Source organism: Vanellus vanellus, assembly GCF_965231255.1.
Source record: "Vanellus vanellus genome assembly, chromosome: 3".
Taxonomy (NCBI): Eukaryota; Metazoa; Chordata; class Aves; order Charadriiformes; family Charadriidae; genus Vanellus; species Vanellus vanellus.
In genome coordinates, this window is record NC_138907.1 from 3,301,436 (window position 1) to 3,410,523 (window position 109,088).

General features: G+C 39.9%; 1 long non-coding RNA gene across 1 annotated transcript; it reads left to right on the top strand.

The window, feature by feature from the left end:
* Positions 1–6,922: 6,922 nt before the first annotated feature.
* Positions 6,923–101,326, top strand: LOC309670140. Its single transcript, XR_014268973.1, has 4 exons — positions 6,923–6,932; positions 9,776–9,880; positions 57,316–57,448; positions 101,230–101,326. It is a non-coding gene; the product is annotated as an uncharacterized lncRNA (long non-coding RNA).
* Positions 101,327–109,088: the final 7,762 nt, after the last annotated feature.

Consider the following 109,088-nt stretch of genomic DNA (forward strand, 5'->3'; position numbering starts at 1 on the left):
TGAAAGTTTTTATCTCCTTGATATTGATCATGAAGGGTCTGGAGAACTTGAGATGTCCTGAAAAAATATCATAGTAGGTTGTAGATCTCTGGCACTGTTGGCCTAGAGAATAGCTTTTCTATATAAATCCTTGAGTTCTGAATGTTAAATTATATTTGAGCTTAGGTAAAACAGCAGTTCTTTTTTGGATGGCCATAAATTGCATGTTAATTTTGTCTCTGAACCAAATTGCTTCTTTTCTTACCTGTTTTAGAAAGACCCGCGTTGCTAATTTCAGAATACTTTTAGCTGCAACAGTATGATGCCTGACTTTTTTTTTTTTTTTTAGGTAGTTACGAGAGAAGACAGGATTCTTCCTCTCTCACTGAAGTTTCGGTGCTTGCAGGTAAGCAGGACCCCTAAAAATGTAGGACTTAGAGTCCACACACCTCACTGCTAATTAAAATATGTAAGCAACAACATGGTGTAATAGAGAAAATTTAAGTCAAATACATTTTTAAGACATTTTGCATGTACTTTCATATGTCAGCCTATTTAGCAAGCTATCATTTGATACCTACTCTCCCACTCCAAAAAAAATTCCCTTAAAGTCCATAAATCATTTTTCAGAAATACAGCTTCAAAGTGTTAGATTGGCTTAGAGTTACTGATTCCTGTCAGTGTAAACTGGATTCACTGAATGCAAAATAGTAGCTTAAATTGCTTACATCTACTGGCGACATTTGGTGCATTTTGAATGCTTTGTCATATCTGCCACAGAAAGAGAACTGAATTTAACTTGTTGGATTCTGGATTAATTAAAAATTTAGAAAAGTTTTGTCTTAACCTACCACCTAGGTAAACATTGCATGTATCACAGAACTGCAATTAGTTGTTTTCACTCTAGAAAAAGCAAAGCAGAGAACAGCAGAAACACCATTTTGGAGGATGTATGAACGCCGGCTGAGCATAGATCCTATACTTGGTTTCAGACAGTGTTACACATTTGCTGAAATACCATATTCTACCAAGGATAGTTCTCAGTCCTTTAAATGGAGGTAGCAGACTCGGTTCATGATTTTGTAGTTCAGATATTTCCTACTGAGGCAACTGGAAGTTTGCCTGATGTAGGATAGCAGGCTTTAGACCCTTGGAAATGTTGAGGAGTATGTGAGGTATGTGACTTGAGCTGCACAGCAGTAGAACAACTTATTTACATATCTGAAACATCTGAAGACGTCATGTAAGAAGTGGTCAAACCATCCATTCTTTCTTGCTGACCATACAACATGGCACTGCTGAGGTCAACCCCTTACAACAGTTGCTTACAGTGCTTCCTATGGAAGCAGCCCCGTGAGGCTGGCCCCTAATTACTTACTTTTGGCTCCTTCTGAAAGTCGTGCACTCTATTCCCTACTGCTTTAGTGAACTCTTGTCACATCTCAGTTTTTTGCTTTCTTTAAAAAACACAGTTTTGTACATTCTTTAACTCAACTGTGTTTATGACTTAAATGTTCATATTTTTAATTCCTGGCAGGACTTGTTGCCACCCTCTATTGTCCTCAAAAACCCAAGGATAGGTAGGCTGAAGGAAGACTGTGTGTGGTCAAAATGTCACTGCACTCCAGCTAATTCTGGCTGCTGGAATTGTCCCTGGGGGCAATAGACAGCTGGACATAATTTAGAGCAGGCTGAGATTGATACTAGAGGCTAGCCCGAAAATGAGGAAAACAAAATTGCAGTTTAATCTCTTCTACTCCCAGATCTGACCCCCTTTTCCTGTTTCAAACATAGCTCACTAGAACAGAAAATCAAGCACACAGTGAATTTAAGCAACTTGTATTTGTCAGCTCAGGGGACTATCAGTGTCAATTTAAGATGATTTCTTTTCCCAAGCATGTCATATCAAGTAACACTGGAGTTGTCTAAACTAAGAGCTGGAATGGCGGAGATGTTATGTTCGTGTTGGACTCACAGGAATTTTAGAACATAAATTATTTTGATAACATGGCAGGCTGCCTTTCTGCCACACTGCTTGCAAATGTCAAAATTTTTTCCACGTTTCTACTTGGAAATGACATAGTGTTGGTGAAGGATAAATTATATGTCTGACTTTATTGCTGATTAAATATGACAAATGTTGAACTTTTATTTGAGGTAAGATTTTACAAGTTTATTTATCTTCAGGGGAGGTATCGTGAGCATATTTCGTGTGGCATGAGGTGCTACTTTACAGTAAACTTAATTTGAAAGAAAATTTCTCCCACTTTTCCTAGAAAACTAACAGTGAGAGGTAAAAATGTGTCATATCAGATTCTGATCATAGCTGTTGAAATTACAAAAAGTTAATAAGGACCAAGGCATCAGTAGCAAAGGACCGAGAACATACTCTCTCCTTGTTCTTAAGCCTCTCATTAAAATTAAACATATATTTATTTTTATTACTTGTTTGCTGCTTTGAATTACAGTAGAGGACATAGGTGACAGATGATACAAACACCTAATTAGAGAAAACTCCTGCCTCATAATTCTTGCAATTTGGTGAGGAAAAAAGCATGAGATGGATTAGAAAATCTGGTAGCCTAGAACTTCAGCCTTTATTTTGCTAGAATTATTTCCTGTATGAGAGATCTTGCATGACTTTTGTTGTGCTGAGGCCTTTGGCTAACTTAGACTAACCTGTGATTTCATTTCTAAATGTCTGACAACGCTCTAAGGATATTAAAGTTTAATGTTGTTGCCATTTTTTATTTTAAATTTTGCTAAAGATCAAGCATGTGGTTTGCATGCAATTTATCAAGCATATAATTTGCTTTTCTTCTGCAATTTCTAGGGATGTGATCTTATATTTTGTGTGTTTCTGTAAACTTCAGCTGAAATTTGAATGCCCAGAGAATGTGGTAATTGTATTCTCACCAGAGTCCTTTGACAGTAAAAGATAATGTGAGTGAGAGCGAGCGAGTGAATAAGAAAAGTGTCTCCCCAGAGGCTGTCACTCTTTTTCACTGCTGCAGTTGTACAGCCATAATAAATTAGAAAATTGAAGGGCTTCAGAAGTGTGAGTAGTTTTCTGATACAGCTGAAAACAACACATGAAATGAGGATGTGATAGGGGGAAGATGAGTTCATTTTACTTTCCATGTGTGGTTCACCACCTCTTGTGTCTTATGTAATTAGTATTTTTCATGACCGTAAACCACTCCTGTTGATACTTAAATGTGACGTTAATTTCAGGCTTCCCTTTGAAAAATGAGAGAATATGGTTTACAGTGTTTTCAGGGGCACACCTTTGAGGCCTAACTTGATAAAAGTTTACTCACAATCCCAGAGTGCTTGTTTTTGTGGATTAACCATTCGCATAAACACTATGTAATGTGCTAAGAGTTTCAGGTATGACAAATTTGGGCATTAGTTTAAATTGCACCACTATGGCTGTGAAGATTTTATTTTGCTAAGCAAGGAATTTGATCAGTCTTCCTATCTTTTGCTTGTATGGGTATTTCTAACTCATTCAATCGTTTCCTTCAGTTCAGCAGCTCTTTTCCATTGCTCTCTACCAGTGATTTTCCTTCTCTTTTCTTTTCTTTTTTTCTTGTGCTAGATAAGAGAAACAGCGGACCGGGAAACATGTACCAGGGTAGATGTGTGGCTTTGGTAACACTGGAGTTGTTATTCCTTCTTTCTTTATCCTGGAGAAACAGTATTGCTGCATACAGGAGTTTAAGTCTGATGCTGTACTATGTTTCAACCAGTTTGGTTAAAGTAAGAACTGTCTAGAACCTTTTCACAGAAGTATAATCCATCTGAGGAATAGACAACCTTCCTAATGTTTAAAATACTAGCTGAAATATATAGCTTTATTCTGATTAAACTATGTCAGTGCAGTTCCTTGCTCTGGCTAAGAGGCAAAATAGAAATGCCAGAATTCAGATCCAGTATTACCCAGAATATGTTGGAGACAGTTTTCATCTCTAGTTTTGGCTTCTCGTGAAGCTTTATGCAAATCATTTAATCTATTTCTTGGTACACTCTCTGTGAAATGAAGAAAATATGTGATACTTGCACAGGGAAGTGGGGTGAATGCATTCAGTTACGTATCTAGGATTTCCAAAGGCAGTTAATTGTCTTAGATACCCAGATCCCTTTCAAAGTTGGTGGAATTTGGATGCTTATCTGTGAGGCTGACTTCAGGCAGGGGAGGTAAGGCCAGCAGGGGCACCTTGCCATTGACTCGACTGAAAGTAGAATCAGGCAGAACTTAATCTGCTGCAATGTTTCAGGGAGAAAAATGAGTGTGGATGAGTAAAAACTCTGTGTCCTCTCTTTATCTTCCCTTCATGTAGGAAATCAATTTCCCATTCCTCTGAGCAGTAGGTGTCTCTTTTTGTCCTATAGTCTTTTTAATTTCTGAGAAAGGTAAATGTGAGCTGAGTGGAATAGAATATGTATGTATGACTAACATGGATTTCTAACTGTCAGGTCAACTTCAGCAGGCTATTAAAGTTGTTAATATGCCCTATTTTTACTTTTTCACAATTTTCCAGTGCTATATTGAGCTCCAGATTTTTTTTTAAATTATTTTGAATAATTCAACCTTTTCTTTCCTCAGTCAAGAGGACATCGAGTATTCCCAATTTTCAGAAAGTACTGAACACCTTCAAGACAGACATCCGTATTTGAAAACTGTAACCTAATGCTTTCTGCAGAACCCCATGGATCTAGAATGGAGCATGACAGTGTTGTGATCTTTCAGCACAACAAAAATGAGACATCTCAGAAATGCTGCAGTGGAAGAGGACCTTAGAAGAACAGATTTGTGGGGCAGAACTCATGCTAATGACTGTTCTGCTTTTTAGAATTCATAAACATCAAGATCAGTAGATTTGTTAAACAATAATTTGGTTTCATAAGCATCTTCTGAACTCTCTGAGTTTGCTTTTCTTTTCTTTCCCTTTTGAGAAATATTTATTAATACCAGAAAAAGAGCAGCATTTATTATTTATATTGTGTAGGGGTGAGCTTGGCAAACAACCTGCCCAGTTAACCTGTTAGTTATTGAAGAAAAAGAACAGTGGGGATTTTCATTTTTGTGAGATTCAAGGGGTTATCCTCTTGCCCCTCTTTGCAGAGAAAAGCCATCAAAATTCTGGAAAAGGCTGGAAGAAGAGACAACTGAAAGCTGGCTCAGAAAAGTCCTTATCTCTGCATGCTCCCAAAATATTCTTTGTAGGAGTTTAACTGCATCAGGGAAGAACTCAGTTCTGCAAGTGACACAGAGGGAACAACACTGCCCTAAGTCATTGAGGTATCCCTTTTAGGTGGCTGCAGAACAATACCAAACGTTTTGTCTGTGTAATAAACTAGCACATAGCTTATAATATATATACACATTTTAAATTATGCGGAATAAGGGAATTCTTTTTTTTTTTTTTTTAATTGATCAGTCTGAGTTCTCATTCCCTGGAAGCCCAAATCCCTGAGAAGTTAATGCCTGCTCATTCACACCTTACTGTGCTTTAAGGGCTATTAAAATTTAGAAGACTGCTAACACCAAAAGTGATAAAGGCCCAAAATAAACTGCCTGATACAAAGAAAAACGAACACCCCTCTCCACCCCTATCCAGAGCAGCCTAGTGTAGTTCAGTTAACTTGCTTATGTCACTCAAGAAACCTCAGAGCTCTGTTTTGCCAACAATAGCCCTCAGTGTGTACCAGGCTGTGGGCCTCTTTGGCACCACAGCTGCAGGTCGTAAATACAGTTCTGGAGATTAAGATATTAAAGTATCCCTCTTTGGAGGCTGCAGAACAACGCCTGAGGTATGGCCTTCTGCCTCTGAGGCAGCCTGGTAGCTCCCAGGGCTGTCAGGTGACTGTATGGAGCACACTCAAAGAGGTTCCCACATGGGGATTAGTTCTCAGAAAGGACATTTCTGCCATTTCCTGTGTTAGCCAGGGAGCGTTTGGTATGCTGTGCTTCCATTTCCTGCAGAAGGCTCCTTAAAGTTGGTTAAAATGGTTTGCTGAACATGAATTCAGTGTACAGAAGATAAAGGATAAGTATATGCTTTAAGAAAAGCACTGGACGGTTTGTGCAGACCAAGTTACAGTTGGAGCACCAGTCTGTCCTTGTGTCTTTCCATGCATTTATAAAACAGTAACAAAAAGAGAAGGAGGCATGTGGAAAAATTCACTTGCATCAGTGCAAAGGAGGAGAATGTATTTACCTGGATCCTACTTAGGGTCTTACTAGTACTTACCTCCAGACTACTTATTTATTACCTTTTATCCCATTTTATGTAGAAAAAGTTTTTGCTTTCCAGCTCTTGAAAAAAAGTGCCTTTCTCACTGTAATGTTTGATAGCACTTTAAACAGTGAACTGTGGTTGCAGAAATTTTCACTTCTAGAAGCACTAATAGAATGTGACAGAGTTTTAGGCCTTGGTCATTTATGCTCATGTTCATCAATCATTTTTCAAATGTGTGTCTCTAAGCGAGAACAGACTTTTATCGTATAAATTCGAACTCTGCAAGAAAACACTAGAGCAGGAAAAGCATAATTGATTGAGCTTGCCTGTGCTTTTCTCAAATCAAAGGAGAGCTCTTGGTTCAACATTTGTCAGCAAATTGTGGCTGAGTTATTAATTATCTGTCTCAAGTTATTAAGTACCTGGAATGTCTAAGTCTTTCAGGAAGGCCTTTAATATACAAATCTCTGAATGTTACTGGAGCTTCTGGCTGGTATCTTTAAGTAAGCTGTGGACACTAAGAAACATGTCATCTTGAAGATGAATGAATTAAGCCTGTAGATTGTTTGATTGTGTGAATGTAAAATAGCTTTTTTTGGCACTTGTTGCTTTAGGACCAAGGGTCAGATTCTTTCTCTCTCTTCCACTGCAGATGCACTGAAACTCGTGTGGTCCAACTGCAGTGGCTTAGGAGCCTGTGATGGTTTTGTGAGTAATTGTGCATAATGGCTTTTGGGGACAGGTCTTGTGGTTGCTGTGAGCTGCTAAATTCCTTGGTGCTTTAAAGGGGAGGGCACAAAAACAATGGAGGTGACTTAGGCCTTAAGAGTGTGGCACTGCAGTTATCAAGAAGGACCTTTCCTTATTTTCCCCATGCTTTTCTTCAGTCCCCTTCGTTATGCTGATTCAAAAGAAGATTAACCAACAGCAAAAAGAGAAGAAAACGTGACTACTGGATCACGATGTCATTCAGTGGAGTCATTGCTTAAGACTGTTTTCAGGAAACTGTAATAATTACTGAACTTAGCATTAACTCAGAATCAGCTCTGACCCTGGGTGGAAACAGAATGAAATTGGTGTGTGTGAGTGTGTATGTGTGTTAACTTGCATGTATATCACAAGATCAGTGAAAACTCGGGGTTGCGGGAGGTCAGAGTAATAGGCCACGTACTCTGAGCTCTAGCAGTCATCGTCCAAGTACTCAAGACTGCTCTGCCACTGCGTCTCAATCTCATCTAGAGGGACATGTCTTATAAAGAAGGGAGTTCTTTGTGCTTAATACGGTCTGTCCACTTTGAAAGTCTGCAAAGACAACATTTATTTCTGTCTGTTTTAATGGTGGGTTTGTGATGACAGCACCTAAATTTTATGAGTAGCACTGTATGAAAATGAGAAGTTTTCTTAAAAAAAATGTAAAATAATCCTGTGAATGAGGGAAAATTTTCTAATGACAGTTCTAAGGAGAAGGCTGTAAAACGCTCTCACCAGTTATTCGTCCTATAGCTTCCTGCCTTCCACCAAAGGTTTTCCTTGCTTCTTTAATTAGCAGGAAATTTTATAAGAGGATATATAATTTTGTTTCTCTGAAGGTAGAGGGTTGAGTGGTTTTACAACATTCCTTTCGAGCTAATAATGATTCAAAGTAGCAGTCACATAACATTCGTTTTAGAACAAATGTGTATGAAAATTACTTCTATGTAGGAAATCACAGCTTATGGCTTTGGCACAAGGCATTACTTTGGATGGAATTACTCCAGATTCTTGACACACTTTATCCAATTAACTTCCGTTTTCATCTCCAACGTGGCTGTCACTATTTAGTAAAAGTCTTCTATAATGCAGGAAATGTATCTCTGATGTAGGCTTGAAGTGTAGCAAGTTGTGATGTTTAAAAGTTGGCCCCTGGGGACTGGGTTTAAATTGCTAAAACATACTTTGTTGTGTAAGTCACATTTAGCATAGTTAGGTGAAGTGGTCAGGACAATATCTGCTCTACAGCATAAATATTTACTTGGGGTGGATTAAAAGTTTCCCAGTTTTAGGAGTAGTGGGTTTTGTTGTTTTTTGTTTGTTTGTTTGTTTAAGTGTGTGTCTTAAGGAAGGTAAATCGGAGCTATTACAATACTTCATTTGGAGTTAGAAGACCTTCTTGCACTGCACTGGTGCCTTTTCAGAATGATTCCCCAGTGTCAGACAAAGAATATCATGGAGGCATAGAAGAAAGTGGAATGGATTTATCTGCAGTAATCTTTATTAGCGAAAACCTCTCAACTTTTCCTCCTTCATTTTCTAGGAGGAAAGGAAGATCAAACATACATTTCCTTCACAAAATAGTAGGTTTGGTTTTTGTCCACCTTGGGATGTGAATGAAATCTTTATTCCCAGTTGGCAATATGTGACATAGCATACCTTTTGTGACAGGCTATGTAAGGGATTAATCATCTTGTGAATTTATTAACAGTAGTAATAAATCTTTTTACAAATATTAGGGATCCTCAGCAATTTTACTGTCTTGAATTTAAACGCATTTGAACAGTGTAAGTAAATTAAGAGATAATATTAAATAGAGATGTTTGCTCATAATTTAACTTCTAGTTCTCAAGCTATCAGTTGTTTACTGGTCTGGACCAATGAAGTGCTAAAAGCTAAATACTGTGAAATGTTAAACTTTGATGAAAGACATGAAGAAAGAAACTGTTTCTTTTGCCAACACTGTGGTCAACAGCAGTGCCCTGACCTGATTACTTAAGCTGATGTTTTTCCTAAATCTGTCATGAATCAGTAATTATCAAGTTTTGCAATACTCAATGATTCTCTTGTGAATAGCAAAAAGTTTTGTTATTGTAGGTTGGTATTTTCTAAAAAGAAGTGTTCAACTCTTACATCTGCAAGCTCTATACAGTATGTTTTGCTTTTTGTCTGGAGAACTGTGGTATGCCATGACAAATCTCCTGAAGAGTTTCACAGAATGTGAGGAAAATTCAATCTGGCCTAATCTGGAAGTGACCCCTCTGGTATCTTTTAAAATAAACTTTTGTGTCAGTGTGTTTTTCCATTCATGGAAGATATCCAGTGTTCGGTTTGTAGGGCTTGACTTGTAGGGCTTCTAATAAGAAAGGAAACCTATACAACATATTATTATCAGTGGGGTATTCTCGTAGTAATTTAATACGGTAGCCCCAGAAAAATTTCCCTTTTCTGTTGCGCCAAGTGCCGTGCGGTAGTGTGGGGTGTGTTGTGGATGAGGTCAGAAGAGGGTCTAGGTCTCTGAATGAGGCTGGAAATTCAATCTATGCTTCCTTTGATTCTGGTGGCATCATACTAAGAGCTGACTTCAAAACGCCAGTAATCCTTGTAGCTTCTGGCTGAGTTTTCAGAGAAATATTTCGGAGAAATAAGGAACGAAAATTAGGGGAACTTCTCAGTTAAAGGGAATGAAAGATGTGGTAACGTGATGCATTGTCTGTTTAGTCATTTAAAATGAAAAGGATGGGATAGCAAAACCTCTGTGAGGCTTATTTGAAGGATGCTTTCTGCTTATGTCCATACAGATCAGTGGCTAGAGTCCTGCGGAAATTGAACTTCAAGCTACATGTGAAGTTACTGTGGAGCCTGCCAGCCCCTGGAGCTTGATAAGGAACGCAGCAGAGTATGAGGTAAGTGGGACTGCACTCCCCATGTGGCAGAGCCCCCGTGATCTGATTGACAGCGATCATTTGTCGGCTGATTGGTGAGCCTGAAAGGGGGGAACGTACAAACAAGCAAATCTAAATGCAAATGTTGATTTGAGGGCACTGTCTAACATTGGTGGAGATTTATCCAGATGATAGGGTACTTGATAGCAGAAAAAAAAAAAAAAAAAAACAACTAAAAGGAAAAAAATGAGGAAACTTGAACCAGCCAGTTCTTTTCTGGTGAAAATTGCTTAACATAGATTTGTGGTTTTATGTAAACGTGCATATTAAAAGAATGCTGACCTTTAGAAACATGGTTTTCGATAAATTGCTATTGTTGCTGTTTAAAGCATATGGACTTACAAGCAGCAGAAAATACCATAAGCCTATGGGATCGGGAATCCACCATGGAAACAAACAGCACCCTGGCAAAGTAAAAAGATATTTCCTTAATGGTGCTCTCCATTAGAAAGTCAACTCAGCGTAGTTCCCTCTGAAACCTGCATACGGGGTTACTACATACCTCTCAAAGATAAATGCACGATAAACCAGTGAATTAAATGGTAACCACTATGTTTTACTTTAAAACAAAGAAGGCTTTTATAAGATTCTTGAGCCGAAGTTATATGTTGTGCATCCATTGTTTAGGAATGCAATGACATTAATTCCTCTTTGAGACAATGAAAAAGATCTAGAAATATAGAGCTGCCCTCTAGTGGCAAAATGGCAGTATGAGGTGTGTCTCCTCCGGTGCTCACAGTGGTTGGAAAGTGGAACGTTTACTGGAAGGCAAACAAAAATGTGCAAATGTTTTTTAAGAGATTCTATAGTTATAGTTCAAATGTCAAACCAGTAGTGGAGAAGATGGAATATTAGACATAGAGCACAGGCATAGTGCCGTCCGGGGAGGTGGTCTTTCACCGTTTTCATAATGTATGATGTACAGAAGAGCTCTGCAGACTTTATATCCAGAGCTTGTTCCAAAAATTCTCAAGTTTGGATTTGGACATTTGCTTCAGCTTAGTTTGGGAAGAGAGGTCATCTATGAAACTGGGATGTAGCTTCATAGCTGAACTTGCCCTGGTTTGGAACTGTTGAAATTGATGACTTTGTCCAAGGTTATTCTCCGCTAGATGAAAGAACTCTTTCCTGAATTCTACATCAATCCTCTTCTCGTTTGCATAGTCTTCTGCTCTGGTTCACGAAGAAAGAACCTTCATGGATTAAATGAGCCAAATTTATGAATCCTCTGAACAGACTCACCTTAAAAAGGAAAATAATGTCTTTATGGAGAGTGCCAGCATATTCTAACCTAATATATGCAATTAAATTAATTTTATGCTTGTTTAACCTGTGGTAATAACTACTCCCCTTGAGTCAATTTAATTCTTTAAAATTGCATGAAAAAGAAAAGAATCAGACTAAGTTACATAAGTGATGTTGCAAGCTGTTACATACAAACATTGTGTCCTTTGTGAGGCTTCGTTTGTTACCTTGTCAAAACCATTAACTAAACCTCTATGATACAGTTATTTGGAAAAGCACCTGAGTTTCTGTAATGACTACAAAGGTGTCTTTCTATGTGATGTTAGGAGGAGCAAGACTGGTTAGTGAGGATTAAATTTTTCTGTCCTGGTATGATATTTTCTGAAGTTGCTGCTATCTTCATCTTCTGTGCAAAATGTTGTTTCTGCTTCGGTTTGGTTATACAGAAGGTTGGGTAAGATGAATTGAGGAAAAAAATCTGAACCTGGAAAGAATAGGAATCCTAAATGCAATGATTTGTCTTAAGGTTCAGGTTCTGGGAATAACAGATTGTTTCAGATTTACAAAGAATACACCACAAGGGAATTTCGGAGTGGCTGCATTACTCCAGTGTATTTTTTGAGATGGCAATGGATACATGTGTGGGGGGAAAGCGAGACACAGAGGAGAAGGGTATGAAAGGCTCTTGTTGAGAAGTTTCTTTGTGTGTATTAATATCAGTGGGGATAAAAGAAGAGGTGTAGATAATACTGATTGCAAACAGTTTTAATCAATGTTAACTGCCTGTGCAGAGTCTTCAAAAGATTAAAATGAGAGGGAAGACTGCCCAGGGAAGTGAATGTAATAAGCAGAGTCTAAGGAGTGTTGATGAATCAGGGTTTCCTTTATCCGTGCTTATCAGGTGCATCTTCCTCCTATTCATGTTTCCTACAGCCTCTTTTGTTTTCTGCTTAATGAATGCAATACTGCTTAGAAGGCAAAAATCAATTTCTCTGGGTGCAGAAGTCCTGGAAGTATGGACAGACCTATGAACACACATAAATACATTCTGAAAAGCACATGCATACGTGGATGCACACACACACACACACACACAGAGCACAGGCAGTTGTGTAAAGGCCTTTCTGATAGCATCTGCTGTATTTGTCTCCATGGGTTCTGTAGAAGCTTCTCTGTGCAAAGCTACACAAAGAGAGTTTGGAGAAAGCTGAAAGAATAGGTAGCTCGATGGGGCTACCCCTTCCCACTTGTTATGAACCAGAATTACTAAAGATAACAGTGCTCTGGGCTATCTGGGATTAGGAGCTAAAAGGAGTCCCTTTTAATGTGCATCTAATGTAGCTGCATAACTGGGAAGTCAGAGGGTGGTTGGGGCCACAGAGTCAAAGACCCCTCTCCAGAAAATCCTGGGCTTCTCTAAATTGCTGCAAATAAGGCAAAATCTTCACTTCCTCGGTGGACTGTTGTTGACTAATCTCTGTGACTGTTCCCTTCCAAGGGCTACTCTCTTGCTTTTAATGTAAGAATGGACATCTTGGCTCACTTCTGTTGGTCAGAGTATTCTTTGGCCTGTCCTGAATCTGATTGAATGAAGAGGCTGATTGTAGTATCTAACACTGATTTTTGATGTGGGGAGGTGCAGATGCTCCACAGAAGCTGCTTAGTGATTTCGCAGACACCTGGAGGCAGACGTGGGATGGAAACTTCCAGGCATAACTAAGTCCAGTTAGACTCTGTGGTAATGGTCAGAGAGTAGAATATCTGTTAATTCTTATGCACTATACTCATATACATGTAATATTCTTATAACAACAGCCTGAATCTTTAAAACTTGTCAGACTTCTGCACTTACAAGGTTAGGCCCAAGCACATAACAGCTGAAGCTAGTACGTATGCTTTGTTTGAAGCAACAATGAAGTAATAATTTGATAATACTTTGTTACATCTGTCCCTTCATGTGGGATATTTCGTTCCCCATCTCACAATGCAGCATATCCAGGAGTAGCTGGTGTTTTCCTTGCTTTTTCCATCTCTCCCGTCATGCATACCCACTTGCCTGCACAGGGATCAGTGTTTCCCCTCTGTTATTGTGGTTCAGTGGTTCTCACTGATGATAGTTAAGAAGATATTTTGGGATATCTCAAACAAAAGAAAACAGTCACCAGAGAAACAAATAACTTTATGTTTATGAACGTCTTCACCTTTCATCAAGCCTTCCAGAGCAGCACTCAGCCTGGAACCTCAAGTAGTTGCTGGCTCCTCTGACGCTGGTTTTATTTTGTGTGAGGTACTTGATACAGATTGTATCTTCACCAGACTACCGGTGGAGGTTAATTTGCATGAGAACAACATTTCCAGTATCCTTCAGGCATATGGTAGAAGCTGCAGCCATTGAATCTCTAGGGAAGTTCATATTGTCCTGTAGATACACAGCCAAGAATATAACTTAGATTCCCAGCAAAGACACATTCTTGTTCAGGCATTCAGTGGGGAGCTTAACCTCTGCAGTGGACCTCACTGTTAGTTCCAACAGTGAAAAAACTGTAAGTGTCATGAGCTGTGATTTGTTTTCTGAAAAGGCTTGGCAGACTGCCACAAACACTAGGTATCTGTCTAACTGAATTTGCAAGTTCCTCCAGCTGCCCTGGGGAGCTTGTAAGTTCCTTGAACCTCATTCTTGCCCGCATGGAAGTTACAAGATATGAGTGCTTTGCCAGCAGAGCTGGTAAATTCCAAGAACCCCAGATACTGGATTCACAGAAATTACAACCCTGCTGGCCACACTGGTCGAACTAGAAATGTTTTGGAGTTCCATGAGCCTTAGCTGTTTCTACATGTAATGTACAAGTTCCAGTTTTGCATCTGCATAAAGGACTTTGGCACAAACAGCTGGAGTTTTTGGTGGTTACAATCTCAGCCAGCACAGTGCATAAGCAGGACTTGAAGAAGTTGCAGTGCCAATGGCTTCTCAGCAGAGTTTGTAAACCTGGTGGTCTCTGGACAGAATGTTTTTGAGGCTGTCCCTGTTGACTTAGCAGAGGAGATGCTACTCTCGTGATCCTCAGACTTCAGGGATGGGATGTAATCTATCACATCATTAAATGACCTTTTATTGGAACCTAAAATTTGTGGAGATAATAAATTCTGCCTCTCAACTGCCAAGTTTGGAAACCTCTTTATAATGTCTTGATGAGAAGGAAGATTGGAAATATAAAAGTCAATTTATCAATGAATAAGAATATGAATTCTGTGAGTGTTCTACAGAAAGATTTGGATGACAAAAGCTTGTAGCTTTTGTCAGAAAGTTTTCCTCTGGTGAGAGACCAGACATGCTGTATTCAGATGGCAAAGAGGGGGATTTTTAGTTTTATAAAGGTAGGGTAAATTGGGTAAAACATGTCTTACCCTAATGTTTTGTCTCACAGAATTTAGAAGTTCCCTATCACTTGCAGTACTGCATTTAGAAAGAAGTAACACTTCAGTTTTCTTATCATGTCTGACATTTGAAGAATCTCTAGCGAAAGAAATATAAAGATGCTGAACTTTTCTTATGGGCAGTATAGTATGCATTGTATTTCAATGACGGTTTGGATCAAAGGATCCTATATAATCTTGACATCTGTTGCCTTCATATTCCGTAGACACCATTAAGAGGTAGAAACTTTTTTTGTAAGTGTGTAAAAATACGCAAAGTTGAATCATGCTGCTTTATGACATTTGGAGTCTGGACTTCACAACTTTGACATTGTTTCAACATTATTTTTTGTCATAGAACCATAGAATGGTTTAGGTTGGAAGCGACCTTAATGATCATCTACTTCCAACCCACCTGCTGTGGGTAGGGACACCTTCCACTGGACCAGGTTGCTCAAAGCCCCGTCCAGCCTGGTCTTGAACAGTTCCAGGGATGGGGCATTCACAACTTCCCTGGGCAACCTGTTCCGCTGTTTCATCACCCTCATAGCGAAAAATTTCTTTCAAATATCTAATCTAAATCTATCCTCTTCCAGTTTGAAGCCATTACCCCTCATCCTATCGCTACATGCCCTTGTAAAAAGTGCCTCTCCTGCTTTCTTGTAAGCACCCTTCTTCAGATACTGGAAAGCTGCTGTAAGGTCTCCCCGGTGCCTTTTCTTCTCCAGGCTGAACAACCCCAACTTTCTCAGCCTGTCCTCATAGGAGAGGTGTTCCAGCCCTCTGATCATTTTTGTGGCCCTCCTCTGGACTTGCTCCAACAGGTCCATGTCCTTCTTATGCTGGGGGCTCCAGAGCTGGATGCAGTACTCCAGGTGGGGTCTCACAAGAGTGGAGCAGGGGGGCAGAATCACCTCCCTTGACCTTCTAGCCATGCTTCTTTTGATGCAGCCCAGGATGCGGTTGGCTTTCTGGGCTGTGAGTGCACATTTCCAGCTCAAGTCCAGCTCCTCATCAGCCAACATCCCCCAAGTCCTTCTCCTCAGGGCTGCTTTCAATCCATTCTCCGCCCAGTCTGTATTTGTGCATGGAATTGCCCTGACCCAGGTGCAGAACCTTGCACTTGGCCTTGTTGAATTTCATGAAGTTTGTGCAAACTCACCTCTAAATCCTATCCAGGTGCCTCTGGATGGCATCCCTTCTGTCCTGCATGTTGAACGCTCCGCACAGCTTGGTGTCATCGGCAAACTTGCTGAGGATGCACTTAAAGGATGTTGGTCCATGTCACCAACAAAGATGTTAAACAGCACCGGTCCCATTACCGACCCCTGAGGAACACCACTCGTCACTGCTTAACACTTAGACATCGAGCCATTTACCATAACTCTTTGAGTGCGACCATCCAGCCAGTTCGTTATCCACTGAGTGGTCCATTGGTTAAATCCATGTCTCTCCAATTTAGAGACAAGGATGTCATGCAGGACAGTGTCAAATGCTTTGCACAAGTCCAGGTAGATGATGTCAGTTGCTCTTCCCTTATCCACCAATACTGTAACGCCATCATAGAAGGCCACCAAATTTGTCAGGCACGATTTGCCCTTAGTGAAGCCATTGTTGGCTGTCACCAATCACCTCCTTATTTTCCATGTGCCTTAGCAGAGTTTCCAGGAGGATCTGCTCCATGATCTTGCCAGGCACAGAGGTGAGACTGGCTGGCCTGTAGTTCCCTGGGTCTAGGGAAGTTGTGTGTAGTTATATATATATATGTAGTTATATATATATATAAAAAAAAGTGTGTGTATATATATTTATAGGTGTTCATATATAATACAAATTGATGTGAACCAGTAGAATGTCTTAAATATGTAGAAATAATAGGGCTGCCAGAATAGATTGGAAAATGGCAGAAAGAAAAAGTTTATAGATGGAGTAAGAAAAATTGATCAAAACGGAATATTATTTGTATCTGAAAAAAACCTTCTAGAGGCCAAGGCTTTTCAGCCAGTAACCATGTGACATGGAATAACATTCTGGAACCTGCTACTTAAAACACAAAAATGCTGTGATGGTGTGTGTCTGTCCATCTGTCAGCACCTGCTGTGCCCAAGAAAAATTCATGTCTATGTTATAAAAATCTATTTCCTTTATCTTGCAGAGAAGATAAATCTCGTAGTCCTGTTTGCTAACATGTACTTACTGTGCAAATGATGCTTACTGAACTTAGGTGTGTACCTGAGAAAAGGCAGTTGCAGAAGTGGAGTCTAAATGTATAGTTTTGTAGTTATTGTTGACTACATGAAGTGCATGCCGCAGTGAGTTTACGCTTCACATTGCCAACTATGCAGAGGGGCTATTGGAATTATGTACTTCCACATACACGCATTTTTCTGTGTACGTTGTTACCTAAAACTCTGTCTATGTCATCAGGCAAACAACAGGAAAGACAGAAAAAGAGATTGCTAATTGGGTCTGCGTTTCCAGTGTCTTCCTTTGTGTTCTTTTTGCAAATATGAGCAGTATAGCTCTGAGAGTATCATGCTATTATGGGGATGTCAAAGAAAATGGTTGGTCATATAAAATATTCTGGAAATGCTTCCCTCATAAAGATATGTCCTCTGTTAGCTGACACATAGGTTGTTAATCTTTCCCCTTTCTCTAAAAGAGGGAATGTGACAAAGTATATGTCAGAGCAGTTTTTCTGTGTCCATAGTCTCTCTCATTCTAGCTCTGTGCATTAGATTAGTTGAGCTGTGGGCCAGTGTAATCTTCTGTGGCCATCTTCTCTTCTGATGTAACTCTTTCTTAAAAATGTTGTGGGCAGTCATCTTCTGGGTGGCTGCTCTGCACATGTTTTTTCCATTATATTAGTAGTAAAGTTAACTGGCAGTTGTGAATCTTCTTGCGCCTCCCCCTTTGACTGGCAGCTCTTTCCCTCTTTCATAATTAGTGATTGACTAGAATTTGCTGGAAGGAGTGAGAGGTCAAGTCTCCAGTGATTTGAAAATTGGACTTGATGTGCATGACACTAAAGTTAATTTTGTCAAAGCTATTGATGAATAAAACTTTCCTCATGTTTTCCCTTTTTTGATTAAAGTTAACTCCTACTTTACAAGCTTATTACTCATCTTGTATATATCTCAAGTATAATGGTTGCAACTGTTAAGAGATTAATTAAACTTCAAAGCTATGTTATTAAAGACTAAGCAAGAACACCCAAAAGCAGAAGAATTTGCAGTTAAGACTATACAAATCCATTCTTAACTAGTCCACAGTGGGTAGGGATTATGTAGAGCAGTAATAGCATTTGCTGTACAGAGGATCTCTGCAAAATCTAGACATAATGGACTGCATGGAGAACAGTACACAGCTGAATGTTCCAGGATTATGATTCTGGGGTTTTCTTTATTTCTTTTAGTAGACATGGCTTTGCCTTAAAGGGTGTAGCTGAAAATCATTTTAGATAAGCAGGACTCGTCAGTCCAGGATTTTGCCTTGACAGTCATCTGTAAAAAATGTTAGCTGATGTTTCATTCCAAAATAATGAACAAAAGGCTTGATTCTGCTGTTAGATCTGGGTTTATTAATCATCAAAAAGTGCATTAACCTATCTGTGTGGGTGGCTAACTGCAGTGTGTGCCCCAAGCTGTTGCTCCATCAGGACTGTAGAGTTATCCAAAAGGGTGGACAGCTTTATGCGCCTTCCCTGTCTGTGCTGAGATATGGTCTGAGTGGGAGGTGGATTAACCAAAACTGGGGAGACTTATAGACCTCCGTGCTAGTTACTCATACCCTACTGTCTGAAATGGGCATCTCTGGAGCACATTTCTTGGGTGTAACTTATTTCATGAGCCTGATGGGATAAATATGGTATCTAAACATCTCCAAGTCTGCAGTCGGGGCGGGGGGAGGGGGAGGCTGTCATTTAAAACATCTTTGCACTTGCTGAGATATTTGGGCAGAAATTCGAGAGATGTGTACACTTCTCTGGAAGACTTCTTTGTGTCCTTAAAGTAGGAATTACAGATTCTCTTTGTTGATACAATGACCCGTTTCACCACAGTCACCTTCTTTTCTTTCTGTATTGCCTAGGCTTTTTTTTTTTCCCCTATGTTTTTTTGTTTCTTTGTTCTTTCTCCCATTTACAGCAGGAATTGTGGAATAGTGTGGTAAAATTTACACCATTTTTTCAGGACAAACACTGTTTTTCATATGCATACTCAGCTGCAAGATTTTCAAACAAGGTAAAGCTTGAAGGAACTCTACTGAGCAGAGGTACAAAAAGAAGTGATTCTTCATTACTGTGTGTAGTTAAACTGTGGAACTCCTTACCTTGGATATTATGGATGCCGCAGCTTCTGTAGGTTCGAGGGGATACAGGACAGGTTTATGAAAAATAAATTTGTTAGGGATACTAAATGCATTGGAACGTATGTCTCAGGGAGTTCATGAGCCGCAAATTGTTGGAGCCTGGAAGAGCATTTAGGAAAGTACCACTGTGTTTGCCTTGTTCTTGCACCTTGTTTTAGTTACTGCCAGGTGAATTAGATGGATCTTTGGTCTTACACAATTACAATAATTTTTATTGTAGGGAATGCCTCCTTCACATAATTTTTTGTATGTATAGAGATTCCTAGGAAAGACCAGTGTGGATTTTATTGCCTTCAAAAGCAGTGAGAGACACATGGGAGATTCAACATGTTAGTATTTAATTACTGGCTTAGCAAATACTTCCTTCTTCTTCCCTCTTCATTTTTGTCCCAGGTCACACCTGTCATAAATGAGTGTGGTGCACTGTGGTTAAACCTGGTGGAGCATTGCACTTGCACACTTTCCACTGGCAGAGGCTGAATCAGGGAGTGGGAAGGAGTAATGGAAAGGTTGCTTTCTCTCTGGGATGACAAAGGTTTTCCAGGGCAAAAATTACTCTCTTGGCAGTGAGAAAAAGGCAAGTTAGGAAAGATACAGTTAATGCCATTTTTTTGTGGCTGTCACTGCAGGCTGATTAGACAGTACCTGAACTTGGACAGAAGTGTGAAAGGGGAGAAAAAAAGTCGTGGGAAAGTAAATGGTCCCTTTTTGCCTCCTTAACTCTTTACAGCGGGTGCAGTGAGGGACCTCAGAAGCTTGCCATAAGTATTCAGCAGGGAAGAAGGAGGCAAAGAAGTTAGGAAAAGCAAAGCGAGAGGTACCCATCGCTGCCTGCTGGTGGGGATAAGAAGTGAAACCTTCTTAAGTCCTCTGCCATATGTTTTCACTGTGAAATGTCATGTTCAAATGATGTTTCCAACTATGCATCTTTCTGTTTGAGTATGTTTTTTTCCTGTCTTTCTGCAAAACCTCTCTGGAGAATGCGTGGACATTTGGGTTCTGGGAAGCTCAGTGGTTTGTTTTCACTGAAAATCTGTTCCCCTCCCTCCCTGAATCAGCTGAGTTCCCATGGGGGAGGCTTCCTTCCTCACCCACCTAGATTAGTTGATATCTGTAGGCTTCAGATACTTTTAGCCTGATGCTGTGTGCCACAACAGCAGCAGCCGTGGCTTTTCTGTGCTGCAGCAAGCGTTGCCTCTTGACGCTGCCTCCCCTGAGGGATCATTAGCAGGGTGGAGGCTATTTTCTTTCCTAGAAAGAGGAAGAGAAGAAGAGGATGAGAGATGGGAGGCCTAAACAATCTAGAATTAGATTACACTGTGGGCTCAATGACATCAGCTTCCTTCAGTCTTCCCACCCATTTGCTCTCTCACGGCATTTCTGTTTAGGCTGATGGGGATCTGATGATACCTGAAATACCATGCTAATTTCTTGGTGGTTAATTGGGTCCAAAGCAAAGGCCCAGATCTGCCGTCCCACTCCCCAGTACTGGGAAGTCTAGAGTGTAGATAACTGCATGTTGCACTGCACAGGTAACTTCTATCAGGCCGAAAAGCACTGGGTTTCAGAGTACTTCAGAATTAACGTCAAGGGATATAGTCACCTTGAAGTCTCGTAAATTAAAATAAAACCTAAAAGTAGTGATAAGGTTTGGAGTATTTGTTGTAAGAACTCTCTCTCCCTCTTTCTCCCTCATTCCCTCTTTGTAGCTATATGGCCATAAAGTTGTTGTTAAGTTCATGGAGTGCATTTGCATTTAGCAAAACTTAAGGTTAATGCTTATTTAAAAAAAAAAAAAAAAGTTTTGTTACAGATAGACTGAAAGAAAGTAAAATGGCTCCCATAGAACTAAGAAAACTATCTGTATGCTTTATGGCTGTAATAATTGCTGAGAAGGATGTTCCCTTATTGGTTAGTGTTGGCATGGCTTCTGTCTAAATGGGAGACTTGGGCTTTGAGAAGAGAGGGTTGTAACTGCGTGTCCTGAGGTCAGAGTGTGCGGGGCGCTAGGCAATGCTAATTGCAGAGAGCTTGATTCTTTTTAACTTCTCTAATAAATCTGTGCTCTGTGGTGTATGGGTATGGGGGAAGCTGGCTAAAATTGCCACAGCACCTAGGCCAGTATCTGTCATGTAATTCTGCATATATGTATGGTCTAGGATCACTTTTGCTCCCTTGTCCACACATTGCCAGCTGCTCAGGTTAGAGTATCTCCTGCAGGAATAGGTATGAGCTTGATGTGCTGGATACATTTTTGGCGCTAAAAAAATCAATGAGTGTAATGAACGGGACCCATTTTTCTCCTCTCTCCTCTCCTCTCCTCTCCTCTCCTCTCCTCTCCTCTCCTCTCCTCTCCTCTCCTCTCCTCTCCTCTCCTCTCCTCTCCTCTCCTCTCCTCTCCTCTCCTCTCCTCTCCTCTCCTCTCCTCTCCTCTCCTCTCCTCTCCTCTCCTCTCCTCTCCATTATTACTTTTTAATATTTCATCCTTTTATTGCTAGCTCTTTTCTGCAGCAGTTATTCCTCACATTTTGTGCATGATGCGCTGGATACATTTTTGGGACTAAAAAGGGTCAAAATAAATAAAGTAATAAATATTTCCCCTTGAATACAAATGTTTTTAAACAGATAGCCAATAGGGAAAAAATAAGTGAAAGACCAGTGTCTCTAAGTCTTGGTAGGCTCGAAATATTTTCCTAGGAAGGAAAAAAAAGGGCTAAGAAACTACTTCAATTTCCTTCAGACTGTTCCCTCAGAACCTTAGTGCCAGCTGGAGACAGCATGGATCTCCATGTGCAGAAATCTGGGATCTGCATGAAGGAGGGAGATTGTAGGTCACAGTTTAATCTGATCACAGATACAAACCAACACAGGTGGTGTTGATTCCCCAGAGGGGCTGGAATAAGTTCTGTGTCACTGCATGAACTGCAGTGTTGTGAAACTGGCACTTACCTTGCTAACCTTGCAGACAACATCTGCTTACTCAGGCTTCTCGTCTTATTCCTAAAATTACTCTTGCCACAAGCCATGTTTCCTGCCTTTTAGGAGGTGCTCCATGTCTCTGCATGTATGGCGGCGCCTTTAGACTGCTTTTGTGCTATGCAAATTTCTTTCTCAGTGGAATGGTTTGCTGTGAGGTTTTAACCTGTGGACTTGTGCCAGCACTTATCATCTATGAATACATATATTCGGGATTGAGGATTTGAATATAGATTTTGCTTCCTACCGATGTAACATGATAAAACACACCTTTGGTTAAAAAAATGCCTACAGTTTGTGGGATGGAGATGAATTCCAGATCCCTGTTCTTCTTCAAAGTTTGTGGACAGACTAATTTCTATGTAGAATAAATGGGTAAAACTCGTGAAGAGGCAGCCAGGAGGTTGAATTTAAAGGTTTTGAGCTTCAGGTCTGAATAAGAATAATGAATAAAACAATGTCAATTGACTGTGTTACATTATGATTAAATTCTTAGCCATCCACTTTCCCCACAGAGAACTGTGGAGGTAATGTTCTTTCTCTCAGAGTGCAGGTAAAATTTGCCAGGTTATCTTTCTCAGCAATTAATACAAAGAAGTTCACTGATAGTTTTGATACACTGCTGTTCATCTTCCTGCTTCAGTTTAACCAGATTTCTGCTGTAGATTGGTGATCACAAATTCATGTGGGGTGAGACATGCTCAAAATAGAGATATGAGACCTCCAACATATCCACGGATGTCCTGAAGGGTCCAAATGCTTTGCTCTGAACCAACGCTCAGCTGAGAAATTGTGCTATTAATAGAAATTGTGTTGGTGAGAAATTGTGCTGTTAATAGAAAGTGTTGGTGAGGGCTGTGTTCTTCAGGTAAGGTCTAAATCAAGGCTCAAACAACTTTTGGAGATGCAAGAACCCAAAGAACTGTAAAGATCTGTCAAATTAATATTCTGTAAGTGGTCTTCTACTTACCCAGATGTCATATGCTATTAAAATTGGATATGCTTCATTCAGTTCCTGGGTGAATTGTTGTTTTCCAGTTCAGTGTGGCTTCTATTTCATCAGCGAATAAAAGGTTCCTTTCTCTCTACTTTTTCATTTGGTCTCATAGATATGTACATATCTATGAGACCAAATATATAATATGCGTATTTTTTGTGCATATATTAGAACAATACAAACCAGATTGTAATTTATTTTGCAATAGTTTGAAATAAGGTACAATATAAATGACTTGACATTATCACTATCTTTCTATTTTAGGTATGTCTTGCAAATCTTTTATGGAGAGAAATAAATTGTTGAGGTAACCACCTCAGGCAAGAACAGTCCTCTTTTCCTGCAATTTTTTCTCCCAATCTGGTTCTAATTGCACTGCCCTAATCTGGGAGGGAGTGAGGTGTCCCACTGAACAGTGCTAATACCTTTAAATTTCCCTCTAAAGGTAATACTGTGCTTTTGAGAGAGCTGTCAAGTTTTTGGTGGGTGAGCATTTAGCAAATATGTAAGCATAATATTGCAGCTGTTCATATTAGAAACTCATAGATGCTTGTTTAGATGCTGAAGGCAATGCATTAGGAACTGATGGTGACTGATTATTATCCAATCAGTTCCTGATGCAGTATCTGCGACATCAAAAACTCTGCAGTGGTTTTAGTTATGTCCTATTTTTTTCAGTTGCAGTGTCCCCATTTAATATATTTTTAAAAAAATTTTGAACTTCAAATGTTTAGGCTTAACAAGGCCAGCATACTAGGAACAAAAGAAAACTGCTTAATTGCACCACTCAGTTTTTTAGGATATTTATACCTTTCTTTTATCTAAGAATCACTAAGAATAAATATTACCAAGACTCACTCTAGGTAGCACTGCTAGAGAGCACTATACATCTTATACAAGTTTTACTTTATTCGAAACGGTTGTTTGTTGGTTGAATAGTTTAACACAAGTTAGTCGGCAAGTGTTCTGCTTTTCAAAAATGCAGGAAATTATGTAGGCTTGCAGCAGGGCAAGTCTGCAAATTCAGTAAGTGTTTGAGTTGTGAAATTCATGAGAAACTCTAGCCTTATGCCAGCATCTATGGGCTTTCTGTATGCAACATTTTGGCAATGAGAACTACAGACATGATGTTACTATCCTATTTCTCACACATTTTCTGGATCTAGAAAAAACATTACATTTGAAAGGAATAATCTGATTTCAGACCTAAGTCTTGGTAGCTAGCCTCTATATTTCCATTGGATGAGTATATGCCAGGTATGCCTGTCCATTTCCTGTAGATCTTACTGTACTGAGAGCAAATAACACACACAACATAAGCGGAATATGGTCATCACAGTCCTCAGACATCAAGATTTGTGCTTTCACCCACTTCTGTTTGAAAGAATGCAGTCATTGATTTTGGAGATAGTTGGGTTTTGTATTATTCTGTAATATTTTGTAATCTGTGTCCCACAGTGATCTAGGTATTTTCATTCACTTGAACTTTGGGCATGGAAGAAAAATGCTTGCAGTGAATAGGGGAATGTAAAGAACGTTTTCCAGGGGAAAACAAACCATGTCAGGTGACATCTGGTGACTAATGAAAGTGGTAACTAAGTACATATAAATATCACAGACAAACTACACTTTTACATCAGAGGTATTTTTGTTAGCATTTACTGAGGTAGAAATAGCATCACTTCACCAGGGCTGTTTCAGATAGTGCACTTTTATCTCAGAATAATTTTCTTCTAAAATTTTGCAGGACTAAAAAGAACTCATGTCATACCTTTTTTTGCTGAGCACCAACTTCTGTACATCAGAGCGAGCCATTTTTTTATCAAGTTCCTTTGATCCTTAGTGTGACATGAATAGTTTTTGGCAGACCATAAATGCGCCCTGGAATCTCACATGTAAATAAAACTTAGGGAGATATCTCTAAGGATTGTCCATTTGGAGCTTCCAGCCATTAAACTGTGGTGAAATTAATATAATTATTTTATGTGCAGTGGCTATATAGTATTCCTTTCTGCTGGGTATCCATAGGCTGATCTAAAGCTACCTAGTGTTAATGGGAATTGTGTGTTGATTTCCGCATCTTTGGATTGTGCTGTAAATAACGAAGTTTGAACCACTGCAGATGTGAACAACAATATTATTATGGCTAAGGAGCTGGCATATTTATTTGACAGCTTAGGAAAATTATATTTGAGTGGCATTTGGTAGCAAGGAGGGTCTCTGCTTTCCATAATACTGACTATATGCTTCAGCATAACAAGATTTGTGTTTGATTATTTGGTAGCTAGCTAACTCTAATGATCTTTGATATCCAGACAGTCAGTGATGACTTTATCATGAAACTGTGATGATTTCTTTAATTAGTGGTGTTGAATTAGAGACAGAAGATATTGCTTTAATTTGCTTATTCGTAATGGTATTTCTAACTTCGTTTTAAAGGTGAGTAAAAGCTAAATGAGAACTACATGAAGGTAGATTGTACACCTCCTTTTCCGAACGTTGCATTAGTGCTTGGTACCATAAATATGGGCATAGATACGATAGCTGTGTTTCTTGAAACGGTAGGTAATCATTTTGTTCCTCTTCAGTTATGTGAACTTCAACTTTAAAAAAATTACAAGAATCCTGACTGTTTTGAGTTGGGACATTACCAAGGTCATAAACGTGGGAAAAATTGATTGCAATTGTTTTGTGTAATGGAAAATTCAGCATAGATGGTGGTTATGGTGGAACACTAATCTTTGAACTTGTGACAAGACGGGGATGAAGTGAAAAGTCTGGGCACAGAACTTTGTTTGTCTTAAAAAACTCAGATCTGAAGAATGAAACGCAGAAAAGCCATCGTCTGCCCTACAGTTCGGTGGTAGACCAAAGTTTTCAGAAGGTATTTTTACGAGTAACATTTTCAGTGGGGTTGAAATGAGATGTGATGTCAGAAAAATTTGTTAACCCAGTTAACACAGAGATTATTCTGCTGCTGCAGGGTGCTGCAACAGTTAAGCTGGGAAGGGTCAGAGTTACCAAGGCAAGGTCTAGAGTTCAGTGTACTTAATGGTTTGAATAAGCTGCGAGGTTAATCTTGTGTGCATGGTGTGTTTGGATTTTGTGTACTGCAGCGGTATGTCTTGGTTCTGTAATTTAGGTGCCATGCAGGTCTACTAATCCATAAGAGCAAAGAAATTGCTGTGTTTAGCATAATCCCAGATACCACTGTGAGAGAGGTATTAACTGCTCACAGTTGCCAGCTGAGATTAAGCCAATTCACAGCCGTCCAGGTTAGGCCTGCAAGTGGATTCATGTCAGCTAAGTTTCTTCCCTGAATGTCCTACACAGGAAAAAATGGCATAATTCCACAGACAACACCTGGCACTGTGAAGATCTGTCATTAAAACATTTAGGGTCTTTGTGCATCTCCTCTGAGAGAGGTATTGTTAAGCAACTCCATTTGTTGAACTGAGACCTAGTTTATTTGGTGATCTTTGGCATGCCCCAATCTGCATGTAAACTGATAAAGCAGACTTGTTCTTTCTGGTTGAGCCTCTGCTTGTTTGGCTTCTCGTGTATAATAGGGAATACAGTAAAATATAAATTCAAGGGAATTTTCTAACTGCTGAACAAAATCATTTATGTAAAGCATTTAAAAATGATGTGCATGTTTCTTCAGCTCCTTACACTTACCTCTTTTTATGCTTCTGTAACTCTACTGATCAGTGCTTTCAAACCAGGGTGGCACAACTGAGCAGAGAGCTATAACCAAATCCTGCTTTTGTGTTTGGTCATTGTGGAGCTCTGTCAGTAAATCTCATATGTTTAGAAATAAAATGCCAGAACTGCACACAATAACAGACAAGAAAGAAAAAATAAATTGGATGTACTGGAGACATTTGGTGAAATTATAAGAGGAAAAGTACATATTGAGAGATTGTTCAAAAAAACGCTGTAAGAATGTTTTCTGAAGGGTGAAGTAAATTATAAGCTTGTTTACTAGAGTCGATTACCTGCAGATGATGATAAGCAAGATTGTTCACTTTACGTTTCAACGTAATTTGCTACAACAGCAGAATATTGTAGCAAGGAGAGCCAGCTGCTTTTTTTTTTCCCTGCAGGTTTTACGGGCAATATTCTGCTTATAGTATCTTAAAGAAAACCAGTGTTACCCTGCCAGTACGTCACTGGGTGCAGACCAGGTGTAACAGCAGCAGCGCTAACACCATGTCTGCTCACCATGTTTGCTCCATGGTGTTCTCTGGGGCTGCTCCTCTGTGGTGTGATGGAGAAGCAGGAAGCCTGTGGCTGATGGAGGGGCAGACTGCAAGGCCGACGGCAATTCCTGGTGAAATCTTTACCCTGCGCAAGCACTCCAGCAGGCAACAGGGTGTGTGTTTGGATCAGATGTTTTTGGAGGGTTGGGCCGCTTTCCTTACCCTGCATACTAAAACTGTGAGGCCCATAGAATACAGCCTGTACCATGGCTGATGTAAAGCTGTTGATTTTTCTCTGGGAGAAGTCCTGTGCATAGTGCAGCCTTGAAGCATACTGGCAGGGGAGCAACTCAGAAAATCCTCAGAAAAACCAGCCTTCTACTGGAACAGACCAGAGGCAGGCTTGGCAGGTGGTCTGATTATGTTTGCTCAGCCAGTTCAACAGTATTTGCTGGACAAAAGAAGACATCAGGTGATACAGAAAGTCCCAAACAAAGCTCCAGATGAATATAGACATGACCAGACTTTCTCATCTGTTGCATATCTGTTAAAGTGGAGGAAAACTTGTAGCTAAAAAAGAAGGTACAAGAGCCAGAAGGCATATCTCTTCTGTTGATTCTTGCATAGCAGGCTACTAAACACAACACTACTGAGAATTCAGATTTCTTTGTGTTTCTTTTGTAATACTTAAACTGTTTTCCATTGGTGACAAAAGAGTTAAAACTATGTGGGGTAAATTCTTGTAACCTCTCTTCTTGCTCGGTCGTTTTTGGCCTGCACCTTTTTCTTGCTTCCATCCCTGTATGCAGTGCTAGCTAGCATGCAAATGCAATTTTGACATGGCACTGAAATCATAGTCAAATGGTGGTGGATGGCTGTTAGATTGTGATTTTTTTAAATTTGAACCATTTAGGCGTCCAAATGTATGTTTGTAGAACCTCTGTGGAAGGAAAGGCTCCAAAGGAGCAGTGGGAGACCATTTCTAGGTAGGAATTTAGGCAAGCATTACTGCAAATGGTGCAAATAGATATAGATTAACATTAGATACAGAAGGTACCTTCACAGGTTAGATGTCTTTCCAAGGGTAAACATGCATTTTCCATGTTCTCCCTCCTAGCTTCTCTATGAGTGAGAAGGTGTTCCAAGTGTCTGAAAGATTTGGAGTACCTTTCGCTTTTCTATGGTGCATAAAAAACATATGGTAAAAGAATGTTAATCTTGCTCTAACATATGTAGTCCTGTAATTTACAATCTATCTCACACTGCAAAGGCACAGAGGGGACAGATTAATTGCACACAGGCGACTTTAATTCTGGCACTTTCTAATGTTTCATTGCTTGACTCTTCAATCTTGATGATCTTTTGATACTGCTTTTTCTTTTTATTTTAACGTGGATATAATAAGATTATGGAATGAATGTAAGACCGATTAAAAGAAAGTTTAGAACTTCCAGCTCAAAGATCAAACAATCAAGCCTCAATATTTTTCAAATTGTAATTTGCAGTGAAAATGTCTAATGAAAAGTTCAGACATAATGAAGGCTTTGCTTATATTCAGAGTTGTAGGTGGTGCTCCAGTTCTACATGTCACTAAAAGTTAAGAAACATACTTTTTAAAAAAAAGCAATAAATAATAGGTAGTCAGCATTTGAAATCTGGGCAGCCCTACAGGAAAAGAGATCTCTAGTAGTTGGTGGCAGTCATCACAATGTTGACTTGGTGCAGCTACAGAAGAATGGTGTTACCAGTTTGCACATCACCCTTGCTGGTGGCAAGTGTTTAAGAATTTTCTTTTCTTTTTTTGTAGAAAGGGATTTTTAAGTATGTGCTATTTCATTTTCCACTATTCCAGTAAGATGGGTTCAAACTAGCACCATAGCTTTAGTGCTGGATGACAAATTTTTATGTCTTGTTTAAAAATATTTGCTAATAAATGGGTAGATGGAAATAGTTAATACAATGGCAGCGTTCTGAAGATAGAGGTGTGAAAGCATAAGTAATTCTGGCAGTATGACAAGATAAGAAGTATGTAGAATGATGTCAGTAACTTAAAACATACAAGATGAATTGAAAGAGTCTCTTAATCGGAAGAGTAACAAAAAAGATCATATAAAAATAATCAAGGGAGTAAAATTTTAGATTAGCCTAGAATGATTCTAGCATCAATTTGAGTCAGTTCTTGGAATGAAGCTTTGATTTCTTTCTCAGGGCTGGATTTGGCAGCGTAGCTTCTCTTTGATGCATTTCTTTATGAATCCAAATGGATGGGGAGGTGGCATGTTATTCATCAGCAGCATTTTTGGAAATCTATGGCATTATATTGATATCACTGCAGAGCTTGAGCTGACTGAATAATTGAAGATGGATTTAAAATGTTAGAGTGGAATAGTCAGATAATTTTTTTAAAAATCATACAATGTGACTGATGTTTTTATTGCACAGCACATTTTATAGCTTATTAAAACAGTCTCTGTGACACAGTAGACAGGAACTAGTTGGCTTTAATAAAAAGTAAGGATAATTTATAAGGGTCTGATTGAGGAAAATGTGATGGTTCCAGTTGCAATTCTGCCTCCAGTCCCAGAACTGATATTTAAGGTTTGTGTTGAAACAATCATGATATTGAAATGAATGGGCCTTTGCCATTGTTTTGAGTTATTCTAGGATATCACCACAATTTTTATTTGCAGATGCTGACATGCCAATTGTACCTGCATGCACAATTATCAACCGTAATCACAGCCGTTGCACATGCTTGCCCTCATCATTTGTCAATTAACACTTGTTTGAGAAGAGTAGATTAAACTCATACCTTTATTTCAGTCTTTATGTAAATTTAATTCGAGAATAAAGGTGGTAACTCTACTTGAAGAATAGTGGTTTCTGGGCTGGGAACTGGAAAGTCACATAGCAAGTCTGTTGTGCAGACTACGTATTTATCTCTTGTGAACAGGAAGAAGAGAGGAGATGTAAAATGAGGAAGTAAAAAAAAAAAGTGTTAGAATTGCTTTAAAATTAAAAACATCCAACTGATCCTTTTCAGTAAGGGGTGGAGCACAGCTGCTGGATTTTGTGGAGTTTTGCAATTAGAACTCGAACCATTCCCTGCCTTGATATCATGCTTTTGCCTGTTCTTCAACCTAAGTAGTATTTGCTTTCTGTGCCCTCCTCCTGGAACAGTGCCCCTGCACTTGAAAACACCATTGTCTTCTCCACTGCTCCCTTCCCCTGGAGCTAATAGCAAAGCAGCAAGATCAGAGGAAGAGGGAGTTCGGCTTTCCCTATGCCCACAGGAGCTGAGGTGAAACCTTAGTGACATCCTTACAGCCCAGGCAGATATTTGACTTCAAGTGGATTGCAAGTGGATATGATGGGTCTTGAAAGTGACAAGTGTTGTATAAAAGCATAGCATTAACTAAGAAGATCAAAATCTTTATCTGACTTGCAACCCAGATAAAAATTGTGATCCTGCTTGCCTCTGTCTTCTTGCATGGACAACTCAGCATCACCATTGATGTCCTTTCGTGCCAAGTTGTCCTCCTACCCAGCTTTTATATAAGTTTTGTTCAGGTGGAATGAATTTTCCAGAGGTCTGTCTTCTGAAGTGTTTAGGGTTACTGTGTAGTTCACAGTGTCATCCTCTTTCTGAGAATGGTGATGGAAATAAGGCCATGTGTAGGGATGGCATAGAGTTATTTCTGTGCACACATAAGCTTTTAGGAATGCATTTCTGAGCAGGATCTTCACCTTGATGTTTCAAGAACGTTCAAGAGTTGCTGCCTTCCCGAGCCCTAATAAATATTTGCCCAACTATGAATCTGTTGAATGTCATTCAAGTAAGATGAGCTAAAACTTCCCAATTATCAGATACTTCCAGGAACATTTTAAGTAAAAAAAAAAAATGTTACTTTTTTCCATTGGTGAAGGCCTGCATTGCTAGGTATTCTCTTATCTGAAAAAGGGATGTTTCTTTCAAAGTGACTTATTCTTGCTGCTGCTGTGTCCAAAGCTTGATTTTACAACATTTATCAACCAAACAGCTCTTCAAAGCATCATCGTTTTAAAACAGCTGAACTTATCCAGTGCTGCGTGAACTAATCACCCATGAAAATCCAGTTGTGATTGAGGTTCAGTTAACAGTAGCTGTAGCCTATTAATGGAATATTAAACCCTCATATTTGAAATATAATGTATAATAACTTCATCCCTTAGTATACAGATGTTAACAGTAGTTTTCTCATGTCCAGTGTGTTAATTTATCTAGTTTTTATGCTTTTGGTTTCAACTTCTGGCTCATGAAAATTATTAAGAAGAAAAGCTTACAGTCAGCTACATGCTATTTAGGCAATTTGGATTGAATTCAGCTCAACTCAGCAGAGGTGCAGAAGATGAAGAACTGTATACTTTATAATTACTGTGTATGAAGATGCCAGATTGTAGAATCTCTACAGGTAATTGTGAGATTGCTATAAAGACATCACATTTGCCTGCAGAGATTTCCCAGTCTGCGGCTTTTATCCAGGTTGAAGAAGAGAGAGAAATATTTTCTTTCTACTAGTCCATGCAATATTTTAAACTGAATTTTAAGTAAGATATTGAAGAAGGTTCTGTTGTTTAAAGACCAGATGTAACTCCTTAGAAGTTTTCAAGAAGAGCAGATATCTATATTGATAATAATTAAACTGTTGTTTGGTTCCGGCATACTGTATGTTCACAGTCTGTGTGGATCCCTGTCTTCCAAAGGTTGCGTTTCAGATGCCTCACAATCACCTGGGACTTGATCTGGCTGAAACTGAGAACACTCTCTTTTCTCTAAATTTCTGTGAACAAGTACTTCTTGCCCCTGGCTCTCTTAGTCTCTACTAAAGCAACTGTAATTTTCCCCTTTCCTTCTCCACATACTTTCTGTTTGTAATCAAATGGCAGTGATTTATTTTCTGTAGACTTTTCTCTCTGCCCTTTTTTTTGTCTAGTTTTTGGTGTTGGGAAAGGTGAGAAAATTTTTAGAATCTCCTCCAGTCATCATCACCACCCCTTTGATTGCTGCAGCCTCATGGAGGTTCATTGGTACTAACCTCTCCCCTTCAGTCGATGTAATTCTCACCTTATTTATGACTCTCCCACTTGTTACGTCTTGTTGTGCGTTTTTACATTTAAATTGGGCATTCTTTGAGGCACAGATTCTGAATAGACTTGTACTGTGCGGGTGTTTAAAAAAATGAACAAAACACAAACAAATGAGATGAGATTAATCGTGGACTAAATAGTTTCTAACACTTACGCTAAATCCGAACAGTAAGCACAAGAAATAAAAAAGAAAAAAGCCCCTACTTTAACCTACTTTAATACTCTTTTTGTGACCAGCAAAGAAGGCTATAAAAACCTCAGATTAATTTACTTGGTTCTGGTGTGGAGCTTTCATTTTTAAGAGATTTGTTTTTGCCAATGCTAAGTGATCCAAAGAATTTGAAGGATGACAAACAGATCTTTGGTGTCTTTTGCTGTGAAAAATCTTTAATGTGCTTTAGAAGGAGACTAAAGCCCACTATTTATATCCCTTTGTGTTTTGGAAGTGAAAGGATGTTTTGTACCAAATTCTTGAAAAAATCCATGCAACAAAAGTCTCCATAAGGTGTGACTCACAGTGACTGCTTTTACAGTATAAACAAATGAAAAACAGCTTGTGTCCTTGCTAAGCAGATTATCAGGAGAGGTTGAAAAGGTTCTTTCTAGAGAACAACTCATTCTCATAATTTTTTGTAATGCTAGTGGAGTACTAGGAAAGTGGAAATGAACACAGAGCGCTGCATTTTCCCCTCACCAAACCCTTCAATATCAGAGAAATCAGCTTGTATTTTGGAGAAAGAAATTGAGGTGATGGAACATTTCAGTTTCACTGCGACTCTTGCGTGTTTATTCTTTGCATTCAGCCTGTTAGTTAGCTTGTCCTATCTGTTCTGTCCCTGCACGTGTGCTGCCCTTCCTCACAGCTGCTGGGGAGGCTTTGTACAATTAATGGTGATGCATCATACCTGCTCTGCCATTCCTTTCAGCACAGCAACTTTTAATATAGCCAGTGATAATTTTTGTGGACTGACCAAATAAAAGGGAAAACTCTCCTAAATACCAGCATGAAACCTTGCTTCCGTTGCTGTTATTGAGAGCTCTGCACTGACTGCCTGGGATCTAGGTTTTGACTCTCCCTGTTTAAAACAATCAGACAAAAATCAACTGACAAAACCTGCAAAACACCCCAGTTAAATTATTAAGTCTTTTCTACAAACTAATGAGTATAGTCAACCAAATTCCATTTTAAAGGGAAATGAAAATTTGGACTGAAAACTATGATGCTGTGTTTCAAGACAATGAAATTAACTATTGTGCATCTCTGAAAAAAATTATGGAGAGCCGGAAGACCAATCTGTTGCTGCATCCCTTTGTATCACTATTATGTAAGAAAACAAAAATTGGTTTTGTATGCTGGTTCACTTATAAGCACAAAGAATAACTTCATCCTCAGGCTCTGAGACTTTCTGATGTTATAGTTAATTAAAAACATTAGTATTTGCCACCTAGTGACTTGAGGGTATTGCATTAGGAAAATCATCATCCTAAAAGTGTGAAAGACAATTTTAACGGCGAGTCGCTATTGATGGATTGCTTTTAGTATGTTTACTGTTATTATATTTCGGGTTGTGTTGTAAAATGCCTGATCTTCTGTCATTTTACTCAGATGTACCTCTGGCAGCGAGGAAAATAGAAACTTCCATAGGGCTTAGCTGGTGCACTGACTGTTATTTCCCGATGATCTACAACAATGGTTATTTGGTAACAGCTGGGCCATGTCTTCTTTAGACAAAGCCACTGTGGGGCTGAAACCTCCCATTGCTGAAGCATAACTGTTTCCCTGGTAACGGTTAACTAGCACGTGTTTTATTGTTTCAAACTGCTTTCCTAGGGTATTTGCAGGTGGTAGAAGATGCTTTCTTAAAGAGGGGTCATAACCTCATGAACTTTCAGATGTCGCAACAAATTGGGGGACAAAAACATTTTTTTTCTTTCAAATGGATTAAGTAAATCTTATTATATAGCCTTTACGAGACAGATGTAACTCACAGTTTGATTTTTAGCATTATATCCAGATGCTGATACAAGCAGTTCTGCTGTCAAAATTTTGTTTTCAGAATGTGAATTAATACCATATTCCAATAAGAAGATTTCAAGTAAACACAGTGAGAACATGCAGACATTAAGATTATTGTGACTTTCTTTTGTCTTGGGTTTATTTTAGCTGTGGTTTGTTTGCCTGTATGTATTCCTTTTGAATTTGATATTTCAGTAATTTATCTCAAAAACACACTTGGATCTACCAGAATTCTTAGGCTGGTCTGATAGATCTCAGGATAAATACAAAATTATCTATAAACATGTAAAGGATGGTGACAATGAAAAAATCACTTGCTTGGTATTTTAAGTTGGAAAGTATGGAAGTGTACTTATGATGCACACATACATGCAGAGTATACGTTTGTACGCATATCAGTAAGTAGGGAAGCAGAATGTTGTAAATAGGAATTACATCCTCATTTTTTTCCTATATCAAAATTAAAAGTGCCTTAAAAATGTACTTATTGCATTCATCCAAAAAAATGTTCTGTGGTACACAGGAATGTTTCATGTTGCAGAGTTGTTTTTTAAGAGGAGGCAGTCCCAGGACAAAAGAATGACAAGAAGTAACATGTGACATAGAATAAAAATGTGGTTATATTTTAATAAGTTCAGCAAAATCCATTCATAACCTAGTGGGATGAAGAGAGAGCTCCCTCTCCTGTCTGTTTGATAAAATTTATAGAAGCTATTTGCATGTTTACTTTGATTAAGGTATAAATAAGAATAACGTGTAAATGACATTCTGTGAAGCTTGTAATAAAAGGCTTGTATTCATCTCTTCAAAAAGAGTGAGCGGTGGTTAAATCTGACTCTCCTTTTTTTGAGATATTCTGAAATTATTGTTGTGTTGGCAGTGTGAAGTCGATTTTGAAAAAGGTACTGCCGTAATAGCTAGACGGCCTGTTTTGTACAGCATGCTTTAAACTGGTAATGAAACAAAACTTTCCAAGCTTGTACAAGAAACTGTCCTGATTTTAATGAAATTAACTTTCAATCCAGTGGGCAGCGTCAAGCCCCCAGGATCGTGGTTAACAATGATTTTTTTGTTTTATTTTTTGGTATCTGAAGAACAATGAAAGTGTTCAGGGCCTTCATTCCTGGAATTTCTTTAATGTCACAGTTTATAGATACAGTTTTCTCAAAGGTACTGAAGTGGTAGGTGTTCTTAGGCTAGCCCATCTGCTCCCTTTGTTAGAAAACACATACCTAACTTGTAGCTTAGATACCCCTGGGCCCTGTGCCTTAGCTGTATCCCAGGCAGATGTGGAGAGCATGAGGACAAAGTTTCTAGTGCTCACAGCTGAGCGATTCCCAAAGATTTACTGCTGATACATAGCAGTGAAGAATTAGAGGCTACTGGTGACTGAATCGTGTAATCAGAAGAAACCAAATAAGCCATACTAATTCCTGGCTGGAAACAGTACATCATTTACTGAAATGCAATTGTGAATATCACTATGCATTTTGTAAGACTGATAGTGTTTGTGGCTCTTTCTTAAAACACTGCTTTTACAGTTTGTAATGGATTTTTTTTCAGAGAAATTTAGGCATCATGTATAGATAAAGTAGCCAGTGTGACTTGCTTGCTAGCTCTTGTTTTATTTGTAGACTTAATGCAGGTTCCTCCTGTATCTGTCCATGAGAGTGTCTTTGCTTGGCTTTTTTCCACATCACATCTTTGCAACAGATACTAGTTTTTTATATAGGTTGCTCAGTCATTTTGGTGGACATCTCACGGCAGCAAGAATCACTCATCACTAGCTCAGGTATATATCCATGGGATTAAACTCAAAGGTCAATCTGGTAAGTACCAACAGGACTGGACAATGTGTCCCTGCTCTGAGCCCTAACTCTCTGGCAAAGTCCCTCTCTGGGACTTGCCTTGGAACAGGGGAAAGGGCAGCAAAACATCTCCTGGGCCAGTGCTCCTTGTGCTGTGCAGAGCACAAAGCAATTTGACACAGCCTAAGGGATTTTCAGTCAGCTCCTGGAGGAGACTTTGTAGGGAGCTGTGGGGAGCTCGATACCTGGCTGTATCGAGCCCAGGTGAGAGAAGGAAAATTGCCTGTTCCCTGACATGGCTGTGTAGGTCCTTGGGTTTGTGCTGAATAAGGGGATGGGAATCACAGCTTCTGCAAGGATACATCATATGTGCCCTGAAGTAATGGGTGAGAACACTGTTCATTTTTTTACATATATTCCAGAAAGATATTGCTTAATGATTTCCTTCACTCAGGCTCGTGACTGAACTGCATGAAAACTAAATTGAACTGAATTTTTGGACAGATACTTTTCCTGTCATGATCTCTACACAGTATGTTACAGACATTTGGGTTGGGGAATGGAATCTGATCTGAGGCAAGATAAGGTAGGGAGAAAAGCAACAGGTTCTATACTTAGCCTATTATCCCCTCCCTTTTTCATTTGGGGGGGGGCTTAAATAAATTAGCACTTAAATAAATTAGCCACATTTCAAGCCAGAATTTTTGGTTTACAGTAAAGATTGAAAGAAGAATGAAAGAATTATCTTAATTTTTCTTTGCCTTACTCAAAGAAGTTTTTAACGTATGAACCAGGTAAAAACATTCTGAAACACAGACTGCCTGATGTAAAATGCCCTGAGCATCACATTGCTTATGGCTTAACCTTAAGATCAATGTGCTATTAATGAATAAGTAATTATAATGAAAGAATTTTTGACCACACACTTGTTCTGCTGCAGGTTATCTGGCAGCAGGGTAACCAAAACTAATAATCTGTGTGTAGTCACGCTGCTCTGCATGTCTGTGACTGTCTTTCACCGTAAACCCGGATTGATTCCTCCCCCTTCCCCATTTAGTACCAAACTAGTTCTGTCTTTCACAAAACGACTTTGAATCCAGACATAGAAATGAATCCGCATTGAATTAATTACATTCTGTAAACTGCAAAACTCAGTTAAATTGTTTCATTTTTCATAGTTCTGAATAAAAAGCAAACAAGGCAATGACAGAGGCTTGAGTGTTGGCAATAAAAAGGTTGTATTTTGCTGTATAATTACTATCTCATTAATTCTAACTGTTGAAGAGCAGCTGCTAACTGTTGGTACCCGTTTACTTTATGACTAAAACAATGTTCTTGTTTAACAAATGAATTGACATTCTTTTTGGGAAGAAAGCATTAAGTATGTTTACAGTGCTATAGCAATGATTATTAACAATGCCTGCCACATATTCGCAGTAACACTACATTTACCAGCAAGCTCCCCCCACCCCTGAATTTAAAAGTCCACACTTACCGGTAAACACGGGTACAAGCTGTTAACCTTTTACTTGTATTGCTCCAGACTTCAGTATTGCTTTCGGGTCTGCTCACTAACATTTGTTGTCAGTTCAGATACTTCTGTACTGGGGTAGATGCTGACTGGTGTGAGCTTGGAAATGACTTAAAAAGAAAAGCCTGGTAAATGCTGCTTTATGCTCAGCTCTCTCTGCCTTCCCTCACAGTTTACCACAGTTACTTTGCTAAAGCGATCCTCAGACTAGGGCAGTAACCTAAGAGAAGATTAATTTTTTACTGACTGCAAAAGAAAGCGAATGGAGAGGAAGAGTTCTCTCCTTGCTCTCAAATCCCCTCTGAGGTCCCCAAACCGCGGCGCTGACACTAGCACAGGGGCACAACTTCCTCGAGTCAGGCCTACTGTGCCGCCGGCTGCCCCTGGGATGTCAGCTTCCAAGTTGTTTCTTAAATAGAAAAGCATGCATCTGCTCCTCAAAAGTTTCGGAAGCACCAGAAAGATAGCTGAGAATTACAAGCAAAATACAAGTTTTCTATAGGAAACAGCCTGGCAGTCCACACTTTGTTATTCACTTGATAAGCAGAGTCTTTTTGACAGTCCTAACCTTCTAAACTATAGGTCCTGCTGAGCCCAGCATGAGTCAAACGCTGGGTACCATCTGTCAGAGCTTTAGTGCTTTTTTTTTTTCCCCTCTCTCCTCTTTTACTACAATCTGCTAAGAGGGGTGCGGAATAGAAGTCGCTTTTCTATACTTAAATGAGAAAGTAGGGAAATTCAATAAGAATCATTAAAGAAATCCTGCTGTTCCCAAAAATCTCGGTAGCCACTGGGCAGGAGAACAAATTATTCAGTGTTCCTAAAGATTTTACAAACAAGTATATAACATGCCTCAGGAAGTAGGAAAAAATCTGAAACCCCAAACTGAAAAGGTGATTTTCAGAAACTAAGTTATATGAACTGTGGTATTAGCAAGAGTTTTGAAATGGTGCACAGTTCAGAGGTTTCAGCCGTTTTCCTAAAGAAACACTCTTCAAGGATATTCCAAATTTCCCATTGATGGACATTTAATAAGAGGAGCTGGCAGAGAAGAAATGCCCCCCTGCTGTGTTGTAAAAGAATTACCAAGGGGACATTTTTATGTCTCATTAGTTTATATTCAGCCCTAAATTGGCACCTGTTCTGATTTTGGTCAAAGTTTGCTGGAACTTTAGAGACACAAATGAATATTTCTCTTTAACAAGTTACTAACAATTCGTCAAAACAGAGGGGTTTGCAAGTTATTACAGATATACATGCACATATGGAGATAAGAATATAACACAAGAAATATCTTGATTTTCCAGTGCTGAGGGCCATTTGAGAAGATGTATCTGAGGTTACCTGTACGGCTCTGCAAGTGTGGTCACCACGTCTGCATGGTGCAGCCAGGTTTCCACACCTCCTACCTACACAAATTGCTATTTTAGAGTCAAATTCCTAATAAACACTGTGGTTGCTAATGTGTAGGAGAAAAGATGGGAAAATTGTTTCATGTTGTTGATTTTTGAGCTGGTTGTCTACCAGCCTGTGTCTTTTAGAGTAGCTGTGGGACTGAGGTAATTTTGTATTAGACACTGCAGTATCAGCTATATTAGCTCCATGCCAGTAACACAACCCTGTATGTCACAGCCATTCCTAACGGGGACATTTAGTGGCTTTCTTGTCTTTCCTTCCACTGCTTTATAAACTGAAGGAGATGTTTTGCCTCTGAGAAGCTGGTTCTGTGACTCCAGCTGGACATTTGTGTCAGCAGTGCTGTTTTCACATGAAATTATTGTAATCAACCATAGAAAGTGGGTGCATAATTGTGCCTGATTTTTTGTTCAAGGTCTGGATTTTGGAAGGCAGGAACTCATAAATGTCTTAAACAACATGCCTATGTCTCCTTTTGCTGTATTATGTTGTTCTGTCTCTACTGACTGGCATAACATTATTTCAATTTGTGTTTATTTAGCAGAAGAGAGATCTGCCTGTGAGCGTAGATTGAAAAAGTTCTAATGCAATTTTATTGTCCCCTTACAGTTTCTTTAGTCATGGCAATTCTATATTGTCATTTTAAAAGGTCAGCAGTGCGATTTTAATGAACGTTTGATTCTGGTCTCATTGCAATTTTATACTCAGACAATTTGGCTTAATACACTGGCAAGCTCTTGGGCCGGCAACACAGGCGGGGAGGTGATCAGCAAGATTCAGAACTCGGATGTTCACTTTGTCTCTTCTAGTGATAAGGGTCATGAAAACGTTCCCTTCCAGGCACAAGCAGGTAGTCTACAAAACACCGTTGTGGCATGTGTCAGAAGCCGCTTTCATAAAGAAATGACTTTAAGGGCTTATGTGTGGGCAGTTGTACCTGTAGATGTTGTCTTTAGATGCCAAATATTACATGTGATTTGAACAAAAGCACGTGGTGATGTCATGACGTGCCTAATATTAGGAGGCTATCACAGTTGTATGTAAAGTACATATTTTTACTGATTTCTTCCCACAATTATCATTCTCCGTGCATATGTTTGTTGTGTTAATACACAAGGACAAAGCAGAGCTGAATCCCTTTGTCCCTGGTGCTGAGGGCACACTGCTCAGTAGAAAGCCCCTCTCCTGAGAGGCTTCAACCAAAGCGCGCAGGGCACACAGAAAGCAGAAAAAGGGAAGGAAGGAGAGAGAACACAATACAGACGGTGAACAATGCGGTACCAAAAATGTCCAGTCAAAGCCGGTGTTATTATATATGTTGTCGCTATCTCACCATTAACCTGTGCTTTCTGCAGTGATAGAGTGTGAAGTGTGTTTCCCCATCCTGTTATACCACTGTGTAAGCATAGTGATACTATCATTAGAGTATGATTCTATGGCTTCTTATTTTTTTCAATTGCTTGCTAAGCAACATCTACATTTATGTATTTCATTTTGCTTTGAACGACTTTGATTGAATGTACTGTATGCTGGATTGTATGTCTAATCGCAAAAGTGCTTTAGGCCATGTCTCCTCCAGAAAGAGCCTTGCTAGTTGTTTAACTGTGAGAGAGTGTAACATCTGACAAGATCTGCTTTTAAAGATGTATTGTGAGGGCGAAATGAAACATCTCCAGGTAGATAGCTATTTCGGGGATGGTGAGCAAAAGCAATAGCTTTTTTCCGCCCTGCAATAAACCGGAGCACCTGTTCTTTGCATACTCCTGCTGGTTTGTGCTGTTTGTATCTGCTGCCAGCGGGGTCCCAGGAGAGATACAGGAGCTTTTTAATGGAAGAAGAAAAGCTGGGAGTGCATAAGATGTGCACTTTCACAGCAGTTGTCTCTCTTCTTAAAATGACCACAGTTATGAGGTCAAATCACATTCTTTTGATGTAATTAATAAAACTGCAAGAAAATTAGTTACACTTCAGCATGCCAGACTGCATTTGTGAGAAAGGAGAGCTTTTCTAGTTAAGTTACTGTCCTTTGTGAGTATCACATTATTCAATTTGCAAAAATTTGTGTTAGCATTTTGGAGCATTTAAACCAGTGTAGCAGTCGCTCTGGGATAGCTAGTATTTTGTAAGTGGCGTTTACTTTAACAAGCTAACACTTACATTCCGTCAGGATTACTAGAAGGCATGTATGAAGCGCTGTTCATTTTCCTCTCTTGGTAGACCAAAGAGACTTTAATTTAAAATAGTCATTTAAAACAGTGGCTTGTGTTGGTAAAAAGGATGACATGCAAAACAGAATATTTTTATTCCACATTGTATCTCAGGTGATGCAAATACTATTGTGTCTAACATTATGTCTGAACTGGCTAAAAATTGGTAAATAGATGTGATTTTAAAAACAGCTTATTCTCTCCTTTGTTATGTGAGAAAACTTTCTATACTGCTCTTGCTTCATAACATCTAACAAACTTATTGGCTCAAATGATTGGTTTGACACAGTTTTGGTTTAATATAGAGTGAGTCAGCCTACAAAGATAAGGTTAAAGCACATAATTTCTAATGAAAGTCTAGACTATTTGAAAACTATAAATTCAAAGCAAAGCAAACAACTGCATCAAAATGGTAGTACTTTGCAAAGGTGCTATGATGGTTATGGGGAAGAAGCACCCCATTAATATGTTTTCAGTGTCATAAAATGTAATCAAGTGATCAAAATTAGAAGGGAGACGGATGAAATAGAACCCTTAATAACAGCTAAACAGATCTGTATTGTAACTATGGGTATGAAAGTAGACCTACAGACTATCATCCTAATGGACTCTTTCTTCAACAGTGGCCTGTTCTTAAATCGTCTTGCCATTTAGGGCAAGTTAAAGAAACCTTTCTTTGTAGGCCTGACAGCGTATGATCTTCATGCTGGCCAGAAATCCATGGACAATAACACGGGTGTCTTTACAATAACAGCAACACAAGAGCAAAGGTAGTTTTGGACTCCTTCACCTCATTCTCTCCTCCACCCTGGGGTGCAAAAGGCAGTGAAGCATGCCTGTGATTTTGCAGTGGAGGGGAGTGTTACTGGAAAGATTTCATATCCTGCTAGACACTAGGCTGTCAGTGTAGAATTTTTAAATTTCTTAGGGACTGAGGAAGGTCCACACAATAGTCACTGTATATGTCGTGTTTCCTTGAAGGACAGCGCAGTTTGCAGCACAGATTCCAATAGGTTCCAGTGTATTGTTTTGCATCAGTCTTTTTTTCCCACCTTCATAAAACAGATGCTGAAGGAGATGATGGCAACGGAAAAATTGTGGATCAGGGCAGCTTCCTGGTACCTGAGTTGTAGAATAGGTCTGGAAAGCACCAGGATTTCTGCTGAAATGCTTATAAAACCCTGAGGCACTGCTGAGGGGTAGGATGTCACTTCATGTCAGTTTGTGGTCTTCATATGTCTTCAGAAGATGTCAGTTGATTTCATGAGAAATACTGCTTTAACATTAGTTTGAATTATGTTACTGTTGCCAGATCTTCTTCCCCATGTTGGACAGACCCATTTAGTGGTTATTATTTATTACTATTCTATTAGAATTGTGGAAGTCTCTCAGGCTTCTCTTTAAATTTTAAATACTCTAGGAAAACCTAACTAAGTCCTGATCCCATAGCCATTAATTTTAGTGGCATAACTGCCATTGATTGAGTGAGCCTTGAGGCCACATGCTATATATAACAAGTGATGTTTTTAGAAGACACAAAGTGAAAAGATCTTTTTCTGAAAAAATACACTAATGTGTCTTTCTCTTTTTAAAGAAAAAAATCACACCTCAAAGTTGACTTGGAAACCCGTAGAGTTATTTTTTGTGTAAATATTAAAATAAATTTTAAAAATGCTTTTGGATTGCTGTCTGCATAAATCCCAGCAGATATTTCTGAAGTGCACTAGCAAAGGAGTTTCTCATTATTTGTAAAATCATTTAATGACTAGTTAACAGAACCTTAAAATTTGCTGTCAGCGTAAAATATGTTTTCATGGTATTTATAAAGCACATAAAATAGGGGTTTGTCTTGTAGTATCTTGTGTTACGTGTATCACTTAGTCCCGTGCGCTTTATGGGATTGTGCACTTTCTCTACATTTTTCATGCCAGATGACACAAGATTGCTGTTAGAGGTATGGGGTGATTAAATTTACATATGAATGGGGGAATTTGCACTGATATTTGACTTCCAGTCTTATGGAAATTACTAGCATCCAATTTGGCAGAAGTAAAATTACTGACCTTTCAAATGTTCATTTGCCTTCAAGTGTCCAGTGGGATCAATATAGGCATTGCTGTCTATATTTTATATCACTGCCTAACACTTTGGAATAGTTTGAGTTCCTCAATTCCTTCCCATGGATACCGGTATTCACAGCATATCAAGAGTTAGTTATTTCTGATAGACTTCTACATTTTTTCGTGCTTTGTCTTCCATGAGTTGCTTAGTCCTCTTTAGGAAAACTTTTACTCAAAAATGTCCTTGATTAAATAACAGTGAGATCATTTTCTTTGCTTGTAACTTTTAATCTTGTAATCTTCTCTGGAAGGGTCTAAACAATCAAATAGTTTTGAGAAGAGACTTCTTCAGGTAGTCTCCTTCCAACAGCCTTAATAGTTTTCTAAAAATAAACTGAAAATAGGAACCCATTCTACTAAACTGGTCAATAAGAGCTAATTTCTAGACTGCAGTCATCCAATACACAGTTTCAAGTGATGTACTTGGCACTTACGTGCTCCCAACTGGAATTTTATGAATAAGGTGGAAAGGAAATTTTAAGAATTTGAAAAAAAGATTAGTCATCTCATCTAAAGATAGTAATAAAATTGGATGACTGTAGTTTTCATAACAAAGCATGTTTGTACGACTTTTAGTGTAGTCCAACTAATCTAATACGTAATGGGATGGGCTAGAGAAAATAGACAGTGTCTTCTAAATGATTCTGTATGTCCCTCTTTCATATCCACTATTGTGACCTGACAAACCTTTTATTCAAATTTAGTCAATCTTGAGTGTCAATTGAACATTTTCAATTCCAAACTTGCATTTTATTGAGTTGAATGGTCAATATGGACAGAAAGGCATGGTTTTCCCAATAAAAGGAGGAGTAATTTCTGAGGTAGCTATAGTAGTTACGAAAAGCTATTTTCAGCAGACAGAAATGCTGAACATAATGGTCACACATTATCTACTTCACAAAGATGAAAAAGGATCTCCCTTCTCTTAAACATGTATCTGTCAAGGATGCTAATTTCTGTATCTGACCTTCTACATACACTAATGCCTTCTGTGGGGCAGACTTTAGGCTGACACAAATTGCCCCAGTTTCATAACAACAGCTTTGGCAGTACAGACCAGCTGGGTATCTGCTTCAACATACTCAGTTTTCATCTAACATACTGATTTCTTACAATTCTTTTAACTCAAATAGGCTGTACGTTTTTGACAGTTACTATTTAATAAAAGCCCAGCCATTAAGAACAAGGTTGAAAAAGGAAAATCTGCACAGAGAGAGGGGGAAAAGCGTGCCCAATCCAGCAATTGACTAACAGATAAGATTAGAAATAGTAGTAAGACTGCTCTTACCTGTCTTTCATAAACTCACTGTTTTTCCTTGTGTTAATAGAGCTAAATCCTTTCAAAGCTTTTTTTTTTTTTCAATAACCTCTGATGCCTGGTTTTACGTCTGTGAATCTGTGGACATTAATTTGTTATTAACAGCAATGTTACCTGCTAGAACACATGATGTGCCAGAGCTAAATAATGGGAGCAAGTTATTAACACTTCAAGGTTGACCCGCCCTTTATCCCAGAATTTGTTCTGTATGTCTTCTTATTGATCTGACTCATGCAGCTTTTTGTCACCTGGGAATTAACAATTCAATGTTTTATTTGACCATTTATCTCTTTAGCAAAATTGTTGCAATCTCTTTGACCTTTAAAATGTTTATGACAAGGTGTTTGCAGTTAATTGCGCTCATAAAAGAGTAAAGCCCAGATCAGGTCTAATATGTGCAAGGAGTCAACCAAGACTTCCTTACAAAAACATTCTAAGCTATAATGTATTTCATTTATTTGCAATATAATTAAAAGAAATAAAAATTTCCTATACCAGGAGGACTGGTACGAGGGACAGCAACTTGTGCTAAGACCACAAAAATAACACCGTAACAATTCTCAGTTGCTACTTATTCTCTTGTGGGGGAAGCATCAACTGAGGGTAGAAATTATCAAAAAATAGAATTGTGTATTGAAACTGCAATTTTTAAGGGGGTGCACATATGTTTCTTGTTTTTTGCAATTGATGCCTGCTGGGGGAACAATTTTGCAGGCATCCCCTGCATGTTTGCATTACCTAAGCAGTAACTTTGATGTTGCCATGTGCCATTTTAGTCTGTATAATGGAGAGGGCACAGTATATTGGGCTGAGATTGACAGGTCAAGCCTGCCAAGTTTGTTACCCCTGGCAATGCCTTCCCATAATCACTATCACAAGGTGATCACAACCCTCTGTCCAGCTGCTCTGTCCTGTACCTCCAAACTGTGTCCTCAGACATCACACATCTCCGACACCTTCCAGTCACACTCTCGCTCTATTTTCCGCAGTCACCCTATTCCTACCAATGGCTGTGGACAGAGATGATGGTCCCTGGGCTCCTTCTGCTGTGCAAAAGGGCATGTTCCAGGTAGGGAAGAAAGTTGTAAGGCTTTATCCTGGGGACACAAACACACGATGGTAGAGGGAGCAGCACTGACCACGCAGAGGCAGGGCTACAGCTGGGGGACTCTATGTGCAGTGCTGCAGATTTGGCAGCCTGGGGATACTGTTATCATTTCAGCTCCTTGGGCTGTCTGTGTTGCACGGAGGTCAGTGCAGCCACCGTCACAACCCTTACTCAGCCCCTAGAAGAGCCCATCTCACGCTGTTTGGCAGCATCACTTATGATCTCTTTTTAGGCACCCCAATAAATTGCTAATCTGGTATAAATCTGCATCCTGCTGGTAGAATTAATGAGGTCACCCCAATTTCTTCAGCTCTTGCACTGGTTTATGCCTCCTACCTTGTGTGTATGAATATGGCAATATGGAAATGACTGCACTGACAAAACATTACAATTATATAAAGACACTGTGAAAAAAGTGAGTTCAGTGGTACAGCAGTGTGAAATTTCAGGAAAGAAGACAAAAACCTCACTAAAACAAATACTGTGAAAAGAAAACCAGTCACTCAAGAATCCTTGAATTGTATTCTTAACTAGTAAAATATTTTTATATATGTTCATGAGTGAGTAACTCTAAAAGTCTATTTTTTCCATGTATGTACTACAGCTCTCGTGCTATCAGAGTAAAATGCAGACTTGTGGCTCCTCCAGCTGTGCATTTCCCACAGCTAACCGAGCACATGTTCAATGTACTTTCCTGTAATTTTCAAGGCCTCGCTTTAAATGATAAGGCCTGAGGTGCTTGGCTTATTCACATCTGCTGCTTTCCTGGAGGTCAATCACACAGTTCTTCATTCAAGAAGTAATGGGGTCTTACAAAGGAAAACAATTATTTCACTTGAAATCTATTGATCTGGTTTCTGTGGTTCATGTGGTGTTTTGGGTGCAGAACAGTTGCTTGAAACAATTTGAGATCAATTCAAGTGTAACTGAATCAATAGATAACCATAACTGAAACGCACTACTCTTGTTTTTTATAAGAATATGTTTTTTGCTACCAATAGTAATGTGAGAATGCTAAGAGTGATCAAGACAGAAGGTCGAAATTAGAAGCTCTTAAGCGTGAGTGAAAAATACTACTTCTAGCATCAAATTTCAGTCTAAAGGAAAGCTGAGACGTGAATAGCGTTATGAAAACAGTGATTTGTTATTTTTAAAAGCATTTTTATAAAAGCTGTCCAAAGGTTAGGCTAATTTCTTTTCCGTTCTGAGTATCAAGTTATTGCCAGATTTATGATATTGTAGAGATTGTTGCTATCTTTAAATAAGTTTGCTGCAAGAGGGCAAAATTTGCAGTTTTTAATTACATTACTTTCACAATAAATCCTGGTGCTAGAAATTTGTGATTTTATAACCAGGTTTCCTTTCTATATTGCCAACACAGTTTGGTTTTATTTTACTCGGTTTTCTGTTTGCTCCAGTTCTCTTTTCTGTTGAGAGTTTATTCAGGCAGAAAATTTCTGACCATTCAAAAGAAGTTTGAAAACAATGGATGAGGAAAGGCAATCGGGGTATCAGAAGATGTATTTTGACATTAACTCTTTGTCTGCTGCCAGAGTACTAGCTGACAACCAAACAAATGGAGCAGGGGAAGCTTTTGTTATTAAACATTCCACATAACCATTTACTCCCCCAACATAGAGAAATATTTTTCTGAAAATCTTTCCTGTAAAATACTGAATACTGATAGAAGTCTGGTGGACACTGAAATAGGCAAGTTTGTTTTCAGCTCTGTAGAATGTTTCTGTAAATTACTTATTCTGGTGGGCTAAGAACTTTTTAGGATCTAGAGGATGAAGAATAACTAATTTTCTGAATCCTCCATTTCTGTGGGCAAGAACAGAAACTGTAGGAAAGCAATGCACAGTTAGTAAAGAATAAAAAGTGGCAGGCAAAAAGTTTAAAAGTCTTTTTATCCTTTTCTGAAATTCATTTTGCTTGAGAAAAAGTAGTGCTTTTGCATCTTGCTAGTTTGCTTTCCTAAAATAAGGATTTGACAAATGATTGGTAGTGGCTGTGGGGAGAAATCTGCTCTATTACAAATATACACTACAATAGATTTTCACAAAAGACTGTTAAAATTTTAGTGCTGTTTAAGCAAGCTTTTGGATGCATAATTGAACCTGGAAAGGATGTTTTGGATAGGCACGGGATATTGAACTGTTTTGCATGCAGAAATGCCTTTTGTATGCAGAAATATAGATACCTACATGCATAAAATATTGCACACAGAGATGAGGTTGATTTAGCCCTGTGTATCTTAGTAGTGTGAACTGCCTTAAGCAAATTCAGGGAGATGCTTGAGATACTCTGTTATGAATTTAGCTAGTCATTAGGTCTTGCCCAAACTTACTGTTTTCATCAAAATAGTCTAACGACAGTATCAGCAAGAATAAAATCCAGTATGATACTTATTTTAGTGCCTTTTGGATCATCAGTATGGACTGGTGACTGAATTTTATATTTTTAAAGACATGTTTTTCACTTAGATTTATTATTTGACCCATGTTGTCTGACCTAGCTCAACTGAATGGTAATGAGAGGTGTTGCAGAAATGGGTAAGAGATGAGCAGCAAGTAGTGATGAGCTGGTACTAGAAGGGGAAACAGGGGGGGCAGGAGAAGGATGATTGGAGTAAAAAGGCAAGGACAATACATGAAACATTAAAAAGTGTTGCAAGGCATAATTAACACAGAGACAGAAAGACTTGGGAAAAGAGAGAGTTTGTAGACATAGTAGTGACTGTAAAGTGAGCCACTTCCAGACCCGGTGGATCACACGCATCGCAGATACTCAAATGCTGCGCATATATACATTTTCACTTTGCATTGCTGTCGAGGTTAATCACACAGTTTGTGTAGTGGCTACCTAAGAGTCTGTGATGTTAGCTAGACAAACAACATTAGCCCCAGAGTCCAGTGCTACTCTTGTTCATCCAAACTTCTGCCATTCTTGATTTCTCTGGTGTGTTAGGGCTTGCTTTGACTTCATTGCTGTTACCTGGTTCACTGGTGTAAGACAACGCAAAGCTAGTGACAGGGTCCTTAATATAGAATCATAGAATTGTTTGGGTTGGAAGGGACCTTAAAGATCATCTGTTTCCAACCCCCCTGCCATGGGCAGGGACACCTTCCACTAGGCCAGGTTGCTCAAGTCTAGTGGAAGGTGGTATGTCCGCTACGAAAGTGAAGTGGCCATGGAAAAGATCCCCAAGTACTGGGTTCAAAAAGGAATGGTATGAATTGTTTAATCCATAAGGGCTACCTTATAGGAAGAAACTCTGGCATAGAAAGTCCTTGAACCACAAATTGCTGGATGCTGCACTGTCTTTGCCATATCATCTGCTTCGTGCCACTGCCAGAGAAAGGACTCCAGGTTTAGTCTAACTGGTTTGGCTGTGCAGTCCCTAGGAGAGGCTACAGGTATTGGGCAGTGGTCAGTAAAGGCTTCCTACTGCTGTAACCTGAAATTAGGTGCAGGAGCTGTAAGAACGCACAATCTGTTAACTACTACTGAAAGTAGTTGTACTGTGCCTGAGTTGCATCATCTGATGCAACTTGCATGAGATTGAAAGAAGTTTTTATAATGCAATAAAATGTATGAAGAGTTTAAATTTTTGTTTGTTGATCTTAAAATTGGAAATCTAAAATTAACCACAGCATTTCTGCTGCACTGGATGAAGATGGAGGTAAACAATATTTATGACTTGTTGCTCAAATTATTGTTGCTAAAGAAAATCACCCTGTACAAGCTGTTAGTGCTCTCTTTTCCAGAAAGATTAGTGGTATATCAATCTCAGGTCTTCAGGCTGAGCTCAAAAAAGTAGGCAAGCCCTACTTTTTTTCCAAACCAGATAACACTGAAGGCCGCTGTCAGTTTTTCAACATTGCTTACTGACCAGCTCCAGAGATCATCTGTTCAGTATTAGAGTTTCTGCTGAACAACTATTGTGATGTTGAACAGCTGTGGACCTGGTGGCTCCATGACTTTCAGAAACCTACATCACTCAGAAGAAATAACGCATTCGTTCATCTCCTCCTGCAATGGAAACCAACCCTCGTTGTCCTACACTTCATAATTTCATTTCCCTCTGGATGTAACTTCCTCTAAATTTAGGGATAATCTCTTACCTCTTGACGTGTTCAACTTGAATGACTCCATAGCTGCTGCAGTGCAGAATGGAGAGCATGGTTCTGCAGCACAGAGTGCAGAGAAGGATTGTCCTCGTAAACACTGCCATGTGAGTGAGAACCGTGCCAAACTGTGTGGGCAGTTGTTACGTGCCTATCTCGTGTACAGACCTTCAGTGGTATCTGTAAGTATAACGTTATGAACAGATCTTCCCAATTAAGAGTCCTAATCTAAGGAATAATTTTGGAAAAGAAAATTGGAGTTAATATTCAACCTGGGTTTGTTTCCTTTCACCTTTCTTCATTTGAATGACTTCCAGTTTAATTGCAAAGTTAAAATGTGCTATCCTCAGAACAAAATTACTTTTACTATGAGGTAAATAATGCTAAGGAGAAATGGTAATGTTGGTTTTCATTTAACATATCAAGTGGAATATCACAATTCATTTAGGTAATAGACTGCTACAAAGACTAATTAGAAACTGTGAAAGTCAGGAATCATAAGGAGTAGTGAATCTTCTAATTAGCTGGGATTTAAAAGCTGACAGAAAATCAAGATGCTGAGGGTCACAGTGTGGAAGAAAGTACTTGTCACAGGTGAACATACATGCCATACTAGGGTATGTGGGTTTCCTGCATGTGCTTTTCCTGGTGACACTCAAATAAACACACAGATACCACAGTCCACTTGCTATCTGCCTTTATGGCATAAGGGCTTAAGCAGAAACAATAGCGTATTAGACTAACGTTGATGTCTTTCTCCTTTACCTGTTGTAAGAGAGAGTTGTCCAGTCTCATGTTGTTTATGGGATAGACCTTGAAGGAATGAAGTGGGAATGATGGAGGAGCAGTGTACCCTGTGGCTCCCTGTGATCTGTACTCTGGTCAAATAAATGCCAGGAAAAGCCAAAGTCATTCCCAAGAAGGTTCAGGAACAACCAACCTTTCAGTTAGGCACAAACTTGTGATAGTCAGAGATTGCAGTAGTCGGTCCTAAGGCAGGTTATAAATATTTACTAATCTTACTATGAAATGGGAAATTGTTAGTGAAGATTGGGTTTTTTTCTGAGATAATGTGAAGTTGTCAGCTTTTTTCATCTGCATGTTTTCCAGTTTTAGCATTTGGGAAACCTATTTACCTTTCCTTTATGATACTTTGGGTGCCACAGTTTTTCTTTCAGCTCCAAGACAGCTTTCCTTGCTGTTTTTTTTCCACTGTGACCATCTGCAAATATGTATGCGGATGGATTGGTGTATTTCTGATTAAGAGCTGTGAGATACAAAATGTGTTTTTTGCTTTGAGCACCATTAATCATGCTCTTTGAAAGCCCAGGTTAAGTGCATGAGCACTACACTACAGTTGGAATATATTTATCTTCATATGACTAATACAACAGTACTTTTTATATAAAATATATTTAATACTTTAGGAGAAGTATGTTGCTATTAAGTGCGTGGTATGGAAGGTGATCAGAGAGACCACTATTTCTAATGTAAAAATTATAGTAGTTCACTCCAGGTTTCTAGCTGTACGTGGCCAGTTGACATTTTGGGTCCAAATTTGGAGAAGCAGTTTAAAGCTTTGCTTTTTAGTTTTCAGAAAGCCTGTTCTACACTACTCAAAATAAGGCATTATTCCTAATAACATCAGTTGATTATAGAATTTGTGACGGCAAAGTCAACGCACCTGAGGGAACCAATGGGAAAGAGAAAGTTTAAGAATAGTCGTGGACATTACAATGACCAGGGAGGCTCCGGAAGATCAAAAACCTAATGGACAGCCACACTCATGGCTGACATTATTACAAGAAACTTTCAGCTGGTCATCCTGCGTCTTCCAGAGATGCAGCTAGTGGCCAGCCTATGTCGTATTTAGCACCCTGCAGCATAGGAAGGGGACTGTGTGCGGGAGCTAGTGCTCACACATGCACTTACTTTGGTTGGAGTCCCAGTGGGACATCTTCCTTTCCTCCCTATGTTACAGGAAATCTTTTTCTTCTTTTCCTTCAGTGTTGTGGAAACTATTTTTTCAAACTTTTGCAAAGCTTTTTTAGCTGGAGAGGCCTCTGCTGTCTGAAGACTTGAAGAGCTTTAAATTTCAGGTGTCCCACCCTGGGGAAATATTTGCACTGAGAGGTTGAGAGCAGGCGTTATAGGAAAAGTTGGTGAAATGTGTGAAACATCAGGAAACAGCTTCAACATTTTGGGGTTTCCAGTTGTTCTTTTCACCTAAAACCTATGCAATTTTGAAGCTGCATGAGCACAGAGTGACAAAGGAAGGCTGTATTTGGGAGAGAAGTGCATGTTTTTGAAGAGTAGGTGGTTTTCAGAGATGTTGTTTTTCAGTCTCTGCTTATTATAAAACAACAATAGAAACTCAAGGAAGATTTCAAAGCAAAAAGTTGCCTATGCAGTCAGTCTTCTCTGAGTCTGTGCCATTTTCAGTCATTGTTTGCAGATGCAAAGTGTATCCAAATAACCATTTACAAATCATTAGTAATTGTGGTACCCTACCAGAGATTTACTAATGGAAAAGGCAGCTGAAATTTGTATTTTAGTAGTGTTTTTTTCCATTTCTGTCTTTTAAATCTATATAAATGCTTGTAGGTATATCATATCATTGTGGCTTTTAATGATTCAATACCAAGTGTGAAGGGCTGCATTTGGCCATTAGAATGTTAAGTGAATAAAATTGGATACGATATATTTTAAATTAATGATGAAAAACTAGTGAATAAATGTTCCTTGGCTCTCTGGCTTGACAGTGTCAGCGCTTTGTGGCCCTAGTCATTGTTTATGTGTCCTAGGGAAGCAGGTTAATCCAGGACAGCTGTCTGAATTTGTTTGGAACTTCCCTGGATTTTTTAATCTAGCCCTGGGTGTTTATGTGTTCTCCTGAAAGCCCAAGTTTTTCAGTACAGATGGGACAGTAGGACTTCTAGTACTCCAGATGTTTGCAGAGAAGTTCCCTCAACTCTTGTGTCCGTTCTGCTCTATCAACTCTGTATGCTGATGCCTCCCAGCAGGGCAGAAGGGAAAGGGACTGTGAACAGTTATCTTCACTCAAGTGAGAGTGAAAATTTGGGAAATTCAGAATGCATGGATCATTAATAGTTGGAAATTCCTAATTTCCTCACAGAAAAAAGACCCGCTGCTCCTTCCCAGACTAGAATTTACGTGGTGAAAATCTGGTGCTAGTGAAATCTGGCCATTGGTAGTCTGTGCCTTTTTGCTGTCTGAAACTGGCACACTTCCTAGTGTCACGATCAGAAAAAGATAAATGGAAATCCCCTTTCCAACAAATTTAGCGTCTTAATTATTTTAGCGAATTGTAGGATTATAAACAGAGTTAAGAACAAATTGTAACTATGTGGTTGCTACATAGAGTAATTTCATAATTGAATTACAATGGAGTGCCTTTAACAAACAGCTTTTCATAACATAGTACGTTTGATTCTCGTATATGAAATTTTAATTCTTAGATTCCGGTGTTTGAATCTCTTTGATGGTGGATAGTCCCTATAACACATTTATCCTTAATTTAATGATATTGTCTGCAATCCTGTTTAACACGATTTGTATTTGGGAATTAATATTTGAACCTTTGAAGGCAGCAGTTGCTGTACCTGGGGAAGTATAACTTCTGAACAAAGAAAGACCTGCCCAAAGAGAGAAGGTTTGGAGGTCCTTTGGCTTACCCCCAGCGTGCTGTGTGTAGCACAGATGGTTAAACAGTGTTACAAGGCTAGAGTCTGATAATTCTGTTTTATGATCGTCTATTTGTCTACCACCTCTTTGATGTGAAAGTGGTATAGCAAGTATTCAATAATTTACATACTGTACAATATAGCCAAATATAAATGATGCATTATTCTTCCATTTAGCCCCATTTGAATTGATTGATTACCAAATCTTCCATTTATCATTTATCAGCATTGTGATTATTTATAACTTTTGCTGAGTTTACGAATTAATGCATCAATCAAGAAGCTGAGTTGCACTTCCCCAATTTATAATGGATATTTTAATGATCAGTACCTGATCCTTTTATTACTTGTTTATTTAATTTTGTCAACATTGAGCTTAAAAAGAGTAGCCAGAAGATATGAAGCTAAAGCTAAGTCTGAGAAAGATGACAACCCCCTTTTTTTTAATCTTGCTTTGCATTACTGACTTTTACTATTGTAATATTTACTTAAAAGCATACAACAAACAGTAAAAACAATACCGTTAATTTTAGTAATGAGGTCAGTGGTGCCTGGGAGTCCACTGGGGACGTTAAATTTCTAGCAGAGAGAGGAGCCGAGCCCTCTGCCCAGCCATGAGTGTTGGTGCAGGGGCCGCAGGCGGGGGGCATGCCGACTCCTGATGGTCCAGGTGGCACTTGTACCTGGAGACCCGCCAAACACCCTAAGATCCAGCCTGCGCACCTCCAGTCCTGATGCCTGGTGATTCAAATCAGTAGTGGAGGTCCACTGGCTGGGGTTTCGCTTAGTCTTAGATGTTGGGATTTTTTTATGGACCAGGTCTCTGTTGAAAGCTGGTTTACACTTGGAATGTGTTTCCACTCTGTAAGTAGGGTGAGAGCTAAACACTTTATGCTGGAGACACTGGCATGCCACCAGCCTGCTTTCCTTCCCCTGAATCCATGCAAAATCCTTATTTACCCCGATCAGCTCCCTGGCTTTCTCTGCAGTTCAAGTCGGGCTTTCTGTCCTCCATCCCCACCATTCTCCTGATCTGATGGTTATTCCACAGGAGGCTTAAAGAAGGGGCCAGGCCTGATACACCGAGTGCTAAAGTCTTCCCTAGTTAAAACCCATGATCCTAATTCATTCTTTTGAGTGAAGCAAGTGATATTAGCGATGAATTTGAGGCTAGTGAGACAGACAACATGGGGGTGCTGGCCCTCCTAAACATTTCTTATTTGAGTTGGAATATTGTTAAAATTTGTTGAATAGAGAAATCACAGAATAGGTTCTTTTTGGGTATTGATAGCTTTCATGTTTAATCACTATGCAACCTTCTGTGGTTGGGCTCACCTAATTGCATTCTTTTTAAAAATTGCTCTAATAGTCAGTAGCACAACTGAAAACTGTGGAGATGTACGCGGTGTGTAGCTCACTGGGCTTTTGCCCTATCTGCTATCCTTATTAACATTTGTTCTGCTAAAAGAAAAGAAGATTGAACATAAAAAACTGAAGGTCGTCCATACAGTTGTCTCAATAGCAATCTGTGTGACTTTAACCCTGTTGAGGAAAAGTAATTACCCTTTGGCTTCTGATGACCTCAACTAACCTTTGTTGAAGGACCAGAGAAAATAAAGGCTGACCAACAGCCTGCCCTTCCTGCCCTGTGGTTAACCCGCTCTGGGAATGAAGAACACCCTCAACAATAGAACGTGAAAATGTTGCCATGGAAATATCATTGGAAGAAGAAACAAAAATCTATTACAATTAATAGTGTTTTATTAGGTGACTCCGATAGAACTGTTTAATCCATGGAAGTTGCTCTATCTTAAGATCTGGGGGCAGAAAATTTCAGGAGGAATAAAAGAGGGAGGGAGAAGGTACCTCTTTAAAAATTCAAGAGCTGTTGACGGAGCTGGGATGGTTTGCATGAGATAAAAAAATCCGTTAGATGTTGCACACTAAGTACGGAAATGATAGCAAAGAATAAATGCAATTACAGCAATTGCAAATGATAACTGCCAGCTATCCAACTGGTCAGGAGGTGTGTTGATACACAAATATTTTGGTTTTGTTATATGACAAATAACAAGGGTTGTTTATCTTTTCATATTTTTTTCACAATACTAAGGCCCTGCCTAGAGAACAGCAGGTTATTTGCAGAGTGTGTGCTGCTTTTGTGTGGCATTTTCAAAATCGGGTTCTATGATGCTTTCGGTTTGATTTTCTTTTTTTTTTTTTTCACCTTATACCGTTTATTAAATTTGACACCTTTTGCTGTATATTGCATTTCTGTTAAATTCACTGGTCTACTTTGGTGCGTGTTATGCTAAATCTTGTGCTGTTCATTGTCCCCAGTAACTGGTAGTTTCAGCTGGAGCTGACAGTGCTGCACATTTTCAGAAGTAGTTCAGGAGTTTGTAACAAATATCGATGGTCCTTTGACCAGACAAAGACAAAAAATTGTGAAGACAAAAAATCTACATGTTGCTGATCCACAGTATTCCAGTTTCTAGAGCACGATAAAGCATTTCAATTAAGTAAATTCTGTGACATTTCCTTATTCGTGTGACAAATTACAATACTTTAATTAATGTAGGAAAAAGTTTTAAATGCGTATTTAAATGTGTGTGTACCTAAACAATTTTAAATGACCATATTGCTTTTAAGAGAAGTAAGAAATTTTAGCAGGTTTATTTTAAGACATATTAATACACAGTCCTATGCATATATTTTCTGTTATTGCAAATGAATTCATTTGTTACAACACGTCTTTTAAGAATGTTGCAGAAAGTCATACATCAGCTTCCTTTTTTCGGTCTTGTTCCGAAAGCACAAATATTTAAAATGCTAAGAAGATGACAACTGAAATACTTTCATTAATATTATGGATAATCTCACCGTTAGTGTAAATGGGAGCAAGTCTGTGCCCTAACTGGATATTTCTTCTGGTAAAAGCTGAAAGCATGCTAAGGAAAGGACTTGCAGTAAACATCATATTAAAATCTTTTCCTTCTTTTAAAATGGTGAATAAGATATTTTTTCTCCAGTATTTTTGTGTGTTATCTTCTATTAACACAGCTGTGAATTTTCACCCTGAGAGTACTCTTTAACTTAAGTAGATTTTCAAATGGTAATTGGAAAAGAGAACATAGTATGCTGGATAGAAACAAACATTTATTTGTACGTGAAAAAGACTTTCACGTGAAACATTAAAATAATTTCCTATATTGAAAATATTACAATTTTCTTAATCTTTTCCTCATTGTAACAGTATTATTTAGTTTTTAAAGTTTGTTTGCCATTTGAAATCTTTGAGCACGGAATGCACTACGTCTAGGTGCAGAATTACAGTAATCATAGTGCACCCTGCCTTTTGTTTATAAAACATAAACTTGTCTGTTGCTTTAAAATGAACTGTCTGCTGCTATATTCATTTACATCTCTTTGAACACTTAAAAAGGCTTTGGTCAGGTTTCTTTAACTGCATAAGCTTGTATTTCGAGTTATCAAACCAGTGGAGGTCCAGGATCAAAGCAATGTGCTTTCATTAATTTTCAACAATAATTTCCATGTCACTGGCTCCAAATCATTGTTTGCTCGTATAACTCACCTGGTCGTGGTGCTGTGGAGAGCTATTACCTGTTTCGTTGACTGTTTCACTCTTTCCCTTGGGCTGGTGCCAAGATTTTCATGTTATTCCCTCTCCATTTCCAAATGCTGTAGGTCCATGGCGTTCTGGCTGGAGCTCAGAACAAAAGTCGAGGAAGTCCATCATAATTTGTGGAGTTTCTGTTGCTGTGTTTATTGAAGAGAGAGAGAAAGCAGGAGGAGAAGAATTACAATGTGTTGTTCAAAGGTAAGCGTATTGATAACCTGCTTGGTTGTCAGTACTTTGAAGAGTTTGAGAAATCCCCTTAAATTATGCACATCATATTATTTCTACATTAGAAGTAGTTTGTAAGGTGTCTTCACTTGTGGACTGTGTTCTGTCATGCTTTAATTGGCTACACCTTTTTTTCATTTTAGCCTAACATAATTCCAAGGCCTTAGAAATGGTTTGATTTATCAAGATTTTAATTTGTGGGATTAATAAAGATAGAGGACTGAGTGATCTAGGAACCGTTACTTGTTACTGTTGTTGAGTATTTACCACAAGAAGAATTTTCTGACTGAATTAGTAATGAGCTGTATATACTTATTCTGATTTAAAACATGTTTCATACTTTCATTCTCTGAAATATACTGTGGTCTGCCATTGTCAACTGAATGAGAAATTAAAGACAAACTTTATTTATAGAGTATTATTTTACTGCATCACTGTTATTTTGATATGTCCATACAGGTGTATGTTATGTTATGCTAACCATAGTGTAACTTATATAAAAGAACTAGGTAGGTAATATCAAAGCAATATAGTCAGAAATGTTTTTCATTAAAATGCAAAGTCTGGTCACATGCAATCACATTCTTTAGAAAACAAAACCCTGTTTATGTTAAATTAAATTTTGTTCATATGTTTCTTGTTATTTTCACCATAAAACATACAAATGTAGTTTGGTAGCTAATGATTAATCTTGCTAGCATATGTAATATCACACATATGTTGTGGGAAGTCAGAAATGAAATTATTTCTGTGTTATTCTGACCTGATAAATTCACAGACATCTGTAAAATGCAAGGCTTCTAAACATATCACAATTCTTAAAGCCTTAATTGATCTAACATTGCATAACTGGTGTATTTAACTAGTGGCCTCCTATTGTTCTATAGCATTCTCTAAAAATATTATGCCTTTCAAGAGAAAGACTGACAATACCAAGGTTTAAATGTTGTAGGGAGAAAAGAGCATTGAGTCAGTCATCAGTGGTAATTGCGGCAGAAATATTAATTATAACAAGATTACTTCATGGCAAACTACAACATTGAGAGTACTGAATGAACATCTGATTCTCAAAAATGTAAATACAGTCTGACTATCCAAGGCATTGCAAAAATGTTTACGAATTATTTTAGCAATTTGCACGAACTACAGAGAGGTATTTTTAATAAAATAGTATGGCATTTCTGTAGCAAATTACTGTCGCTTTAAAGTAATCTTCTAGATATTAATAGTACAGCAATAAAGCATTGAATATAGTTTGAATAAGTGTTTATTGGTAGCCTACATCACACAAACAGATAAGTAAATTTTATCTAGATGATTTTGTTTTTAAATCAACAGCAGTATTAGATATCCTAAAAGTTACCACAGTCATTAAATACCTTATAGTGCTGTATCCCTGGTAATCCAATTTACAAAACTATATTCTCAGCAGAAACTCCTGGGGTATACAGTAGTTCTCTTCAGTGAGCCCTTCCTGCTTTTTCTTGTCATGAAGCAGTGATGGCACATTTTATTCCTGTTGATAATTTGACTCTCTTTAAACTAGTTCTTGTTGACCCACTGGATTGGTCTTTATTAGGGTGGAGGTAGCTGGAAGACTGAAGTACTGCAGACCATATATCATTCTTCCTTTTTTACTGTACCTTAATATTCAACATAGCATCATTATTCTGAGGCAAAAAGAGAAATGCTGGTCCATCATATATTCCACATATTGCTAGTCTTTCCTCTATGTCCTGCAGTGCTAGAGAGGGGGATTATTGCTGCAGAAAAAAAAATCTGGCCATAGTGTAGGAATAATCACTGCAGTCCAGCTCACCCCCACACCTCTCTTTCTCTCTCTCTCCTTCTCTCTCTCTCCCTCTGTTTGAGGCCCCAGCTGATTCAGTCTGCATCCATCCATACATAAATCATTGCCCTTATTCTATTGGTTACATGGTACATGGCAAGTATTGATTTTTTCCGTTGCCTCATTGCTGGAGAACCCATGGTTTTTGTGAGACTGAAAATGCAAAAATTTTTGCTGGAGATCTTGTCAAGGTACAAAAATGACAAGCGAGGAGGGTGCTATTTTAAGGTTTGTGTGACTTAAAAATCTTCACCTTCTCTGTTCTACTCTACATTTGCCTGTGTCCCAAAAAGTCGTGGCTTGTTTAATCACTACTGCTTTAGGTAGGCTTACTGGCTAAACAGCAGGAGAATAAGCAAACAGAAACAGGGCCTGGCCGTTCCGAGGAAGGCATTGCCTAATTATTAAAAGTTTAATTATCTTCTGAAACATTAACAAAAAGATAAAGAATAATATGAAAATAATGCCATTTTAAGGGAAGAAATGAATCCTAGGCACAAGATGATAGTGTGTTGTACACAAATGAACATTTGTTTCTTTTCTGTGTAACACAGAGATATAATATTGTGCTTAATTCTTGAGATAGGTCTTTGTAGCAGTTTGAAACATATTTACTAACCCTTTATTGGTACGATTGCTGTATTGAGTTAATTTTTCTCAGCATTCAAAGCTGCCTGAAAATGTCTCACAAAAGATGGCACCTTGTTTCCTCAAAAAAGTATTTTTAGGAATAGGAAGAATGGGTTATGAGACAGATTATGAGATGTTCTCCTTCAGTAATAGACAATTCCCTGGTATAACACTCTCTCTTACTATGAGCTTAATCCAAAACACACTGGAGTCAACAGGAATGTTTTCATTGACTCCGTAGGTGCTGGATCAGCTTCAGATTACACAGAAGCAAATGTTTTCCTTTTTTTGGATACCATCACTTTCCCCTGTTTTGAAGAAGAAATGGAATGGGTTAGGATAGGTGTTTTATAAATGGATGTAGGAAATGATTGTATTTAATCTGATTACATCTTTTAACACTTTTAAATGAGATGTATGCAAATGCGTGTGTATTTTCTTTAATGCCTGTAACGCAAAATCAGACCCATGTCTACCCTGTGCTGTTCCCAACTGCTATATTTTGCTTCTGTGGGTTTTTTGTGTTTGAAAGCCACTGCCCATTCTTCCTTTTACCTACACTACCTTTAGACTCCAGTCTTCCACCAGCTGTTGTGTGCACTCCCATTAAGTCATTGTACCCAATTTCTACCAATTGCACATCCAAAACAGCTGAAGTTTTCTATCTGTTGTTTGCATGCAAACCAAATACCTTAAACAATAATACAACTTTAGAGCTTTTATGTTTCTGGGGCTATAGAAATTGAGCATAAAACTAACAATATCAATAAGAAATCCCAGCCAGATGCCTTCACTTGCTATATGGCACATACAGGAGCTGAAAACGTAGCGTGCCGCTGGCCCTGTAGTTGAGAAGCAGGGCTGGACCATTCAACCACCCCTTTCCTGAGCTGGCTCCGCTCCTGCAGGAAACAGCCTGCACTGACCAAAACCTTGCGTCATGTTGGAGTGAGCCACATCCTCCATGTTTGAAGGGGGCAACCGGTTCCTTACTAATGCACTTTTTTCTCCAAATGTACGTTGCAACTGTTTTGAATATGTAAGTTTAAAAAAAGAAAAAGTAACACAGGGGGAAATACGAATTTTGGGTTCAAAATGATTCATATAATTTTTGTTTAGGAAAAAGGGCAGGACATTGCCATCATCAAATGAGCTTCTCGCTTCACTAGAAATGTAGCATCACTGAAAAACGTGCCTTTTGTCTCACTGTAAACCATAACTTTTCTACTGTTTCTGTCTACATGCAGGCCACATCTTCATTATACTCAATAGTAATTCTTCTAGTAATTGAAATGGGAACGCCACTTCTGTAATCTTTGTGACAGTGATTGTGTACAAAAGGGTTTGTTACATGTCTGTGTAATACTCATTCAAACCAATTCACTGGTTTAAGTTCACTCTTTTAACCTTTATTAGTAAAAAAGGAGGGTTATTTGGCTAGCTGAGATATCCTTTACTAGCATAGCACCAATAGTTCAGTGGTCATAACACAAAGAAGAGACACTGAAGAAATACTAGTTTAAATTTTAATATTAACAAGTGCATTTCATTAGTTTTTTACAGAGTATCAGGACAGAAAATGCTTTCCGAATTTGTACCCATTTCCCAAGCTTTTAGGACTCGTCTTCTACAGGGGCATGGTTCTCATATATGTTTTCTTGGAGCTGCCTAGCTTGAAGTTCAGTTAGTAGTTAAACTACTTTTGCTGTAGTCTATCATCTTCCAGCAAAGTGTATTTGCATCACAGCCCTGGGTGTTTTGGTTGAAAGCTTGGCAGACACGGTCAACAGAAATACAACACAGAAATACTTTATGTACATGCTCCTCACCACCACCATTCTTTGCAGTTTTCTTTTCCTTTGAGATGCTGCATTGTGTTTTCTGTCAGTCTTTTGCGTAGAAGGATGGATGCTCTGCTCAGTGTAACCAGCACACATGCATCATTCTCGCCAGTGGAATACAGACAGCGTGATCCCAGAGCATGGACCAACATGTCATCCTCCTTCAGATATTACGGGGGATGCCATACCCACTGCTCTGCAAGAAGGTGGGCAGTTATAAGAAATGTGATGGGATTTTCTTCACACTGATCAGAGATCCCTAGAAAGGGGAGTCAGCTACTCCCTGGGCTACTACCACTGCCTTTGGTGGCCTCTCATGCTTGCTAGTAGACACATGTAGGTGGCTGCACCAATCTTGTGGAGAGCTACACCATGCTCCTAACCTGAAGCCCGTGCTGGACCTTTGTTGTGCACCCAGCAGCCAAACTCTAATCATAACCCTCTTCTGTCCTGCATTGTAATAGCGAGATGGGGTTAGTGCAACCAGCCAACTTCTTTTTGCATATCTCTTTAGGAGGAAAGCCATTTTGATTTATTAATTTCCTTGAAGATGGGCATGAGAATTGATAAACAACACTGACAAGAGGTAGAAAGGATTTTTCCTATAGCAACCAATAATAATATCTTTGTTGAAAATACAAACGAACAGACAGAACTGCAAAGCATGTTTGTGTAAGATAGAGCTGAAGCAGCCAGGGACATTAACCATTCCCTGAGCAGAGAGCGCAGAGCAGCTGCCCTTTTCCCCATCAGCCCACCCCAGGAGCCAACCCACACAGCTCCGCACGGGGTCACACACAAATACCGCATCCAGAGTTAGGAAGAGCTGCTGACAGCCGGGGCCAAGCTAACCTGGTCTCTCTCTCACCCATCGCCAGTGACTTGCCATCCCCACTGTGCACAGCTGTATCTCTGCTAATGAAACATCAGAAAATTATGAGTCTGTTGAGCAAGAACAGACTCTCGTCCCCAAAGGCCTTCATAAATAAGGTTGCGATGTAGAAAAATAAGTCTTGCCAATATCTCCATTTCATAGGTGAAGAAATTAGGGAGAACACCAAGAGCTGGCACTGGAGCTGAGATTGTGTTTGAGAGCTCCTGCTTGTGACACACATGTGGGAAAAATTGCTAAAGAACTGCACTTAGATGTGGAAGTTTGACCCCTATAACGCTGCCAAGGGCAGCAAGGTCTTCGGTGGTTTGCTTAGCAAGCGTTAGTCAGAAAAGCATCTGGCTCAGCTCAAACCTGTACGTTGCATTTTCTTAAAAATAAAAAAAAAATCCAAACTGAAAAAGGGAAGGAAATAGGAACACAAAGTCCTTTTTGCAGGACAGCCTGCCTCTTTTTCTGTTTTCCTCAGCCTGTTATTGTGTAAATCACTCTCTTATACACAGCAAATTAACTACACGCGCTGCAACAAGCTGTAGGAAGTCTGTTGTGGATTTATCCATTTAAATGGAAGTGGAATATAGTGCCACTTCATTTAACCCATGCTGAATGCTGCATAAGATCCCAGAAAAGTTATTCAGCAATAATTTTAAATCCCATCCCTGGGAAGAAAAAAAAAAAAAAGAGCTTTGGACAGTTGGAGCCTGTAGTTGCAATAAAATCCAGGAAAAGGTTATTTTACCTGAATTTATCGCTTAGCAACCAAGAATCTACCTCCTGAGATTGCTGTTCGTGGGTTACCAAGTAACTGGCTGTGACAATTACCAAACAGCTGTCCCAGGAATCTACATAGCCTTTAACCTCCGTCAGCTGAAAGATGGGCTGATGACAGCTAACAAACAATAGAAACACACCCTAATATTTTATTTAAGAGCTGAGGGAAGCCACAGCTGTATGGATCATTCAGCCAGCTGGATTTAACTGCTTCAAACTGTGTGTCCTGTCTTCAAGAAACTGCTCTACAGCCACACTGTGTGTTTAAAGATGCGTTTGGGTCTTTATCCTTCAAACTTTGTGTCAAGTAATTGAATCCAAACTGTCAAGATAGGTTTTCCTATTGTGCAGGAATGGTAAGTGGCTAATTATCAAGTGGGGTTATTATTTATGCAGCCAGTGATTTACAAAATTCTCTCATTAATTGTGTTCATCTTGGGTTTTTCTGAATGTAACTGTTCCACTGATTATCAGTGAGAGGGAGAACATTAAATATGGGAAAATGCATAATTAAGACTGGTAAGATAAAATTAAGGGAAAAGAATACTCAGCTTGGATTTTGAGAAGAGCTTCTTAATAACGAGGTGCATTATTTCTGGGGGTGGTTTCCCAAAGGAAACTGCCATCAGTAATGTGTGAAAGTAAGCTAGAAATAGTGTAAAACACTGGAAATGTTAGATATACTAATGCAGGTGTCAGTCCTGAGCAGTGTCAATACTTCCTCCCCCCCCCCCCCCTTTCTTTTTACTTCCCCTTCCATTTTTACTTTCTGTGATTTTATAATGTTACAAATATCAGTCAGCAAACTTGCAGCAAATTGCAAATGCAACATTTTTTGTCGGCGTTTTATACGCCCGAAGCCTGGAGAGATTTATGGATGTGCCTCCTTCTACAAGTTCTGAGTGGCTCCTTTTAGTTTAAAATAGAAACAGGAAAAAGGTTTTTGGAAGTTAAGGGCCCCGTTCACATTTACAAATCCCAGGCATGCAAGCTGTGGCTGAAATGGCAGCGAGCTCAGCTTCTCCCTGCAGGCTCAGTTGCAGGTATCTGGGGGAGAGTGTTTGGAAATCAGCTGTGTCTTGCTACTGCTAGTCTTCCTCTAGCATATTTTAGTTGAAATATAAACTGCTCTGCTGCGCTCTTTTTTTTTTTTCTATTCTCTTTTTTTTTTCTTCTTTCTTTTCTTTATCCCCTGTCATGTTCCATATGCCACAATAGTAAGAAGTGGCTCAGAGAATTCTTCACCAGATTTCCACTAGCAGCAAGTTCACAAAGGAAATTTTCCCTGTGCCAATTGTGGCCAGAAGCCTCCTCCTTGGCACTGGACGATTCATTAACTGGCTGGTCAAATTAGACGAGATGTAATTTGGCTTCCTCTGGGTTTTTTACATAATTTTTAAAGCTTGGCTGCAAAACTGATAGCTACCCTTTCACTGCACACACCTGTAAAAGTTTTCAGGTACTCAGGCTGAAGAGGAATTTTTGTTTCCTCAAATATGCTAAAAAAACCCCATAACTGCGTCAGCATCATTACTTCCGGTATAGTAACATCAAGGCGTGAGAGTGTCCCACTGCACATACAGACAGCTTTTCAGAGTGAGTCCATGCTGTCCTGCAAGAAGGAAGTGTTGAGGACTATTACACACCTCCAGGTACCAGTACACACCTGCTTCTGTTGAGCAGAAGTGTGCGATGAGCTGTCAGCAGTCAAACCATGTCCCTCAGAACTTAAATTAAACCTTTTTATTATCAGTTGATTGAAAGTGAGTGATGATGGATACGGGAACGCTTAGAAAATGAGCAAATATCTTGGAAATATTTATTTTGAAAAACTCGAAGCACGGTCTCTTGTTGATATTAATAACTTGTCATTGCCGTCATTACACTGGCCAGGCTTGTAAGTTCTGTTAACTCAGATGTCTAAGGGAAATGACACCATCGTGATAAGCAAATCAGTGCATCTTTGGGGAGGGCAGAACGGGTCTCAAACTTGTCTCTGCCCAGAGTGTGGTTCCTTTGCTGCTTTCATGTATCCTTTGAGCTAAGCACCAAAGGTACTTTCACTCCTAAGCTGATTATGGGCTTATTTGGGTATGAAGGGAGGGGTAGGAGATCACAACTGTCTTGCTTGCACGCTGCTAGTCATTTGTCTCCGTGGTGGAATTTGATATAGGAACGTTCTTTCTGTCTCTTGATGACAGATGATGGTTGTCCTGTTTTCTGGCTGGTAGTTGGTTGGTTACGTTGACAGATGTTGCAATGATTCTTTTGGCAATACTCTGTTGTGCTGACTGTTCAAACAGGAAATTCATCTTTTAGTATTTGCACATGTTAAATGTTTGTTTTAGTAGGAATTGGCTCTGACAGCAGGCTGGTCAAACAGTGTATTTCTGGAGCAGCAAACTCTGGAATTCTCAAAGTCCTCATCGTCCCATAGGTCTGCTGGAGCTCGGCTTGGAACCCTGCTCCCTGAAATACCACAGGACTGACTTCTGAGGAGAGGAGACGTGAGCTTTTGAGCTCCAGGTTGCTGCTCTTTCCCACTGTTGGTGACGTGTTCCCCTGTGTGCTTGATGGCACTCGGTTCAAATTATACCATGGTACAGTACTTTGTGAGACTTAGTAAGGTTTGCCGTATGACGGAGTCTGCGCTGGTTTTGTCCTCCCTTTAGTTTCTGAAGATTTGGTTTACTGAGCTGGCCTCTTGTCTAATGTTAACACAAGTGAACAGGAAGGTGGTCGTGGCTTGTGCAATACAGTAGAAAGTGAGGACATGCTCAAGAAGTGTGGCAATAAGTGCTTTTCCCCTTAACAAGGACTAGCTGGAGAACTTAATCCGAGGAAGTTAAATCTCCAACTAAATCCCTTTTTGGTGGTAATCCCATTTCAGGTGACTGCTTTTTGACCTTGGTAGGCAGGTTCTTTGCAGCACAGTCTGCAAATGCTGTGTGATTTAATGTGATACATTTTAACTTGTTTCCTAAATTGTCATTGAGCAAAATTGTGTGGACTATTTATTTGAGAGCTGAAAGTGGCTGGTTCATTGTTTGCAGCAGCATTAGGGATACCCTGGCTAAGATGTGTTGCACAGTCCATCAGAAAAAGTTTGTAAGATATCAGAAGTTACAGTATTTACTTCTGTAAGCTGTCTGTGCCGAAAAGAGAAGCACATTATGAGAAGCAGCTACATACAGACTTCTGGTACATATGGTGGAGGAAAGGTTTAATCTGGTCAAGACCTCTCCAGACCCCTTCACCGTCACTTAGTAGGTGAGAAACAAGTGGCTGCAACTTGCATGTGAAAGCTGGTTTGTGTTTTGCCAGCCTTTTGGAAATACTTCAGAGCTACAGCTATTTTGAGTAATGGAGCTTGGAAGTGGAAAAAGGCTTTGTGGCAAGCCTAGCACATGTATTTCTGAGAATCACATTTGGTTCCTACATGGTTATTTTTGTGTAATTTGACAGGAAAAAACTAATGTTGAGGAGAACATGCTCAGGTGAATCAGATTGCAGTACATACAGGTACTTGCAGCGCGTGTATTTGCGCACAAAAGCTATACAATTGTATGAATAACTGTGTGCATATATAACAAAAATATTTTCTGATTTCTGCTTACAACAGTTTAGGTACAAAATACACACTACTGGTGAATTTAAGAGAAAACCAGAAAAGTTTGTTAGCTAGTGAATCTTTGAAAAATGTTACACCTGCAAGGAGGTAGAAGAATCCTTGAGAATCCAGTGCAGATTAGCATTGGTGAAATGCAGGAAATGCAATTAAATATATCCTTCAAAACCTGACATTTTGTATTCTGACATTTGGAGTGATATTGTCAGTGTGGAACTTGCATTGATTGTTCACTAGTTAGTTGAATTCTGAACATAAGTCTTTTCTGAAGACTTAGTGTCTTGCGTGTTTTGACAGTTTTACTGGTTACCAGGATTTTAGACTCTATATTTCTATCTTGATTTATTAATTTTCTTCTCAAATGCACTCATCCTAATCTCTGAGTAACAACACTAGTTCTGGAAGGGGCACATTCTTTCCAAAAGAAATTCAGAGGTGTTTTCATGTATGTTGGGTGAAGGTGCATTGTAGGAAAAGGCACCGTCTTTTAACAAAGTTTGGTTTAAGCACAAAATAATCAGGATTTGGATGTTATTAAAGTAACGTTTTTGTGAAAAGGAACTGGATTTATAAAAATGAACCAACTCGTCAGCCAGACCCGTTATGAATTGCAAAAGCAGCTGGGAGATTTGGCCCGAAAGTCAAGGTTGCTTTTTTTTTTTTTTGTCAGAATTTGTAAGAGATTTGGAGGGACATACCATTTATTTCTTATTTCTCTGAGTTTCAGTCCAGGCCTTGGAAAAACCTATCTGACAGTGAGTTTGTTTGTATATTTTACATTTTTTCCCTAAGTATGCTAGGCTCATTAGCAAGCCTTGGAAAAGGCACGCTTTGTTAAAGTTAATATGGAAAACAAGATACTAAGGGCTCAAATCTGTCTCCAGAATATAAATAAGCATAGCTTCCTTTGGACCAGATTTTGACCACAGTTATACTGGAATCCTTGTTTCAGGGAGAGTTACGAATGTGCGTTTGCTAGGAAAGGCTGCTCCTTCAACAAATTTCTGAACAGTGGTCACTAAGTTTATGCCTACAGGGTACACACATCTACACACAGAATGACTGCAGTGCATCCAAAGTAGCTGTGTAGCACTGTATGGCATGAATAGGACATCTCTTATTGCTGGATGGGAGATACTTGCCCAGCAGATACAGTGCAGGAGGAGCGTGGACATCAGGGCTGTCCCAAATCCTCATCTCTGCCAGGAGAAGGCCCGCGCTCTGTTTCCTTTCTGATCCGCAGCGATGGCCAGCAGCGAGCAGGCACAGGGAATGAATAGTGTGCCGCTGGCTATGGGCTTGTTCCTCCCTGGAAAAGTTTTCTGTTCCTGTGGATCAAGGGAAAACAAATCATTTTTCCTTGCTTTACATGGAGCAGTTCATTTGGTTGTGGTTTTGCCTCTAGCAGCATAGAGTACTCTACTGCTACACCTAACAAAGACGTGGCAGTGACAGCTTAACACTGATCGGACTGCTTTACTGCATCCAATAACCAATATGTGGCACTGTATAAATGCTACAGGGTCCCCTCTAGTGTGGTGACCAGAGAAGACTCTGCTCAAAATTATGCTTCAAAGAATTAAATGAAATAATAAAACTATGTCTGTAACGTAATGTTTAATCTTGTAAGTAAAAACATTGGGTGAAGCAGTCATCTTCAGCTGAGCATCTTCATTTTTATGATAATTTTTTATTTAAAAGATTGGATTTGAGGTGTTTGTATGTATTAAACATCCGTGTAAGCACCACTTAACCAGGTGGATGTATCCTCATTAGTCAAAATTTACACTTCCCTGTTAAGCCGAAGTTGTTCCTATTCACTGTCATTATACAAAGCTGGGTCCTCTGGTCACCCGCTAATTCCAGAAGTACAATGGCCAAATAAGCCTTGTTTAAAGTGGTCCCTGTTTTTAAGCCAAGCAGTGGTACCACTAGAGAATATAAAGAGAGCGGAGTACTGGAGAACTTGGGATATTTTGAATTGCTGCTTGAGGAAAAATACAGTTTCTTGAGGCAGGGTGTAAATTTTTTAATTTGAAATGTGCTCTGGAGCTCCAGTCTCCCCAGGCTAAGACATTTACTTGGTTCTTGAGCTAATAACCAGAAGAATACTTACATGAATGTGAGCATGATACCAGGTGACACCTTTTCTGGTTGTTGAAATATTTAAGGCTGCTGTGGTACCATGTGCAAACTCTGTAAAATAATTTTTATTATATACTGTTCTGGCTGGAAGTAGTATTTACTATAATCTACCTGTGATAGCAGGAACATTTTCATCTTTATAGAATGTTTATTTTTGTCAGGTTCATCAGCTTCCTCCATTACTCTTTATCTGAAATCACCTTTTGTAACATTATTTAGTTGCACTGGAGATAACGATATTCCATTTATCATATGAAAGGACAGCTAGATGAATGCTAAAAACTCTCAGGTAATCTGCTTTTGTGCATTTGTTTGTAGCAATTTTAAAAGGTGGAAAATGATGCCTTTTTATGTTCTTCATAAGCTGTGTTCTGTGCACCAAAATTACATTTAGTTCAGTGTAGCTAAGTATCAACTTCTTAACCTTCATAAGCATCTGTGTTTTATTATAGTTTTTACTTACAAGATTAAATGTTATGTCTCGCATATTGCAATAGAGCAGCAGTCTGCAGTTTTAGCATTTGGTGGTATTTACTGGAAGAGCAATCCTTTTCCAGTTGGAGGAGGCTGGTAGGAGAAAACTTTTTCTGTATGCACAGACTTGCTGAGCAGCTCTGAAGTTGCAATTTAACAAAGTAGTAGGAGGACTCCCTGGAGCTCTGGGACCAGCAGAATTTGCCTTCCACTTTCCTCTCATATCCTCTTTGGTTAGAGCTAAAGGAAAGTGGCCTTTTTTAAGAGTACAAGGAGCATATGCGATTAAGTGTGCAGATATTAGAAGAAATGGTCTGCCTAAGTATCTGCTCAAACATTTTGGGAACCCTCTGTGTATTGAATTAAACCTTTCAGTAGTCAGCAAAGCTCGTCGTGAATGCTCGTGCCGCAAATCATTCATTACTTCTGGGCTTCACGATCTCGGAGAACAGTCTGCCTCGCTGCGTTCATACAGAGTACTAGGGTACTACATCTTAACTCGGGTAACTCTAACCCAACGTTTCTGGAATAAGCAAATTCCTGAGTTAACTGTCAGCTCTCTCTTCAGCTATCTGCCCGAGACGTAGACAGTTACTAGCCTTCACTGAGGCACTACTGTCTTCATTTTATATCATCTGTACGAGAGAAAGAAATGTCATTCTTCCTATTTTTCAACTGGGAAATCGGGATTCAGGGAAATTGCACAACTCTCCAAAGAGGAAAAGGTGTTCATTTCCCAGTCTATACCTTCAGTCACAGACCAGTCATCTTCCTCGTTTCATTTGCTCCAAGGTTTTAAAACTCTTTTTATAATAGGAAATATACTTTCTTGTGCTTACTAGAGGCTAAAGTATTTTATTCTAACTTGTTATTTGTCTGAAGATGTTTTGTTGTTTTCTTGAAAATTTTAGCCAGAGAGTCAGATAAAGTAGAAGGCTGGACTGGAAACTCTTGTTAAAAATCAATCATTACAGTTGTTGCTGTTCCTTCTACAAAAGTCCTGAAAAGAGCTCTCCCATAATTACCTCATAACTAATTTGTCTCGTTCCTTTGCAGAAACCAGTACACAGTAATTACTTCTTAAATGCTCTGATTGCTTCTCTAATCCATATTTAATGGCTATGGAGTGGTGAAAGATTATCAGCAGACATCAATGGCAGTATTGTCTGTACATAAGCTTAATTTGGTTGGTATCTGGGCAATGGCAGTGCTCCGCAGCAACAGAGTGCGGGAGAGCGAGCTATACAGGGGCACCAAAGACCTGAAAAAGGGCAGAGAACTGGCAGCCAGAGAATTAAACCCTGTGTCTTAGGTGGCAGTGAGCATGCTGAGGTGAGGCACTGAAGGACGTCATACTCCAAGCGCTGCCTCAAGAAGCAGAGGTAGCAGATGTGTGTTCACCTGTGTAGGGTGTCCTACTGCAGAGCCCTTGGAGGGTGAGTGAATCTCATAGGACTGGCTATAAGCTGAGCAAGACCAGCTCAAGTGTACGTCAGTGGCATATAACCAGTCCTGTTGCATCAGGACCACTCTGGAGGATGCCACTGAGATCCACCATTCATTTCTCATGTCATTGGTGTCCGCTGAAGAGACCTCTCATGGAAACCTTTGGGTGAATTTCCTGACTCTGCTCATTAATGATATACTAGGTTTATTTTCTTCTTTGTCTTGTATCACTAATCAAGAAGTAATTGAATTAACTGAAAAGAAGGATAAGATAAATTACTACGAAGAATTAACCGTGTGCACCTGAGGTCAGAAGGCTCCTAGAAAATTCAAGGTGAGAATTGGCTGGACTATAAATGAGATTTAGCAGGAGGATACCAAGTTCTCTGGAGAATCAAGATGCAGAAATACATATTACAAACCAGCTGTGAAAATCTAGAGGTATCTGAAAGTCTTTGGGCAATTCCTTTCTGTTTTAAGATGTGAGAGCAAAGGATTGTGCTTACATTCTTTCCAATTGCTGTATTTGATGAAGGGAAATTCCCTGAAATTTAACTTTTCGTCCTTGTGTCAATAGCCTTTGCCAGAAAGATATTTTTCCTTCAGTATTTATATTAAAATAGTAAATTGTCTATCCCTGTGTTCACTTGTTAACCTTCCTTTTTTTTTTTTTTTTTTCCCAGTTGCTCTGTAATTTAAGTTCATCTTTCAGGAAAACCATATGTTGGATTAAAGACAGGGTATTATTTTCATGCATTGTAATATACTCTATTACCTCCTCTACTATAGCACCGTGTAAAATTAATTATTATTCCATGTGTCACTGTGAATACATTTAAGATTCTTTAGGTCTTCTCAAGCAAGAGTTGATTCCTGATTCACTGGTCTCATTCTTTTTTGTAATGTCAGGGTTAGTCAAGTATAAACATCTTAATTTTATAAGAGACTTTCAAAAAGATGAAAGATGAATATTAAAAAATAATTAGAAAATGAACTAGATTACAATTCAGGCAAATATTAAGCTGATGACAATAACTTATTTTCTACATTTAAAAAACCCTAAATAAATGTAATTAAGTAGTAATATAAAGAAAATAAATTCCAGTCTTAAACACTAATGCCTTAAAACAGACAAAGGAAGCAGTTTATACAACTGCATTTGCTTTGACAATTGCATTTGCTCTTTTGAATGAAGGCTGAAACCAAGTGGCTTTTAAGAGTTTCTGAATTTATGTTTTTGCAGCAAGTTTAAACTGATTATACTAACTCCATAGAAAGAGACTTCATTCGATAAGTTTACTTTATTGTTAATATTCTCTTCCCACCAAACCTCAGCTGTAGCTGTATTAAATAAAAATACAGAAAATGGTATAGTAACCTCACCATCTGCTGTACAGCTTTGGGTTTTGTTCTGGAGTTTGAGTTGAAATACATTACTTGAAATCACGGGTTAAGTCGCTGAAATTAGATGGGACCCCTGCAGTCTAATCCATAGGAACTGGCCAATTCTTTTGAGTTTTCTGTGTTTGATTAGTTGTACTGTAATTAAAGAAATTACCAATAGTCTTCTGTCTGGAAGTGATTAACCACCAAGTGCTCATATCTATATTCTCTAAGCATCTTCAAATAATATAAGGCTTCATTTATATTCCTTAATAAGGAAACAAATGAAAATCGTCTACAGCCTTAAACTGCGGCTTGTGTGTTACAAGCTGTTCTGTCTTGTGCCTTAGTGATGTCTGTTCAATTGTTTCTGATTATGCTGCATTTTAATTAAAGAACTAGAATGCTATTTGTGTAAATGGAACGTGCTTCTCGATACAGCCATTAACCACAGAGAGAAAGAAATCAGATAATGATGAGAGCCACCTAAGCAAACAGAATCCAACATGTTGACCCTGCACACTCATGGAGATGTGGATTTGATTGCTTGAATTATGGCTACATTTCTCTTGGGCTCTCCAGCATCAGATTTTTCATTCATTGAGGTACAATAAGGAACAAAACCTAAAAAAACCCCACCAAACCCACAACAAAAAACCTTTTCTAAATTCTGACTTGTTGATGATGATAATGATTTTTGCTATTAAAAAATGCAGATTGAATTGTTTTGTTAGATTTGCAAACTGAAAGAGCAGCAAAATGCAAATTCATCCTTAAGTGGGCCCTCATTGGAAGGAGGAGATTCATAGGCTGTCCCCCCAAAAGAATAAAAATTTTATGCATAGTGCAAAATTCTCCCTGTGCAGGAGTCTCATCTCTGTATTCAATGGGGAGAGTCCTTGTGAGGTTAGTGGCACCGGGCTGGACTCCAGTGCCTGGATTAGAAGGTACAGATACTAACTTCTGGCCATTTGCTGCTGCTCGCTGGGGTCAAGCAGAGCCCTGTGCTGCGGGCACAGCCCGTTCCTGCCGCGCTGGGACACACTCAGGCGCTTTGCACCATCCTATCTACCAGGTGCCAGAGTTCAGCCACGAAATTTATTTTGCCCTCCCACTCCCCTTGGACTCTTAACTCCTCTCCAAGTTTTTTCTAACTGCGAGCAGTGGAAGGGATCACAGGAAAAGAAATAAATAAGTGAGTTTTCCCTCCTAGAGCGGTGCAGCACCTGGTGGGATAATGCACGAATGCAGCTGCAGCACCGCTTGGTCCCTGCCGGGTGCCGGCTTTCACCAGCAGCCTGCTTCCTGCTGAGATAACACAACAGTAACGTTGAGATGCATTGTATTAAGAATAATCTAATTTTCTCCAGAACAGGGCAGAGAAGGGCTCGTGGAAAGGGGCAAATGAAGAAGGACCGATAGGGTGGTTTTGTCTTGTTTGTGAAATATGTTCTGGGAATATTCCTGCGTGTGTTTTCACGGTAAATGAATTTCTGCGTAGGCCGAGATCTTGAGCTGTGCCCTGCACATTAGTGAGGGAGACGCAGATCTCTCCTGTGATGTTCCTACAGTCTATCATTTAACTATTTCTACCTATAAAATCAGGATAAACCAGGGTAACCTTTTATAACATGCAAATTAATACAACTTGCTTACAATAAGTAGCGTGGTGTGTCACGTGCCTATATATAATGAACAGACAACATGCAAAATTTCCTGAGTTTCTGATGTGTTCTGAACTATTTTGGATGAAATCACAAAGTAAAATCCACTGTACAAAATTCCTAAAAAATTCTGTAATGGGAATTTTTCCTTTTGATTCACTGTAAATTGTAGTGTTCTCACAGACGCTTTTCAGTGGTTTCTTAAAAGTGATTATTCTCGTGGAATCTTTATTTAGCTTAGAAATTGCTCAAATGTTTAGCCACCTTTTTAAAAAGAAAAAAACAAAACAAAACAAAATACCTAACAAGAACACGATTGCCAAAGCAAGACTTAAAAGTCAGTACCAAACTAAGTGTATATAATTAGGTTCTCTAGATCTGTGTAATAAGTCTGACATGAAACAAATGTCTATCAAATACGAATACCGAACCTGTATCAGTGTTACTATTGATGTGTCAACTGGGTATTGCAAGAGATAGAAACTGCAGAAGTGAAAGCTTTGAAGAGAACCATTTGCTGAGCCAAAGTATTTAATCTGCAATGTTTCACAGCACAAAAAAGTTCAGTGTAGACTAGTTTATCCTGAGAAACAAGAATATAAATGCTATGGGAGGTTTTGGTGTACTTTTGGTATTAAGGAAGAGCCCAGAGATGAACTGGTTCCTGGTTCACCTGTACTGGGAACGTAGGCACAAATCCAAAACCTTTTTTAACTGACTGATGCATCCCCTCGATTTTCATGGATTTCAAATGAAGTTAATCGTGGGAGAGAGCTCTTGCCTTGTAAAGGCTTTGTCAAAAAATAAACAAATGTCTCCCCTGAAATGGAGCACATGAGCAGCGTGAGAGAGCTTACATCGCAATCTGACCTTCTGCATTTTCTGGCTTTTGGCTACATAAGCAGACTTTGGTACCTTGGTACCCTCTCCGCAGGTAGATACTGGTGTGAAAAAGTTCCTTGGATAGTCAGGAGGGAGGCAGACAAGGATATGTTAGTGCCTCTGGCTGCCAGATGGACCAAAGAGGTCTGACAGAAAGTGAAGCATTGCCTTGTCGCTGGCCAGTAAAGTAGGGAACTACAAAGTCAAGTCTTTGTCCACAAAGATAATGTAACTAGTGTTACGCCTTACCACCCTCGATGCTTGTCATTGCACAGGTGCACTCAGACAATAAATCGTATCTGGGCAGAGATTAACCAGCGGGGGAAAAAAGGTCCCAAGGAAGTGGCATTTGGAAAAGCTAAGACTTCAGGAAAAAGGCAGTAAAAATAGAAACTGTTTAAAAATGGAAATAGGCTTCTTGCATCTTGCCGTGGGCATGGTTGCTCTAGTAGATAACAGAGAGAAAAGCAATGGGGGCACGTGAATACTTGGGTACCAATTCTAGAAAGTCTGTCAGAAATAAATGACTGGCTTATGAATAGGTTTGGATTGTGTTTACTATTAGCTCCTATTATAGGTATAAAATATTTAATGAGGTATTTAGAGGTACTTTTATTTGACCTCAGAATTATATTTATTATATTTTTATATTTGATCTCAGAATTTTTCAGTGCACAAACCCTATTCTGTCTCACCAAAAGACTGATTGGTAGGAAAATCACCCATCTGTGGACAGCAGCAGCATTTTCTTGGGACTTAATATATCCCACTGTCCACACTTCCATAGCTCCTCCACAACCATTTGCGGCAATGCATTTTAGTTGCATGCACCAGAATTTGTGTTAGTCTCTCTCTAATATGATATATAGTAATGGGCTTTTACAGTAAAAATAATTTATGGCTTCATTTACTGGGGCATGCAAAATAAAGTTCTGTGTAGTTTAATACAGAAAAAGCTGCTTACACAGCATTTATCATTGGCTGTTGATTGTCCTAAGGCTGTAGAAATAAGTAAGATATTAGAAAATAAGTCAAGTAAATTTGTGGGGGAAGTATTACTCTGTCGTGCAAGATAGTGCATTATGTATCTCCCCTTAGCATTACAATAATTGCAGGTTTGACAGAATTCAAGAACTGGTGTCAGAAATGCTGGGGTCCTGTGAGGCAGTCATAAACACTTGTTATTGTTGTGGTTTTAAGCAGCATGTATTGGCCAAGTAGTGAACAGAATAGAGATGCTATGGAAATAACGTGAACTTTGGTGGGCTCTGAAGTCATGGCAGTGTCAAAACTGGAAATCTTATGGTCTGATTTGCACCACTGAGTCTCTTAAGTGACCTCCCAATAGCACCTAATACCCCCAAGTGTGGGAAAGTGAATAAAGAAAAACAAAAATCCGGGGTAGAGGGAAGTTGCCTGTTGGCTCCTAGGTGGCCCTCAGAAAAGCTGCATATGAGTGCCTTTGCCAAAACCTCTCAGTTCATAGGAAGATGATCAAGGCAGAAGACACTTGTGATTGACCAAAGCCTAGTCTTAAGTCTAGAGAGCTTGTCCTGTCTCACACAAAACTGTGTGGCAAAACTGGAAACTGAAGAAGGTCCCCTGCCTGCAAAACAGACTTCTCATCCTCTTGTTTTCTCTGTTCTGTCTGTTTTGATTGTAAATGCTCAGGAGGCAGAAGCTGTCCCTTACCGTAAGTTACCCAGTGCTTAGAACAGTGTGTCTTCATCATGGCTGGTACTTCTAGGAATTACAGTTTTTCCAAATGAATACACATCATGGAGAAATAATAATGCTCATCCTTACTGAATGTCCTATCCAACATCACAAGGACTAAATGGAAATAGAGAATAAAACTACCTACTTTTCTGGTTCTAAAAATAATTCTTCTGGGTCATGTGGAAAATCATTGTGGAGGTTATTTGTGGGAGTTCAAATGTTCAGTTGTTCTGCTTTACTTTTTCTAGGAATTACTGCGTGGCTGAGTGTCAGCCTCTGAAATTCTCAAAAAGCTCATGAAAAGAACTGCTGTGTTTCCTTTGGAAAAAATGGATGGCAGCGTAAGGAGAGGGGAAAAAAAAGTGTTAGAATGTGTTACAGCTTTACTGGGATTTGGAAATATAATAGAGAGTTTAGGATGTACCTATTAGTGTCACAACTCAAACTGGACAAGGAATTCATTTGGGAATAGATTTTATTATTCTTAACGTGCTGTGACCCACCGTGAGGACAGAAGTACTGCTCAGCAATGGAAACGTGTCAGTGGAAAATCATGAGGTTTTCCTTGAGAAACAATGAAATTCCTCAAAGGTTAGTAGTGTGCAATAAAAAAGGTTGATGAGATGACTGTTTGGATCATCTTCAAAGTTGAGGAAAGACTATTTGATGTGCTTAGCCAAGGGGGCACAGCCATGAGTGAGTGTTTGTATGGGCCCTGGTGACAATAGTGAAGTTTGACCGGAAAAAAAGATGGCTTTCCTGAAAGCCGCTGGCAAAGGCAGGATGCCGAAGTAGCAAAACTGCTGACCAGCAATTCCCGCACTCTTAACTGTTTGCCAAAATGTAATAATTTTTTTTTATAGTCAAAGGCTGAAAATAGGAAAAAATAAAACAAAACAGTGCTGGCCCAGTGCAGAGCAAGTTGTTTCCTGATGCTAAACCGGTTGTCAAACCACAGGTCATCAGCACTGTGGTTTGCAATTCTTTCTCTTGAATAAAAGTAAGTCAGAACTGATCAAACAACAGATATGTTACTTCTAAGTACACCCAGACTTTTAAAGTCTACCTTGCTCTTTTTAGCTTGTATGCCAGTCTATATGTTTGTTAAAAAAAATAATCAAGACAGGAGCTTCCATCTCTTTGCCCTCTTTAATCTGTTTTCAGCACAAAATGTCTTTTTGAGTCAGAGGAAGTAGTTATATCATATATGAGAATTTCTGCGTCCCGGTAACAAGATAGGGAGATGTGGGGAGGGTAAACTTAGGAAGAAAGCAAATGGTGGGAAGCTATATAGGCATTTTTCATTTTCTGCAGCTCCATCCCGTCTGTTGTGAGTGTCGCATGTTAATAGAAATAGGGAAAATAAAATTGTAGCCTGTACATTCCATTATTTGCAATCTGTATGCATTGCAGAGAAAAGTCTCACATTCACGTAAAACTTCTTTTTGTCAAATAAGGGGAAAAATCACCTCACCCATCAATGCTCATCTTGTTTCAAGAACTAACACTTTATTTCATGTTCTCTTGCCATGTGGTGTACAAGGCTGAGGGAGGAGGAGACCACAGCAGTGCTTATTTGTACAAAATTTATATAAAAATTGGAGTGATCTTAGCCTGCAATTTTAATATCTATTTCTTGATATCTGTAAACTACAGGAGCACAGCATTAACTTTTCTCCCTCTCCTCTGTCATGTCAGCAGACTGAGAAGCTGCTGAAATATGAGTTTCTTGTCATCTTCTTGAGAAAGATAGAGGCACAGCCAACCAGTGACTGAAACACAGAGAAATCTCAACAACTGAAAAGCTGTCTCTTCTGCCTTAATTAACTTACTTGGCTCTAATTTGTAGTCTGTCTTAATACATGTTTAGCTACAAGGTTTGCAGTGCTGAAGAATGTTCACACTATGAAACATAACTCTCTAACGTAATATCCAAACCTGATAATGAATTTAACACCCTGGGAGGCAGAGGTCTGGGTCAGAAGAAAGATGACTTAGTTCTAAGTAGAATTAAACACTGAAGGGATTTTGGCATACTAAAAGTGCCGTAGGCAGGAGAAAATTAGGACTTCTCCAAAGAAATAAGGGGGGGGGGGGGGGGGGATAGTTTTACTACTGGCTTTTAATCTCTTGGCTTCTCAAATGTATACCGAGATCAGAGAATAATTACTGAATAATTTGTAGTGAGAATTGGCTGTGTTCTGTTGCATTAGATATATGTGCTGCATTTGCTTTAGTATCTTCAGCCAAAACTTCTCTTCGTGCTGCTGCTGCTGTTCAGGATGCTGAGTCCCGGGTGACTGCTGTTCTTCGTTCCAGGCATGGTCGTTTGTAAATGCTATTCTCTGAAATAGGCCCAGTCCTGCTAGAGGAGCTCTGGAAAGTCGGGCAACCTCGCATACGAGCTCATCGGGGCCTTGGGCTGGATGCTGGAAATTCTTGTTTCCATGAGCAGTTTAAATCCTGTGGAAAACTCCCACTGACTTTGCTGGGATTATCCGTTTGCGGAAAGCTATTTTGAGGGAGATGCATTCCTTTGTAAAACGGCTGGCAAGAAGTCTGGGCAACACTCAGATCTCAGTTCTGGCACATTATTTTTGTTGGTCAGAATTTGTCCTGTGCCTTGCACAATGGGAATGTACTCCGTGACTAGAACTTGCACTTTCCATTTTAGTCTAATAAAAAGTAATAATAAAAAAAGAAAGCAAGGCTTGAGAGCATAAGTGTTTTCAGATATTGGACCCCTTGGGCTATATAATCTTTGTGTCTTTGAACAACTCTCTGCAGAGATCAGAGTGCAGTTCTGCTTGAAAAGCATAGACCCAGCATGACCTATCTTTTGTCAGGGCCTTTGGAGTCCCAAGTGAGGAAAGTTGCGTTGTAAATAGAAAATAAAAATAGGTACAGTGTTTCTCATTAATTTTCTGAACATTGTTATTTATACTCTTTTTATATTTATTACCTTACATTTCTATTTATATTTGGTTTGTGAACTCATTCATCTATGTATTTTCAAAAATATTCCAATATTTAATTGGAATGTAGAGGAGAAAAGTCCCCATGCTAGCATGTTTAAAGATCATGTTATCTGCTGTCTGGTCAACATATTTTCTGTGATGCTTCAAGACAGAGCCCTGCACTGCACTTAAATTTAAGTGTTTGCTAGTGAAAATACAGTTCTTCCTGCGGTTATTTAAAATGAGGACCTACACTTCTCACATCCTACTGTTGTCTGAAATACGAAATCTCATCCTATATTGCTATGCCAGAAAATGTTAGCAGATAAAGTGCAGAGCAGGTCACGGTATTTCTAATTCAGATTAATGACCCCATTCAGCTTGTCTCCTTAGCAGGAAATTAGAAAGTGCTAGGAAGGAGAAAATAGTGATTCATAATGCGTGACTCGCTGTATTGGCAGTTGCACTCATTAAAAGCTAAGATATTGTTTTGATATAAAATAATTGCGCCTGACTTATTTATGGGTTATGGCCGTCTCGGCTCGTAGAGATTCCTTGAGAAGACTGCTGGCTCGGTGCCCAGATGGAGGAAGAAGAGGTGACTGATGGCTGTCAGCAATCCCTGGCCAGGTTAAGTGCACAATTGTCTTCCGTGCAGAAATGACCACAGCTGCTCTTCTCAAAGAGCATAAAAGGGCAAACACCTTCCTCAGGAAGGTTTTGAGCAGTCAAGGAGAAAGCAATGAGAAACCACCTAGGAAAGCAGCTAATGTCTGCGGAACAATTTGGTATGTGCAGTTACGTTTAAGTGCAGGGGTTGCAGCTTGAAGATTGTAGAAGAGTACGTCAGCAGTCCGCATGGCTTCTGGACATGCTGGACTAGATTTTGTCCACAGAGGCTGAGTAGAAATGAGGTCTTATGTTCTGTCAGCCGGAGTCCAGGATACAGCTACCTACTCAGCTTCACTCACCAGCCACAGTCTTCTCTTCATAAGGGGGCGCCAGCCTTCCTCCAACTTCCCGCTCACGCAAAATGAATTTCTATGCAAAAGAAAGTAAAATTTTTGCCTGGAGAAATGATCTCAGTTCAGGAGTGTTTAAGTCCAGGCTAGTATGGAAGTGTGAGACGTATCATCAGAGAGTAATATTTATGCACATCACATGGGCACGGAGTAGGAAGAAGCTCTGTGTGGGGCAGTACATAGGATTTGCAGCTCCTTTATTCTCCCTCTCTTCTCTAACCTGTGTGGAGGGCAGTACAAGTTGATTCTTTGTTGTACCATATAATCTCTGCCCCTGCAGCGAAAGCTTTGCTGTTGGGCTGGAAAGACAGCAGAGCTTTTCTGTTGGGTAGGTGATGTTCTCACTGGTCACAAGAAATGCTTAAATGATCCCGAGAGGGAAGAACCAAACCTTCTGGTCTCTGGGGGAGTGCCGTAGCTCCCTGATATGAGGGTTTTGCTCCTGCATTTGAGTCTCTTCCCTACCCAGGGGTGTAGCATCAGTTTCTGGCAGATACTGATTTGAAAGATGACAAAAAGGAGAAATGTTTGTAGCGAGGTCCCTGATGTACCAGGCAAATCCTTAACCAGCAGGTTGCTTATACAGTGGTAGCACCTTCGGCCATGGTCTAAAGAAAAGGGACTACCAGTACTGTCATTTTGTGAGAAACTCAGGCCGGTTTATGCCTGTTAGTTTGGAAATGCGCAGTGGACTGAGACCCAGCGTGCAGAAAACAACTTTTGGATCAAAGGGGACCAGAGCGTCTGAAATGTTAGTGCGTAGGCGCCTGTGCTTGTCAGAGGCTAGGGTGCAAATGATCTTGGAGTTTCAGATTTTCAGCACTGGCATTGGTAATCTGTGTTCTTCTGAAATCCTATGTTAGATGTCTTTTTTTATTCTGGGTTTGACTCGTAATCATTAAGAACTGTGGTTACTAGATACTAAAAGGTGGCACCGTGCACAGCTTAGTGTTGTCTTGATTGAAACACTGAGGTCAAAGGCCAGCAGAAGTCAAAGGTCCCTGAAAACTAACCATATGCATGGGCTCGCTGAGTCTTCTCCCTCTGTGTCATGAAGACAAATGGCATTTTTTAAAATTCTCCCAATGAACTAGCATTCATTTTCTGGCGTCTCTTCCTTCTTTATTGCTTCCTAATGAGCTTTCTTCCCATCACCTCTAGCCTCCTGCTTTTGAACCTGCATTTACACCCATGCATAGAAGAGAAGCAAATTGAACAAATTAATTAAGTTGGCCTGTCTAATGAAATGGGCTTTGGTGACTTCTGGGTTTTTGCCTCTTGCTTTTTATGGAGATCTTCTATAAATCTTTGATGGCCACAATTGCTGGGCTTTTTCTGTCCATAGGGTTGGTAAGAACATCAAATTTTCTTTGTGTGGTGTCTCAGATTTAACTGAGAACGTTTTATTCTCGGTCTATATTTTTATATATATATTAAGTACACGTGTGTATTTTTACTTGTTATTTGTGTATTTATGGTGGTCGTTTTACTTGCTTGTTTATTTTTTTAGCAATGGAATTTCCATGAAAGTGCTTTTCAGGAGCTATTTGGAATAACAGCTATTACTTAGGGGAGGGGATCTGTGCTATTACGGTCCACAAAACTTCCTCTCAGCCCTGGACTGGTTGGGGTGTATTTTCTCACCTGTTCTTCTCATGCTGCTTTGTTCGCTCTCTGGGACAGGTCAGCTGATTCAAAAGCAAGTGTTAGCTAGATTATTTTTTTTAACCTGTTAAGAGCTTGTGTATGAGCTGGCACCTAACATTGCCTTCTGAAATTTTCCTATTGAAATCTGCTCCCAGATATAGTTGTGCTTATACTGCTCCCCCGCCCCAGTATCACTTTTTTGCACTGGAGGAAGGCAGCTGTCTTAACTGTAAAAGTCTGCTAATTTCAGTGAATTGTGGATAAACTGAGGATCTGGCTGTGCACATGGTTTTGTTCCTCATTATTACTGCTTTCCTCTTGGCCTCGGGTGAGGATCTTGACCTTTGTGCTTCAGGCTGCCTAGGGATAAAATGCACACAGTATCTCTCTGTGCAAATTCGTTATTATCTTTACAGGGCTTTGAGAGATTCTGTACAAGTGTGAAGGAACATGGTGAAAGTGCTGAACTTTCAAAGGTTAAGTGTGGATCTAAGAAAGGACTCCTCCATTTTTGACCATTTACTTGTATCAGCTGTTGTCTGTAAACACCCGCTGCATATGAAGCAGTTGGTGCAATGAAGCTGTTCTGCTGCATGGTATCAGGTGTTACCATCAGCCAATCCAAGCCTACCCTTGGAGAAGACAAATAATGACAGCCACGTTTCTGTTCTGTGTCAGTAATACTTTTTATTCCTCCTCACAAGTCCGATTTGCTGCATATCATTGCAGGGGTTTAATTCTGGTTGTAGATGACTAGGACTAATAGCCTACACCGGATTTTTGCAAGATAGCTATTTAATCCCAAATTTCTAAGTGCTGTTTCTTAACACAGTGCTAGTATTACCAGATGAAAGTGCTATGGATTCTGTCCAAGGAATATGCGAATAATTTTAAATTCCTCTGCTGAAACTGCTTTTACTGAACCTTTTCCCTTTCCTGTCTGCACTGTTTTCACTTTGAAGTAATAAATACATATAGTCTTTTGGTGTCTGTATAGTTACCTCGACCATTTTCATCCTTTTTATTACACAGCTCATCACTTCATTACACCTGAAAAACAGTGATGATCCTGTGAAGTGAAGGTTATATAAAACACTGGTCTGGTATGAAATAGTACCTGAAACTTCAGTAGTGGTTAATTGAAGATCTAAAATGTTGTATGTTGAAATGTCAGTGGGAATCTGAATCTGATTCAGCTTTCAGTGTTGGTACTCTGTTAACTTTAGTAGCATTACTGCACAATGAGAAACATCAATATTAAACTCGTCCTTCTGCACTTCAGAATCCACTGCACTTAAGTGTGGCCAAGAGGAACAGTACAAGATTTTGTTCCTGCTTCTTCCGTCACACAGTTTATAATGCAATATTTTACCATTCTGCAGCTAGAATGTGTGGAGATGGATGATAACCATGGAAATATGTATTATTTTGCACACTTACTACAGTATAGTATGGATGATGGGTTTATTTTAGTCCCTGGATGTGACATTGATAGTACAGTCTCAGGAGGAACGAAGGTGATCCAGAATAAAGCAAAAGCCAGCAACTGAGAGTTGATACCGAGAGAAAGAGGTTCTCAAAAACTTTCAGCTACATCCTCTTCCTATTCTTGTGGGGTTTTTTTATACACTCTTGGTGTCGTTATGTGTTCCTACTACCCCAATGACAGAAAGGCCATAAATGGCTCTCTGTGGGAGGCTTAAAATGCCAGAAAGTGCTGCTGAAGACATAGGCTGGGTCTGTGTTGCTAACAGTGTTACCCTTTGGGAGTCAGACTTGCTACTTGAAAAGCTGCGTATCGGTGGCATTTTTATTTGTGTTTTTTTTCTTTTTAGTTTGAGATATCAGAAATACATTATCTATGTTGAAAAGAGCGGCAAGGGTGACCTAACCTCTAGGTGAGGTTTTGGATATTTTCATTAGTCCTTATGTGTTCAGGTTCACTGGCTCCAGCTTTCATAGTTGAAGGACTCTCTCCCTGGCTGGAATTTCCTGCAGGCAAGGCAGGAAGAATTCAGCTTATTTTTTGTTGTTGACAATGAGGATCTGCGTGCCTCAGATTGTTGCAGTCCTGACAGAGGAGCTGTCACTACAGAGATGGAGGGCTAAATTGGACAGGTTCTAGTTGTACAGTTTACTTGCAGAATCAGAACATAAAATACACATTAAAATGGCCATGTTGGCTTGTGGTTTTTTTTTTCTTTAATTACACACACACAGCCATACGCGCATTTTATGTAAGCTAGAGTTCTTACAAATGTTTCACTTCTTTGAAATGGGCCAGAAGCTTGTGCAAGACTGACAGAGCTGTTGCCATTTGTGCTTAGGGGAGGTCTGGCTTGAAATTTTGCCAGAGAGAAGGAACAGTGCAACGGTGTCGGTGCAAGGGTAAGCCTGCTCACGCTGCCTCACTAGTGCGCCTCCACTTCAGTGCGCGGGCATCGCTCTTGGGAATTCTACGGGCTATTTTCACGTGAACTCAAAGACTGGCACTAAGAAGCATCTGATGGTGTCTCCTGAGATCAAGGCTAACATGAATAGAGGCAAACCAACTTGTTTAAAGCTGTGCCACAGGAGTAATGGGGCTGGGAATTACCCTAGGCCAGTATCTTAATTGCTGAATGATTCATCCTCGTTTTGATGCCGTTTCTTCCCAATGAAAGGAGGGTACTAGACTGCACAAAGAGGCATAAATTCAACAGAACCTGCTAGATTTTGTTGCCACATACCTGTCATGCCTTGGGAGAAGCACTTCCCTTGCTTGGAATGCCTTGGGGAGTGGCTCTCTGGCTAACATTATCCTTTTATAAGGAATAATCCAATTCTTTTAGGCTTGAAAGATCTCTTCAGATAGTTAGGAAGAATCAAATAAGGGGGGAAACAAAATAAGACGTGCGAGGAACACAAATAGGATTTTTTCTTTGTCAGTTTTCTTCAGGAAAAGAAGCCCTGACAACTATATGCTGTACATGTTTGACATTAATTCACTTTATGGGAGTTGGCAGCGCAGAGAATATATATTTATAGGGATGTATTCACACAACTTCTGCTTCACACATACTACTGATTTAGATGTCTAATTTAGGAGCACAGGCTCTCTCTGTAGTCAGCGGAGCATAAATTAATGTCTCTGAATTACCCCCTGAAAGGATGTACCTTTCTCCACTGACTTCAGAGTGACCTGAGGCTCCTAATTTAAGCACCTAAGTCACATGCCCAGTGAATTAGCCTTGTGTAAACAATGCTCTGATTAAGTGTTAGCCCTGGCACTACTTTCTCCAAAAGACAGCGAACTCTTTGGGACATCACTACTTTATTGGAGTTGAGTGTGTCTGAAGACAAGGATGATCTTCCCTGGCTGGATGTAGCCAGATATACGTGCCTCCATGACTTGAGGGCAAAGACACACTTGGACACAACCGTGCCCAAGATACCTTTTAGACACTGAGGGAAAAGGGAACTCCCTACCACAGATCCAGCCACGCAGGTGGTGGGGCACATAGCAGCAGAAAGTGCCTGCAAACTAATATGTGCATACACTAGCTGCCATGGATGTTACCTTAGTATGAACTGAGCTTAAAACAAAAACAAAAACAAAAACAAAAAAAAAAAAGGGAAAGAAACCCCCACCCCAAAACAGCCCACATGTGTTACCTTAGTATGAACTGAGCTTAAAACAAAAAAAAAAAAAAAAGGGAAAGAAAACCCCACCCCAAAACAACCCACATGTGTCTGCAGAAGTGGAGATTAATAAAGTGAGGAGCAGAAGGGGCCTGTGAGCCACTGGCTTCTACATCTGCCGCTGCCAAGGGCTCTTCCTGTGACCCTGCACAAATTGCGGATCTCTTGCTTATTCTACACCTCTTTGCAATCAGAATGATTTTATTTACAGGAGGTGATGTCACGAGATTGTTGTGAGGGGATGTGACTCAATGTTTGTATAATGCTTTGAAGATGAAGAGTGCTAAGTATTGTTATTTGAGATGGCAACAAAATAAAACAAAACATGTTCGGTACAGCTGTTCAAGCCAAATCCATTTTCAGTTAATCTTCCAAGTAGGAATTCAAAATCAAAGTAAAAAGCCTTGCCAACTGGAACTTTACAGCTTGATGGGAAAGTTAGAAAGAGAATTAATTGGGTTTTAAATAGTTGTAACTGTATTGTGATGGAGCGTGATCTGGAGCGCTCATCTACTCCTGGTTGCCAGTCAGTTTGGAACCGTGTATTAAGGCTTGCTCAGGGGAATCTTTTTTTCAGAAAAGAAAAATAGTTGGGCCATCTTGCATGGCATACTGTATAAACTGTCAGAACTCTCTGCTCTCTGAAAATATGTGCTTTTTCCACTTTATGCTGCCTTTTTTTCAGTAATGAAAACCAGCAAAAGATGTGGAAAGCAACAAAATTGCCAAACGCCACCACAGAGAACCTAGGAGGAAACTGCTGTCCCCTCCCGGAAAGTTCAGTCTGTGATACTGCCCCTCAGGGCAGCTTGGGCTGGGGCAAGTATTCTCCTTGCAGCAGGCGAGCACTGCCTGGGAGAGCTTCAGGATGGTGTGCTGCTGCTTTACGCTCTGTGCTGGCCCCCCTCAGCATCTGCTTCTGGTTTGCTCATACGCGTGTCCATTACAAGAGGCTCTTCCCTTTGGATCAAGGTTATTAGTAAGCAAACAGTGTTTACTCAAGTGTAATAGAGAAGAATTTGCTCCCTGGCCTTTGTACTCTTTGTGATGGCCTTTAGCTTCTCTTGTCTCAGTTTTGGGAACACAGAAATTATTGTATTGAGTCAGACTAACAGTTCAGCATTCTGGCAGCAGCGGCCAGCATAGCTGACCTAAAGCCCCAATAAGGACAGCTGTGCTTCAAGATTGTTTCTACCTCATGGCTGATGTTTTAAAATATGATAGCAAAAACCTGTTACAAAAATTTGCTTACTACACATTCTCTAGAAAATGGGCATAATAACACTCTTGCTTCCCTGGAGCATTGCTAAGTCCAGATAGTCTGCAAAACACTTTCAAGTCCTGTACTGAAATTAGCAAAGTTCAACTATTTTTACCTACCAAAGACCTACCTCTTTTAAGGAAGGGTCTATGTACATTGGATTTAGATTTTTCACCTGATGTTCAAAGGGACTTGAACATGGTTCTCAGCTTCTTGTGTTTGGTGGATTTTGTCAATATGAAGCACCTTTATAAGAGGGTTATTCATTGCTTTCTCACTTTCACTGAACGCATGGTTTTCTAGCTAAACCATACTGTTTGAATTTTGCTGTTCTGTGCAGAGGTATGCCTTCAGATCCTATTTTTTGTTTTCTTAATACTTTTGAAGTTACTTGTTCCTAAAATATGACTCTCCGTAAACATTTCAGCACTTTAATTTGGCTTAAATTTACACTTCAATATTAAAGTTCCAAAATAGTTTTATGAGCAAATAAAGAAATTATGGCTCTGGGAGTCTTTCTTTTCAATATCTTTCAGTTACGCTAAACTATATACACAAGTAACTGCCTTATAAACAGCTTTATATTGCACTCTATTGCAAATCACTGGAACAACATGCCATAATGGGTTGCAAATGGCATAACATTATATGCCACAGTTTCTGCAGCCAGAATGAACAAGATCGTTGGAAAGATATCATGTTGATAAAAGCAGGCACAGAAAAAATAACTTTAAATCTAAATTTTCTATATCACAAGTAATAGAACAAAGGAAAAAAATACAAATATATTTTTCTTTTCAGAAGCCACACAAGCCAACACAATTCTGCTTGCTGAAATGCTTTTTCTATCATATTCCAGGTAAATTTTTTATTTCCTTTGAAGCTATGGTTGCTGTGACAATAATGCTGCTTTGCATAAATCATTTTTCCTCACCTTTGGAAAGCTAATTGTATCCAAGAATCAATTAGTTAGCTGTCAGGAGAGAGTGTATATCGTATATTCACGAACACTTAGTGGACAGAGCAGCATCGAAATACCCGTGGCAAACATTCACTACTTGAGGTCTGGCAAGTACTGGTCTGGTCCCCCCCCCAAGAAAAAAAAAAAAACAACACAACAAAAAACCCCAAACCAAAACCCTCTGCCTGAAAAGTTTTGACAGAAAATAAAGCACTTAACTGAGGGACATGTGTGCTTCCTTTGTGTCAGCAGTGTTTTGGGTGTCAGTTGTGTGACGATTGTACATTTTAATTAAGGCAGGGCACATTGATGTGTGCAGTTTTATTTGAGCTTGTTCTTCCTTGTAAGACTAATGAACTTATTCAGCCCCACACTGAACAAGGCTGTCAGGTACCTCTGCCAGCGGTCTTTGGCAGAGATCCCTGTGCGGATAGTGTGAGGCAGTATCATTCAGTAGAGCGGATTGTCCAATTCTGCGGAAATCTAGCTGCTCTACTTAGTAAAATACAATACTTGAAGGGGCATATTTTCTTCCTGCCTTCCTGTAAGGAAGGCAATGCATTGGGGGAGAAGGATGTTTCCCAAATGCGCTTCTAGGCACAAATGCTTTTGGAGAAGCGTGATGGCTGTAGCACACAGAAATTCTGGCTTTCTCGGTGCTTATTTTATCAGCTGCTTTCAGGCTTCTGAGCTGTAGCTGGATGTGCTGTGGCCCTTTCAGGAAACATCCCTAAGTTTTTCTTTAGCACGTCTTGAGAGCAGTGACTGTGAGTTACTGCCCAGTCATCTTCACAGGGCACTTCACTGGGCAGTAAATGGAAACTGCTTGGTTTGATTTTGTTTTTCATTGTGATTTGATTGTGTTTGAACAGACGTTTGTGACTGGTGGGAGAGAGGAAGAGAGTGAGAGAGGAAGACCGGGTGGAAGTTTTTACAGTAATGGCGCTAATGGTTACAGCAGCAGTGGGGTATGGGGATTTCTGTACTTTCCCTGCCTCAGCCACGGCTCACTGTTGCTTGAGGCAATTCTGAGCCCACATTCACGGGGATTTCTGTCTGAAAAATAAGTCTAATAACATTGACCCATGATGTAGCTAAGGAGAGGAGTCAGAATAGGGGTCCTGTTCTGTTTCGATGTACAGATGCCCGCTTCAATTCTCCACCCGTAAGCGATGCTGGAGGTTCCTTCCTCTGTCAAACGATATTGTAAGCCGCGATTTGTACACTTAAGAATCACTTCGGCAATCCTTAAACTGCAGGCTGCGTATAACCTCAGACTCGTCAGATGTATAAAATGCTGTCAGCAATTCCTGCATGCAGATGCAGTGAAACGGGGCCTACGAAGAGGAAACCCCGTAAAACGGTAGTTGATGTGTATGTGTAGGCTCGCGGAGCGTTGCCTGCTGTTGATCCCCGGTTGCAGCCCTCCTCATGGCCCTGGGCATCAGTCCGGCGCGGCCGTTGGGCGGCGGCATAACGGCCGCTTAACGGCCGTGTAACGGCTGTGTGCGGGCGCCACCTGCCGGCCGAGCTGCCGCGCGGCCCCGAGCCGCCGCCGCCGCCTTCACCGGAGATGGGGCAGCGGCCGTTCGGTTTTCACGCGCGGACTTTGTTCTGGGGCGAGGCGAGAGACCGCGCCGGGCTTCGCCGGCCCCGGGTGCTCTGAGAGCCTCGGTGTCAGGCCTGTGCTCCCTCACGGGACTCGGAGCCACCCGCGCCCTCCGTCATCCATTTGTGGCGTGTACGCGAGTGCGAATCGTGAGGAGATTTGGTTGAGAGAGGAACAAACGCAAACGCTGTTCAGCCAAGGGCGCCGGCTGGGGCAGGCTTAAGGTATTTCAAAATTCGGCTGTGTTTTAAGTTTCTCAAAGGGAGAGCCAAGCCTTCAGCCCCAGGTGAAAACTTTAGCTGTATGAGGCTGTCCTCTCTGCTTTCTGTGAAGAATGTCTCTCAGGTGTGATGCCCAGTCATCTTCCGCTATCTCTAATTGAGGTAACGCAGGCAGTGATTTCACTTAAGGGAACCTGCTTTCCATTAGCAGCTTCACTGTTATCCCCATATAGGGCTTGACTTGCAGTACTTGCAGCGTTTGTTGCTGGTTTGTGGTGCTGGAAGTCACACGCTATTTGAACTCTCTCTCATGGGACCATACTTTTCCTAAGATGGAAGAAAGGCCCGGATTTGCCTCATCTAACTTGTGGGTGGTCCTAGCCCTGTGGGCACAGCTGGCCTGGACCGGGTAGCCCATCAGCCCGCTGTCCCGACGGGTCTGTGTGCTGGGGACACGTCTGGAGGGCTCTCGGAGAGCTGAGCTATCTTCTCTCAGAGTGTCTCTCTCCCCATGGCACGCACAGGGTGACCAGCTCCGTCACATTCAGGTAGGTAGCAAAAACTAAGGGAGATAAGCCTGGATCGGCATTTCTAATCAAAGCCAGGCATAGAGAAAGTTTATTTAAGCTGTATTTGATTTAAGTAGATAAAAGCCAGAGAGGAATGTAGCTCTTGGCTCCTCAGTACAATCTTATTTTATTTGTCTTTTTTTTTTTTTAATTCTGTAACTTTGGTGCTAACTCATATTAGAGTTATTTTTGAAAATTTGAATGAATAACTCAGTTTCGTGGTGGTTTTTTTTTGTTTTGTTTTGTTTTTTTTTTTTTTGTGGTTGGTTTTTTGTTTGTTTGTTGTTGTTTTTTTTTTTAAATAAACGTTCACTAAATAACAAATCCACGAAATTCACTAAGCTGACTGAAGTCACTCCCCTGCTGACTATTTCTCTACTTCTCATGCAGTACCTCTCCTGGACAGATGAGGCTGCTATGCAATCGTTTCTTTCATTCTGGGGTAGTGATATTTAGGAGACTGTCCCCTCCTTGGTAAATACTCACTGAGGACCCTCACAAGCTAGATCTCTGTTCTCTCTCAATTAATTGTTAGGCTGCCTTCCTGGCTTAGTGTATGTGAGGATTTGGGGAACAACAGTACCGTATCCTGTCCAGCAGGCATCTAGCTTTCAGCCAGCGCTCCTTGCAACATGAAGCTGAATTTCCTTAGTTTTTAAGGCTACGAGGAGAGAGCACACCTAGGAAAGCGTGATGATGTGAACTTTGTTGGGAGATTAGGCATATAGGAATGAAAAGCACTGGGGGCACTATGGGAATCATATCAGCTCCTGTTGTTGAAGAAGTTGCAATACACTACAGTCTTGTTTTGTTAACAGCCCTGAATTCCTGGATGGTAGCATTAACCTTAGTGTAGGTACTTCCAGCTTTGATGGGGCAGGGTTTTGCAAACTCCTCTTTCTGATGCAGTCCTTTGTATAGCTGCCCCTACTTGGCTCCTTCTAGACTAGATTATTATAGAGAGGAATAATGGAGGACTATGTACCCTTGAAGACCTCTCAGTACCTTTAGGTAATGCTGAAGATAGCCACCAAGTTTATAGGCTGACACTAGCACTCTGTACCAGTGTTCATTATCGGCCATCATTTTGCTGCCATGGGCACATCGAAACTTTGGTTTCCATTTAGAGAGCACTGAACTGCCTGAATGCCGCCTGCCTCAAGGACTCTCTCTCCCCTCTTCTGCCAAAACATTCTTGCCTACCCAAGATGCTCCTGCTGTTTATACCTTAACATTAATCTTGTAGATATTAGGGTAAAAATCACTCTCAGATGAAGTCCCTGGCTCCACAACTGACTCCCAAATTTGTAGTCTAGCCTTAACTTTAGCATAAGGAAATGCTTATTTAGGTTGTTTTGCAAGTACGTGTTTTAGTGACATTACCAAATTTCTGGCTAATAAAGAACTTTCCAGAAGCAAACAATAAATGGCAGCAAAGCATATCCTTGAAGCAGGTTTTGGGTACAAAAATCTGAGCCTTAGCATGTCTGTCTTTTCAGTAATGAGATAAAAAGAACAGAATCGGCTTTTAGGATCAAAAATATATCTTTGTTGTACACATAACACATGGTATAGGATGATGATATGTAACAAACAGCACACCTGACATCACCTGTGGGTGAGCATCACCACAATGAAAATCACTGTGTCCAGGCAAAACTGTTTTATACCCTTATAAATCCAAAAGAAAATCAAGTAGTTCAGTGCAATGTATTGTCCTGAGAAAGAGCATCTAGTTACAGCAGACCAAAATGTTTTTTTCTCCAAGGGAACATATTGAATGATCTATATTATTCTCTAGATAATGGACAAAAATATTCTTTATTATGAAAACTTTATGTTCTTTCATAAGTGTTAATAATGCTGGGGGTGTGTGGGTGGGAGAGCAGGTGGGTAGAAATCCTAAATGGAAAGCAAAATGGGATAGCTATGAGGCTGTAATTTCTTATGAAATATTTCTCCGTATGATACCTTTTTCCCTTAGAATGTTTTTATAAAAGAGAAATAGTTTGCATTTCCTGCAGTCTTCAGGTTTTTACTGTTTTATAAGTGCAGCACTTCTGAAAGGCAATGGGAAGGGGGTGGCTTAGGAAAGCCTTTATTTATCCAGATGACGTACAGTACTAACAGGAATGGAAATTTCCTCATGCTGTGGGCCGGTGCCTGAATCTTGTCTAAAAATCATCTCTTAGGCTTACAGTATTATTCCTCTCCAGTGCTCATTTATACTCCAGCAACTCTCCCAGGCCTACTGAGATGGGACAAACTTGCTTGCTCTTCTAAAAATGTAATAATCATGAATTTTTTTCCTGTTTCAGCCCCTTTGCCTCTCTATTGCTATTATAAAATTTTCCTCAGAGAGGATAGTAAGAGTTTAGGACCATCCTGCTGGTGAGACTTGCTCATGAGAATTTCCATTCAGAGTCCAGAAAACTTTATTAACACTGAATAAGCACAGTTCTTTCTTCCACAGTGTGTACAGAAATGCTTTTCTGAAGTGATCAATTGCATTTTGATTGAAACTTGTCGTCATAGTTATACAGACTTTTTTCACAGCTGAAAGTAAAATGCAGTGAGCTTGAAATATTGCTATGTAGATGTCACTAGCTAGCCTCTCTCTAAATTAAAGAAATATTCAATTTTAAAGAATAATAAAAATAATTAGCACAAGAATTAATATTTGCAGCCCTATTAGTCAGAAGCAAATGATGTAATGATCAAGATTAAAATCAGTGCTGGCCCTTCCTGCTATAAGTTTGTGGGTATTTTATTAATTTATGTGAAAAAAATCTGACAATTGAATTATTAGGAAGAACTTTATTCAGCAGGGCTTGAGTGATTTCTGTTGCTTTTCCCTATTGTGCTCCCCTTTCTTTGTCACCTCAACCTGTATGCTGGAGGCATTAGATCTATATTTATTTATGTAATAGGGAAAACATGAGAAGTGTACTATTGATTTCATTGATTGGCAACAAGTAGCTAGCACCCAAAAAGAGAAGTTAGAGTGGATACCAGCTGCTTATAGGCTTCTACAGCCAGCTAAAGAGTTAAGACATGAGCAGAAAAATCATTTGAAAGAAGTAACTGTATCAGGCTGGAAAAATGCTTTTGTCTGTCCACACTTACAAGTTCAAATATAATGCCTGACAATTATGTGGGGATGTGAAAAAAAAAAAAAAAGATTCTTACAGAAAACTCTACCTGGGCAATTTGCATTCATCCATAAAGAAAGCTGGAGAACAGCAGAGCAAAGAGACTCTCAGCCTACACATCTAGTGGGGAAAATGCTGCAGTGTGAATTAATTTTCATTAAAAAGGTGTGTAAAACAGCAGGAGGACAAACTAAACTCTCTGCAGATGGAGAGGGCAGTGGTAGGAAAGCATCGGGGGGGACACCCTGTGCTCCAAATTCTCATTGTGGAGAAAAGGCAAATGCGTTTACGCTGTCAGCTGAGGGAGGCTTCTTTTTATTGTGGGCTGTATATAACAGCTAGTGTCTGTGGGCTCTTATGGCTTTGGGGATTTTTGTTTTGTTTTGGGTTTAATACCAGAAACCCCTTGAAAACTATTGGAAAAATCAAACAACAGTGAGTTATCCAGGCAGTCGGTCTGACACCCCTTCAGACCAGTGGCCTGCAAAAAAATCCAGAAGGAAGTTTTTCCTTCTCAAAAAGGTCAATCCATTAGCCACAAAAACAACAGATGTTGAAAGGAAGTAATTTTAAACTGTAAGATTTAAATTGGCAGCAGGGGAAGATGAGTTGCCAAAATGTGTCTTTGTTTTGCTGTTTCTGAAAGCCTCGGTTCCTCCTAATGGATGACTTCCATGTTTGGCCACTGCACAGATATACTTGCATTACACTTAAACCGCTGTGGCGCAATCAGAGGGCTCAGGCTAAAAAAATGGCCCATGAAGCAGGTCCAGAGCAGTCTTAGCCTATGGCAAGCTCTATACTGCTCTGGCTTTAGCACTAGGTGTGCTAGAAGTGGTGATTTTTGAGGTATATCAGAGAAGACTGCAATCACTAGGAGTTAGGTGAGAGTATTTGCCACATACGAGGAAGCGATGGGGATTTCGTCCCTGGAGTTTCCCAAATCCAGCTTTTGTGTCTGCATGTGAGCGCTTCAGTCCCAGAGTAATGACAGCTCCAATGACTTTTCCTGAGGAGCTTCACCATGTTTCTGGTGTGGCATAGCTGCTGTAGGATTGAAGTTACTGCACAGAATCCCCTGTGCACGAGCAAAGTTTAAGAAAAAGAGATTACATTAATAGGGGTCTGTGAAAATCAACTAAAGGCAGAATTTTGAGGAAAATAGGAGCAGGTGTGATTTATCATTGAGTATATAGGATGATTCAGAAACTCTAGAATTATTTTGTAGTAAGTTGTACAGTATCCTTTTTAATTATTACACATGCGTACAAAGAAACATTTTGTAAATGTAGTGTGCAGAGAAGGAGAGTAATTGAAATGTTAATTCTAATCATATGCCATGCTCGTGCATTGATTTTTAAATTCATGTTATCCATTAATTAGTTAATGCCTGTAAAGTGCATTGAAGATAGAGAATGCTATAAATTACTATGTATTATTGTTACTGTCGTTATCCACCAGGTTTAATTAGTTCTCATACATTTTAATTGGATTATTGAGATGTAAACTTAGAGAATATGATTTCAGGCCAAATGCTATCCTTAGAATCCTGGTGCAGTAAGCAGCTGCAGTGCTCATATATACAAATAAGAAGACTAGTTTGTGTGGATTGATACATAACTCTTTTTATATTTGCCCTACATGAAATGTGCATCTGATGGCTTCCCTCTCCCCTAAAATTATCTTTGTCTAACACTAGGCTAGGACATATTCAGCCCAGCCTGGTGATAGGATTTCTACAGAAGGATGTGTCACAGTGCTAAGCAGTGATTTATGGCCCTGGAAGACTAGAAACAAGAAGATTATAGCACAAGATGAGAAGATTCTCAATTTCCCTTTGGGGCCAGCACATTTCTGTCACCCTTTGAAGAAGGGGGGTTGGCTTTAAACCAGTAGTATCTTTACAGTATCTGGTTGTAGTTTTATCTTTTTTCTTTCTATGTCTGTAGTAATGATGAAACCTGCTGACCTTGTCCTTAATTCTTGCCTGCAGTTCACAAGGATGTATGGAAAATAACTATTTCTATTCAGCCTTATTTATTTATTTAGAAATAACTGCTTTTGAGGGAAGTATCAACATCTGATCCTCTTGGAAGAAAACCTTTGGGAGATTTTCCTTTTGATTTGGTCCAAACTGCTTCCCTCCACCCCCCTGCAAGATCAGGGACTTTCTGGGTTTGTATAAAGTTGTAGATGGTCTAGTTTGAGAACCTGCGTTATTTCCAAAACAGTAATTGGGCAGCTGGCAGATCTTCCCCTGTCTGCTTGCAGCAAGGCTCTGCATTCTGCATTTTTCAGGATGTATTGGTTTAGTGCTTATAAGAACCCCCACTTAAAAATCCCACAAACCACCCCTCCCCCCCCCAACATTACAGTGGAAAAAAGAATACATTTGCTCTTATTGTAAAAGATATTTATCAAAGTTAAATCAGCTGCGATTTTCTGATATATGGCTGACTTGGAAAATTCTCTTTAACGTCTTTGCATTTTTGGCAATGTAAGGAAGTACCTACTACTTGGATTACTGTAACTGTAACGGAATTCCAGTTGACAAGAAAAAAAAGTAGGCAATGTGATTTTTTTTTTTTTTCTTAACTATTTTTTTATTAGCTATTTCCCTCTTCTACTCTTTTGTGTCATTTTCTCTGTGCAAATGTCAGCCTGCTTCTAATGAGATGTCAGAAATAAGGCTAATAGGTAAGTAATCGAGTGGGGTACCAATCCAGTACTAGCAAATAACGGAAAGTCACGTATTGAAAACAGTGAGTTTTGGGACACATTCTAAAACAACTAACAGCTATCTGTTTCCATAGCGCTGAATTCCTGATAAAAATATATGGAGGGGTTTGTTGCCTTTTTTAATCACAGCTTTCCGTTCGGCAGTTCTGGGGTCTTATGTAGTGGCACCTTATCCCTAGTTCTTCAGAATTCAAAGGACTGAACCCAATTGTCCCTATCTTCAGATACTAGAAAGTTCATAGAATCATAGAATGGTTTTAGGTTGGAAGGGACCTTGAAGATCATCTAGTTCCAACCCCCCTGGACAGGGCAGGGACACCTACCACTGGACCAGATTGCTCAAAGCCCCATCTAACCTGGCCTTGAACACTTCCCAGGGATGGGGCATCCACAACTTCCCTGGGCAGCCTGTTCCAGTGTCTCACCATCCTCAAAGTAAATAATTTCTTCCTAATATCTAATCTACGCTCCTTCAGTTTAAAACCATTACCCCTCATCCTATTACTACGCTCCCTGATAAAGAGTACCTTGCCACCTTTTCTGTAGGCCCCCCTTTAAGTACTGAAAGACTGCTGTAAGGTCTCCCCGGTGCCTTCTCTTCTCCAGGCTGGACAACTCCAAGTCTCTCAGCCTGTCCTCATAGGAGAGGTGTTCCAGCCCTCTGATCATCTTTGTGGCCCTCCTCTAGACCCACTCCAACAGGTCCATGTCCTTCTTAATGTTGAGGGCCCCAGAGCTGGACGCAGTACTCTAGCTGTGGTCTCACGAGAGTGGAGTAGAAGGGCAGAATCACCTCCCTTGGTCTGCTGATCACACTTCTCTTGATGCAACCCAGGACACGGTTGGCTTTCTGGGCTGCAAGTGCACATTGATAAGCTTCTCATCAACCAACTCCCCCAAGTCCTTCTCCTCAGGGCTGCTCTCAATCCATTTTCCGCCCAGGCTGTATTTGTGCTTGGGATTGCCCCAGCCTGCATGCAGGACCTTGCACTTGGCCTTATGGAACTTCATGAATTAAAATGTTCTATTTAAACTTTGATGAATGTTTGCTACGTCAGCCTAGGAAATCAAGCTTCTGCATTAGATCATCTTTTATTTCACGTGGTGCTGCAGTTGCAAGAATTCCCTATGCAGTGATCTTGCTTTGTGCACATTGTTTATCTAATGTTACAAACAGAGAAAGTACTCATCCCCTGAAGATTGGGGAGGGGGGGTTTGGCCTCTAATATTTCCTTGTCGGAAGCAATTCTTTCAACTGCAGCCTATCAGTTTATCTTCAGAACCACTTGCCCTTGGCAATTGTCATACGTGAGCTGTGACAAAATGTACAGCCATTTGATTCTCTTTCCTTTCCTCTCCATGTATATTCCAAACGTTACGGTGTATGTCATCCCTAATTGCTGGGAATTGACTGAGGTTGGCAAAATTTTGCTGGCAGTCCTGAAGCAGTGGTTTGTGCTGTACTTAGGTTAAATGTTATATCTCGGAATCGCCAAGTTGCCCACCTCTTCGTTTTACCTCTCTTTTATTCAGTTTAAAATTTCCCCTATGGTCTGGCAAGCCATACACAGGGATTTTCTCTACCAATTAATTCCTGCTCTGCTTAAAAACCCAAACAAGCAAAAAAACCCCTCACTTCAATGCCTACCTATTAGTGCACCAGCACTTTCCAGAGTTCATGCATCTCCTCTTGAATTGACTAAATAATAGTAGCTAAAAGGAGTATGCTTAGATTAGAAATCCTGATTTGGGTGTTCATTTTCTTTTTGCTTTCATTGTTCATAAGCAAATAGAACAACCTCCAATAATGTGCATATCTTTGCAACACTGTTGTGCAGAACATTATGATGTAATGTAAGCATGTAATGTTAAGCTAGCACTAGATAGAATAGTTCACTTACCTAATATATTGAACACAGCTTAATTAAATATTTAATGGATTTTTCCTGCTGAGACGGATCAGCAGAACAACTAAAGAGTGTGTTTGTGGAGATGAAAGTTACCGAGGAAGGTGATCTGTGGAGATTGCTGTTCATTCCATAACCTCGTGAGCTGCCTTTCCAATTCCTGTATAACTTTCTTCCAAGTGTGGTATTAATATGTATATGCATATTTCAGTGGACCCAAACCAGTAAAGAATTTCAAAGTGGTGTTGTATGACACGATGGTAAATATTAAGTTGATAACTGTTTGCTGAACTGACAATATAGTTTGAAGCCAATATATCATTTGAGCACATTCAAAGAGTTGGAACAGAAGATGGAGCAAACGTGAGGTTAGCAGCGAGATGGAAGCAAATTAGATGGCTGCAATTATGGGATCCGCAGGCCATTTTCTGCACATTTCACCAACAGAACACTTTCAAAATGTCTTATAAAACTTCACCTACTGCAAACAGCAGAAATGCTGTTAGGGAAGTCCAGGCCAATGCACGGTGTCATTGACAAAGCCATCTCCAGCATCACTGCACCAGCTAAACAGTCACTTCAACCAGACTGAGTGAACTGATATGAGAACACTGCCCATTTGAAGACAGTCATCTTTTCTTCCCTGCAAAATCTCTACAGACTCTGTGGTCTCAGCTCCTAAAGGCAGTTGTCATTTGGGACAGCATGCCATTCTTCTCTCAACCGTTTCACATCAGCAAACCTCCTTGTGGCTGCCCGGCTTGAGGCATACTCACAGGAGAACCACCCTTGCTTTGAGGACTTAAATACTTCTGTCATTTTCCCTGTTACAGCAAGTACCTTGTGTCCGCAATGGTTCTAAGGTTTTCATAAAAATCATCTCCCCAGGCATTTTGAAGTAACTGTTTTGGTTTTGCTATCGTGGCCTTCATAATCTTTTCAGGTTATATTAGTGGGTCTATAACTGTTTGACATAATTCTTACTAATACACTCCTTAGAATTCTTCTTTGTCTCTTACCAATTTTTCTTCTCTTCTCATTGCAAATCTTATAATCCTTCTGTTTGACTTGTGCTACTTTTTTAGTGTGGCTTGTTCCTTTATTATTTTAATGTGTGTGTAGTTTTAAAGTGAAAAATGACTATATATTAAATGGGGCAGTCTTATTTAACAAGTTCTGCGCCTTCCCCTGCACTTTGCAGGAACTGGAGTCTAAGGTGTAGTTTGTAAATTCTAGAAGCATTGTCTTTTCATGTACTATATTAAGGACAGTCTTATTTTGTGGTCCTATAGCTCCAAATCAAAAGGCTCATACTCCATGACTAGAGGTCGCAGATGCTATTGCAGTGCAAATAAATAAATAATGCTCAAAGTGACTAAACACACTACAGTCTTTATTATGAATGGCATTATCAGAATTGATTATTAATTGCTAGAATTACTGGAGCCAGTGGTATCTGATCTGCATAAGGCTTGAGCAAGTGAAAAGTGTATCTATTAGCAGGCAGTTTTCTTCTACACTTGTGTAATTTCTAACTGATGTGAAGACAATGACTGTATAAAATTGCTTTAGTGCCAGCTTAAGCTTGCAACTTCATTAGACATTGTGATAATTTCACTGACATATCATTAACTTTTCTTTCTTCTCCAACAATTTTTCCTGTTTTTCACATAAAAAATCATCTGTGAATAACAATTAAAAAAAAAAAAAGACAGCTCTTCTGTGTTGCTTTCACTGGACAAAATGAGAACCAATCAATGTTTTGAGTAAGCCCAATGGGTTCTGAATGCTGTCTTCTTCATCCATATTATTAGCATGTTGTTGGAGACTGTGGGTTTGATTGGATGCGTGATATACACTCTAAAAAATACTGCAATAGTTTTTAAACTGCTGTAGCAACACAGGGAGTGCATTCAATAGGAAGTATCGCTTTCTGTTAGATAAGTTCTGAAAGCTTCACATCATAGGAGCCCAGACATTGAAAATTGTTTTGTTGGGTTTGGTGTTTTTTTTTTTTGTTTGTTTTGTTTTGTTTTTGGTTGTGTGTTTTTTTTTTTGTTTTGTTTTGTTTTTTTTTAAATTAAAAAGGAATGGAGAAAAAGCCTGGTTGTAAAGAATAGGGAGAAGGAATAGGAATTATCAGAGCTGCATTTGGTATAAAGGAAGTGAATGTAATCACAACCACATCTGTTAGAAAGGTTGTTTTACTCCTCCTGCTTTTTATTTGACAAAAGTTGGAGGGTTTTTGTCTTGGAATTCTGTCTTGCAGAAAGAGCTATACAGAACAAAGAACCCCTCAGATGAAGCATGAGTTTGGGGCTGGCAATGCAACATTGCAGGTTAACTCTGAAAAATACCTGTTCCGAAATGAACTGTTCCTGACTTGCTGTCTTGGCTCTTGAACCCAAACAAGGCTTTGGAGATTGCCCACTGTGAAAAACAGCACTCTAGATGCTGTGGTCTGGTCATTGGCTTTGAGAAGTGCTGTAGATGAACTCAGAGTTGCCGTGAGGACGCGAGACTGATATAGACAGCATCAGTTCCTTGTTTTTATGCTTTGCTTTCATTATTTGGTTTGCAGTTTTATACACAAGAACTGATGCTTGGCTGGAAAGAATGGTTTTGTTTGTATTTTTTAAGCTAGTATTTAAAGTGAGTCTAGGGAAATATTCAAAAGAATCTAATTTTGTTTCTCTGTAAATAGGTAATCCTAGAAAAGATGTGAACACCTCAGAATGGGAAGCAAAGATAAGTTGGAAACCCCTGGAATTGTTTCCCACTGAGCTCTACTGTGTACGCTGTCACTGTGAAGCAGCAAGATATCAGGAGGAATCACCTTTAGCGACAGACTGCTAGTGTCCCTCTGGTGAAGAGGTAAGTGATGGATAAATAACTGATGATTTCAAAAAAGCCCACCTTATTGCAGAGAACAACTGAGTAGTTGGGAGATTTGTTGAAACCACAGAGCTTAAATACTCTCCTACCAAGGAAGGAGGTGGGTATAAAAAGCCTTCATGTAGCCATGTAGCAGCCAGAATGGGTGGGCGGCTGGCTGATTTAAATATTTTGGGATAAATGAATGTGATTCTAAATGAAAACTGCTGTGTTACAAACCATTGGAGATCTGTCCCATATCGTCTTGTTGTAGATTAGTTTTATTTAAGCATACATAGCTTTATAAAAATACAATGAATAATCCCTTTTTCACAAAAAGGGTTTATTAACAAGTTACAATAATGCCACCAAAAAGATTAAAAAAGAAGCTTTTAGCTTGAAAATACAGTCTTTTGTGTTGTATATTCAGGGAAATGATAATAGAGGCTTTCCTCTTCACTTCATTAGATAGTTGGTTTGGATCACTCTTCTTGGGACTTCGGAAGTGTGGCTTATTTGGTATGATGGCTTATGTGAATGGACATCAAGTCCAAGTATTGTTTTTTGTATAGTTATCAAGGAACCCACTACTCCAGTCAATTTGTGTCAATTTTCATTCATGATACCAGAGCTCAAACTTGAAAAAAAAGACATAGAAAGGAAGCGGGGAGGGGGAAAAAAGCTCATGTAAAGTATGCAGTGTCCATCAGGGCAAGGGATTTTTTCATGTTCCTCCTTCCAGACAGTGGTGCCTGTCTTCCTGGCATGGTATTGCTTAATTTCCAGAACTTTTTTCCTTTTTTTCCCTTCAGGATTTATCCTATCTTAATCTCATTCCAAGGCTTGTGCTTACTAAGTATATTGTAAATGCTTAAAGTTATGTATGTTGGTGTGCTAGAGGAGGACAGAAGATATCCATCTTCATCCCTGTAGATAAAGTGCCAGTATTTGCCACTTTTACAAGGTTGGGGGAAGCAAAGGATTATGCTGTAGGGCATGCACCTTTTCTTGCTTCCCACCACATAGTCATCTACTTTACTTCCATCAGCAATAGTGGAAAGAAGCATCTGGCCCTTTATTAACTCACTAATCAAATATGAACACAAAACAAAGTCCAGTGTTACCCAAATGGTGAACTGGAGTACAATTAAAACAAACCCACAGATGCTCTGGTTATGCATCTGTGTTGGATCCCAGCCAGAACAAACTGTTAGTTGTGCAGAAAAGTTGCCAAGCTCTTCGTGATAAAATCAACCCCATAAAACCATTATAATTAATGATTTTATTCTAACATCTTTGGAAGCCTTTAAGTTATTGTTTCAGGTATGTTTTCTGCTGAGTTGGAAAGGTGCCTGTTTCTGTGTTTCGTTTTCTTTCTAAGGATCAGTCATCTAAGCACTTGCTTAACCTTGAGCAGTTATAAAATGTGTTCATTTATATGTCTCTCACTGAAATTAACAAATAGTTTAGTATTATTGGCCAAGACCTGCAAAAGCAATTTCCGACTCAGTTTGAGTGGCAGTACCTTTTCCTGGCACCTCCTGTGAGTAATCTGTGACCTGGGGATCCCAGGTTTGTCCTGGAGGAGAGCCACAAAAGCCTCCAATTGAAATAAAAAGCAAAGTGCCCATATAAGACCCTTCAGGATTTTTCTCTCTATTACATTCCAAGTCCAATCTGCAAGTCTGATTGAGCCACAATCACAACATAAACTGTTAGCAGGAAGTGCTAATTGCTGTCTACTCCTCTTGCCCGGGGCATCTTTGGTGGCTATCCTGGAGGCTCACTGTCATGGTGTGTCTAATGTGCTCTCAATGCAGGCTGCCGCTGACAGGGATGGTCTTTCTCCACCTCCATCCCAGAGGCTGTGTGTTCCCTCCACCCCCCTTACATCTGATATAGGTACTGTGAGCCAGATCAGTCCAATCATCCACTGGAAAACCAGTCATTCTTTTTAAGTGGTTGATTTTTTTTTTTTTTTTTTAGTTGACTCGTGAAGCTGATCCAGCTCGCCACACGGCTGCATGATAGCTAGATCATGAGAAATGTGTAGGTGGCAGTAGGAGGAAGTTCATAGCAAACTTTGTTTTGTGAGAAATTCTTAACTTTGAAAAATAGCGATAACCTTTTAAACAATTTCAAGAAAAAAAAGGTTTGGTTTGGTTTTTTTCTTACAGAATAAATACAAGCTATTTATCATAGGTAATTAATTAAAGGGCTTAAAGTTGAAACTTTCTGAAGTTTTAAAAAGCACAATGAGTAACTCAAGCTGAGCTTTTTTCCCTTCTCCAGATCATAATTTGATAACATTTTTTCTAGATTTCTTTTACATTTTCTCGTAGTTGAACCTTTTTCTCTCTCAAAAATATTTCTGGGATGAGAAAACTGTGTGTTGCCTAGTTAAAAAAAATGCGAATCGCACTGGAAATTATATTTGTGGAATTGTTTGTCATCCACGTTGCAATAAAGTTGAAACATCAACAAGAGGGTTTAAGAATCACACGGTGAGCCCTCATGGAGCCAGCCTTGTCCTAGGGGTCTGCAGTCTCTGCTATTTCCACTCCTTTTTCACTTTCCGCAGCTGTTACTGGTGCGTTGCCTTTGCTGTGGTGCAGTGCTTGGTGGCCAGTGTTGCTTGGGAGGCAGTTCACAGATGAAATCCTGTCGAAGTAGGGAATGGTGAGAGGCATTCTGAAATGTCAAGGGCACATGGGCACAAGAGCTTTGAAAAACCAACCGGTATTTTAAGTCACTTTCCCTTTCATGTAACATACTGTCTTTAGTCTCATTTAAAGCTGGAAAGTGTGCTGGTGTATCTATATACCTGTTACAGATTTATTAAGAGCTACAGTATAAATAAACCATGCCTAAGCAATGGGTTTAAGCCAGAGAATGTGAGTATCGTTCACATTGAATCATCAACATAACGAAGTTTGGGTTTGTTCAAAGTTGGCTGTTTACTCTCATCTATCATAAAGTCAGAAGCAAAAGTCAAGGACTCTGTCTGTAAATGATGAAGGTGTCTGTAAATAAAGAATTTTGTTTCTGTCCAGCTTTAGCTAGATGGCATTATCCTTAATATCCTTTGTGTGATGGAAGTGTGTGTGCAATGAAGAAGAAAATATTATATGGACTGCCTAGTATCAGTCTATTAATTTTTATATGTACTAACACTGTATGAACACCGTATGAGACTCCGTTAGGGAGAGTTGTTCTACGTGGTAGTGTAAAATATTCTTACATGCATGCCTTAATCTAACTTATACTGGTATAGTGAATAAAGGAGGGGCAGCCAGGGTCTGTGCTTGTCAGGTTAGAAAATGAAGACTCCTACGATGGCAAAAAGGCTTAAGGAGGAGTGGATGGATCCCGTGGTCAATGAGTGCTTGCGTAGCTGGTGTTGACAACAGGGATTTGGCTTTTATGACCATGGGAACCTCTTTGAGTGTCAAGGACTGTTAGGAAGAGGTGGTGGGATCTACCTGACCAAATCAGGAAAAAGCATTTTTGCCAACGTGCTGGCAAACCTGGTGAGGAGAACTTTAGCCTAGGAATGGACAGGAGAGAGCTGATGACAAACAGGCAAGTGAGGAAACAGTGGATCAGATTGGTAAGCAAGGGATGCAGAGTGATGTGGTCAAGAGAGACATCAGAAATTACACACAGGACTAAAGGGTGCCCACCTGAATGAGGAGGTGCTGAGAGGCCAGCATTTCAGGGAAAGCTCTACTGCTTTTCCTGGGAAATCACCCAGGCTAGGTGCCTCTTTGAAGTGCCTGCACGCTAATGCAGACAGCATGGGCAACAAACAGGAAGAATTAGAGGTCTGGGTGCAGGGCTATGATCTCATTGGGATCATGGAGGCATGGTGGGATAGTTCACATGACTTGGGGTGCTGCCATGGATGGATAGAGGCTCTTTAGGAAGGACAAGATGGGAAGGCGAGGAGGGAGAGTCATCTTTTTTTGTTAGCAATGGGACAGTATGGAGCTCTGCCTAGGAGCCGGGTGATCAGCCAGTGGAGAACTAATGGGCTAGGATTAGAGAGCAGCCAGTGTGGGTGATGCTGTGTTGGGTGTCAGCTGCAGACACATGAATGATGGGTAGAACATCTAGAAGCAACTATAACTAAAATTACTTGAACTTTTCATTTTTAAAGCTCTTTCCACTTCCTTCCAATTTGGGAATGACATTTTTCAAGTCTGAACTCTTCTCAAAAGTATTTTTGGAAAGTCTGAACAAAAACAGTTTAGCCATCTCTGTGTAAAATGATGGGTATGAAAGTATTCATTTACTATGACACATTTTTGGCAGACAGCTATTGAACAGCTTTAGGGCCTCATTAGACACATCCTAAAGTGTTTTTAAAATCATTGTATAATTATTATTGTTTATAATAATGCTTAGAGACTCCGCCCAGCAATCAGAGACCTAAAGCACTAGATAGCCTGCAAGCAGCAATGAAAAGCCAGTGCTTGCCCTCAAGAACTTGCAAGAGAATTTGCCAGCCACAATGGCTGCATATCTGCATATCCAGGGGTGAGAAGGACACAGCAGTGAAAATGCTGCTGAGTTGGCAAACCACGGTCAGCTATGGAGATTTAATTGGATGTAGGTCCACATCGCTGCTAGCATTTGGCGCATGGTGTGAAAGAATTGCAAAGAAGGGGGATTGCCTTCATCCTTGCCACTGGACAAAGGCTGCAGCGATCCCAGCACTGCAGTCCCCAGGCTCATTTGCCAAGCCTCTCCGCTTCAGCCTGGGAATGAGATTCATTCAGGGGAGTAAGACAGTATTGCAAAAAATCATCTTTAATGTGAACAATGAAGTGTTTGTTTCAGGGCAATTGTTGTCATCACCACTGATGACAACAGCCCAGGCATAGGGACGTACTCGGCATTTGAGCAATAAAGTGGACTATCTGAAAGTAAAGTTTTAAAATTGCCAGGAGATGGGAATAATTGTCGCACTTCCCACTCTCGTTTTGATCTTGTTACACAAGCGTGAATGAATGCGAAATTAGATCCTCTCCTTATAGAAACGTTCCAGATTAGTTTCACTTGATACGTTTTTGGTTCCATTATTAGAGCTACATTGGTCCCAAACTTTTGAAGTCTGACTTCATTAAGCTGTTTCTAATGGCCATACTTTATGAAGTCTCCTTTCACATTTGTGTCTATACAATAAAGCTGTGCCTCCTGAAGACACAAATGTATTGGTGAAGAACGCAGTGTTCCCTGAAGCTGTTCATCTCAGACCCATGCTTTCTGTGGCACCCTGTGATCAAAAGCTATGAAATGCTACTCCTGAGAAATGCTATTAACATTGAGTTGAGGCAAGTGGACAGTCTTTCCTGAAGCTTTTAAGTTGAAAATTTTCAGATATTTTGCAGTCAGCTGTTTATTTCATGGAAAGAAATACATTTGAACTTTTAGAAGTCTAACATCGTATGACCTTTCAACTAATATACTGCTGAATTAGAAGAATAAGAAAAGCCTTTATTTATTGCTGCCTTTTCCCCAAGCTGTTCTTTTTTAGTTGCATTAAAGTGGAATATATTTGGGCATAAAGGATGACAGCTCCTTTTCATGGCCTTTTGCTGTATTTTTGCTGTGGCTGGTCAGATGCTTTTCTCTAAAGCTTTGTTCTTTACAGTGGAAAAAATTTCAGAGGATTTGAGAGTGATAGGAGAGTTTTCAGAGAAAATAAAATTTTCACACAATGCTTAGCATTGATCAGGAAATGGGTTTTCGCGGTGGCAAATCTCCATGCTTTGAAACTCTTGTTGACAGTGATGGGCTTCAGGGTTTGTATTGCAGCTCAGCAAACACGCCCATGCTTTTGCGCTTCACTCAGCAGCACAGATACTGTTTGTAGCAGGGATGGTGGGTAATTCTCCTGCGTCCTGAGTAGAAGCCTGTGCCTATGGTGGCAGCTCAAATGTGATTTCTGTGCCGGGACTTTGGCAAGTGACTGTTATGGGAAGAAGTTGGTATGGGCTTCTGGGGCTGCCCTTGCTGGGTTGTCCTGGGACACAGCAGGATGGAATCAGAGGGTCTGGCATGTTGCTGGGAAAGTGGAGGTACATGAAAAATGGATCAGCTGAAAGAACATCTCTGAATGGTGCTTGGAAAGGGAAAACATGTAGGGCTTTTTGGCATGGTGAAAATGCAAAGTGTAGCCCAAGATGGACAGGAGCAGGAGAACTTTCATTGTGATCAGGTGACAGCTGATAGTTCAAGGAGAAGCTTAGGAACAAGAACGAAGACTAGCGTTTGATTTAACGATTCTTGTGGCATCTTTTCAATAGGACCGGAGCAGAAAATAATCATTGGCTACTCTGGTTCTGTGGCATTGGCTGACCTGCCAGCAGGCAGGGCAGAGAGTTGCCCGAGGCAGCACCATGGGAGCCAGCCGGGGCAGTGATGGTGGGACGGGCAGGGCACGTGTTCTCCAGCTGCCTTCTGCACAGCCAGCCCTGCTCGTGGGGCTACGACCTCGTGATCCACCAGTGCTGATATTAAGTACTTCAAATTTTTCCCTCAAGAGTCAGAAATCTTCTTTAATGCTAAGTGATTATAAAATTGCAAGATCGGAGGTAGTAAGGGTCTGTTCAGTGAGGCACCTTCCTCTGCCTGCAGGGGATTGTTCGGGGGAAACAGGTGATTTAAAAATGGGAATTTAACCAATTATTCACCTACTAGTTTCAGTTCATCCACTTCTGCCGCTGAGATACACAGTATCATCTTTCTTTGTAAGCAGCATGAATGGATTATCAAGTTTCATTCTCAAATCATTTGCAAGGCAGATTTATGTAGAGTCTTTGTGTCTCTAAGCAAATTGGGACCTGAACCTTAGCAAGGAAGAAATATGAATATCCCAGCCTTAGGGGGGATAAATGCGGGGGGCTCATCGCATGGCATGCGCCCTTCGGCTTGAGCGAGGAACCGTGTCTAGTTCGCTCTGCTGACAGCTCTGCGAGGCTTCCCTCTGCTCGCTGTCAATGCGAGAGGAGGTGAGAGCTGAGGCGGTGCCGGCTGTCGGTGATGTAATGCCACCCAAACCGCCCCAGCGGAGGGATCACATCCATGCGGGGCGGGATGGCGACGGCGCGGGGCAGCGCGCGGCAGGTGGCGCCCGCGAGCCGCGCGGGGACAGCGCCGCCCACCCCTCTTTCCGCCCGCCCGCCCGCGCGGGCCCGCACGTGGCGCGCGCCCCGGTGAAAAGCCGCGAGCCGCCCCGCGCCCGCCACTGGCGCCGGCAGCGCCCGCCCGCCCTGCTCCACCCGCTGCGGCGGAGCCGGGGCGCCCGCCCCGCATCCCGGCGCGACCCTCCCTCCCTCCCTCCCTCCCTCCCTCCCTCCCTCCGCCATGGTGCGTGGGCTCGGGACTTCGCATCCTCCCCGCTCGGCGCGCCCGCATCCCTCTGCCGAGGGGCGCGGGTTACCGTGAGAGGCACCGCTTCCAGGGCTGGGCAGCCCTGGCGCAGCAGCGGGGACGAGGCGCTCGCTGCTGCCGCTGACCTGTTGAAAGAGCCGGGCTTGTTGGGGTTTCCTTTGTCCTGGTCTTTTTTTTTTTTTTTTTTTTTTTTTTTTTCCTCTTCTTCTCGACGGGGGAACTTTGCTCCCCAGACTGTGGCCCGGCTTCCTCCACGCCCTTTCCTCCTCCTCTTCCTCCTTTTTTCCAGGA